The 140,976-nt window shown below is 54.6% G+C and overlaps 1 protein-coding gene and 2 long non-coding RNA genes across 6 annotated transcripts; 1 reads left to right on the forward strand and 2 right to left on the reverse strand.

Annotated features, from left to right (window-relative positions):
* The first annotated feature begins 2,903 nt into the window (after positions 1-2,903).
* Cdh22 (cadherin 22) lies at positions 2,904-115,340 on the forward strand. The gene is made up of 12 exons (XM_063248253.1): positions 2,904-3,252; positions 51,857-52,537; positions 61,008-61,302; positions 72,784-72,903; positions 80,798-80,965; positions 84,346-84,539; positions 86,969-87,222; positions 95,229-95,365; positions 104,877-104,998; positions 105,101-105,218; positions 110,867-111,118; positions 114,145-115,340. The coding sequence occupies exons 2-12, from the start codon at positions 52,262-52,264 to the stop codon at positions 114,696-114,698; spliced, it is 2,490 nt and encodes an 829-aa protein (XP_063104323.1). The 5' UTR covers positions 2,904-3,252; positions 51,857-52,261; the 3' UTR covers positions 114,699-115,340.
* LOC134475987 (uncharacterized) lies at positions 88,775-89,690 on the reverse strand. Its single transcript, XR_010047358.1, has 2 exons — positions 89,286-89,690; positions 88,775-88,891 (listed from the first exon to the last, which is right to left on the reverse strand). It is a non-coding gene; the product is annotated as an uncharacterized LOC134475987 (long non-coding RNA).
* On the reverse strand, positions 109,516-118,005 carry LOC111756179 (uncharacterized). Of its 4 annotated transcripts, XR_010047355.1 has the most exons (7): positions 117,768-118,003; positions 114,167-116,807; positions 112,497-112,614; positions 110,991-111,032; positions 110,298-110,458; positions 109,999-110,203; positions 109,516-109,808 (listed from the first exon to the last, which is right to left on the reverse strand). It is a non-coding gene; the product is annotated as an uncharacterized LOC111756179 (long non-coding RNA). The 4 variants fall into 4 exon arrangements; XR_010047356.1 differs by lacking the exon at positions 110,298-110,458 and having other exon boundaries at positions 117,768-118,005; XR_002790655.2 differs by lacking the exon at positions 110,991-111,032 and having other exon boundaries at positions 117,768-118,002.
* Positions 118,006-140,976: the final 22,971 nt, after the last annotated feature.

Here is a 140,976-nt window from a genome sequence, read left to right on the forward strand (position 1 = left end):
TGGAGCAGACCCTGCTGTTCAGGAGCTCAGCTTGGAGCAGCAGTTCTCACCTACGGCTGATTCTGTCCTTCAGGAGACATTTGGCAACGTGTGGACACATTTTCATTGTCACAGCTGGGGTGGGAGGGCATGCTACTAGGTAGATGCTAGGGATGCGGTTAAATAGTCTACAATGTGCAGGACAGCCCCGCTTTACCTGGCACAGAATGTCATTGGGGTGGCAGGGGGAAGCCTGAGTGGGAGGGAACGGTTAATGGCCCAGTGGATTGCAGGTCCGGCGTGCCAGGACCGTGCTGGACAACGCTGAGGGAGGTGGAGGAGAAATCTCACAAGCGACTCCTCCGAGAACCATTCCCTCACCGTGTCTCGTCCTCCAAGTCCTTCACCTATCCAGCCCTTGGAAGAGTAACGTGCCCCTCTGTGTACACTCACCATGCTAAAGTATAAAACCACACAGACCTCTAGCAAAGCCACCACGAAGCACTAGGCAGGTTGCTTGCACAGATGCAGTATTGCACTTCTGTTAACGCACATACGCTCACCCCAGCCTGCCTGGGTTTAGATCTCAGTTCTTCTACAAACCTAACTGTACAACCTTAGGCAACGTTCATAGTTTCTCTGTGCTCTCAGTCCCCCCCCCAACTCTGTCTACAAATTTATACATTGATTGCTATGAGGATCAAATGAAACAGTCAATGTAAAACTTTTAACTCTGCTCTTGACAGACACAGGCTTGCCAAATGCTAACTATTGTTATAATGATCTCATTTTGTCTGCATCTCAATGCTAAGGAAAGTGATTTGGCGAATGTGTCACAGTCTGCCTGGGACAGAGCTGTTCCCAGAGCCCAGCTCTGCCCCCTGCAGCACACCGCGCTGCCTCTTGCCGCACCCGATACACTGGCCCAGGAGCACCAGCTTGCCCTCTCCCAGACCCAAGTGCAGTGGGAGACCCAGGCAGGCTGCCTCTACCTGATCTCACCACTTGCCAACTGTGAGTTCTTGATATTTCAACACTTTGTGCCCCACTTCCCTTGACTGCAAATTAGACCCTTTATTTGTATCTGAATTTATAATTTTTTTTATTTTGTCCTTTTGAGACAGGGTTTCACTATGCAGTTCAGGCTGGCCTTGGGCACACTTCGTAGGCCAGGCTGGTCTTGAACTTGCAACAATCCTCCTGCTTCAGCCTTCTGAGTGCTGGGGTTACAGGAATGCATCACCACGCCCAGCTTGTATCTGATTTTTGCAAGGATTTCAAAGCAAAGTGCATACAACACGCGATATGTTCTCAGAGTGGTACCTGGCACAGTGCCAGGTTTGCTGAGGGAAGAAATGATCAGACACAGTAGTGGAAATGAGCCTGAGAAAGACAGGTGGAGCAACTGGGGATTCTCATAAAGAATTCTGGGGAGAAGAGCGATCCGACTCAAAGGATGCCTGTTTATTGAGCACCTACTGTATGCATGCAGCTATAAGACCAAGAGTGTCCCAGGCATTCCACAACCTGTGGACAGTTAAGTAGGTCTGACTCCTCCGGAAATGATAGCGCATCCCAGGGCCTGGAGGGAAAGGAGGAGAAAAAGTGGAGCTGTAGAAATTGCAAAAGTGACAGAGGTGGGGAGGGAGAGAGGGAAACGATGCATCTGGCAGGCCTGGCCGTCGGGCTCTAAAAGCATGAAAGAGGGGAGGCTAAGAATAGAGAGGAGAGGGAAGGAGAGAGATCTGGGGGTGGGGGGTACAAAGGCATGGCTGAGAGAGATCAATGAAGGGAATAAACTGGGAGAAGGACTTGGGGAAGGGAACGGGCAGGCACGATGAGAATAAATCTCAAAATAAATAAAAGAGTTTAGCAGGAGGGGCTGGAGGAGCACCCAGCGGGAGGGAGAGGTGATTCCACTCTCCAGGGAGAATGAGAGGAGAAGCGGCAGAGCGTGGGGTGGAGATGGCAATCAAGGAAGGGGGCAAGGTGGGGCGCAGGCTGGGGGGAGGGTCCCTGGGGGTCCTGCCACCTCTTTCCACGAGGCACGGCAGCTGGCTGCATATTGTGCTGTGTCTGGTCAGTGGCAACATGACAAGGACAGAGCACGTTGCTGTCCTGTGTCCTGCTGTACTTTACCCACCTATCTGGCAGCCACAGGAGAGGAAGGACCCCTAGGGGGCCCCAAACCCAAGGCAAGAGTTCTAATCCCCCACAGCAGCGTCATACCAGTGACTGAAGTGGGGTTAAGGGCTCGCCTCAATGGGAAATCCGGCCTGCAAGGTGTTTCTGGGTAGCGGGAGGGTTTTATTGGAGGGCTCTTGACGCTGGTGGCACTGGGTTTAGGATGGGGCTGTTTTGTCACCTCTGGCCTGCTTACTTTGGTGGTGGCAGAGAATGCCCCTCCTGGAGAGGAAAACCCATAGGTTCTCTTCCCAGCACACCTGACCTCCTATCCGCCTGGAGACAGCGGCCCAGGCACCTGTCTCTGTCCACCTCATTGTACAGATTGTTTCTGAAGTCACCCGGCCTGTGCAAGGGGCCTTTCTGGGCAGCCAGCCAGAGGTGGCCACTTAAGCAGCCTGCCCCCACCTTTGCCCGCATCCCCACTCTTTTGAAGCCAGACTCCTGTAGTGGTGGGGGACATGGGAAAGCCCTAACGCAATAAAGTCTTGTGAGGAATAGGTCTGGTCTCAAACTGGGGACAGAGGAGCTGAGCTGCCAGGCTGGGAGGGTGACGGTCCCCCTCCTGGGGGCGCTCCCTTCGCGCGGATCTGGGGCCAGAGGAGGGAGGGGCATTGCCAGGGTTGGGGGGTGGGGGGAGTTCCTGGGACTGGGCAGCGGGAGGCAGAGGGGCCAGTTCCTCCCGGAGGGAGGGGCCCGATCGCGGGCTGGGGGGCCGGGGCTCGGGGCTGCGGGGTGCGCGCCGGCGGCCGCCTGCGGTTTGGCGAGGCGCGGCGCTCCTGCCCGGCGGGCGCTGCATTCTCTGAGTCTCCACCAGAGGCTGCGGGAGGAAGGAAGGGATCCGTCCCTTGCACACTTCCCCCCTAGTCAGACACGCACACTCCCTCGCTCCCGCTCGCTCACTCCCTCGCTCTCCTGCTCAGACACACACGCGCGCACACGCCGCCGCGGCTCCCCCTCTCGCGCCCGCTCTCCCTCCGGCTCCTCCGGGCGGCCGCGGGGCTCCGGACTCGCCCGCCCGCGCCGGGGCTCCCGCCCCACGCAGCGTCCCGAGGCGGCAGCACCGGGAGCCCCGGGCCGCTCCCCGAGGTAAGAACGCGGGGTGCCGCGGAAGGGGCGGCCGGATCGCCCGCCGGGGGAGGCTGCCCGGCCCGGGGGAGCCCCGCTCGGGAGCGGCCGGCGGCGGCGCGGGGGGCCAGGCGGCCGCCGCAGGGGGAGCCCCGCGCCCCCTCCCCTCGGCGGGCCGGGCGGGGAGGGAGTTTCCCACGTCCAAACTTTCCCCGGCGCGGAGCCGGAGCCGAGCGGCTTCTCGGCCCGGAGCCCCGGCCCCGCCCGCCCCCACCCTCGCCCAGCTCGGGGCGCGCAGCCTCCGGGACCCCGCAGGCGGAGGGGTGGCGGCGCCGGGGCTGAGCCCGCGCGCCCAGAGGGGCTGGGGAGCTGGCGCACGCCTGCACGCGGGGGCCGGGACCCAGGCGTTCCCAGCCCCCACCCCACCCCGCGCTACCGGGGTTCGGCTCCCAGCCCCTCCCAGAGGCGGGGTCCAGGGCCGGGAAATACCGCACAGCGCGAGCGTGTGCGCGGGTGTGCGTGTGTGTGCATATGTGTCTGTGTGTGTGTGTGTGTGTGTGTGTGTGTGTGTGTGTGTGTGTGTACGCTCGAGGTCGTGCCGCGTCCGGGGGCTCCCACGGTCTGACTCCAACCGCCGCGACACGCACGGCTGCGGCCACCTCAGGGTGCAGGGAGCTGGCCACGGGGACCCCTGCAGCCCCACTGGCGCGACCCTACGCCCTCCGACCGTCGGGTGGACAGGCGTCCAGTGAGGGCCAGCGCAGCCCTTCTCCTTAGAACCCGACTGCCTAGGCACGATTCTCTCCACGGAAGAAGGTTGAGGCCCAAAGCCTCACGTCTAAAGGGAGCACCCTCGGGACTGAGCCTGGGGGCGGTGTGGGCTGTGCGGTGCACTGGGTGCCCGGCGACCCTCGGTAGGCAGTTCAGACCCAACTCGCTTGTTGCTGCTCTGGACTTGACCTCCCCACTCTTCTGGGCACTGCAGGTCCCCTTCGGGACTTAACGCATTCAGAGACCACCAGGTGGGGCTGTAGCCAGAGGAGCTGGCGGGAGTCCCCCGGGTGTCCCCGAGCCGCAGGAGCACCCTCTGGCGGTGGGCAGTGAAGCTGTCTCCTGAAGCCTCCGCAGGCTTCCCACAGACTCTCTGGGAGCCCTCGCGCCTTCTGTCGCCCTGGCCGGGGGTCGCCACAGCTTGCACCCACTAGTTCGGTTTATGTGAGGCTGATTCAAGCACTTTCCGAGCCCCTGGAGCTGGCCAGGGTGCTCAGCACCGGACAGCATTTCATCTGAGGGTTTGGGCTGCTCCAGCTGTGTGCTGGTACCAGGACCAGGGTGCTGGACCTCAACCTCTTCCTCCCCCAATGCCCAGCACCGCTTCCCCGGAACCTAAAAGCTCCTCCCCAACCATCACTGCCCTCTGTCCCTAATTCCTACCCCGTAAATGCTCATCAGGGCCCACTCTGTCCCCTTTAAATTACTGCTCTTATGCGGTTCCTTTTGGAATTTGGCCTCTGTACCATAATGACGTCTTTTGGCCATTGTCCATTCATCACTTACCATTTCCCCATGTATCTTCCATCTCGCCTGCCTCAGTTTCTCTCATGCAATCACCTGCTCCTTCACCCCTGACCGCAGCCACTTGCCCACGCTACTCCATCCCATTCCTCAGCTTTTCTCAGGGCCTGGGACACTCCTCTTCCAGTCTTCCAGGGAAGGACAGCCACTGTCCATGAAGAAGCACTACTTCCTGGGGTGCACAGCGCACCCTGGGAACCCTCCCCAGAGACTCAATGGCAGGTGCTTTGGCAAACCAACAGGTTCTGCCTCAGCTAAGGGCACCTGACCCTCCTGGGTGGCCCTGAATGCTGGTTCTGGAGATAAGAACCGTTTTCCTTGTTCCTGATGGCACCATGGGAGCCACCTGAGCTGCTGTCTTTCTGATTGGAAAGCATTGGAAACAGAGACCAAGGCCACACTGCAAGCTCTACCCAGAATGGGAAGCCAGGCTGCCTGGCTTCCTGACCTCGCCAACTCTCCTTGTACCCTTGGCTAGGGGGAGTGGGGAGCAGCTTCCTGTCTTCAGACTGCAGGCAGAACAAAACACCTGTGCAAATGCTGCAGGAGGTGTTTAAGTTAGGACTCCAGGGCTCTCAGGGGACAGCAGTTAATGACTCTGACAGAAACCTAAATAACAGACATAGAAGACAAAACATATCCCTTAAAAGTATGCATATTGCAACCAAGCAAGTTATAGCCCTTCTGCAAAGTGTGTGTGTGTGTGTGTGTTGTTTCTGGTGTGATTTGTGATCATTGTACCTAACGGCCACCTTCCTGTGCCCCTTCCCCAGGCTCTGGCTCTCTGGGCTCCTCAGGAGCAGACTGAAGTCCCCAGGGAAGAGGCCAGGTGGAAGCTGGGAAAGGGGCCCCAAGAGGACTGGCCCTTCCCAAGTTAGCAAAGTTTGGAGCAGTCAGTTTATTTACCACATGGGCAAGAGGAGTCAGCCAATTAAATTTCCTCTCCTCCCTGGTTTTTCCCTGCTTTTTCTTCCATCAGGAAGCTCCGCTTGGAAATGCAGGCTCAGGTATTCTGAAAGGGAGAGAGAATGATCCCTGTTTATATAACTTAGGCAGCAGCTGCTTGGCCTCATGGCCTGGGAGAATGGGAGCTGTGGATGGAGCGGCAGCTGTGGGAGGAGAAGGCCTCAAGGGGGACCTGGGTGAGGAGCCTGGGCTGCAGGGTCCCCTGTCCATCCCCAGTGCTGAGCCAGGGAGGGGCTGGGGACAAGGCAAAGAATCCATTGCTCATGGGCTGAGAGGAGGACCAGTCCCAGTCCTTGCCCAGGGAGAGAAGCCCATGTCCCCAGAAGGGTGGGCCTGCCTTAGAGCACCCTCAAGATGGACCGAACTCTTGGCCAGAGGTCTCCATTTCCTAGAGCCTTGGGTTTTGATTCTGATCTCTCTAGAGGAAGCTTAGATTTTTTTTTTTCTCTACCATTAGGACAAGTCAGACCTCAATTTTTCCATTAGAGCAATGGACATAATAAGACTATCTTTTCTCATGTGGAGGAAGCAAGAATTGCTATGAAAGGTAAATCCGTAGAATGCAATATTTTACCTACGTATCTGGCAAGTGAAGTAGGGGACATTTTGTCATGGAAGATGATGCAGAGTGGTTACGGGGGTTCAGGAGTGCGGTACAGGGAGGCTAGAGACATGACTGTCATGTATAGTTGGGCAGGTTGTTGACTGTTTTGAGAGTACTCAGAACAGAAGGAGAGTAAGGACTGCCATCTATTTTAAGCTCCACTCAACAAGTCAGGTGCTCTTGAAGCAGATTATGACTGCCCAGAGGAAGGGGCACCTAGTTCTAATTTGCAAAAGTCATGTACTCACCACCTGAGGGCCTCTGGAGCTGCTTGCCTCCTGGGGGACATGCTTTAATTACCACTCAGGTAGCCCAACAAGGGGTGAGGGGTGTCCACACCGCTCGCCCTTAGCCCCGTTCTCTCACGGTGGCCGTGCATCTTTCTGATTCTGCAAGGCTGGGCCTGAGTGCAGGAGGTGCAGGAAGCTGGGGGAGTCCCCCCTCCCGCAGACCCTGTCTGTCCCCGTCTGTCCCCGTCTGCAAGCCCCTCCTCCGTCTCCTTGTGATGCAGCTGGGATCTGCCTGCTTTCTCATCAGTCCCGTGCACCTTCAGTCATCCACTAGCTCCCAGTCGCTCCTCTAGAATATCAAGTAGCTGATTAAGAGCACAGATCGGGTCAGAGCAGCCCTGTGTGACTGTGGCCAAGTTACTTCACCACTCTGAGCCTCAGTTCCTTCCTCCGGGAAATGGGGGAGAAAGTCATACCGACCTCCCTGGGTTGCTGTGAGGATTACAGGTCCCCTGTGTGTGGTATTTGGCACCAAACCCAAAGCCCAAAGCCAAGCACATAGGATGTTCCATAAATACAGCAGTACTACTGTTCATGTCCCTTGGTTCGTAACTCCTCTTGGTTCTGGGGCTGACGACAGTGGTTTCTCCCTGTTTAGTTTTGCACCTGAGCTTGGCTGCCTAGGCAGTGGAGTCAGGAGGGCCAGGATCTGCCCCTGACCTCAGGGTCCTCTGGATAATGACCTTTGCCTCAAAGGAAGTGGAAAGCACCCAGTCATATGACCATGGGCAAAGAGACATGGTCTAGGCTCTCACAGATGCGTTTCTTCTGGTCTTCCAGCCCCATTTAACAATCCCTGCTGACCCTCAGACCTCACTGGCTTCTGCCTAAACAGAAGTGGCAGCTTCCTCCCCTGGGGCCTCCTGACCTCCACCCCTTCCACCATACTCTGCCGCAGCTAGAGTGATCTTTCTCTAACGCAGGTGGGATCATGTCACTTGCTTGATTAAAGCCCTTCCATGGCTCCCCATCGCCTACTGAATTAAGTCCAGGCTCTGCACAGTGACATTCAAGGTCCTTGTAATCCGTCTGCGTCCTCCTTTATCTCCTACTGTGCCTCCCACCTGACACTCCCGCAGGGGGTGACATCTGCCCTCCTACCCAAATGTCCTGTCCCTGTCCAAGATCTCCAGAAGATTTGTGACTCAAACCCAGATAGCACCCCTCTGCCTGTCTGTCTGGCCTGGCATCCATCCTTTATGTGCTTTAAAACGTGTGTTGCCTGTGTGCGTGAAGGGTCTACAGTGTGCTAAGTGTGGTGCTAAGTGACCGAGGTGCTGTGGAGAGCAAGCCAGGTGGTCGGGGCGGGAGATAATTAACAGTTCTCATGCCCAGGATGAGAGCTGATGGGGCTGGGGCTTCCAGGAAGAGAGATGTTTAGCAGAGAAGAGCAAGCTAAGCGGCAGTTGTCTAAGGTATGAGGAGGGGGTTTGGGAGTAGAGAAGCAGACTCCTGACCCAGGGATGAGGGTGCCGGGAGAGCGCTGGAGAACAGAAGCGGGGTTGGCTGCAGTGGCGGACAACGGTTAGGCAAGGGAGCGGGATGATCAGAGGAAATGAAGCCAGGTAGTTCTGCAACCCAAAGTGGAGCTTGGACCAAATACTTGAGCAGCAGGGAGCCCTCAAGGGCTTCAGCAGCGGGGGAGCAGAGTGGCCTTTGCCTTCAGAAGCCTTGCCAGGAGCTGGGTGGAGGAGGGGTTGGAGGACAGAGCGGGGGATGGAGGATGGTGCAGGACCAAGAGGGCTGGGGGACTGCAGGGTGCAGAGGACAGGAACAGACCTGTTCCTGACATGGGAGGCTCCTGGGCTGTGGAGGTGGGGAATGTGAGAGGAGACGAGAGGCCAGAGGGGGACGGGGGGCCTGCGTGCTAGTGGGACTGGTGAACAGAGCTGCCCAATGGGCAGTTGTACAAAACAGTCTGGGGCCACCCTGAGCGTGCTGGGCTGGAGGTAATCTCCAAAGGTAGGAAGGTGGAGACGCTCGCTCACCATTCAGTATAAGTCTGTGGAGGGAAAGGAACTCGAGGGGCACTTGGACCTCAGGGCTGGTACCCCTGTGTCTGCCTTGACCCTCCAGATTCTTTCCACTGGCTGCCTGGTATCACCCACAGCATAGCAGATCAGTGTTTCTCAGCTGGGGCAGCTTCACATCCCGTGGGACCCTTGGCCACGTCTGGAAACATTTTTGGTTGTCACAACTGGATAGAAGGCAGCTGCTGGCACCTAGTGGGTAGAGGCCAGGGCTGCTGGGAAACGCCCTGCACCGCACAGGGCAGCCCGCCCCCCCCCCCCCCCACTTCCACAGCCCCAGATCTGTCAGTGCAGAGGTAGCATGGAGCCAGGCCTGGCTGAAGTCGAGGAGGCAGGAATAGATTTTCCTCCCTGCCTCCCCAGGGTCAAGCCCGGCACAAGGCACAGAGCCAGCAACACCCACTCCCCGCTGAGCCAGATGCCTGCCTGCTCAGCCCCTCCCTGCCGGCTCGGCCACCTAATGCGTGCAGGGCTGATAGAGGAGGCGGGAGGGGCCCTGGGGAGACACTCTTAGGAGCCCTGAGGCCCAGGACGAGCTGCCCTGAGTGTAGCTCGCCAGTCTCTTTCTTCCTGTGTCTCGTTAAATTCTGTCATTTCTTTGTCACCCAAGTAAATAGATGTTATTTTTTAAAAATAGCCAAGTTACAGATAAACAAAACAAAAAACATGACAACCTGCTGATTAAGAGCACAGGCTGTGGAGTCGGACAGAGCTATCTCAGCCCTGGCTCCTCCACTGACTAGCTGCAGGGGCCTCTGTGTCCTGGTCTAAGAAATGGCTAGCAGGGTGCGGAGAAGAGTGGAGGCCGGGGGATCTAGACAAAGGCCTGAGAGCAGGGCTGGGCTGCCAGCAAGTATTCATTACTGAGTGACTACATATGCGTGTACATGTGCAAATTTATACGTGTGTGCATACGTGTGCATGTTTTCACGTATGAAAGCATTTTTAATTAGCCACATGCCCCCACCTCTTGGCTACCACTTTGATGCCTACTCTTGTTGACACAGATAGATTTTTAAAAAATCGGAATGGCATCTTGCTTTATTCATCTGCCTCTGTAACCTGCTTTTTCCACTCCATAATATATTGTGAATGTCTCGCCATTTCGATAAATATACATCTACATCATCATTTTTTAAGAGCTGCATGGTTTGCTATTGTGTGGCTGGTCCATAATTCATTTAGCCAGCCCCCACCGTCGGACGTTTGGGTTGTTTCCAATCCTTTGCTCTTACAAACAATTCTGTGATGAACATTCTTGTACGCATGTATTTGCGCTCTTGTCCAGTGATTTCCTCAGGGACCAGTTGGACATTTTTGGCAGAAGACATGTGGTCCTGACCGGATTCCTCAAGTAGAAGCCCTCGTGCCCAGTGAGGAGGGGGCTGGGGGGCTGGGGGAAGGCAAAGGATGCTGGGTAGTGGAGGACCTTTTGGCTCCGGAGGACCGTTTGGCTCCTGGGGCAGGTTCTGGTGTTGAGACAGTGGCCCACTCCAGATGAAGCCAGAAGGCCCTGCCCATCTTTGTTGTCACAGCAACACTTGCAAAATGGGGGGCTCAGGGTGGGGAGGTGGACGGTGTGTTGTGATAGACAGGGTGACAGACACCAGGCAGATGGGGACATGAGGTGGATGGGCTGAGGAAGGCTGATGGACGGGTAGCAGAGGCAGGTGGCTCCAGGTCAGCAGGCAGACAAAATGATGGACAGGTGACGAGCTGGGCAGATTCAAGTGGCCAGACATAGGATGGTAGCTTCATGGTGAGGCCCACGGGGGGCCAGAGGCTGGAACTGTGTATTCAGGAAGACAGAGAGATGCAGTCAGGCTCCAAGGCCAAGAAGCTCCCAGGCTTACGTCTTCTGTGATCAGGTAGCTGTGTTTAGGTGGGTGCAGTTTGGAGCCGAAAAGGCCTCAGGGGTTGATTGTCCTTGTTCATTTTGTAGATGGGGAACTGAGGCCCAGGGAGAGGTGACAGTTTGCCCAGGGGCCCACAGGGGCTCAGAGTGCTCAGTCTTTGCCCCACTTGAGTCTATTTCCATTTCCTCATTCCCAGGGACTCCGACTGGGCTTGGGAAGGGCACAGGCTGGCAGAGGGAGGGGTGCAGCTTAGCAGGAGGCGGGGACAGGTGAGCATCTTCTCTGTTCACCCCACTCCCAAGATGCTTTGAGGGTCCAGAAGGCTGCCAGGCTTCATCCCAACTCCACCCCCTCGAACCAAGAAGTCTTAAATAGGCCACCCAACTCCCTGCCTCAGTTTCCTCATCCTCACTTAACCTTGAGGTTTGTTGGAAGAGCATGCTGCTGGCAGGGCTTTAGGAGGGACTTGAAGGGAAGAGAACGGAAGGGTGGCACGGGGGGAATCCGGGATCACCCAGCACAGACGGGGTGGCTCACTGAGGTTCTGCAGAACGGGGGCCAGAGGGAAAAGCACCAAGGAGACAGAATCAGTAGGGCTTGGAGAGATGCTTGGTTGTGGGAGATGTCGCAGAGGGTGGAACAAAATGTAACAAGGTCTCCAGCCTGGGTGTCTCGGAGAGCTGGGGTCCATTCGCCAACTTAGGGGAATCCGTATTGGGAGACATGGGGAGAAACTTAGAAGCCAGCTGATGTTATTCAACCCTCCTGCTTCTCTATCTGCCAGCCAGTCATCCATCTATCTTTCCAACCTGTCACCCTCCTGCCCACCCACCTCCATTTAAACACCCGTCTGCCCACAGTCCCCTCCACCACCTCCCCCGTGCATCCATCCCATCACCCACCTATCCATTCATCTTCCCACCTGTCACCCACCTACAATGTACCCCGCCTCTCTTCTCACCTCCCCCCACTCCCGCATATTCATCCTCCTCTTTCGGACATCTACCATCTGATCTGCTCACCCGAGATACACTTCCTGCGAGCCTACTGTGTGCCAGGCTGAGGAGAAATCTTGTGGCAAGCATTTGAAGATGCCTGATTGTAAAGATAGTGATTAGAAAAGCTGATGGTAGCCAAGCATGCGGCCACCTGCCTGTAATTCCAGCCCTCGGGGAGGCAGGAGGACCTCAAATTTGAGGCCAGCGTAGGCAACTTGGTGACTTAGTGAGGCCCTGCCTCTAAATTTAAAATTTTAAAGTGGCTGGGGATGTAATTCAGTAGGAAGGTCCTGGGTTCAATCCCCAGCACCCCATTCCCTCCACACATACCAAACAGGACAGAAATATTTTACCTAGACAAGAGAAATCTGAGAGGAACTTTATGTTCTCAAGCTATGAAGTGTGTCCTGTGTGGCCTAGGAATTAGCTGTGGTCCTGACCGGATTCCTTAGCCACTGTCATCACGTTTTGCCCCTGAATTCTGTAAGTGTGCCCGACACACTCATCAACACAGGCTGTCCCTTAGAGGCCAAGGTTGTATCTGTCTTGCCCTGCATCCTTACCGAGTGATGTTGGCTAGGGGAGGCCCAGTAGGGGCCCAGCGAAGTGTCTTGATCATGTGGCTGAGGAGCAGAGGGGAGGTTGCAGCTGGAGAGGTGGAGGTTGGCTCTGTGTGTGGAGAGCGTGGTCTGAAGTACTTACTCGGTGCTGTGTTTGGGCTGTGGTGGGTACCAGAATCTTCAGGGTGACTCCGTGTAAATGGCTGCAGTGTGGATAGCAGAGGCCTTAGGGCCTGGCCTTGAAGGAAGGTGGTGGGGTGATGGAGGACCCGAGGTCTAAGCCAGGGGACCGGTAGGGGAAGGGGCCCGGCCTGTGTCGGGGAGGGGCTGGGCCATGGAGCCCTGGTTCTCAGAAGGACCCTCGGGGTGGAGGGCTTACTGTTCCTTGTGTGCCACCACCCATGAGCCAACACTTCCCAGGTCCCTGTCCCCTTCCACGGCCCACCCTGCCCCTGGAGCCTCGTCCCCTCTATGGAGTCCCTCTCTCTTCTGAGCTTCCACTCTCCTCAGCCCCCAATCTCCCCATGAACCCCAAGCCTCCCAGCTAGACCCCAGCAGGATCCCCGCTGTCTCCCAGAGACCGTCTCTGGCCTCCTGGAGTCCTGCATTCTATCACTGAGCCCCTGACCCCGATGAGCCCCAGGTCCTGCACTGAGCCCCCGTGCCCTCCTGGGTGCTGGCCCTCTTCGCTTGGCTGGTGCCCCTCCCGAGCCTGTGTTATGAAGCAGGGAATTTCTGTCCCCACTCCACTCATCCCTCGTCTTCTCGTCTGCCTATTCCTGCTGCTCCCAGAGCTCTCGGCCTCCTTGCATAGCCCTGGCACCTCCGGGAACTCTAGTGCCACCCTCCATCCTGAGGTCCAGCTCTTACTGTCCCTCGAACACCCTCAGCGAGCAGCTGGTGGCTCTGACTCCAGAGCTACCCTTGGGCCTCTGCAGCAGCTCATTTGGCTTCAGGCTGGGGAAAAAACCTGGGCTTGGGCCCATTAGACCCTCCCCGTATCCTGCCCAGGACCCAGGGAAGCTTCGGAGACAGAGGGACTTGGAGGTCCCCAGGTAGACTGGACCGAGGGTAGGGGCCAGCAGCTTGGGCTGCTGAGCTCGGCTTGGTTCGTGGGCTGGGAGAAGCTGGAGACTCTTGCTGCTTCTGGGTTAGGAAAACAATCACAAATTAGAGAAAATGCTTTGGGAAATTGCTCCACTGTGTGAGGGGAAGGCCATCTCAAGAGGGAGGGCACGAGGCTCCAAAGCCAGCAATTGCTCCCCGTGGCCTCACCCATCAGCCTCAAACCATCTGCTTGGCGTTCAAGGCCCAATCGCATCATCTGACAGGGTCGCTTGCCAAATCCTGACCTGCACCTGCCCCGGCTAAGCCATTGCTCCTAGCTGGGTTCCCACCTGCATGCTGTGCTTCCCTGGGCTGGGCCCTCCCCGGCACTCACAGCGTGAGCTGTTATTTCTTGAATCATCTCTTTGACTGGTCCCTAGAGGACAGGAACTATGTCTTGTGCTAGTGGCAGCCAAAGGTAAACAGATGTGGGCACCAGCCCTCCACTGAGTCAGACTGGCTGGGTGGCCTTGGGCAGGTTCCTTCAACTTCCTCAGCCTCTATTTCCTAATCTGTGAAATGGGAGAGTAAGAGCTCCCTTGCCAGTGGTTCTAGGGAATGGATGAAGTTGTGCTTACACCATGCCCTGCTCTTAGCAGGTTTCACATTACCCGAGGTGCCCTCTGAGTCTTCCTGGAGGTCAGAGCTCAGGGCTGTGAAGGCCACTTATCTCTGAGCATCCACTTCTCAGACTGTTCCTGCCACCTGCCCTGTGCATGTCTGTCTGCCAGGCTCTTCCTGAGAGCCACGAAACCAGAGCACATTAGCTTCAGGACAAGCGTGGGGGTGGGGTGCAGGTGGAGGGTCCCTGATATGGGAAGCTGAGGAAATAAATATTGACTCTTATGAGTCATTTGGCCACGGGGCCTATGGAAGCCTGGCAGCGTCCTTCTGGAGGCATTAGGACAGCAGCCATGAGCTGGGATTCCGAGCCACACTTCCCAGGCTTGAGTCCCTCTGCTGCCCCCCTCCATCTGCCCACCCCCCAAGGGTTACTAGGCTCCCTGGGCTTCACTGGTTGTTGATGGGAATGGTCACAGCACCTGCTTCCAGGGTCAGGGTGCAGCTTAAGATAGCAGCCCCTCTGTGAGGGCCCACTTGGAAGATGGGGAGCCTCCAAGGACACAGGTGTGGGTGGCAGGAGCTCAGGTGGGCAGGAAATGGGCTTTTAGTACTGGGTATTTGCAAAGCTGAAGTCCAGCCAGATTCTGTCAATATGGTCTCTCCCTGGGTAGGAGAGCATGGTCACTTTTTCTGGAGACTGTCAGGTGCCTCATTTGGAGATGGCCAGGCCACAGCTGTTCCCCACAGGGGTGGCTCTGCTGAGGGTGGCAGGAAAAAAGATCTGGGGCTCTAGAGGCTCTCTGAACTGCCCCTCCCTCATGCTGCTCCCCTTCTTTCTCTGGCCCAGTGGAGGTGCCTGGCATCTTGATGTCTTCCTGGCAGTTAGAGGTGAGGCGAGCCACTGTCACTTGGGTGGCAGAGGTCTCAGGGGCCTCCCTGCCAGCGGATAGTAAGCAGTGGGTAGGGGCTCATCCCGGGCACCCCTTCCTCAGCCACGGTGGATCTGGAGCTAGCCTTGCTAGTGTCCACTGCGGGCTGGGTCTGTGCTGGGCAGCAGGAGGTGCAGTGGTCCAGGCGTGTCCCTGAGGAGTGTGGCAGGGAATTCCAACTTCTTCTTCTCCTTGGGCCTCAGTTTCCTCATCTGTCCCTTTCTTTAGTGTCCTTTCTCTTGTTCCTGTCTTTCTCCGCCTCCTAAGCCTCCTCCCCTAGCAGAGGAGGGGAGGCGCCCCGTGGAGTAGAGAGAGTTTGTACAAACTGAGGTTTTGGTTGGAACTTCTGATTGGCTGGCTATGGCCATTCTTTTCCTTGGTTGCCATAGCAGCCATTTCCCGGGGTTGTCAGTGATGAAACTCATAACATTGTTTTCAAATAATCCGTGTAATTGAAATAACAATTGAGCTGTTAACTCGTCTCTCACACCCAGGCTAGGACAGATCCTCCTCCCCTGCACCCTCCTCCCTACCCCAGGGAGCTCTGGCACCTCCCCTTGTCCTATCTGAGGCTCCAGCTTCTTCTCTGTGGTTGGAGAACAGAAAAAGCAGAGCGTGTTGCCTGCCTGCATCGTCACAGACTCCTGGAACTCAGAACTCCAGGGCCGAGCAGAACTTAGAGACTAGAAACCCCTTTGTGCAATCTGAGGCCCATAGGAGGAAAGAGACATAGCCAGAAAGATGCAGATGATCCAGGGAGGACAGTTCTGGGTTTTGGTGAAAGGTGGAGGTGGTGCATTACATTGTGGGTCCACGGAGGTAAAACCATCTCTTCTATGACTGTGATCTCCATATGTCACTGCTTCCATTTTGCAGATGAATGAACTGAGACCTGAGTAGTTTGCCAAAATATACATGTTTTTATAGCCTTTCAAAGAATACTTGTTGAATGGATGAGTGGGAACACAGTACTGCTCACCCCTCATTTCCCCAAGCTGGAATTGGGACCTGGCTTCCTTAGCTGGAGGATTTCTTGGAAGAGAATTGCTGATAATTTGGGGACATGCTGCTCAGAGAAAGAGAAAGAGGATATAGGAGAAAGGAAAGAGGGAATTCTCAAATACCAGCCATCCACACCTAACTCGGGTCGGGAGTTGTGCATCCAGAAGCACAAATGAGAAGAACATAGGGCCCCGAGGACCCATCCTGGTCCTCAGGAGGGCCTGGGGTGGACGGCAAAATGGAAAAGCATCACACACGAGAATGCAGGTCTGCCCAAGCAGCTAACTCTCTTCAGTGGCTGCTTCACAGGGATGAAAGCCTCCCCCCCCCCACCACAAGGAAGTGTCTGGTTGCTGTCCAAGGTACTCTCTGAGTTCGCAGAATGTGTGGGCGGCTGGGGTGGCTGGCGCTTGCTGGGATGGGGGTGGGGATGGAGGCATTCCTCTGAGCAAGTGACTGGGGAACAACGTACTGGCCTCCTTCCCTGGTTTCTGGAAGGAGGGTTGCAATTGCAAAGGTCTTGGCAACCTTTCCCTGTTCCCATTCATTTGTTCATTCATTCTTACTCAACACTTATGAGTACCTGCTCAGTGCCGGGCACCAGGATGGTCCATGGGTGTGAGCATTGGAATGATCCAGTTTCTTTCTTCAAGGAGTCCTTCAGTTCAGTTGCACACACATGCACATGCACGTACACACACCTCAGTGGCCAGTGATCTAGAGGGTGGCATGTACCAAAGGGGCACGGAGGAGGAGTGCTCTGCTCTGCCTGCAGGAATAATAAAAGTTCTCCAGGTGGATAATGGGAGGAGCCCTTCATGGGAAACAATAAAAAAGGGCAGGGCAGTGTTCCCAGGTTGGCGAGGAGTTACTGCATCCAAAGTGTTGCTACCTGATAGCAAGTGGCAGATTATAGAGACTGGGTCCTGCAGATTGACAGTGTGACCTGGTCAAAGTGCCACCAAGAGATAGGGGTGCAGCTGGGAACAAATCACTCCATCCTATACATTGTCAGAAAATCAGAACATCAGAGCCAGCTGTCTCTTAAGATGCTCTGGCTCAAATTGTCCATTTTCCAGATGGGAAATCAAAGGACTACAGCTGGGCAGTGCTGCACCTGGGGCCCCACGGTAAGAATGGAGCAGAGTGGGCCTTTGAAGTATGCTCTGACATCAAAGCCCCAACTATTTTCACAACTCTACAGCTGGGGGCAGCTTGAGGCTGCATCAGCTCAGCTGGGGAGCAGGGGTTGGCAGAGACAGCTGCCCCAGCATGGTCTGAGCTAGTTCCTCTCACAGGACAGGTGTCCAGCGCTCACCTTGCCAGGGCACAATTCCAGGAGGAAGGCTGAGCAGCAAGGCCGGCCTTCTGGCTAGAGGACCTGACCTGAGCTCCACCACTGACTCCAAGTGACCTGCAAGCAGATACCGCCCTCTCTGGGCCACAGTTTCCATGATCATCTCTGGCCTAACAGTCTCATCTTTGACTATGCCAGGGCAGGTGTCACTGGGCTGGGAGATAATTTGGACCCCCAGTGGACATTTGACAGTGACCGGGGACAGTTTCAGTTGTCCCAACTGGGGGGAGGGGACTGCTACCAACAGGTAGGGAACAGAGGCAGGGCTGCTGCTGTACATTGTGCCTCACATGGCCCCCAGTGCAGGGGACGATCCAGCCCAGATGTGGATGGTGGCCAGGTTAAGGAACCCTACAGTCTGAGGCTGTCTGTGAAAATCAAATGCAGCCGAGAGAGTGGGCACTGGGGGCTGTGCAGAATTGCACCCCAGATGTAATATGGGAAACACGCACACCATGATGTTGGGCAGACCTGGCTATGGAGAGAGGAACTTTAGCTCTCTGAGCCTTGGCTGCTGCCTCAGGAGCCAGTCATAATAGCAGCTCTCTCAGGGGACCACTGAAAGGATGTGATAAAATCTTATACACAAATGGCAGAGGAAGGAGAGCAACCCATGGAGTTAGGGGACACCTCGCCTCTCCGCCATTGTAAGCCCCTGTAATAAGCCGGCTCCAGAGTTAGATCTGCAGGCGCTTGGGCAACTTACTTACCTCTCCATGCCTCCATTCCTCATCTGTAAAATGGGGATTACAATAGTGCCCACCATGTGGGCTTGATGAGAAGACTGAGCATGCATTAGGAGCAGCTCGCAGTGCGGTTGGAGTGGTGCAGGGTGACTTGGAATCTGTCCTCAACAAGGTCCTGGCACAGAGCACTGGGCTCCCAGATGCTGGCCTCTCCAGATGCCATCTCTCCACAGCCATCAGCATCCACCTGTCTTCCATGGATGCCACTCAGGGCCTCTGTGCTCCTGTCAAGGCTATATGTCCCTCTCTGTCACCACCTCCCACCCTGCTTGTCTGTAGCTTCATGAGCCCCCTGGGACTGGCTCTCTCCTCCTTCCTCCCCATGGCACCCTCGTCTCATCCTCTCAGAGTTCTTGGGTCTGCCAGAGCCAGAGAGAGCCCAGGAGAACTGAATCCTAGGGGAGGGATCAGGTGGAAGGGAGGGATCACCTTACTTTGTGACTCACATCCCCAAACACACACATCCTGACCTCCAGTCCACTAGGGTCAGCCCTTGGCCAGCCCTCAGAGAATGGAGCTCTCTAGCATGGGCTTTCTCCAGCCCAGCACCACTGCCATCTGGGGTCAGATCCTGCCAGGCAGCACCCCTGGCATCTGCACACTAGATCTCAGCAGCTCCCTTCCCCTAGATGCAGCCAGAAATGTGTCCAGGCATTGCCACCTGTCCTCTGGGGAGCAAATAATCCCTGGCGAAGAGTGACTGTTGTAGAATGTTGCTATAAAATGTGACCTTCTGTCCTGTAGAGTCCTGCGAAAGAAGCTTTTAAATTCTAATGAATGTCTTTAAGTTGAACCTTTTATTTCATTTTTCCTACCACAGTTTCAATCCCTTGACCAGTTCTCCAGACCATCTTATTAGAAGCCTCAGGCCCAGCTCCAAACTCTCAGCCTGAGCCAGAAACCCTGGATCTTACCTTTACATCCCAAACTCTGCTCTGCAATTCCAACCCTTAATTCAAACCTTAGACCTCAGCTCTGATCTGTTCTAGAACTACAGATTTCCTGACCTCAAGTAGAATTCCCAATGCAAATATTAACTGCAAACGTGGAGCTCCATAGGAGGCCTACATTTCTAGATGTTTCCAACACCAGCTCCTATATCCCAGTGCCTGTCCACTGGCCTCTGGAGATCCCTTGGCTCAGATTCTCAGCTTGTTCTCCTCCAAGGTGATCCCAGGTCCCTGGGGGAGAGGCAGGAAGGACTCCAGGGCACAGCTCTGTCAATCTGAAGTCCCTCTCCCCTACCACCCTGGGCCATCCATCTGGAACATCTACCGTGTAGTCATTTGCTTATTCAAACATTTGACAGGCACCCACTTTCCAAGGTCTGTGCTGGACACCAATGCAACTATGGAGAATTGGACCCAATGTTTGTGAACGGAGACAGAAAAGTCGACAAACAAGGAGACAGATTGTTCAAAACAAAGATCTCTGAATCGTTTAAGAAACATCCACTGAGCAGCTATTGGATGCCAAGCTCTGTTCTAAATGCCGGAAACACAGCAGCCAGCAGGGAAGGAAACACCCTGTACTTGTGGAGCGAGTGTGTTTCAGAGTCTAGAGGCAGTGGCTGTGTGTCAGATTTGTTATGCTCTTTTGGATGTTGGGAAGAACTGGGGCGCTGTTTTATCTTGAATTGTCAGGGAAAGCCTCACCAGCTTCAGTCATTTGAGCTGACTTCCAAAAAAAGGGAGTGAGGGGGCCAGGCAGACATCAGGGCATGGGTGTCCAGGCAAGAGGACCAGCAAATGCAAAGGCCCTGGGGCTGGATTGTGTTTAGTCTGCTCAGAGAAAAGGCAGAGGCCAGGCTGGCTGAAAAAGACAGTGGGTAGGTAAAGGTCCGAGAACCGAGGTCATCTTATGAGCCATTTTATTGGAGTAAGATGAGAAGCCAGCAAATCTGGAGAGAAGCCGTGTTCTGATCTGATTTATGTTTTAACACCCTGAGAACAGTCCATAGGGGACAAGGGCAGAAGCGGGGAGGCCGGTCAGGAGGCTGCTGCAGTAATCCGGGCGAGAGATGACGGTGGCTTGCACCAGGCTGCTAACAATGAAGGTGGTGAGATTGGTCGGATTCGGAGTCTATTTTAAGGCAGAGCTGGCAGGATTTGCTGATGGATCGGATGTAGGGTATGAGATAAAGAGTGAAGTCAAGAATGACTCCAAGGCTTTTGGCAGAAGCAGCTGGAATAATGGAGGTGCCAGCTACTGAAAGGCCAAGAGCTGGAAGAGGAGCGCTTTTAGGGTTTATTTTATTTTGTCACTGTTGGTGTGTATTGGGTGGAGCTCAGGAGGCCGGCTTTGGACGTGCTGCATACGAAGTGTGCTTTAGGCCGCCGTGTTCAGCCCGTAAGAGTCCCCATGACTGAGGTTTGGGGGACAGACCTGAGTCGGGCTCCTCGAAGTCAGGGGTGAATCTGTGGAGTCTCATGCTATAGGACCGCACACGGCCACCTCAGGAGCAGGTGCGGACAGAAATGGGGAGTGGGGCCCGGCTAAGCTCTGGGTCCCCCGACATTTGGAAGGAGAAGCAAGGAAACCAGCAAGGTAGACTGTGAAGGAGCCAGGAAGGCGTGTGTGGCACGGGGGGCTGGCACGGGCCCAGTCTGGGGTAGGCAGGGAGGGCGTGGCGTGCTGGAGGGGATTTTAGGAGTCTTCGCGTGTTTCATCCATTTCCTGTCAGACAAGATAGAGAAAGGCATTCCAGGAAGAAGGAATGACCCATGCAAAGGCTCAGAGGCCTAGAGCCACTGTCCCTGGTGTGGGCCTCAGCCTCTCTGCTTTCATCTAACTCCCTGCCACTCCCCAAGTAGAGGGTGGGACCCCTGGGGATGCTCCCCCCTCTTGTCTCCCCATCACAATCCCACCTCTTCCTGAGGATGCTGTCTTTTGTGTGTCTCCAGAGCCAGCTCCCTTCCGCCACCCTGACAGCCCTGCCTGCTCCAGGTCCCCTGGACAGCAGACTCTTCCAGTTTGGAAGCCTCCAATCGCTTCCCAAAGCTCTGAGGATGAAATTTAAAATCTGCAAAGGCCTTCGCGCTGCCTGCCCCTCCTGTCTCATCTCCCCTTCCTTTCTATGCTTCCTGTCCCCGCAGGCCTCCCTGCTGCTCTTCCTGCTCATCCAGACCTCATCTGCCAGCCCCAGGGCCTTTGCCCTTGCTGTGCCCGCCCCTCGCTCCCCATCTGATGAGCCACCGCTGCCTGGGGAGCCCGGAGTGGCCCCACTTGCTGCTCTCTTGTTCCCTGTACATTTCTTCAGCAGTCGCTACCTTACATTTTAACAAACGCACAGAGTCAGAAGTTAATGATAATAGCAGCTAACAGTTACTGAGCACTTCAAGCTCAATAATAAGAGATAGTAAGTATATTAAGTGTTTCATTTAATTCCTCACACAACCCTACCAGGTAGCTATGATTATTGTTCCTTTTCTGCAGAGGAGGAAATGGAGGTCCAGAAGGTGCAAGGGCACTTCGTAAAGAGTGGAACTGGGAAATGGGCCCAGGAAGCCCTGGTTCCAGACCCACCAGTCTTTCCTTCCTAATATTAAGCTCTGTGGGATGGGGGACCCTGTATGTCTTGCTCAGCACTTCCTCATCTGCATCTGTCTGAGGGAGGCTTAGTAAATGTTTGTTGAATGAATGAATGATGGATGGAATGAATGGGTAAGGATGTGAGCAGTGCAGGGCTGGTGGCGTGGGGCTGCAAGCCAGGCGGCTGGAACGGTAGGCAGCATGAGACACTAAGGGTTCTGAGAGGCAGACACCGAGTCCAGACTTGGCTGGGGGCCATGGGAGCCACGGGGCTCTCTGGAGCAGAGGAGGGCGGAGCTCAGATAAGTATTTAAGAAAGATGCCTGCCGCAGGCTGCTGCTGCTGCGGAGGACCAGAGGTGGGGTCCTTCCCTGCCCAGCAACCAGGCAAGACTGGCACCGGCCCCTCCCACTTGGCCCTATTAGCATTCCGAGTGTGGCTGGGCTCCACAATTAACACAAAGGTACAGTCATTCATTCTGACTGGCGGACTCGGGGGATCAGCCGATGGGGGCTGGCGGCGCGGGGCTTCTGCTGGGAAGGCATGTCACAGCACAGCGGCCACCGAAATGAAAAGCTATTAATAATGATCCTGGAACTTCACTCCCATCAGCTGTTTGTTTAAAGGTGTTCCGTACTTGGAGCCGCCTGATTTATGTGGGCAATAACGCGCCCCAGTCGGCCCGCGCTTTTTAAAGCAGCACTAATGGGGTGAGACGGAGACCCGGGGGGAGCTGGGGAATAAGGCTTGAGGGCCTGGCCTGGCCAGGCTCCCTCCACTCCCTGCCCAGTGTCATCTTTAAAGGCCCTGGAGGTGGGCAAAAGGGCAGAGCAGAAAAGGCCTGGACAGCTGGGTTCAAATCCAGCCTTGAGTGTAGTTTTTTCCCTCTCTGAGCCTCAGTTTCCCCATCTGCACTTCCAGTAAGAGAACACAGCACTGCACGGTTGGCAGGAGGATCCTGTGGGAGGCATACAGTAAGTGCCTAATAAAGTCTCAGTTTTCTCTTTTCCTGGTAGATAAACTGTCTACCACCTGCCCAGCCCTCTCGAGGAAGGAGGCTCGCTCATCCACTTAACTGTGGAGATCATGAAAGACGCTGAGAGAAACATAGTGCTGAGCTCATTTTAAAGATGTCAAAACTGAGGCTCAGAAGAGGAAGACATGGGTCAGGTCACACAGCTCAGAGTCCACTACACCATGAGTCTGGCTGGGCAGAGGTCACATTTTGTCCACTACAGAATACCGGCCATTTATTGCACAACACCCACACAGTCTGGCACTCAGCAGGAGCACAAGGTGTGTGTGTTGAATTGAAAGTATCAGAATGCTGGATCTTTGGCTCAGAGGCCTCTGCCTTTGTACCGTTTAATCCTGGGTAGATCCAGGAGACCTGGATTTTATGCCCAATTTTAGGCACTTACTTAAAGGAGAAATTGGAGCAGATTACTGTAGGGTAGGTTCATCCTGGATGCTGTTTGCATATCAGGTTGGATGATTCATTTGGGTAGGACACTATTCTGTGCCCTTTGGAATATTCAGCCGCATTCTTGGCCATCACCCAATAGATGCCAGAAAGGGATCCCCAGAGGTGACAAGCTAAGATATCACCACACAATGCAAATGTCCCAGAGATGACAAAAATCATCCTCCATTGAGAACCACTGTGCTAGGAGCATTCTGTACCCAAGGCACAAATTGGCAGGCCAGACTTGAATGTGCTACCTGGCCAGTGACTGAAAGAGAAGTGTCATTGACATGTCACAAAGTCACCTTCACCTTTGGGCCCACCAGAGGCCATTTCCTCTTTGCCAGAGCTGCTCACCGCTTGGTTCTGCTAATGATGCTGACCTGGTCCTTTGCCAGGATGGTCATGGGCCTTCCAGAGGTACAGTATCCCAGAATGCACTGCAGCTAAAAATGGAAACCACTGAGTCCTTCCTGGGTTCCAAGATGAGGGGGAAGAAATGGGAAGCTGTTGGAACAGGAGTGGCCAGGGCTGGGTACAGTGGTCACCTGGAGAGAAGGTAAGCCTAAGAAAAGAGGGCCAGGTAAGAACAGGGGGTAAGGAGAAAGGAGGAAACGACTGTGTCCTCCTAGGAAGATAGATGTCTTATTCAACAGAACCCCCCTCAGCAGACCCACAGCCTTCCCCACTGGCGGAGGCTTCTGACTCTGCAGGGACACTCAGTTCCTCCTGGCTCCAAGTTATCCCTTTTAAGCCCTCTTCCCACTGGAGCTCATTACACAGAGGCAGCCTGGAGAGAGAAATGGTGTAAGCTTTGGTATTAGACACCATGGGTTTCAAATCCTGATTGGAGCCTTCTACCCTGTGGCATTGTTCAGGTCCCGTGATCAAGGGCAACATTCAAAATATTTAACTGGACCACCAAAGGCATTGACCAGTCAGAACAGATGACACTGAAAGCAGCTAAGTGAGCTGGCCAATCACGGGCCTTGTCTCTGAATATGCCCCTCCAGCATACGCCATGCTAAGATGACAACATGCTATCCACCCACCGGGCTGTTGGATGGAGAGGAGGTAAACACCCAGTATGACAGCTTGCACACAGCAGGCATCTGAGAAATGTTCCCTATCATTTCATTCCCAGAGGGTCCAGAGGCCCTGAGGTCTGAATTCCCTGTGCTGGACCTTGATCCTGGCAAGGATTTTGTTCTGCAGAGGAATGGGAGCCGAGGAATGGGAAAGTTCTCCCGAGAGAGTTGCTCTGGGTGCAAAATGGTTCAGCATGCACTGCACACCCACTCTGCAGAGCGCATAGCTGAGGCCATGGGTCTGGACCTTGTCCTCTTCAGGGCCTTCATCCCACCCAGGGTCCCTGGAACACCTGGCTGTACCAACCCATGAGGACCTGGATCCGTCACTCCATCCCGGCCCAGTCAGTCCCCTCTCCAAAAGTGTGTTTAGGCAGCTTGTCATTACAAAATCCATTTTCTTATCTCTTGTACCATATCTATTTTTCTAATTCTTACTTAACGAGCTCCCCTGAAAATAAGAAAATCATTGGAACAATTTCCTTAAGTGTGAAACATTAGTCTGAAATCGGCATTAAGGGGACTAATTACCTTCATTCTCCTACCTTCCTGACAGCCGTGTGTTAGCTGCAAGGCCTCGTTCATCTGCTGCTCGGGGAGTCAGTCAACTCTTGGCTGCAGTGGGGTCTTCCACTCCTGCTTTCGCTCACAGGGGTGTGTGTGTGTGTGTGTGTGTGTGTGTGTGTGTGTGCATGTGTGTGTGTGTGTGTGTGTGTAAGACAGTCTTACACATGGAAGGAAGAGAACAGACAGATGACAGCCCAGTGTCTCACATACATGGTAAAGTGACTCCTTGAGACTCTGGGTGGTGGGGTCCAGTTTAAAGTCTGGTGTGAGTGGACAGCTGGGAAGGCGTGGCATGGCCAGCAGCATCTGGTGTGACAAGTCTGCAGACCAAGATTCCCCGCCCCTGAATGATGGTGGGAAGTCCCTTTCCTTCACTGGGTCTCAGTCTTCTCATCTGTGAAATGAGGGCCTTTTCTTGTGACGACAGAGTAATGGCAGTGTCTGGCTTCCTCAGAGGGCAGGCACTTGGGGGATCCCACCCCTGTGAACCCTCACAGTGGTCCTAGGGCAGCTGTTCTAACTAGAGCAGTGCGCAGAGGAAAACTTGAAGAACTTGCAGGATCGGGGAAGGGGAGGCTGGGTGCCATGTCCCAAGCCATGTGGAGAGTGCTGGGGCTGGAACCCGAGTCTCTCTGGCTTAGGAGCTCATGCCCTGTCAACTTTGCCCAGACTCCAGGCTCCACCTGCCTCCAGAATGGCACTGCTAGTGCTCTTGGAGTCTGAAGACCTGGATTCCAGCCTCAGCTCTGGTTGGTTCCAGTCGTGTGACCAGAGAGACACCCAGCATCTCTCTGAGTCTGTTTCCTCCTCAGTGAAATGGGGTGGTCACACTTCCTGCCACAGCCGGATGTGGTGAGGACCACTTGCCCACCACACTCTGTGAGCCAGGAAAGCAAAGAAAGGATGCCGGTGGCAATGGAGAGGCTCGTTTGAGGGAGGGGGACCCAAGAAGAGCACATGCGCAGTAGGACATGCATAGGACTCTGTGGAAGCCCAGGAACAAGATGCCGGGTCCCCGGAGCCCTGCTCCCCATACCTGGCCAGCTGCCCTTCCTCTGTCCCCAGCACTGAGAGGGCCTCCTGCCTGAGGTAGGCTCTGAGCAGCATGACAAATGGTGCCGCCCAGAAGCAGGCAGGCAGAGGCAGGGATCCCAGGCTCGTGGTCCAGCCCTGCGCCAGGCCTGGGGGAGGGGCGGTCTCCCCCCTTCCCCTCCCCCAGGAGAACTCACGGAGGAAGGCGGATAAGCTCCGAGAAGACGGTGGAACATCTTCCATTTTCCATTTAACCACCCGATATTGAATTATAAATAATTCATACACCTGCCAAACATTTGATTAAAAGAACCCAATTCACACTGCATTTGTCAAGGGGTAAGAATTGCATTTGGTGTTTTTATTTTAATCTGTCCTTTAACTCTTTTACGAATATTTATTTATACTTGGCTGTCAGGTTTTATTCTATTTGCCCTGATTTTATTCTGGCTGTAGCTGGCATTTTTTCCTTTCCCTTTTTATTTTGTCACTTTTGCCTGGTAGTCATGCACTTGAGAGCCCAGAGGTAATGAATAAGAAAGGGAGACTCCATGTCTGCCTGGCCAGCAGCACCTGCCCACCCCCACCCCGCCCACGGTTCATAGACCCCGTTCCCAGGGGGGCTTGTCACCCAGCCAGGCTGATCTGCTCTGAAATGCGCCCTGCAGAGTGTGGTCTCTTCGGGAGGCACCCATTTCTGTCACCTGACCTGGCCCCTGCCTTTTGTGGCTCTTCTCCTGCCTCTTTGCCAAGCACAGAGCAAATGTTCAATAATTATTGTTTTGAGTAAGTGAAATGATCTCCTTAAGATCATTGTTGTCGGTGTCTTCTGGGACAAGAAGGAGGGCATTGGTATTCATCAAGTTCAGAGAGTAGAGAAAGCTGTCGTGTGGACCTTGGACTTGGGGGGATTTCAGAGCTGCTTCAGCTCCTTGGTGTGCGTCCCTTAGCCTGAAGCATACGTAGAGGCAGCCCCCGATCGGAGCCAGACACAGGGATGAATGCCTGGCTTATCATCTAGGAAGCGTTCAGAAGCATAGCTGCTCTCGCTATGATAAACCGTAACCCTCTCTCACCCGGCCATATTCCGCCCACCCTCCGTCTTCTCCCTGAGCCTGAGGTTTCAGGCATCCGTGATGTTATCCTGCATGCCAGGTGTAGGTCGACAGATGTGACTGTGGCATACAAGAAACAGAAAAGCTGACCATTTCCCGCTGCCGGCCACCTGCCTTGGCAATAATACGCTCTGTGTTTGTCGGAGGGCTTACATGGGTCGGTTTGTGAGTTGACATAAAAACTTGTTTCAGCCAAGCGATTCAGGTGAGCTGGGAATTTACTCGCCGCCTGTGTCAATGCTCCCTGAATACAAAGGTACAGGGATGTTGTCTGCTGACAAGGGCTGTGAAGGCCACAGTGGAGCATCAGAGGAGGTGGACAAGGTTTTTCAAGTTTGCCAAACACGTTCTCATATATGCGTTTTCTCTCTGTGTCCTATAAAATGCTACTGACTGGATCTTTCAAAATGCAGTGCAGTCCCTGTACGTGACCCTGACCTCCTCCAGTCCCCACACACCTCCAACCTCAAAGGATTAGGAGGATCTGTGTCACCTGAGCTGTTTGTCTCTGCACAGGTCCTCTTGCCTCAGGGCTTGGCCCTTCCAAGCCCCACACCATACCATTCATCTTTTTGAAACCTATTTAAACGTGTCACTTCCTTGATTAAACTTTCAATGGCTCCCATTACCCTCAAGGCAGAGTTCGAGATGGCCCCAGCAAGCTGGATCCAGAAAGGAGCTGAGACTGGGGGAGCCTTTATGTTTTCCTAAGTGAGCCTGCCACTCATGCTGGGGGCTGGTGGCTTCTCCTGTGGTCATCAACAGCTTAGCCTCATACTTTTCCAAGTCAGGCACCACAGCCTGCCCAGGGTTCAGGAAGGAGTCAGACACTGCCCTGGGCCATCCAGGTCGCTGCTTAGCGTGGGGAAAAGGGTTGGAAGAGGAAAAGAGATCAGAAGAAACAAGCACTCCTGGGGCACTGGACTTGTGTGCTCTGCCCACAGAGACCTGCAGACTAGTGACTAGAGACCTGCAGAGCAAACAAGTGACTCACTCCGGATCACCTGCTGGCAAGTGACACAGCTAGAATTCAAACACAGGTCTCCCAGAGTCCAACACCTAAGGCCTCTCCTTCACACCAGGGAGCCTCCCAGGAAAGCAGAGAGCTGCTTTCCTGAGACAGAGGGCAACCTCCAGACTACCACTGCAATCTTTGGGGCCAGTACAAGTGGTGCTATGGGGCTTCCACCTGGAGGTTCCCTGACAAGGTGGTCCCAGGATGGTGCCTCCATCACCATTGACCTTGACAGCTTCAAAGATTTTTACCCCAGAGCCTGAGCTGTATAGGAAGAGGGACTCAGACTATGGGAGTCAAGAGTCCCCGTGTGAAGCCCAGCTTGGCCCCACAGCCCTGTGTGACCTGGGCAGATCACCTGACCTCTCTGTGCTCCTCCACAGAACGGAAATGATCGTCCATCCCTCCGAGCCTCGTGGAGGGGATAGAAAGGTGTGTAAGTTAAAAAACAAAACAGAACAAAATAAACAAACAAAACAATGCTCTTGCAACTAGAAAATGAATTACACATTCTCTACACACGCATAATTCGATCCTCCAAACAATTTAGTGAATTAGGTAGGGCGGACACTTTTAAAGCTATTAATTTCTTTCCAAAAACTAATTTTATAAGAAATATAGTCTTCCATTCTGTTAGGAATCAGGACACCGCGAGGAAAAGGCTCAAGCTGCCTTCCCACCACCTCCACTCTGGTCTTGTCCCCACTTCCTCGGAGCTAATCCGAGTGCTGAGCTCGGGATGTGTCACTGGATGCCATTTTTATCCTTCAGCCTACATTCCATGTACCCACAGCATATAAGTAGCATTGTTTTGTGTTTTTTAATGTAAATGGATTCATGCTGGATCACTCTGCGATTTGCATTTTTCTCTCCAACAATGTTTTTGAAAGCTATCAATGTTGATATATATATAGCTCTTCCATTTAGGCGGCTGCACTCTGGTTTGAGGGTGCCGTGTTTTATTTGCGCCCCCTTTGCCCGTAGACAAGTGAGATATGTTCCCCGCTTCCCTTCTTGATGCAGCGCTCTGGTTATGGTCTGTGTTCGCAGCTGGTCCACATGCCCGAGTGTCTCCTACAGACTCCGGGGTCATGGCTTTTATACATCTTTCATTTTGAGAGACCAGAGTGCGCCTATGAATACTATGAATAATAATTGTAGTTATCACATCCTGCACGCTGGCCGTGCTCCTGGAGTGGGGTGTGTTGTCCCACGTAGCCGCTGCCTTGAAACCTTGTGGGAGCTGAGACTTTCCCCAGGCCTGAGGCCCAGAGAGGTGCAGAATTTACTGTGCACCTCCAGAGTGAGGTGGGGCCCAATCTGGCCCAGAGTATGGTTTTCTGGAGCCCAGCGTCACCCCTGCCCCGGCCATGAGCTCTCCCTCTCCTTGTAAGGGGTTGGGACTCCACCATTCTGGACCTAGAGATCAGAATTTACAAAGTTCCGGGTGCAAAATTCAAAACATCCAGTCTTCTCTGATAACATGGAAGGCTTTCCATAGTGGCCATCTGTGGGCTGGGGAGGGGGCTCATCATGTCACCTGGAGGGACCATCTTGCTTCTCACAGATTTTCCCTAATTCAGATATGATGATCTGGGGCAGTAGGGGACACTGAACAGCGGAGTCCTGGTCTCCCAGTGCTCCAGGGGAGGCCAGGGGTAGGGAGGAGGAGAAGGGGAAGGTGACAGAGGTGGGTGGCAGGGAAACGCACACTCAGAGGTCAGAGACAGAAGCGTGCAAAGCCGGGCACGTCCCCAAGGCAAACGCCACCACCTTCTCCAGGGATCTCATGTGAGGACACAGGTGCCGTGCTGTTGGTGACCTTGTGACAGCTGTCATAGGGAAGGGGGGCACCTCAGGAGGCACGGAGGCAGGGGTAGGGAGGCTGCACCGAGGCCATTCTGCCAGCCAGGGGCTGAGCCAGGCCAGGCGGCCACCTGTGTTCCTGTCAGGGGTTTGAGCAGTTAGTGAAAGCCTGGGCTCAGGGGTCAGCCTGAGAAGCAAAGCCACACAGTGTCGCTAAAAGGCCACTGCCCAACAGGAGTGACCCGCAGAGGTGATTCCCAAGAGAGCCCCGGGAGCCCAGGAAGTGATGCCTGGCTGTGCTCTCAGCCCCTGCCCAGCTCCCACTCCCCCCTGTCACCTGCGGACTCCGACCTTCCCTTCCAGCTCCGCCCCCTCCTCCTTCCCTTCTGAGCACGCTTTCCTGGTTGTCACTTTCTCTCTCTCCCACTCACTGCTTAACCCACTCCAGTCTGGTGCCCGCCCCTCCCTATGACAGCTGTCACAAGGTCACCAACAGCACGGCGCTGTGTCCTCACATGAGATCCCTTCACCCCGGAGAAGGTGGTGGCGCTTGCCATGGGGACGTGCCCCGCTTTGCACGCTTCTGTCTCTGACCTTTGATTGCGTTTCCCTGCCACCTACCTCTGCCCATCCGTGTCTCTGTCACCTTCACCTTCTCCTCCTCCGCCGGCTCCTTGATCTGTTTGACAACACTTAACTGATTTAAACACACACAAATAATATGTAGGAAAAAACCCAAATGGCTGTTAATTTCACCCACCAGTTATCCTCCCAGAGATATTTTAAAAACGCAGATGTAGGTTGGGTACCACATACACAGGCGGGGGCCTGTAGGGACGAAGGAGATGGAGGTGGGGGATGCCACCGCCCTGCTGGGCCTGCGGCTGGGCACTGTCGGGCACTGCTCCTAAGGCCTTCTAGGGTGATGTCTGGTTCCTACACCTGAGCATCTGCTTTGATTTATTCTAGTTACCCCACAGGCGTCCTGCTGATGTCCTGTCCTGTACCTCTGCCGCCCCTAGATCTGTGCCCTGACCTGGGGTCATCTCAGCTGCCTTCAGGAAGCATCTTTGGGTGGGGGTGAGGCTCAAACCACTTCTTGTATGCTGACATTTTGTTTTGAATCCCAGTCATGCGTGTTCAGCTGCCCACTGGCCAGCTCCACTGGGGCAGAGAAACATACATTTTTGGACCCCGCATCTTCCCTAGAAAACCAAATGCTGGCTCTTCCTCTCGCCCACCCCTGGCTGAGCCCAGCCCTGTGCTCAGAAGCCTGGACTCCCCCAGGAAGGCTGCTATGGTGTCAGGCTGTGTCTGAGGGCTGGATGTACCACTCAGACTTCAAGGCACCCTGCGACTCTGTCTCCTCACCTGTCGAGGGGACATGGTAACGTGCCTTCCTAGTAGAGGGTCTGGGATTTGTACACTGGAGGGCTGCCCTGTAAGCAGTCCTCCCTGGGAGGCATGGGACCCTGGGCACTCGGGCTAGCTGTGGTTATGCTGTTATCCACGATCCCTTCGCAGCCACCTATGTCCAATCGATCACCCTCTGCTGTCAATTCTCCCTGCCGGACTGGCTTAACAGCCTCCTTCCTGAGTCAACTCTGGCCCCTCCAAACTGTTCTTTTGACAGCTGGAGTGATCCTTTAAGATAAATCTAATCACTGTCTGCCCTGTTGAAACCCTTCAGGTATCACGATCACAAGCCCCAGCCTCTTCTCCCCTGGGGCATTGCGGAGATTCAGCCGAGTGTCCCAGCTGTGTGTAGCCAGTTTCTTCCTGATTGGTTGACAGCCTGCTGAGCTGACTGTTACATACTTAGACGTGCCGTGCCCAGGCCTTCTGCAGTCTGGCACCAGCCACCTCTCCCATCACACAAAGGGGACATCGCTCTGTCCCCTTTGGCACTCATGTTCCAACTGGCACAAACATCTTACAGTTCCCCAAACAGGACAGCACACTTTCTCTCTCCTCTGGGCCTACGCAGTGCATTCGCTGGGCCTGACCCCCTCTTCCACTTCTCTCCACCTGCCTAATTCTGCTTGTCCAGTAGGTCACCCTCCAGCAAGGCTCCCCTCCTCCTCCCCAGAGCAGCCTTTTGCCGAGTTGGTCCCGCAGGTAGAAGCTTGGTGATGGGCCTTGGCGTCCGCTCCACCTGGTTTAAATCTTTTCTTGCCAGTATAGTTTCTGTCTCAGGAATACGCTGGCATCTGGGGGTGAGAGGCTGGCCCACCCGACACACTGCCAGCATTCAGCTTCTGGCGCAGACAGGGCATTAGACTGCGCTTGTTGAGTTCCTTATGAATTCATCCTCCGCTCCACAAATATTTGTTGGGCACCTTTCTGTGCCAGGAACCAGTCTGTGCCTTAAGGGCATGTCGATGAAAGAAACCAACAAGAAGTCCTATCCCAGGGAGGCGTATGTGCCAGGGAGGCGAGAGCATAATAAATAACTAAATCATACAGGAAGCACGAAGGGGCACTGTGAAAAAATGGGGAGTCCGGGAAGGGAGGTCAGTGAGCCTCGGAGGGGGCTCTGACTGTTGATGGAATGGTGGCTTACGTTTTACTGAGCAGGTGACGTTTGGACAAAGGTATTCAAATGGCAAGGCAGGGACCCTGGGGTTCAGCAGACAGCCAGGGGAGAGCAGTAGGCGGAGGGTCGGCGATTCTCAGGTTGGAGGTGTCTGCCTGTTCAGGAGACCCCGAAGCCATGGGCTGGAGCAGAGGCAGGGAGGCAGCGGCGGAGGAGAGGTGGTCAGAGAGGTCACGGGCCCATCATGTCCAGCCTTGGAGAGATGCTGGCTTTTATTCTGGGAGAAAGAGGAGCCATTTTTGTTCTGACAGCTTTATTGAGCATAATTTACATACTATAAAATTCACCCACCGTAAGCACATACAGCAATGATGTCCAGTAAATTACAGAGTTGTCCAACTCCCACCACCACCCAGTTTTAGAACAGGTTTTTTACTCCCCTCCCCCAGGATGCTCTGGGCCCATCTGCGTCCATTTCCATTTCCACGGCCGTCCCCAGCAACCGATAATCTGCTTTCTGTCTTTACGGATTTGCCTTTTCTGGACACTTCATGGAAACAGAGTCCTGCGGTACGTGCTGCTCGGCTGTGTTTTCCCATCTGGCTCCTCTCGTGGAGCCTGAAGCGTTTGAGGAGCTGCCACATTGAGCGCGTTGGCAGGCCTTTTCACCGCTTAGTAGTACTCCCCCACGTGGCCAGACTCTGTGTTTATCCAGCTGTGGATAGCTGGCTTGCCGCCACTTCAGGCTGAATCGTGCTGGTGTGGACCTTTGTTTATAAGGCTTTGGGTGGACATATGTTTCCATTTCTCTGGGGCAGTTACCTAGAAATGTATCGTGTAGTACGTATATGATTAACTTTCTAAATGACCCAACTTTTCCAAATGGGCTACCATGTGGAGAAGGGGCCAGGATGAGTGGATGGAAGCTGAGGGGCCGACTGTTTCATTAACATAATTACAAATGGACTGGGTTCCAGGACAAAATAAGGTTGGCACCGATCACCTGAGCACCTGGGCTCGGGCTGGCACCAGAGGCGTTTGTGGAGCATCCAGGCAAGAGAGGCCCGGTGCAGGCTCAGCCTTCCCTGCCCCAGAGAGGAGCTGTCTCTCCCGTCCCTCCCTGCGTGCTGCCCAATCCTCAGACACCTTCCACGCAGCCGAAGCGTGAAAATCCCTAGTTTGGAGAAGAATCAGCACCAGACACGACTGTTTGAATCTTCGGAGCCCTCTCCCCCCAGGGAAATGACAAAATTTTCTTTGCAATTAAAATTCCTTTGAAATTGGGACCAAGGAAAATGCAGAGGAGAAAGCTTTTTAAAGGAAGGAAAAACTCCTCTGTAGCAATTACCATGTGTGCATTTCAACAAAAGCTCCTTCTGCCTCCCTCCTCCCCGTGGCCGCAGGGAACTGCCCCTGCCTGGGCTCTGCTTCCGCATTCGCGTTAGAGCTGGGGCCTGGGCCTCCCTTGGCCCCTTCTCTGGCTGCTCCCTGCTTCTCTGCAGGCCCCCTCCACCCCAAGTTTTTGGATTCCTCACATATTCCAGCCTCAGTTTGGCCTTGACTTAGTGTCCACTTCCTGAGACTCCTCCTTCCCAGCTCGTGGCTCCACTCTCAAGGTACCGTTCCATCTGAGTGATCACCCCGGTGCAGTCTGCTGGCCCTGCCCGCGTCCCTTCCCATCCCATGTCCCTGTCTCCCTCCCTAGCCCACTGCCCTACCTCTCTCCGCACAGTTCCCCAGCTCTGTTAGCATCTTGACCTGTGGGTGCAATGTCCAGTGCATTCAAAGAGCAGGACTGTTGGAGGTCTAGTCTCTCACTCAGTCAGTCAACAAATGTGGAGCTGTTATGATGTGCTGTGTGCTTGCAAGTGTCCTGGCGATCAGCTATTTCCGTGTTTAGAAGCAGAATGCTGGGGTTTTTAGGCCAACCCTTCAACTAAAAGAAGCTAAGAATGCTGGATAAAATACAAAAAGCATCTTATTAAAGCATCAAAGAGCTGACAAGTAAGCTCTTTGTAAGGAATTACCGGGAATTATTAGGTCAACACTGAGGGGAAAACAGACACCCGGAGAAGTCAGAGAGTTTTAGAAACAGCTTTTGTCCTAAGGGCATGTGCTGATCCCAGAGAATTTGAATTTGTTTTCTGATGATCTCCCAGCATAAGGGGAATGGAAATCAAAGTTCACGGCTTGAACAAGGAAGAAGACCAAGCTGAGGACCCCTCACCAAAATAAAGTGCGACTCTAAAGGACTCTGCCCCCGGGTAAGGGGCAATTATGGACGCCTCCTCTATACAACTCGGGAATGCCACCGAACCTCAAGCCTCAAGTATTATTTAAAAGAATCCCACAATAGTAGCACCTACAGCCAAGTGTAAATGCTTGAAAACAAAAAGGAAATACCTTTATGCTGGCTTCACATTTTTCCTTAAAATGAAATTTCAAGTACACTGGTCAGCACACAGTCCGAGATAACCAGACACACCCAAACACAGTGCCCGCGGAGCTCGGCAGGGAAGGTGCCGTGTGGAGAAGCCAGTGACATCCCTGGCCTCCTGGGAAGCACATCACGGTCCAGCAGGGAAGACAGGTGTCAGTGCTCGCAGCAGGGGCGCTCACAGCGGGGTCACGTCTCCCTCCTCAGATTGTTCCACCTCTCAGCAGCTGTCACCCAGCGGACCCTGCTTCCGCTCTAGGTTTCCATGATGCTGCAGCCACGTGAATGTTTCCTCTCTGATGCTGGAGTGCCCAGGGCTTGCTCATGGCTCTGCTGTCTCTTCCCGGGAATCTCATTCATTTCCTCAGTATTAAATACTGTTTACATGCCGAGGCGGCTCTGAGGGACAGAGCCAGCCTGGACCTCCCCTTGAAGTTCCAGACCGTTCCCTCCATCTGACTGCCACACATCTCTTCGGGTGTGACTCAAGGACTCGTCCGACACCACCCACCCAACCGCTTGCTTCCTCCCCAGCCTATCTTCCCCCCAATTTCCTATCAGGTGTCACCACCGTCTATGTGAAGTCAGAAACTTCATCTTGAATCCCTACTTGGCGTTCAGATGGAGACAAGGACAATGCAAAGTGGTCACCATAGAGAGTAACCTGGGGAGTTCACAGAGTCAGACTTGACTGCCTGCTGGGGTGCAGGCAGGACTGCTGTCATGTGCCACTGCCAGCCTGCTGGCCGGGATCGCTCGACACAGAGGGGGGCATTTGCTAGGGTGGGGAGACCAGCAGAAGAGCATGTTTTAAGGGAAAGCTGCAAACCCTTGGCTCTGGACAGGCTGAATGTGGTTCCTCCATCTCAGGAGGTGTGGAGAGGGGTCGTCTCTCGGCCTTGGGACTTCTGAGGATGGACAGGCCAGGACTGGAGACGCTGAGTCTGGGAGCCATCATAGGACTGGCGGTCACTGAAACCAAGGCGTGGGTGATACTGAGAGAGGACTGTCAAGGTGGGAGAGATGACCGAGAGCCTACAAATAGAGGCAGAGGAATTAAAGAGGTGCTCAGGAACCTAGCTGCTTAGTTTCATGTTGCAAATGCTGCTAGAGTGGAAGGAAGTAAAGCCTGGAGAATATTCACTGGATTTAGCAACATGGCCGTCATTGGTGACCTTCGGGAGCCATCTTGACACATGCCACGGTGGAAGCCAGATGGAGCGGTTGAGATGAGAGGAAGAGGTGAGGAAAGGAGCCAGTGACCGAGCTGCTGGGTTTCCTGTGAGGGGAAAGAGTTGGGACTTACAGGGAGGTGTGCGATTGCGTTTGGGTTTTTGGTTTTGTAAGGACAGAATCCACTGGGGTGTGTAGAAGCTGCTGCCAGGGGCCCATGAGAGAAGGCCGAAGATAAAGAGGAGCCTCCATCCATTTCCTGTGGCGAATACATCGCAGACTGGAGTTAGCAAGGAAAGTGGTTTATTTGGGCTCACGGTTTGGGCCTGGGCCAGAGGGCTGCATCTGGTGGTGGCAGAGCCCCTGGGTGGCCCAGGGCATCATGTGAAGAAAGACAAGAAGCCTACAAAGAGGCCAAACTGGCTTCTGTAGCAGGTTCTGTAGCAGATTCACTTGAGTGATAACCCTCCATTAATCTATTAATGTATTACTGGCATGAATGGTTTAATCCGTTCATGAGGGCAAAGCCATAATCACCTCATGAAGGTCCCTACCTCTAAAAGTCTCATACCGGAGATCACATTTCAGGAGGAGACAAATAGCCACAGAAGGGAAGATCCACAGTGTACAAGGTTTCTCAGGTGGGAACGTCGGGGTGGCCTCTGGCACCCAGATAGAGGGTCTCCCTCCGACAAGAGGAAGGGCCTTTTCCCTGGTGCAAAGAGGTGTTTCCTCCCCCGTACCGTGGAGTGCCCCTGTGGGCTGGCCGGCCCCTCCTCACCGTGCTGGGACCTGAGTTGGTGGAATCCGGGGACTCTGCCCAGGGCGGGAAGGCTTCGCAAACCACAGCTGCTAATGCCATCTTTGACTTTCATGACTCTGATCTGCTGTCACAGTGGAAAATAATAATCAAGATTTACCTGTTAGAGCACTTGACACTTTCCAGAGGATTACTTTTGTGTTCATTGCCTACTCAGGCTTCAAAAAAATCTTTTAACACACTGGAAGGATTTCTTTTCCCTGTTTTACAGAGGAGGCCACTGAGGCTGAGAGAGGGCAAGTGACTTATTCAAGGTTTCACAGTTCGTAGCCACAAAGACGCTTTATCTGCAGCCCCATCGCTTGTGAGGAGAGGAAATACAGTCAACCCCTCCTCAAGCCTGGCATCGGGGACCGCCTGTCTGTTGCCCCAGATAGGGCCCTGCTCACAGTCTGGGAGGTGATTTGACCAAACTGGATCGGAGCCTGCAGCTCCAACCCTCGAATCCTGGGAGTGTTGGGCCCGAGAGAAATATTCCCTCCCTGGTCTTCACCCATCTGTTCTGGACACAACCAGGTCAGGGCGAGTGCTGCCTCTTCTAAGCTAAGACCCAGCCCCTCTGCAAGGGGCTCACCCTGGCCGCACCTCACCTCCCCACACCTGCCCTGGCGCCCAGCACCTCATGTTGCTCCTCCAAGCCTTCCCGGGAGCCGTTCCCACCACCTGCAGTCCCCTTCCCAGGGATTCTAGCTGGAACCCCCCACCCTCCTTTGAGGATTACTCCACACCCTGTCCCCTGCTCCAGGATGCCCACACGACTCCTAGTGACAAAAGCCAGACTGTATTAAGCCCCTGTTATGTGCTGGCGCCTAGGTTAGGCTCTGGAGTTTAGAAAGGTCCAGTGGGAAGAAGTCATGAAACTGGCAGTCCCCGAGGATGTGGACAGGAAATGGAAGTGGCCATCCCTAGTGGGCAGGGCGGGAGGAAGAGAGTACTGACCCCAGGCTGCAGGACCAAGAGTCAAAGTGGCTGGTTCTTTTGCAGAGTAGCCCTCCCCCCCCCCCCCCCCCGGCATGTCGGCTCCTCCGGGCACATCCCATCTGCCGGGCCACGTGGAGTGTGTGTGTGGCAGGGTGCTGGTCGGGTGTGTCTATGTGGCCCTGGGCAAGTCGCCTGACCTCTGTGCTTTGGGCCTATGGCAAAATTACAGTAGAAATAGTATCCGCCTTATGGGGCTGTGAGAATTAAGTGGATTACACATGTAAAAGGCCTAGCACGATGATATCGAGTCCTTGATATTCTTTATAATCTTATTGGCAAAAGATTTGGAAGCCACTATCAATTCAGCCAGTGCACAAGGGAACTTTGTATTCTCCTTGGGCCTTTCTCCAGGAAAATTTAAAAAAGAGATGGGTTTTAAGCTCTGACGTTCTGGGATAGGAATGAAGGAACAGGAAGTGACCAAAAGGGGACACGAAATGGGGTAAGAGAGACCCAGATCAGAGCTGGGCCTGGGCCAGGAGGAAACTGCCAGAAGCATAGCACTGGTGATTCACCAAGAATACACTTGTGGAAGTTAGCAGCCGGACGGAAGAGGGCCTGAGTTCCCTTCTAAGGGGTGACGGGGCTCAGTCAATTATTTGGCAACTATGTCCAACACTAGAGAGGTAGTGGACCTCCTAGAAAGGAGTGATCTCCCCATCAATGGAGGAAGGTGAGCAGCGGCTGGGATCTAAGAAATCATACAGGAACTGGGTGGGCCAAGGCCTAGAGCTCCCCAGAAGGAGCACTGGGGGAAAGGGGGTGTGCCTGGGCACCGGCCCTGGAGATGGCTGCTTCTTCGTGTTTTACCGTGATGGCCGGCCTCCCACTGCTGGGCGCCAGCTGGCCCATTTAGACAGCGCAAGTCATCACAGCGTCTGCACTGAGTCTGCTGTGGGCATTAGATGCCATGACCATGGCGGGCACATCCTTGCTGGGGTGCAAGCTAGCTCCCTGCCTCGGCCTCTGGAATCGTCTCAGGCCTCTCCTCTCGCCAGCCTAGGAGGAAGTGACCATGCAGGAGGCTGGGGCAGCTGAGGCTCCGCTGCAGGCTCTCTGAGGAGCTTGCCATGGTTACCAGCTGCCTGCAAGGAGAGGCCATAAATCCTGAGCAGGGGTGGCGGGCAGGAGGGAAACCCTTGTGTGGGGTGGGAAAGGGGACAGCTAAGTGGAATTGAATCTTGTTTAAGGAGGAGGCCCACGCCTCCCGGGCCTGTAATTTACTGTGAGGTTGACAAGATGAAAGCTGAATTTTCAGTGGCATAATCGCCGGGACCTCAGGGAGTCGCAGGAGATGAGCTGCAAGGCTGGCGCTGGTGGTGGCCGCTGGGCTTTACGGAGATCTGGGGCGCTGATCCTGCCACGATCACAGCAGGCGGCAGACCCAGGGCTCCAGCTCCGAGCGCCCAGGGGACCGGCAGGCTAAGCCCGGCTCAGGCTGCATGTTGCCTGCGGGTGTCTCCAGAGCCCAGGTCAGGCCCCGAGTTGTCTGCAGATCTGACAGAGCAGAATGCACCACCCAGGAACGACCGCCGGCGTGGACTGCGCAGCTGCAGCCACCCTTTTCGGCAACCAAGCTGTTTCCCCTGGGCTGGGCCCCTGGGAGGATGGGCCCCCTGTCCAGTGGCTGATAATTGGGGGATTCAAAAGCAGGGCTCTGGTCTCAGTGGGAGCTGAACAGCTCCTGAGTTCTCTGCAGAGCAGAGAGGCCCCTGCTACACAATGGTGCAGCCCAGCTCCCCTCACCTCTGCCCCAGAGCTCTGCATAAGCTGCCCACAAGCAAAGCTCCACCTCGGGGCCCATTTCCACAGGGCCAGATGGGGGCCTCCTCTCCAGGCTGGTTCCACCTGTGCTTTTACATGCAGTTTGGGTAGGATGATAGGAGCATCTTTTAACAGACGAGAAGACTGAAGCCCACAGAGGGAAGAAACCTGCCAAGGTCACATGATGCCAGGGGCAGAAATTGGGCTTCCAGATAGCCAGTCTACATATCCAGATCCTCCATTTTACAGATGGAAAGACTGAGGCCCAAAGTCAGGATGCAATTCAGGTGCAGGGCCAGGTAGGGTCATGGAGGCAGGGTGCTGGGTAAATGCTGCACTTCTCTAACTGAGTCCCCTGTCTTTCTTTCTTTCTTTCTTTTTTTTTTTTTTTTTTTTTTTTTTTTTTTTTTGTCTTTTTCATTTTTATCGGTCCCAGGGATTGAACTCATGACCGCCTGCTTGCAAGGCAGGTGCTTATACCGCTGAGCTAAATCCCCAGCCCAAGTCCCCTGTCTTTCAGATGCTTTCTTTTTCTCCTAACTGGAGAGCTTCCTGGGCTCCCGCTTGGAGCTCTGAGGGCCCTGTCGGCACCTCCCGGGAGCCTGCCCAGACCTCAACGGGCTCCGGAGCCAGACTTCCCTCTGCCCAGCTGTCTCCTTGGACAGGAGACTTCCCTTCTCTGTGCCTCAGTTTTTTTCATCCAAAAGGTAGCAATGATAATAAGAGAGAGTAGTGCGAGGTGCTGAGCACAGGGTCAGTAAGCGCGGGCTCTTATTTTTAGCTCCTCAAAGGTGCCCCGTCAAGTTCTACGCCTGTGAATTTCGTCCCTGTAACCGGATCAGGTGCCCTCGGGGACCCCAGATAAACCTCCCTTGACCCGGGCCTCTGAGAGCCTGGGAACTGCAGTCTGCTCCTCTGCTGTCAGAAGCCAAGAGCCAGCGGAGACTCGTCCCAGGTCCCCAGGCACGGTGGGATCAAAGCCACGCGTCCTAGTCAGCTCACCTCCCGGCCTAAGAGCCGCAGAGGGACAGATTCCGTAATGGCATCGCTCAGGTTGCAGTAAAAGTTAACTACCCTGAACATGTGCCTCATCAAGTAGCTCCACAGCGGTGACAGGACCCCGGGAGACGGGAATGGAATTCGTTTCGGGTTCAGGGGCATCCAAGTGGCCCCTGGGGGCCCTGGCCTGCAGCTGTCCTCTGCCCTGGCTGAGTGCTGGGCAGGTGGGTGCCCCACGGGGCCTTGAGTGATAGTGCCAGGGTTGGGACCCTGTCTGGCTCTGGTGCCGACCTGCACCCTGTGCTCAGCCCTGGGTCCCGGTACCAAAAACATCCTTGGTTCTCACCCCAGCCCGGAGGGCAGTGCTTGACCACTGTGCAGGGGTGAGGCCTCCGCCCCAGGCTGCCAGTGTTCGTCGGGGCAAGGACCCTGCTGTGCCAAATCCCATCCCCCTGGAGCCCTGCAATGATGAACCTTAATGGATTCAAGTCCAGGGTCCTCCTCTGCTGGAGTCACTTATTTATCTCAAGGTCTGGGGAAGGGCAAGGAGCCCCAGAAGGGGGGCACCTGGGACCCTGGTAGGATGAAACAGCCGGGACCAAGTGTGCATGTGATGTGTGTGCATAGTGGAGAGAACAGTGGGGGCAGACAGCTAAGGAGGTGGGAAAGGGAAAGCAGAGGAAAATGAGGACGAGAAGGAAGAAACTACCCAGAAGGAAGAACAAGGTGAAATAAGAAAATAGTGAATGGCGGGAATGGATTAATAAATCATAATACAGTGCTGCAGAGGAATACTATACAGCAGGTAAAAGCAACCCATGCAAAGACAAAGAAGTCTCTCAAACAGTGTGGAAAAAAAGGAAGCAAGATGTGAGCATGTGTACGCCAGTTTGTATCAAGCTCAAAAGCAAAACAACAACAGAAAGCTAAGATGTTTATTAAGAAGGCACAGTGAGGTAGAACCCGGCAAAGGGTAAGGACCTGGCTCTGCTAGAGCCAGGACACAGGGAACCAGTGTTGGATCAAGAAGGGGCACAGGGTGGGCTTCTGGGAAGGGGGGATTTCAGTATTTTGACCAAAGGGTGAATCCACTGGTTTATTCTGCAGTTAGTAGTTATACTGTGCATTTATGATTTGTGCAATTTTCAGTATCAAAGCTAAATCTCCCAATTTTAGCTGATGATGAAGGTCCAGAAAGACAAGGAGGAGGAGGGACAGAGGTGAGGAGGACGCCGTCCACTGAGGGGGACGCTGCTTGACTGGCACCGGGCTAGAGCCCTGCCCCACCATCCGGCCACGTTTGTAAAATGGAATAAATATTGACACGGCCAGGATGGTATTCAATTTGTCCTGATCACTGGGCTGCGGTGAGTTCTGACAGGGCGCGGTGTAGAACACAGCCCGGGATGTAATTTCTACTGTCAACATGATGTACAGCTCCGCTGTGCCTGCGGCACTGGCAGCCGGCGGGGTGGGGGCGGGGCGGGGACAGGTGCAGCGGGCACCTGGGTGGAGGGGGCCACGCAGCCGCCCCGGGCAGATGGGCCAGTCAGCTGACAGCTGTGCACACGCACCTGTGCAATGTGTGTCCACACGCGTGTGCGCCTAACTTGCACGGGAGGTCAGACCTGGAAGAGGGAGGGACTTGGGCCTGGTGCTGGTCACTCCAAGTGCTGGTCCGAGGGCAGGGTTTGTGCTCAGTGCTAAATTCAGCTTCTGAACACCTCCTCACCCGGCTCTATTCCTCTGCACTGGCCACGACCTGTTTGAAATCCAGATCTCCCCTCACTAGCTGTGTGACCTGGGGCAAGTCCCTCAACCTCTCTGAGTCACTGTCTCTTCTTTTAAAGAGACATTTTAAAGAGAGCTGTTGTGAGGACTCGGTCAGATGGCTGCTGTAAAGTATCCTGCATGGAACGGTTGCCTCCTATTATTAGCTAATTGGATGGCACCGCGCCTAGCACCCAGCGGAAGCTCGGAGAATGTTAACTATCGAGTCCTCGCTGACTCATAATCGGCTGGGAGGATGCACGCTGCCTCCCCTGTCCCTCTCTGTCCCACCACTCTGCCAAGGTTGTTCCCCAGAGGATCAGAGCCCGGGACGAGTCCCTGGGTGCCCCGTCGCCACAGCGTCCTCTTTGGGGTGAGATGAGATGGCCAGGGGATGATGATGACTTACTTTGCAGGGCCCCTGCGAGGAACGACCACCGAAATGCACGTCAAGTGCTAGAATGGTGCCTGGCTCTTAGTAGGTGATCGATAAATGTCAGCTCAAACAAAAATAAAACCCGGGAAGTCATTCTTGACGCCTCTCCCGCCCTCCTCCCCTCCGCTCCATCCATCACCACGTCTGCTCCATTTTGCTTCCTAAATATTTCAAAGCTGTCAGATCGTCTCCATCCCACGATGGCCTCCCTGGTCCGAGCCCCACAGCTGTCTTCCCCAGACGCTGCCACCACCTCCTCCTGGTCCTGCTTGCAGCCTCCTGCAGCTTCTGCTTTGTGTTTTAAGTGGCGACCTCTTTCTAGACGTGCGTCTGGTCACCTCCGTTCTGCCGGGACCGTCCCTCTGCCTGTCACCCTCAGCCGGATCTGCTCCGCTGCATCCCCTCCTGAGCAGTGTCTCCAGCATCCCCCGGCCCTGCTGTGTTCAGCTCCACAGTTCAGCTCCCCAACGATGGCTCCGTGCATCCAACCCATGACCCACTGTGTCCCACTTGTATTCGGCCCAAACCTCTTTCCAGGGAACTGGTCCCTGAGGGCTCCAGCGACCCCTAAGGAGCCGGTCAGTCCCATGAACTTTGTCTTTGTAAACACGAGCAACCTGATAACATTTGTTTGTGAGCTTATTGGATTGATGTCTGTACCTTCCCTCCCCAAACACACACAAACACACACACACATACTGGGGACAGCCGTGGGGCAGGAACCTTGCATGATTCCCTCTGTGTTGCAACCTTAGCCTCTAGTACAGTACCAGCATATAGTAGGTGCTTAATAAATATTTGATGAATCAATCAATGGAACCAGCAGAAGGAAAGGATTCCACAGAAGGACCCTTGGGGGAAATGGTACAGTGGCCATGGGGCAGCCCTGCCCGTGCCTCCATCTGTTGGTCCGTGTAGCCACACATCCACCGCTCTCACACACAGAGAGCCTCTGAGCAGCACCCTAAGGGGGCAGGCAAGGAGCAGAAAGATGTGGAGCTCCCACCTGGTTATAAGGCAGAAGGGCTTCCCTGGCAGAGGGTATGGCAGAAGCAAAGGCCCAGAGGCACAAAAGTCGTAAGCAGCAGGTGGCTCCATCTGCCTGGGGAGACAGGTTCACCACGGAACGAGGCAGTGACGATAGTGGACAACAGACAGGTCAGGTCCCAGAGGGCTCCTAGTGGCCATGTGTGCCAAAGATCTGGGCTTTGGAGTCAACAGATCAGAGTTCAATGATGTGACCTCAGGCAAGTCAGTGACCTGTTTGTGCATGTCTCTATCTGAAAAATGTGGATGAGTACCAGTACCTTCCTCAGACAGTGGCGTGTGATGCCCCGAGTATGAAAGCTCTTTTGTTGCTCTGCATAGTGAGGAACAAAAGCCAGCCTGAGTCCAGTGACAGGGAGCAGGGGGTTTGGACCGCAGAGCCACCCGACTGGGCTGACTTCACGGCCACACACCTGGCAGCATTGACCGGGCCAGATGGGGGCCCCAGTCCAGGCTCACAGAGGCAGTGACTGTGACCATGAGGCGCATGGCACTCTGCCTCTGACCATCCCCTCGCCCTGACCTCCCACCTCTCCTCCCAGGGGGCTCTCGGCTGCAGAGCCCAGAAGCCCTGGCAGATCCTGCTACACACACAACAGGAGCACCTGGAGAGGGAGCGCACGCCTTGCAAGGCACGGGGCGACCATCCGGGCCGGGCGGCCCAGGGGCTCGGCTCTGCAGCACAGCTCCCGGCAGCCACTTCCCACTGCAGCTCCTACCCAGCACGGAGCCCCGAGCAGCGAGAGCCCACTGGGCATGGGGAGCTGCGCGCAGAACGCTGCCCCTGCACCCGCCACTGTCAATGCAAACACGCTAACGGGTGCACGCATGCGCAGGTGTTAACCAGCCAGCTGCTTCTGTGTGGCTCCCCAGTGTCCTCCACCTGGGGGCAGGGCCCCGAAAGATGAGCAGAGATAAGATGCGCTGCCCAGCACACCTCCGTGCCGGATGCTCTTGCCTGCACCCAGATCTGTTCTGGCCCCAAAGGAGAGCTCCCCAAGCAGAGAGCCATGACGCCGCCCCAGGGTGCAGGTGGCAGCCAGCACAGAGCCAGCGCTCCAGGCTCAGGATCCAGCGGGCACTGTGCCCTTGGGACTCAGATGGGGCAGACAGGAGCCAGACTGCCAGGCACAGCTCCCACTGGCAGCGCTGGGAGCCGGGCGAGCATGAAGAGAGGAGGAGATGAATGAAAAAACAAATGAATGGGCGGCCTCCTCCGGCGTGGCCCTCTCCCCGGCACCGGCCTGGTGCAGGAGCAGGAAGCACGGGGCACGTTTAGGGGCCTGGTCAGCAGCTGTGGACCGCAGGAGTGAATGAATTAATGAACGAGTACAGAGAACCTCTACACCCTTTTCACGGTCAGGAGAGTTTGTGTACAGCAGGGATTGGTTAGCTACTATTTGTCAAGTGACCAGAAATAATCATAGCTCAGGTCAGTGTCCTCACATCAGCGAACATTTATGGCCAGGCACCAAGGGCCCCCTTCCCTTTCATTGCTTATCCCATGAGATAAGTTCAACTACCCCCATTTTCCAGATGAGTAAACTGAGACAGAGAAATGCACCAAAGGTCACACATACAGTAAAGCAATGGAACTGGAACCCAAACCCTAGTCCGAATTCAGTCCCCTAAATGTTCAGCTCTGCCCCAAAGACAGGGTTAGGAGGTGATGAGGACTCTGGGGAGGAGGCTGTGCCGAGGGTGTCCTCTGCCTCACCCTGCTGGGAGGTCACTGTGCCCCTCTTCTTGGTCTTGGCAGATTGCAAGGCTAGGAACCCACTGTGGACAGGTAGGACAGGAAGCCCTTCCTCTGTCCTCGGGGACACAGTCAGATGACAAAGAAGTGGCAGGAGCCACTGGGTTGGCGTCCAGCCTTGGTGTGATGGTGCCAGGGTGCTGAGCAATGGAGACGGGGCGTGCTGGCCGCCCACCCTGGACTCCAGGAGGACACAGAACACACGGGGGAGGTGCCGCCCGGAGCACAGAGCCACAGCAGGACAGCGGCACTGGTGCTCCTGGCTGAGGTGCCCGCTCAGCCCCCAAAGGCTCGGCAGCAAGTGTCTGGAGACCCCTCCCCTGCCCAACTCTGTGCTTGGTCCTGGAAGAATGATTAGGACATGGCCTTCTTCACGAAATGTGCCAGCACAGCTGCTACCTAGCCATCAGCAGAGGCAGACTCAGCAGAGTGTGAGAGCAGTCCGAGGAAAATGAGTATCCGAAGGAAGCAGAGGCTGAAATGGGATTCAGGACCAGAGCGGCGCAAGTCAGTGGTTCAGCAGTGTCATTAAGGATGCAGATTGTTTTGTCTTCCCCTAGTAGATTTCCTTGGCCTCTTGAAATACTTCCCTTCATCATCCCCAAATGGTTGCTGCTGCTCCAGCCATTACCTACTCATACATGCAGAAAACAAAGTATTTCTCTTTCAGGCATCTCTGTGTTAAGAATGCAAGTATTTTATATTGTATTGGTCAGAATGGGGTCACATGAGACTTTCTAATCAGTTTCTGGTGGGGAGAGGGAAATGGTCCCTATTGCTTTAGACTAAGTCACTCTTCAGAGGAGACAGCACATGGCCAAACTGAGGGGCGATACTGAAGCGAAATTGAAACTAAAAAAAGAACGCGCAGGGAATTGGCTGTCTGCAGCCACCATCGCTCTCGTCCCACCCCATAAACCCGGCCCGATGCTTCTGTCCACCGTCCCTGCTGCTGGCTGAGGGCTGCTCTGCGGGGGCTTTTTCCTGCGGTCATTTCCTGCCTCTTCTTCCTACAAAATCCTCCCCATCTTTCCAAAATCAGCTTCAGGCCCCTCCTCCAGGCAGCCCTGCGTGGTTTGCCATCTAGTTGTAGCTTTGTGTGCTGTCCATTTTGCATGCTTTATTTTGTTGATTTTTGGTTTTGTTTTGGTATTTTTGGTGTTTGTTTGTTTGTTTTTGAATAGTGGTCTCTTCTACTCTTCGCTGGGTGAGTGTACTTAATTCACAGGGGCTCCAGTAGGCGGCCAGTAAACGTCATTGGACAGATGAAAGAGTGCGTGGAATACGTGAGGGGCTGCCTGTCTCTAGATGGTGAGCTCCTTGAGGAGAGATTGTCATTGTGTCTCCAGCATTTCAAGCATACCCGATAGCTTGTCTGGCTTATTAGGGGAAGTTCCACAGGGTTGGTGGGATGAATGAGTGAATGAATTTCCTCCTTAGACACCGATGCCTTGAGAGAGGGGCTCAGTGTGGCTGCGGCCAGGGCTGACGGTCCCTGCTCCCCATAGAGCTCTACTGCCCTGGCAGCAGCACATCATCAGGGTTGGTGCAGAGCCCCTCGCCAGCCTGCTGGGGGCTGCCACCCCGTCACCTGTCCTGCCACAGGGAGGGAGCCTCCGGGGCTGCCTGTGCTCTAACCCTGCCTCACAGGGTCACCGAGGCCCTGCTGTGGGCGTCCCTGTGGCTGGGGTCTGTCCTGTCTCAGGTTGCTAGATCTGTCCCCACTGGCCCTGCCTACTCTGTGTGAGCAGAGTGACGGCCTTGATGGAACCCAGAAGCCTGGCAGGTGTTTGAGGGTCTGCAGAAGCCGTGGGCTGTAGGGCGTCTCACCCCGAGGCACCTGGAGGACCTGGAGGAGGTGGGCACACCTTGCAGCCAGGGGCTGTCCTTCCTGTATCAGGGGAAAACTCACGGCTCCCGGCAGGAGCTCCGGCTGGGCAGAGCCTCCCTCATCCTGTTTGGACCCGAGCCACTGTGGTCCCTGGAAGACGGGCTCTGTCCCAGTGTAGGCCCTGGTGGGTGAGTGGCTGGGGCCCCACGAGGAAAGCTGGGTGTGGCTGCGCTGGTGGCATTCTTGGACCTGACTCATGTCCTGAGCCTTGTCTTGAGCCGTCCCCCACTGGGGGGCAGGGAGCAGGCAAGCAGAGCTCTGCAGATCCCGAGAGGGGCCGTTGCCACCCACACACACCGCGCCTCCTCTCCCCAGCTCTCCAGCCTGCTCCAGTCAAGCCTGTGCACTGCTACTGCCTCTGTCAAGGTCACTAATGACCTCTGTGTCATTAACTCCAATGGCCAGTTGAGAGTGGCGCATCAGGAGGATGACCAAGGAATTTATCATGCAAACCGGAGGCGCAGGGGGAGGGGACATAATCGTAGTAACCCAAAGCGGGAGAGCAGGCTTGGGGCAGTGGGTCCTCCAGCCACCAGGAGGCGCCCTGCTGGAAGCCACTTCCTTGGGCTTCTCTGCTCTTCCCTTTTTTTCCTTACCCCCTCCCAGGTCAGTGCCTGATCTCTTCCTTGGCTGTGCTTGCTGCTTGGAGACCTCTGAAATGTAAATCAGCTCCCATCTGTCTTCTTCTCATACTCTCCTCAGAGTCTTCTCTCATTTCGGGGCAAAAACTCAAAAGACCCTAAAGACTGGACCCTACCTCCATATCTCTCTGAACTTCATTTCCTGCTGCCCACTTCAGCAATGCTGGAACCCTTCACCCCAAATATGCTTTGACCTCAGGGCCTTTGCACTTGCTATTCCATTACCCTTGAATGCTCTTGTCTTACTTTTTTTTGGTATATCTTCCCCTCCCTCCCTCATTTCAGGCCTCTGTTTATGTTATCTTAATACCAAAAGCACCCTGTATAAATAATCATTTATAATCACAGATAAATACATAGATTACAAAATTCCACCACCCCCTAAGTTACCTTAGTTTTTGTCTCTATAACATCATCTTAGTTGGTTTTCTTGTGCTGTAACCGAATACCTGAGACTGAGTAGTTTATAAAGAAAAGTTTATTTTGGTCTGCGGTCCTAGAAGCTAGAGGAAGCCCAAAGACACAGCAACAGCCTCTGGTGAAGGCATCACAGCATAGCAGAAGGGGCAGGGAAACCAAGTGGGTGCAAAAGGGACGTAGCAAAGCAGACGGGTCTCTCGTGCTGCTGAGGTGGCCCCTGGAGAACCGCATTCATTCCTTTTGTGACCCACTTGCCTCCCGGGTCCCAACTCCCAACACCTCTACAGTGACCGTCAACTTGCAGCATGAGTTTCAGAAGGCCCAGGGCGTGTGCCAGCCACTGCGGACATGTGTTTGCTCACTATCTGTGTCCCCTAACTTGCAAGGGTGAGATGCCCACCTGTTTGTTTTCCCTGAGCCCAGAACAACACAGAGTAGGGACTCACAGAGTGAATGGATGTGCAGAAAAGCACTCGCTGGCCGACACACGTGACTGCAGACACTGCTCGCTGCACCTGGAAGCCGCAGGAGGGGAGGGAGGCTGCGGGGCGGATAGGGCAGGGCCAGCCCTGACTGAACCAGGCTCCCATTGGGAGCCAACCGCTCTGTGCGGTAGGAGGAGACCTGCAGCCCCGGAAGGCCACGGACATGTCCAGCATCTCACAGAGTCCCTGGAGGGCTGGACACAGCCCCGGGCCTCCCCGGGCCTCCCTCGCTGTACAGACTGAATCCAGGACGGGCCCGCCAGGAACAGAGACTGTAACAGGAGAGGAGGGAGGGGAGAGGAGAGGCTGGGCATCTGCGGCATTTGGCAGCCTGTGCGGAGTGGCCAGGAGCTGGCAGGCGGCCAGGCCAGCCGCCGGAGGGAGGACCTGGCAGCTGAGGTATAAAGGCCCAGGTGGGAGGAGAGGTGAAGCCGCATGGCTGGGCCACCCTCAGGCAGGGAGCAGCTTATGCCCTGCACCGAGGGCAGCCTTGTCCTCCCTGGCAAAGTGACCCTCGCTGGGGGTCCAGGGTTCAAGGTCTTAGGCGTTGTACGCAATTATGGGCAATACTCTCAGAATGGAGTCGCCTCTCTGAAGGGTGAATTTAACTTCAGCCTCTGCCTCAGGCGGCCTCCACGAAGTGTGCGTCTCCAGACATCCCAAACTCTTATCCAGGCTGCCCTGTGCCTTAACATCCTTTACGCCTCCATGTGCTTCACCTCTGGACCTTTGCACATGCTGTTCCTGTGGAACTGTTACATGCCCGGATCCTCTTCATCCTTCCAGACTCAGTCAGATGCCAACTCGCTGCCGCCCCTCTCCATGGTCACATACTCCATCTCTTTCTCCTGTCACTCCCTTCCCCTCTTTCCCGCCTCATTTCTTACTGCTCAGCACCCCTCGAAGCCATATTGTAGATTCACCCTTTATCATCCGTCTCTCCCACCAGGACAATTCCACCAGGCCCGACTCTTCTTTGTTCATTGCTACATCCCCAGCGCCCAGCACGAGGGCTGGCATCTGGGAACTGCTGGTAAATATTTGTGGAGAGCAAGTGAACAACCAGAAAAACGCACCTGCCTCCTAAATTTCATCTTGCTGTCTTTCACAGAGAAATGATGTTGAAATATGGGGAGTGGATGAATGAATGAAGCGCATTGCTGTCTCCTTGCTTGGTTTCATCATCTGATGAGTGAATGAGAGATTGAATCCCACTCGGCCCCCTTCCCCTGTGAAAGGCTTTATAAACAAAGAAACACAGGAGGGAGAGAGGCGGCAGAGTAACATCAGGCGCCAGGGGACCGGGGGCCCTTGGCCCGTCTCCTCAGAGGCGCGCCACCTCCCTGTAAATCCCCCCTCCAGCCCTCCTCTCTGCATCCCTGCGGGCTGCACCAGCCCTGGAACAGGCTGGTAGAGCCAGGGGAGCTGTTCTCGGGTGCACGCATGCAGGGAAGTCGTAAGCTCCAGGAAATGAAGGCTTGGAGCGGCCTCCTCTGCAGTAACTCCAGCCTCATTAGGACCAGCCCAGCCCATCATGTGGGGACGCAGAGCCCACAGAGGCAGCGGCATGCTGGAGGACTGCAGCATCGAAGAGCGGGGCCTTCAGGGAGAAGGAACACCCAGACCACAGGATGGGGCACTCACCGTAGGGTTACCAGGCCTCCTGAACCCAGCAGGACAGAGTGGGGCCCAGAAGGGCGGAGGCGACAGTTTGCTCAGGGCCTACCACCTCCATCCTTCCCTGTGGAGTGGATGCTTTCCACGTGGCTGTTAGCCAGAAATGCAGTTTCACAACCCCTTTCTATCACCTTCACCTTCAAACAGACACCGCCTACCCCAAGACCCCATCCATAAAGAACTGTATAAAAACAGAGGAGTCAGCTATCTGCAAAATGGGTATAAAGTACCAACCTTCAGAATTTCAGTTTTGAGAACTGCCCGCCATGGAGCTGGGTCAGAAGGGACAGTCTGCATGGCTCCCCCTTAGAGATCCAGGCCACTTCCTGTGTCCTTAGATGACCTGGCCAGGACAGATCAGTCCTCCCCACGCTCTGCCCAGCCACACATCCATGCTCCCACCTTAGGTCCCTAACCCAGCCAGCAACTCCCATCCACCTCTCCTCCTATCTCAGAACGCCCACCCCTCTCTCCCTCCTCCAGGGAGCCCCGGATTCTCTCCAGACCCATGTACTGCTCCCTCTCAGAGCTCCAGCAGCTCAGGTGCTACTCACACTCCCTAAGAGCAGATCACACACCGCCTGGGGTCTTCTGCCCCACTGAACACGGGCTCATTTACCTTCCCTCCCAGCATCCAGGCCAAAGCTGGTGCCTGGAACAGAGTTGTTCAACTGAGCCAAGCCAGTTGGGCACTGGGCAAGGGGAGGAAGAGAGGGGGCTGAGCCCCTCACCTGCACTCTTCCTCTTCTCCCCAGGACTGCGTGACGGCGAGGCCAGCGGCATGGCTGTCCCCTGTAAACACCCACATTTAAGCCATTATTCATCATTAGGGCTTGAGTAGGCGTGAGCCCTCCGATCCTTTCTTGCTAAAAGCAGCAGCTGCTGAGGCTGGGGGAGGGGAGATGGACGGATCCCTGGACACAGCACTGGTCCCCGACAAGAGGTGTCCATGGGAAACATGGAGATACTGAAGGCAAGCTCAGAGGAGTTGTGACTCTGCCACTGTCACACAGCCTCCTCCAAGCAAGGCCCTCTGGGACCCCGGTGCTGCTGCCCAGAAAGGCAGTGTAGAGAGGAGGTGGCGGGCAGGCCCCATCTGTGCTGCTGCTGAGGGCAGGAGGTGGAGTGGCAGAGGGGAGATGTTCTCTGCAGAGGACCTGGGTCTCAGGGGCTCTTCAAGACCCTTTCTAGAAGCTGCCAGGGTGGGGGATTTCTGAGCCAGAAGTGCCAGCCAGGATGAAAAGGCAGCTCCTGAGGTCGCTGGTCCGGTGGGCTTGGTGGCTGATGAGGGACCCCTGAGCAGTGACTGGGAAGAGCGGGCTGGGAGATTGGAGGCCAGAACACAGCAACACAGCTTGGGGAAGCAGAGGGGCAGGGGTGGGCCCCGGGAAAGAAATGACAGCAAGGCTCCGAGGCTGGGGTGTGCAGGAGAAGGCTCCGAGAAAGCAGGGCTCCCTGCGGCGTCTGTTCCATCCTGCACAGGACCAGGCACACAGTAGGTGCCTAATTAGTGCCTACAGGACAAAAGGCGGACTCAGCTTGCCCTCTCCCTGCAGAACTCCCTAGATGTTGTCTTCTTCCTCCCGCAGGCCCTGATGGATCCTGAGGACCCCTAGCCCTCAAGACTGAAGGAGCCGCCAGTCCCCAGCCTGCCTCGAGTTTGCGCAGAGACCATGGCGCACGGACCCCTGGGGAGCTGCGGCGGCGCTGCCTGGTGATCCGCTAGGGGGGGCGCGGCGAGGGGGGCGCGGGCCGGGACCCCGCGGCTGTCCATGCCCCGCTGCGGCCGCGCCCCCTCCCCCTCCAGCCCGGCGCCCGGGCGGCTGGGCAGCGTGCAGAGCCGCGGGCCCGTCCAGGGGCCCCACCGGGGGCGTCGTCCTGGCGGCCGCGCACGGGCCACCATGTGACGCGGCGCCGCCCCGACGTGCGACCGATCCGCGGCGCCCTGGTGCCTCCGGTCCGTGCCCCCCGGCGCGGCGCAGCTCCGGCCAAGCATGAGGCCGCGGCCCGACGGAAGGGCGCTCCGGGCGGGAGCCGCGCTGTCGCCTGCGTTGCTGCTGCTGCTGCTGCTGCTGCTGCTGCTGCCGCCCCCGCCGCCGCTGCCCGGGCGCATGTGGGTCTCGGGGACGCCCGCGCCCTTGTCGTCGGCGGCACCCGGGGCTCGGCCGGACAGCGCGCCTGGCGCGGGCCGCGTGAAGCGCGGCTGGGTGTGGAACCAGTTCTTCGTGGTGGAGGAGTACACGGGCACCGAGCCCCTGTACGTGGGCAAGGTAAAGAGGGGCCCAGCGCCGCCCAGCTCGGGCTGAGGGGCGCACTGACACATGTGCAAGACTTGGCTCGCTTCCCCGTCCCTGTGCCGCCTCCCAGCTGTGCCCTGGCCGAGGTCGGGCAGCTGTTTCCACCCCCACACCCTGCTGCCCCACATCCTGCCAGACCTCCTCCTTCTCCATCCCACAGAAGGGGGAGCTAGCGGGTAGCTACATGCACGGAGGGCCTAGCTGCAGACCTGATCTCAGCACACACATTTCCGGCCACTCTGCCTAAAATGCAGCTCGGGTGCAGCTGGGGCCACGCCCACACTCCATGCGGTGAGCAGGAAGACGCTGCGGCTGCAGCCTGCCCTGCCCCGTACTGTCTGTGAGTTTCCGCCGCGTGCCCACCTGAGTGCCCATTCCTTCCGTCCACTGCCCCTGTGCCTCCGTTTACCTCCCCTTTGCCACTCCCTCCACCAGTAAGTTACCTGACTTACGCTGTGAGTCTCAGCTCAGAGACCACTTCCCCGAGAAGCCCTCCCTGACCACTCACACTAGGACAGCCAGATCCCCCGGAAGCACGACCCCGAGGTCCTGGTAGCCTCCCTTGTGACACCTGAATTACACCTGTGTTTGCTCGATTGTGCAGTTGACATGCGTCTTTCCTCTCAGACCGGTGTTTGCTGTGCTTGTCATTAAATCCCAGCACCCAGCCAAACATGGCTCACTCTCTGTTCACTGAAAGGATGACAGCCACCTTCTCAGGCTTGCCAAGGAGATGCTGGCTCATCCGGCTAAAGATCTGTGCCCTGGGATAAAAGGAACTGGAAAGGACTTTTATTCATCCATTCAGTTCCTGTCCCTGGTGTGATATTGGGAACGCAAATGTAAGTAAGATCTGGCCGCTGCCATCTGGGGCTCCACAGAATAACAGACATCCTGATGTATAAAAAACTCACAAACTACGCCTGGCACTAAGTAGACACTCACTAAATGCTACCCATTGGCTGGCTTGATAGAGGAAAAAACACCCCAACGGGGTTTTGATGTAAGAGTAGAAGTTCATCAAGTGATATGGAAGATTATGCAGACTTCAGAGGCCTGAAGAAGCTTGGCTTATTCAGATGTTGGTCAGCACTTGTGATGTGTTGTAGTGGAGGGTGATTGGAGGATAAAAGCACAGTGGTGCCCAGGGAGCATTCTCTGGCTTTTGCGAAGGCCTATCAGCTTTCCAGGAGGTTTTGATTGGTAATGGGAAGCTTTTTGGGGCTTCTGATGGGCAGAAATGTCTGAGCATTGAGCAGCTCTGAGGCCAGGATCAGGATCTTTGACAAGGACAGGCAGGAAGTGAAACCTCTGGGTCTGCACGTAGGAAACTCGGCTTTGCTCTGACGCGGAGGCAGTAATCCCTGGGCCTCGACTTCTTTCTCTCAGTTACATGAGGTTGAAGTCGGTCCTCTCTACTGAGCCAGGTAACAGCGCCGGCCAGGCACACGGCCTCTCTGGAAGTCATGCAGCAGCCCAGAGGCAGAGCCAGGACCGGGACTCCCCCAGGCCGGGGAGGGGCCATGTGGGACAGGAGGGGCCTTTGCTGGCCCGAGCTGGACAGGTAACTGAGGATGAAGTAGCCGACGCTGAAGGCTTGGAGGCAGACACAGCCAAGTCCAAGGCCTTGTTCTGCCAACCTGGTCCCCAGGTGACCTTGAGCAAGTCACCTCCCTAGACTTGATCTCCATCTGCGAAGCTGGAACGCTGAGAGCCCCGCTTCCTAAGGTGGTTGAGGATTAAAAAGAAGCCTGAGCACACAAAGTGTTTGGCCTGTGGCTTGTTTGTTCGTGGTTAGTTTTTGTTATTTCCGGGTGAGGCTCTTAATCCAGAAACGGCAGGATAGGAATCATTGTTCCATTTCGTAGCAAGCAAACCGAGGTCAGAGAGGCCAAAGTCATGGAGTGGCCAATGGCTTAGCAGCTCGCGAGGCTGTGTGAGCTGGAGTTTCCAAGTCCCCAGGTGGGAAAGGCAAGCCCTGGCCCGACTGTGCAGGCCAGACAGAGGCCTCCATGCTGGCGCAGAGGCCAGGGGTCCAGGAAGGCCCCGGAGAGAGCAGGAAGGACTCTGCAGTCTGCTGAGCATCACACTAACGCTCAGCCCTGTAGTTAGTGGCAGCAGCTAGGGTTCTGCAACCCCGGATGGGGCCCCAAGTCCCAAAGAGAAGAGAGAAAGCCACTGATCACCACCTGCACCTTTATCCACTGAGACTTTATTGTCTCAAAGGCACGTGCCGAGCCGTGCCCTTGAAGTACAGTCCATGGACAGTGGGGCACCCCAGGAAGTCCTTCATGAGGAGAAGGAACAGGCCAAAGTGGAGAACAGCATGCCGAAGCTGCCCAGCAACAGGGTGACAGAGTCAACCAAAAAATCAGGCCACCTAACAGCTCTGTCCTGCTCAGCGTGGGGGCACAGGCCTGGGATCCCAGCACTTTGGAAGGCTGAGGCAAGAAGATTACAAATTGGAGCTCAGCCTAGGCCATAGAATGACTTAGTGAGAACTTGTCTCCAAAGCAAGTAAGTAAGTGAGAGGGATTGGAGATGTAGCTTAGTGCAAAGGCCCTGGATTCGGAACCAAGGACACGGAGACCGAGAGACAGAGAGAAGGAGCAGGAGAAGGAGAAGAGCCTGGGCTCCAATCCATCTCTTTCTCTCTCTCCGTCCTTCTGATCTCCCTGTCCTCGGCCCCAGTGATTAGCCTCCCTGTGCCTCAGTTTCCTTTTCTGTTGAATGAGGCTGTACCAGGACTTCCTCAGAGGCTGTGGCAGCGAGGAATCCAGGAGCTGGTGTCAGTCAAGGACCTAGACCTGCGCCAGGGTCCTGACTCGGGCTTGGCGAGTGCTGGATTTTGTTGCTGTACCTCTTGTTCCCATTTGCACCCCGGATGCACCCACATGGATTCTGCAAACCCCTGCCCTGAATCCCCAAAGTCTTCTTAGCAATGGACATCCGAGTTTCTGGCCACTGATTAGGGAGAGGCTGTCACTAGGCTTCTCCCCATTCTGGGACTGTGAGCTTGAGCTCTTAAGAAGCACCTGTCCCCTTTGCAGCTGAGCCAGGCTGTGTGTGCAGCTGGTGTGCACACACACACCGTGCACACACACGCACATGCACGCTCACACCATTCTGCCTGGCGCCTCAAAGCGAAAGGACTCCTCCACGGTTGCAGTGAATTCACTGCTTCCTGGTCCCCCTCCCCCAGGGAGCCGCTCTGAGCATCCATCCATCCTTGTCGAATTCCAAAGGTAGCTTAGCAACAGCGCTGGCATCGTGAACCCCCGGCGCCCAACAGTAACCTATTTTACAACTGCCTCCTCCGTCACTCACCCGCCGCCAGGCTCCGTCAGCGCCCACAGGAGCCCCAGCCCTGCGGTGGTCACCGAGGCCCCCTATCCACACCGCCCGGCTCCCCGCTCCTCTACCACCCTCAAAGCAGCCTCCCCACATTTCCATAAAATCTGGGTACCACGTTGTCTAATCCTTTTTCCCAACCGTAATTTCCCCCGAGGCCGCTGTCAGCTGGATGTGGATTTTGTAGGATTTTGAATTTTTTTAAAAAAGATAGAATTATGGGGTCAGCACTTATGACCAACTCCTGTGGGCGGTGAGATCTATTTTAGATATACGGCAGGATTAAAGTGGGGAGGAGAGCAGATTTAATTAAGTTGCTAATATTTAAAGAAAATTGATGAACTCTTGGTTTACGAGGCGCACTGGCGTGAGCGGACCCCTCGTGTTCCGGGGGAGGCTTTTTATTTGATTTGCTTTCTGTTTAAACCCTGGACTAGTTTTATTTGCGTAGCTGCACTGTCCGTTTAATTGTCTTTAATAAGGAAAACGTACCTCTGCTCGCATTTAATTTTGATTTAATTAGGAGGAAGTAATTAATGGCCTCGTAAATCCCATTTTTCAGCCCCCTGGGATGAGAAACCATCGCTCGCGTGTTTTCCATGTTGTTTATGACCAAGGGCTGGGGCTCGGGGGATTTCTCCTCTGGGGCCGCCTCGCCTGGTGTAGTAGGAAGAATCCTGGATGAAGTATCAGAACAGCCTTGAGGCCACCCTTTGTTAGCAGTGTGGTATTAGGTAGGATTGAGACCGTCTCTGGGTCTCAGTTTGCCGGTCTGTGTCACTGGGAGAGAACACTCTTTGATTCACAGGATTGTTATGAGGCATCCGTGGAGGGTGAAGGGTCTAGAACTGTGCCCAGGACATTCTAGCGCCCAGGCCCTGTGCTCCACGGTGCAGCTTGTGTGTACCTTGGAATGAACAGAGTGGCTGTGTCCTCATAAATCCCGGAAGACAGCTGTACACGCCATCATTCATGCATTTAATGTGTTTGGTGCTGAGCCCTGAGCTGGGTGCTGGAGATATGGAAATAAACAGCCGTTCGCTCCAGGCTCAAGGAGCTCACAACCTCATGCTCTCCTGTGTGCACACACGCGCAGCTCACCCGCTGCCCACTGCCAGGGCGCCCAGTGTGTGCCAGGAATGCAAAGCTCAGGCAGATGAGTGGAGCTCAGCCTCTGCCCTGAGACCCAAGGCAGCTGGCAGCGCAGGTATGCACCACTGAGGTGTCGCATGGGAGTGTGGAGCAGAGAGGAGGGTGTGCAGGATAGCACAGGGAAGGATGAGGTCTCTCACCAAAGGGAGGCATCTGAGAAGGCTGCCTGGAGGAGGGAGCAAGCTGAGTCTCAGGGACAAGAGAGTGTTGGCTGAAGGCCCCTGGGGCTCCGGTGTGTCAGGAATTGGGTCCATGGTCCTGTGTCAGAGATGGGGAGGGTGAACTAGGTGGTCCTGCAGTGCCTTCTGAGATGGGAGGGGAAATGGTGGTGCAGATCTACACTGGGCACCTATTATGTGTGCCAGACACTTCCACGTATTACCTATGGCTCTCAGAATCTGTGGGGAAGCAATATCAGCCCTGTTTACAGATGAGAAAATAGAGGCTCAGAAAAGGGTGGTCACTTGCCCAAGGCCATGCAACAGCTCCGTGGCAAAGCTGGAGCCAGCACTCAGCTGCTTCTGACCTCAAAGCCAAATACCGTCCTGTGTGTGACTGAAGGCCCCTTTCCAAGTGATGAAACGGAGGCTCCAAGAGAAGAGGCCACCAATCAGTGTGACCTGTTGGGTTCAGGAAAAGGCTGGGATGGGGCCTGTCCTCTCCTAGCCCTGCAGCCCAGGGCCTCCCTGGCTGCTGGAAATGCAGTAAGCAGACCAAAAGAGGTCGCTGTGCTTTGAAGTCAAACAGACCCTGCCCATCTCAGTCTCTCCGTCTGGTAAATGGGGATTCGTGTGCACACACTCCACGGTCAAGTTACATTTCTGCACACAACCTCAAACACATCTGGCACATAGTAGGTGTTCGATGAATGAGAGGTCCAGGCCGGCACCCCACAGCCTTTGCTCACAGCTGAGAGTCTCAGGGCAGAGCCAGAGATGTTCCCTCTCCATGCCAGAGTCACAGCCAAGAGCAAATCCACAGCTGTGAGCTCTTAGCTCCTGCCCAGGCCCTGTCTGGCTCTGAAGTCCCCAGAGAGCAGCTGACGGGCTCCAGTGCTTGCTCCGTGTCATGCTTCACAGAAGAACATCGGTGACATCACCGCCGGCTTCCACTTCCCCCTCCCCGCTCCTCGCTGATAAGTGGTCCCTGTCCGAGGTCTGAGCTAAAATGTCAAGGGCTGAAGGGACGTCATGGCGACTCAGGAGACAGAGAAGGGAGCAGCCACTGACACAGTGCCTGGGTCACTGTGCACGTGCTTCATTTACCCCGTACCACAACTCCGCCAGGTAGGGCTCCAGATGCTCTCACGTGGGAAGAGGGCTCAGAAGGCTAAAATTCCAAGCCCATGGCCGTAGCATGAGGAAGCGGTGGAGTCTGTCTGGAACTTGGCTTCACACAGAGCAAACGACTTCCCCTGCCTGTGCCTCCGTGGACTCATCTTAGAAATGGGAAAATAGCAATGTTTCTTAAGACAGTGACAGAGACCATTGTTTCTGTTAAACTTCCTCCTAAATGACATCTCTTCCTGCTCAGAAATATTTGCCGATTAAATAAGCAGATCACAGGTCTGATTGCAAAGGGGGAGCAGGCACCCCAAGAGGGAACAAATCCACCCCACTTCCCCCGGGAAGAAGAGCGTAAACAGCCAACAGGAGAGACAGGTCTCCTCATCCCTGCACTGCCAATGATTCAGGGCTGATGTCCTGAGATAATTTTATTGGGGGCATTAAACTGAGTTATGAGGTTTTTACAATCCAGCCACTTATGAGAAATCTATTAACAGTAACTGGACAGGAAGAAGGCTTCTCAGTGGAGCCCAGGACGGGCATTAATTGGGACAATCTATAACAGGACAGGGACCCGGAAAGGTTCCACCAGATGCCTCCATTTACTCCCCGCAATTTCTGCTGAGAATCAGCAGACTCGCCAAAAAGAGAGAGATGCCCATTAATCGGCTAATGAAATATGAAAATGTTTATGGGCCATTCAATCTTCCAAATGGCACTTCTATAATCCACCTTTCAGACACAAAGTTCTACCCGCAGAATTTACACCCTGCTCCTCCTTCGTGGCAGAGTTGGGCTCTCCTCCCTCCTCCTGATGGATTCACTGGCACCTGTCCCCTGCTGAGGGAGCTGGGGTTCACGGCATCCTGGCCCAAGAAAAGCTTTGGGGATTCTCTTCCTCATACCCCATTTCCACAGAAGCCTAAGGAGAGCAGGGACCTCCCCGAAGTCTCTGGCTTCATCCAGATGGATTTTCCTGTGCTCAGCGCTGCCTTGGAGGTTCGGGCATTGGAGGGTAAAGTCTTAGGTGTTTCTGTTTGCAGGAAAACAGACTTACTGGTTCCTCCCCAAGAGACCTCAGTGGTGCACAAACAGTCTGGGGTCTGGAGCCTAGCAGTACTGCAATGAGAGAAATTCCAGTTATATATAGTGAACATTTAGTACTAATATAGTAATAACTATAGCTACTGTTTATTGGACACTTATTATGTCTCAGGCAGAGCTGATTTCCAGCTAGTACAAACAGGTATAGTTGTACCGGTTATTAAAATACTGCAAAACCTCCGTGCTGACAGTAAATAGTCCCTCTCCACTCCCTGCCCAATTCTTAGTCCCTTGAACTTTGTGGTCCAGCAACCGTGGTACCCCTGCTGGCCCAGTAGGGTCCTGCTGTAGTGCGGCTCCATGGGCATCACCCACCGTGCTGGCTGTTAACTATTCTCAACTCAGAGAACCTCTCAGCTCCCCCAGAAGTGCACACTGCTCTGATGGCCCTGTTACGGATGAAGCAGTGGCCTAGAGAGGTGCCGGGACTCGTGCATGAACTCACAGGGGGCTGATGCTGAAGCCCAGGCTCAGCCAGGCTGGGGGGCTCCTCCTTTCCTGTGAGTCCTGCAGAGGCTTGGGGTGACAGGGTAGAACCTGAGCAAATCACTCTACTTCTCTGATCCTCAACAAGAAAATGGAAGAAGAGAAAATCTGAACAACAGAGTAGCAAAACCTACTCTAGTGGGGTTTGTTTTTAGAGGTCAGACCTGGATAAGCGTCCTTATAGTGCAATTTGGTGTGTGGGAGGGGCCTGCCCATCCCATGCCTGCTCTCCGGGCTCTTTCACCCTCTATCCCTGCTGGGCACTGAGCAATGAGCCCCCACCCTCTATATACTGAGATGCTCAAGGTGCCCCTCTAATCTCCTGGCCTCCGAGCCTGCAGGAGATGGACCTGAGCGAGGGCAGGGACCAGCAGCTCGGCAGCTCACTAGAAAAGCAAACTCACAGGCCCCACCCAGAACTCCTGGGTCTGAAGCCGCCTTTTAACAAGACGCCCATGTGATCTGCATGCACGCTAAAGCTTTCAAGCTGTGGGTACAGTGACCCTACAAGATGGAACATGAGAATGATGGCTCATACTAAGCGATCTTGGAGGGGAACAGAGAGGAGTCCAGAAAGTTTTTCTAGAAGAGGTGGCTGAGCCTGCAGTGAGTGAACTTTCAGTGGGAAGAGAAATAAGGACCAGGCTCAAAGTAAGAGCCAGAAGGTTCTGCCTGCTACAAGGCAGAGGGGTAAGGAAGGGCCTGTGGTCTTCTTTATAAGGTAATGGTGAGCAATGGGGGGACGGTAAACAGGGAGGACTCATGCAGATGTTTCTCTGATAGCTCCGGAGGCCAAGAGGAGGGTGGATTACAGGACAGGAAGGGGGGATTACAGGAAGGCTGGAGCAGAGTGAGCCACAGAGCATGGGTGAGACACCCCGGGCTGAGCAGCAAGGCTCAGAGTGGTGTGAGCGTGTCCTCTGGCTCCTTGTCTTTAGTGCAGGCGCCAGTGTGCTTCGAAGGACAGATGTGCTTAGCAGCAGACCCCCAGTGGGACTCAAGTGGCATGGCAGAGGGGAGTGTCCTACCCGGCCTCCACCTTGCCTTCCTCCCTCCCTTCCCAGATCCACTCGGACTCAGATGAGGGTGATGGAACCATCAAGTACACCATCTCAGGCGAGGGCGCCGGGACCATCTTCCTGATAGACGAGCTGACGGGTGACATCCACGCCATGGAACGTCTGGATCGTGAGCAGAAAACCTTCTACACGTTGCGGGCCCAGGCTCGGGACCGTGCCACCAACCGCCTGCTGGAGCCCGAGTCGGAATTCATCATCAAGGTGCAGGACATCAACGACAGTGAGCCGCGTTTCCTGCATGGTCCCTACATTGGCAGCGTGGCTGAGCTCTCTCCCACAGGTGGGCTGCAGGCACTGTGGGATCGGGGTGGGGGTGAGGCCAGGGTGGCTCGTCCCACTAGAGAGAGACACCAGGTCCCCAGTGCAGCCTGCTCAGCAGAGCAGGAGAGGCAGGAACTGCTGCCCCAGGATGCTAGGTACACATGTGAGCCCAGCTGAGCCCCACGGCAGGCGTCCTGGACACAGGTCCAGATGCACAACAGGACAAGGCCATACACCTGACTTCAGCGCCATCCATGCACAGCCCCCCAGGGACATGGTCCTGCCTGTGAATGTCACACTTAGACATGGCCACGTACACAATCAAATGCAAAGTACAAAACTGGACATACATGAGCCCCGACCACAGACAAGCTTAGCTGTGCACGGTGCACACCTGAACCTTAGACACAGCCCACAGGCAGGCAGCGTCCTGTCCTGGTCATACACACAGACACTCTACTGTTGCACCTTTGGGACAGTTCAACTCCAGAGGGGTCCCAGCTCCAGGTACGACCAGACCAGGGCCCGGCCACACACCAGACAAGTCCCTCACACAGGAAGGCTCTGTGCAGTCTCAGCCACATCCAGGGACCCAAGAAAAGGCTCAAACAGACATTCCCACGCCGGACCTCACTCGGCCTGGGTGCAGCCACTGAGCAGCCTCTGCAGGTGCTGCTCATGGCCCACCAGGAAGATCCCAGTCACAGGCAGTTGCCCACGTGACCGCGGGCAGCCAGGGGCACTGCAACTGCACACATACAGTCGTGCATGTGTGGAGCAGGAAGCCACCCCTTCGAAACCCACATCTGCAGGAAGACATCAGACACAGCTGTAATCAAGAACACATTTGCACAGAACAGGACAGGGACTAGACGCCAGGAATGTAGCCTTTCCCGCCCACCGTGGGAGCCCCAGACAGGTGTCTGACCGTCAAAGCCTCACTTAGTCCTGGGCTCCTGAGGCTGTGGTAGAAATTAGAGCCACAGAGTGAGAGGCACACGCCGGGAGCTGCCACCCTCCGCCCCCTGGGTTGGACTGAGTTTTCTGTGTGCCAGCTTGCCCGGGAGCAGTGTCCAGGCCTCGGCTGCCACAGCTTTGTGCTGCCTCTCTGAGCTCCTGCTCGGCAGCTGCACGTGAGAGCAGAGATACTTGGGCTCTTGGGAGAGGGTACAGTGAGACACCAGAGGAGAGGAGAGAGGCCAGAGAGGAAGAGGGAGGAGGCACTGGGGACAGTGTAAATATGGGCCATGTGCAACCAGAGGGTACACGTGTTGCCTGATGTTTGTAGCATTCTGCCCTGTGTGCAGATGTGTGCTTGCATGGCCTGTGGTGCGCCAGTGACATGCTGTGTCTATTGAAATGAGTTCATTCATTCATTTAACAGTTATTTGTTGAGTATCTACTATGTGCTGGGTACTAGGGACACATAAGTCTCCCTGCTGTCAATGAAGGGCACACTTTCCATAAGGAAGACAGACAATAAACAAGCAAACAGATTATCGGTCCCATAAGAAAAGCATTTTAAGCAAGGAGAAGAGCACATGCAAAGGCCCTGGGGTTTAATTCCTCCCAAGGAGAAGTGGTAAGGTGACTGCATGATATTTGTAGACCACAGCTGTGTCTTTGCCTTTGGTGCTGAGCAAACTGGGAAGTCAGTGGACGGTCTTGCTCAGAAGAATGGCATGATGTGACTTAGTTTTAAGAGGGTCTCATAGCTGTTCCATGAAGACTAGAGAGGCAGAGGTGGGGGAATAGGGCAGGACAAGCACAGGAGCTGGTGGCTCTTGGAGGAGGATGTGATAAAGACCAACGCAAGAAACAGTGGTGACTTGGAAGAGGGGGTACCTCGGGGGTGGGGTGTTAAGTTGAGGCTGACTTGTGGATATATTTCAAAAGTAGGACTGAAAGCATCTGCTAATGAATTAGATGTGGGGTGTAAGAGAAAGAAAACCCGAGGATGCCCGCTGGGATTTTGACCTGAGCAATGAAATAGATGGAATTTCCATTGACTGAGATAGAAGGAGCACATTGGGGAGCTGAAGGGAGGCAGGAGTTTGGTTTCAGACATGCTAAGTTAGAAGTGCTTGTTAGGCAACCGAGTAGCGATCTTTAAAAAGACAATTGAATAAACAGCTGCCATGGAGGGGACGGGCCGAGAGATGCATTTGAAATTGTCAGTGGCAAATACCACTGGAATTTCAGAGCCTGGCAAGAATTTAGAAATTAATTTGTGAATTGGAAAACTGAGATTTGGAGAGATGGTGACAAGCCCAGGGTCACCTAGCAAGCCAGAGGCAGCTCTGACTTCCTGGCCCCCACTCCCCAACTAGAAGTCTGGCTGAGCTTTTATGCATGGAACATTCTAGAAAGTCGGCCAGAATGATGCTACAGAAGGAAGCAGAGGCTGTATCTGGAGGACTTGAGGGAAGCAGGGAGCTTTCACAGCTCTAGAGGCACAGGACTGATGTTAGCATCCACTGGGCCACTAGACTGTTGGAGTGGCTTCAGTAATACAGGAAAATTGGGTCCAAGAGAAGGACAGTAGCTCATCCAAGGTCACTGAGAGTGCAGGGGGCAGAGCCAGCCCCCAGCCCATGAGCACCACGGAAGCCCCAGCCCTCCTCCTCTGCCTCTCCCAGTAGCTGTCTCATTGCACTCAGGAAAAAAGGAGGCAGGGTGACTCCATTTGGCCAAATCAGGGAACCAGAGAGGGGGAGAGAAGAGGCAGAAATTAAATTAGTTTATTTCATTTGAGCAACTTTTTGAAGGAGAAACAAATCCGACGCCGCAGTGTTTGCGAGACTCCAGGCAGCTTTGAAAATCAGTCACAATTACTGAGCCTCCTGATCCCTGGCAGAGGAGGGCGGGGCCAACAAGTGGCAGTGGGGACTGGGCAGCTTCGGAGATCAGAGGGAGCAAGGACGCGGTTTGGGACATGAAAGACAGCAGTGCTCACAAATTAAACCACTCAGAGCTTAAAAGGGAAGGGAAGTGTGCCAGGGGCCCTGATGAGCCACGCTTCCGAGTGGGGGCTGCCCAGCAACGCTGGGCTTAATGCAGCGAAGCGGGTCCTGAGCTGCCAGTTGGGAGGCCTGGTGCGCACATGACCTTGGGCAAGTCCCTGTGATCCTCTGGGTCCCAAGTTCCCTTCTAAGCACCGAGAAGGCTCCTCCACGCCACAGATATTTACCGAATGCCCACTGCGAGCTCTGTATCATCCCAGGCACTGGGGATTTTTCCCGGACCTCCACATCAGAGCAGGGAAAAGACAGGAGAGAAACAAGCAAATATACAACACCCAGCAGCACAAATGCTACGCAGAGAAGAGAACCTGCAGCGATTTGGGGGAAGCATTATTTTAGGTAGAGGGCTCAGAGAAGGTCTTCATTAGAAGAGGACATTCGATCAAAGGCAGAGAACCACAGTGCTGCGGGAAACAGTGGTTTCTAAATTCTATTGTGTACCGAAATTACCAAGAGAGCTTGTTAAAGCACAGATTGCCACCCCACTCCCCAACAGGGTTTCTGTGTTCCTTTGTGGTGCTACAGATCACAGTGAGAGCTTTGTCGCATGCTAGGTAAGTGCTTTTCCGCTGAACTACACCACCGCCAGGCTCCTACCTCCCCCTTGAGTATTTCTGATTTAGTAGGTCTGGGTTGTTAGAAGGGTTAACAAATTCCCAGATGATGTTGAAGGTTCGGGGACTATACTTGGAGAACCACTGAGCTAACAAAATGCTCACGTACTGGGAATAGTGGGTCAAAGGTTCTGTTGTGTTTGCACAAAATCAAGGAGGTTAGTGTGGCCGAAGAGGGATGAGTGTGTGGGGGGATTTGTCCAGATCCTTAGAAGGGAGATCAGAAGTTGAGTTGCACAGGACTTGGTAGCCATCAGAAAGTTTTCAGCTATACGCTGAGGGAGATGGGAAGCCCAAGAGTGGCGTAATCGAACTGATATTTTGAAAGAATGGCTTGGCTGCCATGTTGAAAATAGACTGCAATCCCGAAAGTCGAGAGGCAATTCTGACTGGCATTGTGTAGGTGGTAGGAAGGATGGGGTTCTGGGGGCATGATGAAGGCGGAGCCCACAGGGCCTGGAAGGAACTGGATTTGGAGAATGAGAGGCAGAGGACACTGGACCCAGTGCAGGGGCTGCTATGGCTGAGGCAGAGAATGCTGAAGGAAATCAAGTTTGCAAAATAGAGTCCATTCCTGGGTGTTTTGAGATGGACACATTTACTGGAAACTCCAGTGGAGATGCCTGGGGGACACACAGGCCAGGGGTGTGCACATCAGCAGAGAGGGAGCTAGAGACGTGACCCTGGAGGTCAGTGACAGGGAGGATTTAAAGCTGGAGGCTGAATGAAATCAACGGGGAGTGAGTCTTGGTAGAGAGAAAAGGGGGGCAGGGAACCTTTTAGTGTAGGGGACCTGGACCCCTTTCCTAGGCCATCAGGAGCCGATCGGTACCAGCAAAGGGATTTCTTAGGGTTCCCGTGCCCAGTTCAATCCCACCTGCTTAAGGATGCCAGCTGTGTACACGACAGTATACTTGGCGCTGGACAGGATGCAGAGAGGAGAAATTCAATTCAGTACACATGTATTAGTCACTACTTTGTTCTGGGCACTGCAAGAGATGCAAAGATAAATAATTGAATTAAATCCACAAATGTTTATTAGCACCCGTTATATACAAGGCCTTCAGTGTACTTGGCTTGATAGCACTTACAGCGATGAGTCATCTCCCTTGGCAAACATTTAATAGGACCCACATCTTTTATAGGCCCACAGAGCATAGAAACATTTATTAGTGCCTGCTGTATACACGGTGTTTCACCAGCTTTGTGGGAATGCGCAGCTGAGCAAGACACCACCCCGACCCCAAAGTGGCTGTAGATGCCCAGCGCCAACTTTGATCAATTGGTAGTGGCTGTGGAGTCAAAGGTCTCTCAGCTAAAAAGAATGCCACGGTGGATTAGTGATGTCTGCCATGAGCAAGGATGGAGAAGTGGTGGCCCGGGTGCCATAGCACGGGCACTCAGCAGACTGTGGGGGAATGGGCAGAGCCCTGGCACAGCCGCGTGCTTGTGTATTCCGCCTCCTCTGTGATCAGCATCTGTAATGGCTGCAAAAAGCCTGCTTTGTAGTACAGCCGCACTGCTTGGGATATTCACTAAATAATAGCTATCAGCCAACACTGCTTTCACAGAGCTATTTCCCTTTATCCTTGCAATCCCGGAGAATAAGCAGGGCAGGTATTACTGTCCTCATTTTGCCGATGAGGAAATAAATGCAATGACAGATGAGTGACTTATCTGAGGTTCCATAGCAAGAGCCGTAGCCAGATCCTGGAACCGGAACCCAGGTTCCGCCGGACTCGCCACCCATCGCTTTCTTTGAGGAAACAGGCAAGGCTATCTCTTGCCCAGGACTTGACAGTTTGAAAACTGCTTTCACATCCTTAATTTCATGTCGTCCCACCCCCAACCCCACCCCCAGGGCCTCTCAAGTGAAGTGAGAACATCCCCATTGTACAGCTAAGTAAAGTGAGGCTCAAAAGAGGAAAGGATATAGAAGTGGGAGAACATGTTATCTGACCCCTAAACCCAGGGCTTGGGGGACAGTGGCAGAGAGGAAAGCAGGACAGCAGGAGGCACTGTGTTCCCCCAAGGGCCTCATTTGAGGAGGGCAGCAGCAGTCTGGGAGCTGCCGATGGTCCCCGCTGCAGCCACAGAGAGTGTGGCTCAGCAGCCCTCAGGCCCAAGCCAGGAATCAATCGTTGGTCTCTGCAGAGACAACTTCTAAAGATGTTTTTAATTAAAGTCCAGGAAGATCTATATGTGCAATATCTCCTTGCCTAGCAACGGCACTAGCTCTCATCATCCAGGTCGGGGGGGGACGGGCCAGGAGGTTTCTGGTGGGGAGGAGCCGCAGAGAGGAGCGGAGGCCCTGGCATTTGGGACTTGGCCCCCTAACCCAGGTAATCTGGCCAAAGGGGAGCTTGTCCACATCTCTCTTTGTTGTTCCTACTAAGAAATCATTCAACAAGCACGAGCAGCATCCCCATGCAGGGCCCTGTGTGCTCACAGTGTTGAGGCGCAGAGACAGCAAAGCCATCATCCTGCCCTCCAGGGCCTGGTGCAAAGTGGGCTCGCTGCAGAGGTGGAGAGCGAGAGTGGAACCCAGGCACAGGCAAAAATGTTTACTTTCTGCAAGAGGCAGAAGAATGCAGGTGCAGATATTACAATGTTGCTATCTCAAACAAGTCACTGGATGTTCTAGCAGAGTTAGAGCTGGTGAATGTAGAAAGGACAGAAGAGCCTGTGGGCCTCAATTTGGGATGGCAGGAGAGTCCTCTGTCTCTGGGGAACGTGTTAGAAGTACACGCTCACGCACACACGCATACACACGTGCACTATACACCACACACACCCAGGGTTGCCTGGATGGGCAAGACCATGTGTGGGATCCGTAAGGGGAGCAACTGAGCGGGGATGTTCAGACCAGAACTCTCAGACCAGACCCCACTTTTCTGCTCCTTGCCCCCCTCTTCCTGCTTCCTGACCCTTAGGGCGTCTCTGTCCCTGTGTCTGTGACTCTAGTTTACTTCCTTACCTCCGTGTTTCTATCTCTTCCTGTCACACTGTTTCTGTGCCTCTGGTTTTTCTGTCTCTCATTTCTCCATCTCTGACCCACTTTTTTGTAGCACTTTCCCTGTTGCTTGTCCTGGGCTTGGTCCTCTCCTCTGTCCCACAGGTGCTCCCCCTACACACACACACACACACACACGCACACACACACACGCACACACACACACACAGACTTCCCTGCGTCTCCTGTGTGCCGTTGGTCTGTGTTAGGCTGCCCTGGTTCGGTGACTGGAAGCAAGGTCAAAACCAGGCTCAGCAAGCCACGATGATAAGTGATCATCGAAGAGGGAATTGGGGAAGGGACAGGGAGGGAGGAGGCCTTGTTTCCTGTGTAATCTGAGCACTCCCAGGGACGCGACAAGTGGTTTTTAATTTTTAATAGAAAGCATTCTGTGCAGTGCTGGCAACAGCAGGGGGTGGGACTCATTTTTTATAAATGTTTGAGAAACTAAATGTGAGCCGAGGGTATCTCCAGGCCCAGCAGGGTGGCAAAGGAGGCAGGGAAGAAGCAGAAGAATAATTACAAACATCTTCATAATAATGACACTTGGTCACCGCATTTGAGGACTCTGTTCTTTTCCAAAATGCTTCATCACTTCCGTCTCGTTAAGGGGTCCCCGCACCCAGAACGCAGCAGGGGTAAATTATTATCTCCGTTTCATAGGAGAACTGAGATCAGGTCAGCTTGGGTAGTTTCCCTGCCGTTGCCCATAGAGCACGGCCAGGGATGGACTGAGAATATAGGTCTGCACCCCCTGAGCCCCCCTGCAGGCACTGGGGACAGCTGGAGCCCAAATGCACCTCCCAGACAGCAAGAATTAAGGCCAGGACATAGGTTCCAGTCCTGCACCTGGACAAACCATGCAGAGCCACTCAGATACTCCAGAGATGAGGAATGGACAACCACCCCTCCTTCTAATGCTGGCACTCAGGGTTCCTATGCACGCCAAGGACATGAAGCAGGGAAAAGAATGGACTTCTGTCAAGTGTCCACTAAACCCCCGCTCCAGCAGCAGCCTCTTAAATATATCACCTCTAATCCTCATCTCAGAGCTGCGGAGTGGGTCTCTGACAGTACCGGTGAAGAAGCAGGCCAGATGGATGAATGATGGCAGAGTTCTGAACCCAGGGCTCTGACGCCAAGGCCCGCTCATTCTCCTTGGATATGTGAGGGGCCTCTCTCTTCAGGAGTGTCCAACTTCCCACTCTGACTGTGACACGAGGCCCCCTTGCTGCCTCCCTCTGGTGTCAGTCTCTGTACAGGCTCTGGGGTCCAGGAGCGTGTCAGCTGCCTAAGCAGATGGTGGTTTTATTTTGCCCCTACTACTTACTAATGATGTGACCTTGGAAAGTCATTTAGTCCCTTCATGACTCCGTGTGCTCACCAGTTCAATGACAGGTTAAGTCTGGGGCATCTGTTATTAAAGCAGGGGACACATTAAGATCACTCTGAAGCTTGCAAAACTGCCCTTGGCTGGATTGCACCCCAAGAGTTCTATTTAATTGGTCTGAAATGGGGCTCAGCGTCAGTTTTATTTTAAAGCTCCCAGTAGATTCTAATGTGCTGCCAGGTTGAGAACCACTGGTTTTTGTGTCCTCCAAGGACCAGCTATTCCATATTTAACATTCCACTTGAATCCCTGGGCCCTGAAAGCCTGTTTACTCAGGAATCAGTGAGGCAGCCCTTTTCTTCCCCTCCAGAGGGGCTGGGGCGCTTAGCAGAGGGGTGGGGCAGCACCATGGACAGAGAACCACCCATTCTAACCATTTCTAGCCCTGTTCTGGAATGCGGGCTTGACCCAGCAGCTGGCAAGGGGAAATCTGAATCCGACTCCTGCCCTCTGTCCTCTCTCCCTTCCTTCTCCTTTCCCTAAGGCTTCACTCTCTCATCCTCCCATCAACTCCCTCCTCCTACCTATAAGGCAGGACACATGTGTTTGCACATCAGATCCTCCTGGATTTGAATCTTGTTGCACCCAGGCCCTTGCTAGGTGAACTTGGCCGAGCACTGCCTTTGGTGCTGGACCTCAAAATCTACTTAAATTTTCATAATGAGGCCAAGAATTTGGTATTACTGTTTCTATCTCATAAATGAGAAATGGACTCGGCCTCCACTTCCTCATCTGTAAAGTGGAAATCTTAGCAGAGCTCCCTGCAAGGTTCTATTGTGCAAACTCCATGAGATAATGCATGTAAGGGGCATACATCATTGTAGCTAGCACGGAGTAATTATTCAATAAACATAATCTCTCATTATCATCATTATTAAATAATATATAACCATGAGTTTCAGCTCGTGAGAGGCACATTGATTTTCAGAAATTTTGCAGACCAGTTTTTACCACATTGGTGGCTTGAAACTGAGCCACAAGGGAAGTCAGCAAACCTAGAAAGTGGGGTGCTCCTCACTCTGTCTATGCACAGAGTTGGTTTGAGGTCTGAAGGACAGATGGACATGACAGTACATGGTAAAAGGTGAGCATTTGAACCTCATGAATTGCCCCAGGGGTGGGGGTGCCCTGAAGGTGCTCTACAGCGGCCACAAGCCTGGCACCCTTTAGTCTGCCGATGCTGGGGTGCTGTTGACGGGAGGAGAAGGAGGGAGGAGTGTGTGGATGGCCCAAGGAGGCCGTTCCTCTGAGGCTTGGGGGAGAAGTGGTGAATCACTGACCCTTCACGGTCCCCACGTGTCGGCATTAACTGTAATGGCTGCAATAAAGAATCCCAGATTGAGGAAATGATTCCATCATCCCCATGGGAGTCTCTGGGATGCAGCCAGGGAGAAATGAGAGAGAGAGGGGAGAGAGAGGAGAGAGGGAGGGAGGGAGGGAGAGAGAAGCTCAGCTACCATGTCCCTGGGGAGTCACCCAGCCTGGCATTGCGGCTGGCCCATGGGGTGGAGGGAACAGGCAGGCAGGTGACAGGGATGCTTCTCATAAAAGTTATAACTGTTACCATTTATGGAGCACCCATCATGAGCCCCAGGCTGTATGTATCTTCGCCCATTTCAGTGCACCTGAGGGAGGCACCGCACGCCATTGCAGGTAACCTGCTGCTCCCCCCCAACCAAGAAGCGGGGCGCCTGCTTCTATTGGAGTCCCCACAGGAGCCTGGTGCTGTCCTTGGTTCTGATCACAGAAACCTATTTGAATTCTCCCATTAACTTGGGAGCTTGGTACCAATTGTCATCTGCATTTCACAAATGAGGAGATTGAGGCACAAAAGTGTTCACGCCATGCCCAAGGCCATCAGTGATGGTGCTGCCTGATTCTTCACCTGTACTGCTACAGAGGCCCAACCTGGACCTCTGAGATGCTGTGGTGATTGTAGGCTCTGGGTTTAAGAGCCGACCAGGCTGGTGAGGCTGGGTGTGCTGTGGCTGCTCAACAGATGCCCATTCTTTTCCCTTTTTCTATGTGCAGAACGCAGCCAGGGCCATGTCCCTGGAGACCCCCGGACACCAGCATCAGGAGCCCACTCCCTCCTCTTCCTCGGCTCCCCTATGCAAGTTGGACATGGTTGATACAGAGCTGAAGCATCCAAGGAGAGGCGCATTGCAGGGGCAGCTTGGGAGACTCCAGCTGGGAGGGGGACCCAGAGAGGAAAATGAGAAATGCAAAGGAGTGAAAAATAAATACACGTGTCTGTCTGGAGTGATGGAGGGCCCCAGGCTGGAGGCAGGAGAGGCAGGCAGCGCGCTGGGCTAGCAGAACTGCCGCCACAGCACTTTCAGGCTCACTCATTAGCCCAGCAGCGAACTGGCCTTGTCTCCCAGCATGCCGCTCTACTGGCCCAGAGTGCCCAGCCTAGCCCCAGAAGGCGCCACTCAGCCCCCAGCAGGGCACCCAGCCTGGTCTCCTGCCTTTGGGTCATATCCTGAGCCTCTAAGGCTCCCTCTGGATCTTCCGTCTCACGCCTGTCTTTCTGCAAAGGTCCAGACGGACCAGGCAGCTTTACAGGTCCCTCCATCTAACCCCTCCTCCGCCGGGTCCAGCCTCACGTCCCAAGCCCTGCTTTCGTCAAATTGAACATGATGTCAAATTAGAGCCATCTCTAGGACAGGCCGAGAGAAGCTCCCAGTTTAATGAGCCAGCGTCGAAAATCAATAACTTAATTGCCGCTGTTTGATGGACTTTTATCCAATTTATACTCTCCCTAGCAGCCTACGTGCAGAGCATGAGGAGCAGGGTGTGTGTGGCTGGAGGGGGCTCTCTGGGCACCTGGGGGAGGGGCAAGGAGGGCACCCGGGCCCACAGCACACTGCCTTCCCCAGGGAGAGCAGGGCCCTGCCGCTCTCCTGGCCAGGGGCCAAGAGACATAGCCTCTGGGCCCCGTGAGCTTGGCCGTCCTCTGGACTGTCCTCTACTGCCCTGGTGGGGGCAGGAGAGAGTCTGAGGGATCTAGAGGGTTGGCAGATAGGTGCTTGGTTTCCAGTCTGGGCTCTAACTCTGTGATGACCTTAACCAACTGTGACTGTTGCCACCACCTTCGAAAGACTGCCCTGAGCCGCTCTATGCTTTTTAACCTGGGGACCAAGGACTGAGCTCACCCATTTTGCTGAAGGGAAAATGGAGATTCCCATAGGCTGCCTTTCCTTGCCGCGGTCCGACAGCTGAGAACCACATAACAGAGAGCTGAACCAGAGCTGAGTCCGTGGTCACCCTCATTCCACCAGCAAGGCCCCCTGTCAGGAAGCCAGCTGGGACTCAGAGTGGGATCGGGTGTGTTAGGGGCTGGCTTTGTTGATCTCCAGAGGGGCTCATCTCCTAGCTCTCTGGGACGGAGAAAGGAGGCACCGATGAACACAGCAGCTCCAAATGACCGCTGTCTCGCTTGGTCCCCCGGGTCCAGGCACATCTGTGATGCAGGTGATGGCCTCGGATGCAGATGACCCCACTTACGGCAGCAGCGCCCGGCTGGTGTACAGCGTGCTGGACGGCGAGCGCCACTTCACGGTGGACCCTAAGACCGGTGAGAGGCGGGGCCGGGCTGAAGGGGCGGGGCCAAAACTGGGCCACTTGAGGGGCGGGGCGTTGAGGGGCTCTTGTGGCTTGGGACAGATCTGACCAACAAACATCCAGGCTTGCATCCTTGCTCTGTAAGGGACTCCAGAGTCTCGGGCAGCCAGGCAAGAAAAGGGAAGGACAGAGGACCAGAAAAATATGGGATGGGGGACCCTGTAAGACTAACAGAGAAGCAGCAGGGTCAGCTCTTTGGGCACCCAGATATCTGAATCAGCTGCCCATTTGTCCTTGGGGGTGTAGGCTGCGACAGAACGGTGGGCTGGAAATCTCTGTTCACATGGCTGTTGCTAAGGAGCTGATAGACTCTTAGAGGCCATTGGAAGGGAGGCTTCTTGTTTGTGGGCCCCCTCACACACTCCCTCACACAGCACACCCCCAAGATGGGCTGCAGCACCCCTCCCCTCCCCGCTTATTCCCACTAGGCTGAAAAAGGCAGCATGAGGAGACTGAGGCTCAGAGAGGTGAAGTGACTTGCTCAGGGTCACACAGCTGGGAGAGCTCCAGGTTCCAGCAGGGTGTGCTCAGCACGCTCTCCTTCCCTGGGTTAGGAAGGAGATGAGGCCTCAGACAGCACAAATAAAAATCCCATCGCAGGACTGTGGGCGCGGGGGCAGTCATATGCTCAGGCAATTCGGATTTCAGGGTTTTTGGAGGCAGTAGCAGCAATCGCCAAAGGATAGGAAGGTGTTGGGCAGATGGAGATTTCAGAGAAGGGCATTCCAAGCAGAGGGCATGGTGCGGGCAAGGGCTGGGGGTAGCCAAACTGCCTGAGGCGCGAGGGGAATTGTGAGCAAGTCCATCTGAGGAATCAGGCCTGGGGAGAGGCCAAGTGGCCATTGGTTAGGGGCCTGGCTGGCTGGGTAAGCAGCTGCAGCGCTGAGATTTTATCCTAAGGACAATGATAGGGGCGGGAGGGGCCGATGGCTTGGGGTTGGGGCTTTTGTTTACGTGTTTGCTCTGTTTTGTTCCTGGGGAGGGGAAGATTGTAGCTATAAGCACAGGTGTCATTGTGTTCTCTTACACATAATATCTTCATTATTTTTTTCCTGCTTCCAAAGTAATACCTGTTAGAAAAAACTCAAATATTAAAGAAATGTTAAAAAAGAAAGTGCTTTCCACTCCCTGTCCTTGGTAACTGCAGCTCCAAAGGTAGCCACCTGCTACATAGATCCTGCGAGATCTTAGACGCGTTCACTCGGAAAATGTTAAGTCATTTTTTTTCAAAATAGATTATACATTTCAAGGTTCAAAATTCAGAAAGTTCAAATGAGTATTTAGTGGCAGTTCCTTCCTCATCCAGTGCCCAAGCCATCCAGCCTGTGTCCCCAAGGCAACCAATGTAATTTTCTGGTGAATCTTTGCAGAGCCATTCTATGCATGTACAAGAAAATGAGGCACACGCATTTATTTTATTTTTTACATGAATGGTAGCTATAAACACACTCTATCCACCGCCTGCCTCTTTGGCTTATTAGTGCACCTCGAAGATAATTCCACATCAGTTCACAAAGAGCTTACTCATTTTTTTATTTAATGCCTGTTATGGATCCACTAAAATTTATTTCGCCTGTCCCCTGTTGATGGACATTTACACTGCTTCCAATCCTGTGCCACATCGAACCATGTTGCATTTAATCACCTCATACATACATGAGGTAGCCCTTATGCAAGTGTATTTGCTGGGTAATTTTCAGGAAGAGAAAAGGCTGGTCAAATAGAATGTGCATTTGGAATAGGATGAATAATGCCAAAATATACCAGATTACACTCCCATGAGCCACGTGTGAGAGTTCCTGTCCCCCCTCCTCCTCACCAACACTGTGGGCTCATTGATGACTTTTAAGCAGGGAAGTGACATGCTCAGGTTTTCATTTTAACAAGATCCCTCGGGCGGTTACTGTAGAGTTTGGCTCAGAGGCAGGAATTGGAGGCAGGGAGGCCCCAGAGCCCAGGGTGGTCAGCATAGAGCCCCAAAGGACAAAAGCTAAAAGTTTGCATTCTTCCTCAGTATCCACTTGGATTCTTTAATTTTCCTATCTAGTTAGGAAGCCAGATATGATGTGTTGAGCATGAGGATGTTTGGAGGTGCTGAGGAGAACGGGGGTACGGCGAGTCTCTGAAAAGGACAGACATTGGGGAGAATCAGTCCCCAAAATTAAGAGCCCTTGATTAAGAGACCTAAACCTGCGTATTCATCCAAGTGAGGGGGCAGCTCCTTCAGACGTGGGAGGAACAATGTGAATTACAACAACTGTCTAGGAGCAGAGGAATTAGCAAATGTGTCCTGGAATCTAGTGCAGGGCTAACAATCCAGCTTTAACCGTACAGTCTTTACTATGAAAAAAGCAGGGAAAGAAACAACGAGAACCTCCAACAGCCCATCTGAAGTATGGGCATGCATTTGTGAAAATCGTTGGTGCCCTCGAAGCTTTGGTTTCCTGTGTGAACAAGAAAGATACAAAACCTCCCTCCTAGGACGGCAGTGACCATTAAATGGGAGAATCCATTCGTCCGTTCAGGCGCCCACATGCCTGGCTCTGTTCTAGGCTCTAGGAATGCCTAGAAGTGGACACATTCAACACTGTCCTGATGGGGATTCTTCAGATAAGGAAGACAGAAAATGAACATACACGTGTAACGTCAAGTAACAATGAGTATAAAGAAGAAACATGAAACAGGGTGGGGGATCGAATTAGATTAAAGAATCAGGCAGGCTTCTGGGGAGGCAGCTTTGGAGTAGACCCCCAAATGGAGTAAAGCCACAGGGCTCTCTGGGGAAGAGGACCGTAGGCCAGAGGAACAGGGACCACGGGAAGGACTCAGCCCAGCAGCTGCTGTAGGGGATGGTGGTGGCGGTGAAGCCTCCATCCAGCTACCGGGATGGGACAGGGACTCTAGGGCAGGAAGGTTTTCAGGAGAACAAGAAGAAAAAGAAGACAGAAATAAGAGGGGGCCAGGACGGAGTCCTGTGAGGCTGGAGGGGTGAACAGATGAAAGCTCAGGCTCCGTGGGAGTTGGGAGGACACCCAGTTTCTAAGGAGCACTGTAGAGGTGCCAGGCAGTTCAGGGTGGGGAGGAGGCTGGCCAGTGGGTGGTCCTGGACCCCAAAGGCAAGGGGTTCAAACGGAGTCTTTGTGCTAGAGTCCTCCACGGCTCAGTTTAAAGGCTCCTTGAACCAGACTTTGCCTCCAGCCCCACCGCCAGTGCTGCTCTGGTACCACTTCCCAGCCCCAGCTCCATTTCCCCAGCCAGGAATATTCCGCTGCTGCGCGTCTATATTTAGCAGCTGCTGCGAGGTACAGTCTGTTCTCGCTGTGCATCTAGCAGGGAGCAGAACCTGAATGAGGCCTGAGAGGAAGGTGTGAGCCAGAGGGGAGGCGGGGCGCCCCAGGCCCAAGTGCCAGAGGAGAAATTAACTTGTGTGTTTTAAAGGCCAGGCCTGCCAGCAAGCCCCCTACGGGGGCGACAGGGACGGCATTTATGGGCTAATGAGGCGTCACACGGCCTCCAGGGGCCCTTATGCAGCATTCAGAGGAGCCTACAGGGGCGACAAGGAGAACAGCTGGAACTGGGGGTGATGGGTGAAGATTGGCCTACAGGGAATCATGGCCAGGTTATAATTACCAGCCCCCGCCTACCACCCAGCAGGGATAGACTCTCAGCAGCTTCCAGATCTCTGCTGAAAATTCTTAGCCAGGCCAGAGCCATCCATTGTACTGAAGGGAAAATAGGCACCTTTTGCTTTTCATTGAGCACCTACTCAATGCCAGGACCTAAATCAAGCTGATGAACTGGACATGGTTTCTGCCCTCACAGAGACACAGGAGCCAGAAAGCAATAGGCAGATACACCCAGGTGCAAGGGGGCAATGGGTGGATGGTAGGAGGCCATATGGTACTTGAGTGTTTTGTGCCAGGCCTGGTAGATACAGTGATGAACAATACCAGCATGGATCTCTGCCCTTGAGGAACTTACACATGAGGTACCCAACCCAGGGCTTTGGGGAAGGGGTCAGTCAGGTATCTACAAATTGTGAGACCTGCTGCTGGAAGCTTTGTCTCATCTAAATCTCTAGACAGCCATACCCTGAGAACATTCCCATTTTACAGGGTGGAAAAAGAGGCACAGAGAGCTTGCCTGAGGTCCGATGGCGTGTAAATGGCGGGAAGAATACAAGAACCCGTATCTGTCTGACTCCAGAGTTCTTGCTTTTCCCTTGTTCTCTGTGGGAAGTTGGTTCTAGGATTCCTGCAGAGACAAAAATCCGTGCAAGCTCCATTTCCTTATATAAAATGGCATAGGATTCCTTGTGTCCTACACACATCCTCTTGCATGCTTTAAATCAACTCTAGATTATTTACAAGAGCTAATATAAAGTAAATACTACGAAATAATTTATGTGCCCTATTGTTTGGGGGAATAATGACAAGAATAAAAGAATCCATACATCCTCATAACAATTTTTTCCTGAATATTTTTGATCTGCAGTTGGTTGGATGCAGATCAACCTACAGATACAAATTGTTTGGGGGATAATGACAAGAATAAAAGAATCCATACATCCTCATAACAATTTTTTCCTGAATATTTTTGATCTGCAGTTGGTTGGATGCAGATCAACCTACAGATACAAAACTTGCAGACGCAAGGACCAGCTATAATGTAATTTGGCCACTGCCATCAAGAGGTAGAGTCTATTTTCCCAGCTTTGAAACAGGCCTGACCTATGATTTGTGTTGGCCAATAGAATGTGGCAGAAATGATATTATGCAAATTGCAAGGTTAGGTCTTAAGGGGCCTTGCAGCTCTGACTTTTGCCTTGGTCCTGAGGCTGCCGTGTAGTAAAGCCAGCTGACCAGAAATGAGAGAACCAGTGTGACCCAGCCCACTGCCGGAATCAACTACCAGGGGTATGGGAGAGGTCAGCTTGGCCCTTCCCAACCCTGCTGATTAACCCAGTTAAGGCCAGACAAAACCAGCAGAGGAGCAAGCCCCACCGCTGGGTTCCTCTGTCAGTTATCCACAGATTAAAACGCCCTAAACTTCCTGGCTTAAAACAACGGTCTGTTCTTTGTCACAATTCCGTGGGCTGGCTGGGCAGCACGTTCGTGAAGGCCATTCATTGGCTGTCAGGTTGCTGGTGGCTGGCTTGCTGGGGACAGCTGCGTGCCTGGGCCTCTCCGGGTGTGTGTGTGTGTGTGTGTGTGTGTGTGTGTGTGTGTGTGCGCTGTGTGTGTGTGTGTGTGGCTTTCATCTGGGCTTCCTCACCACACAGCGATCTCAGGATTGCAGAGAACGGGTCTCAGCACAGAAGAACATATAAAGCCTGTTTTTATGCTTGTCACTGATGTCCCACAGGCCAGAGCAAGTCACATGGCCAAAGTCAGATTCAGTGTGTGAACATGGCGAGACGTGGCTTTGCCGTAGCAGCCCAGGACCCAGAGCCGGTGCGGCCTCTGCATTCCTCAGAGATGCCGGGAGGGCACTTCGAGACTTTATGACCGGGCTCGAGTTCCTCTAGAGCTAGAAGGGGCGGGGACAGCAGGGGGCCTGGCCACCTCGGTGAAACCCCAAGCCGGGTGGCCAGGGCCCTGCAGGCTCTGCCTGGCCTCCTTGCGTCCCTCCCACCACCTTTCTGACCACTTCCGGTCACTCTCCCCGCTGTCTGCACTCGTTCGGCTGCTCTTTGTCCACTCGTCTTTCTGTCTCCAGATCTCTGTGTCTGTTTGTCTTTCTCTTGCTGTCGTGTCCTGCATTTCTCCCTGGCTGTGTCCCTCTTCCTGCCCCGCTCTCTGGGTCTCCTTCCCTCTCCTCGCTCACGTCTCCTTTCCTCCCTCCCATCCTCTCCTCTCCCCTCTCCCGCTGGGTCTGTGTGTCTGTGTGTCTGTCTGTCCTGTCCCTCTCTCACTATGTCTCTCCGTCTCTTTCTCCAGGCTTCTTTTCTTCTAGGTCTTTCTCTGTTGCTCCCTTTCTTTCTGTCCCATGCACCTCCCTCCCCATGACCCCAGAGGATGTGACAGGCTCCCCTCCCAGGGCAACCCTTGTGGTCCAGAGCTGCAGAGGCTCAGCTAGGAGACCAGCAGAAGCCCAGAGGGTGCTTTTCCCACCCAGCGGCTGGAGACAGCACTAGGGAACAGCCAGGGGGCTGACTACAGGATTGAGAAGACAGCTTGGCCAGTCAGCAGAGGGGGCAGCAAAGAGGACACCCAGGAGCCACATCCCTCTGTCAGAGGCCTGGCCTCCCCTCTCACATCAAGAGCTATGAGGGAGCCAGGTGGGGAGCTTCTCATGGGGCACTGGGAGGTGGTTCCTAGGCACAGGCTGACACTGGAGAGCCTATCTGAATGCTGGTTAAGTGGTCTCTACCTTGGCCTCTCTGTGCCTCTGTGTCCTCACCTGTGAAATGGGTCCAGTTACAGACCTTCCTTATAATGGTTGTGGAGAGAATTAAGTGAGACAGTTCACCTAAGGTGCGTGGAATAAAGTCGGGCACAAAGTACATGCATAGAAATGTTCATTATTGTTGTGATTATCATGTATGGTTTTTCTAGCTGATTGTCAAGCAGTTTCACTCCAGGGTTCACTTGGTGATGCCTAGAGGCATTTTTGGAACCCAGGGCAAGTGATGTACTGTCAAATAGCATAGAGGCCAACGGTGTGTGGAAGAGCTACACACACACACACACTCACGCACTCCTGCCTCTCCTCCTGTTTCATCGTCTTTATTGGAATCCAGGGACTATTTGGGGACAGAGCTTGGGTTTTATGGGGCACATCATGGGGCTACTGGTGCATGACTCCACCTGGCGCCTAAGCCCAGGGCGCCACCTGTCACCACCTGGCGCTCGCAGGCTGGAGTGGGTGTTGGGAGAGGTTCTGGACACCTTGTGTACTCCCCGTCCCCACCTGACTCTGTTCCACTGGCAGAGAGACAAGAAGCCTGGCCTTCCCTGGCAGAATTAATCTTGCAGTCACCCTGTTCTGCTCCCTCCCCACTCCCATTAGCAGCCCAGAGAATTGTCTGTTCCTTTCTGTTCCATGATTAGCTGCTGCCCGGACAGAGGCTCCAGGGCCAGGTGGGGGCCAGGCTGTGTCCCAGGATGGGGAACTTGAGGGGACAGGAAGGTGTGAGTGTGCGCCCGCCTTTGTGTGTGTTCTCATGGATGCGGTTGGCGGGTGTGTGGCCTATAGCACGGGCAGGCCAGCGCGACACCATGGAGAGCTGACCCAAGCGTGGATGCAAGCGTCCACCTCAGGAGACACTGCTGGGATGCCACTCCATACCCAACTCTGCACTGTTACTGACGGGGACACGTGGCTCAGAAGCCAGGCTCAGGCAGATAGTCTCAGTGGGGAAACTGAGGCCCCAAAGGGGGGGGCCACACAGTGGGCTGTTCTTTTCACGGGCCTCTTCTTAGTAAATGGCCCTTCCATTTCTGTGTCTGGGTCCGTGACGGTTGCATGAGAGCCTATGAGCTGGCGTTTGCCAGTGGCCCTGCTGTGTGTGTGAATTCCCTGAGTGTGTGGGGGAGGGGCTTGGCAGTGTGTGTGATGTTACATTAGTGTGCACCAATAGGGGTATGAATGTGCGTGCGTGTGCACTTAAGAGTGTGTGTGAGTGTGAGTAAGTGCATGTGTGGGTTACCTCGTGTGAGTGACCTCACACTGCATCATCCACATCCTCCCCAACTTGAACCAGCCTGCAGCTCAACAGGGGTGCAGGGGTCCCCTCAGAGGCTGGGAGCAGGGGCAGGGGGCAGATTTCCTCCCTCAGCTCCCACCTCAACCCCCCTCAACCTCCCCGTCCTGCCCCACCCTCCTTCAACCCCCCTCGCCCACAGGCGTCATCCGGACCGCTGTGCCCGACCTGGACCGAGAGAGCCAGGAGCGCTACGAGGTGGTGATCCAGGCCACAGACATGGCAGGGCAGCTGGGTGGCCTCTCGGGCTCCACCACCGTCACCATTGTGGTCACTGACGTCAACGACAACCCACCTCGCTTCCCGCAGAGTAAGTGAGGCCCTCCAAGAGCAAGGCCATATCTGTGTGTCTGTCTGTTGGCCCAGCCAAGCACCCACAGGCAGAGCCTCCTGAAGCTTCCCACCTAAGCAGGGACTCCCACTGTCTCTCCAGCCGCCCACCCAGGGTGTCCACTCGCCCCAGCCCTCCTCCAACCAGGCCTGCAGAAGGAGGTACTCCCCACCCCATCCCCTGCCAGCTGAGGAACACCTTGCTTCCTGTAGATGGTGAGCCCACACTTTGGCCCAGCCCCAACCCAAGCTTGCAAAGAGAAATGTGCTCCAGGGTGGGGTTCATAGGGATAGGGACCGAGGTAGCAGCCACCACAGCCAGGCAGATGTGGCTGTGCTGGAGACTGACGCTGATGACAGGCTTGTCCCTCTTCCTCTGAGCCTGGAGGGCGCGAGTCTGTGCTCATGGATCAGGGTGTCTCCACCCTCTGCCTCTCCTGGCACAGTGGCGCATCGGGGACTTCTGTGGCCCTGGCCCCTACTTCCCCATCAGCCCAGCCAGCCCCTTCCTCGCTCCCTGGCTCAGGCCACAGCTGTGCCGCCGCCAGGGAAGCCGCCTCTGAGGCTGGCAGAGACTAAACACCTCTGGGAGCTGGGCTGATTCCTATCTGGCAGTCATTACTTGAGGTCTGCTGCTCTCACATTAGGCCCCGCCACAGGGGACTGACCCCCACGAGATAAGGGAATGCAATCCCTTAGCTGAGTGCACAGCGTCGTGCAGGCCCAGAGCCAAAGCCCAGACAGAGCAGAGCCTGCGGCCAGCCCCACACCACCAGCACCAAGAAGCCCCGCTCAGGAGCTGGTCCACGGCCCACACTCCCAGCAGGTCCCTCCCGCTGATGGGGAAGCTTGGAAGCACCGTGCTGGGGTGACTCACCCAGCTCTGCCCAAGCTCGAAGAGCTCTGAGCTAGAACAGGGCTGCAGAGCACAGAGGAGGAGGCCAGGCCCAGACAGGCTTCTTCACTCATGCCTTTCTGGTTTCTTTATTCACACAAGCAGAAGGCAGAAGCTAGAAATGTCCGGTTGACCAATTATACAGTAAACACGCTGGTAATTACCAACCAGGACCCCAGAGGCTCACCGCGCCCTTTCCAGATCATGACATCTCCCCCTCCCAGTGTTAACCACGGCTCACTTTTTCTATCATTGCTTTTTTTTTGAGTCTGCTCCTCTGTGTGTGCTGCCAAACATGAAAATCTAATATCATCCAATTTTGAGCCTCATTTAAGTGGAATCATATAATACCAGTTGTTTTCTGACTTTGTCTCTCAAAATTATGTGTGTGAACTCACACCAGTGCTAGTACAACTATTCATTTTCTTTAAAAAAAAGTTTTACCTCTGTGAGTACATGTTTGCAGTATATAATGATTACATCCACTGTAGGGAATTGGTATATGTACATAACACATTTTTGTTGCCTTCCTTCCATCCCCCTTTATTTTTCCAGCCTCAGATTCATGGCTCTATTCATTTTCCTTGGTGCGTAGTATTCCATCATTTATCTGTTCTGCTGTGAATGGGCCTGAGGGTCTTTTCCAGTTTGAAGCTATATGAAGGATCCTGTTTTGACATCATTGCACATGTCTGCTAGTGCCCATCTGCACACATTTCTCTGGTGTATGCATAGAGCAGTAAAATGGTCGGGCCATGGGATAGTAGGCTTTACAAAAGCCAAACTGGTTCCCCCAGGGGAAACGACGCATGTGTCACTTGTGTTCCACCCTCACCAACACTTGGGATTGTCAAAGCTCTAATTTGTGCGGGACAGTCCTGAGGAGATGGCATTCTCCCAGAGGAGAAGGCAGAGAGGGGCGGAGGACAGCGGTGACCTGGAAGTGACAGGGTCTCACAAGACCTTCAGCGGGCTGCAGCCTGACTTGGAGCAAAGGAAGTCAGCAGGGACTGGGCAGTGACGGGGTCCTGAGGGACAGTCCAGGGGCTCACACAGCTCCATCCCCAGGCCAGTGGAAGGGACTAACGCAGGCAGTGGCATGTTCGCCTTGGGTTTTAGAAAGGGCCTCCTGGCTGCCATGTGAGAAGGAACCAGAGGTGATCGCCGAGGTCACCAGACCTGTGCAGGGCTCAGGGGACACACTGTCCCACCGGGCCGCTTCATGCACAAGGCGTCCTCATCTTGGCCTTGGGTCCGCTCAGAGCGGGGTGCTGTCTGCTTCCAGCAGATCTCAGTGCTGGTTTCCCCGCTGCCTTCTCCCTCCAGCTGTCACGGCCACCTTGTCATCCGTCATACAGGCCGGTGCGCACTAGCCCGGGGCCTTAGCATCTGTGTGTCCCTCTGCCTCGAGTGTGGGCTCCCAGATGCACTCTAAGTGCTCACCAGTGCTTTTGTTTGCACACAATTCAGTTCGCAAACAAAAACGTTCAGCAAAATTTTGTTTCCATTCGCAAACTCTGCATCAGATGACAGACACCACCACGGCCATCTTCCCCACACAAACACAAGGGCAGCCATCTTCCTCAGAATTATAAAACAAATTAAGTTCGTAAACCGAGGTCCCACTGTATCTGCTGGGTCATTCCCTCAAATGTGTGCACAAATGTCACCTTCTCGGTGAGGCTGCTTTGTGATTGTGTGTGTGAGAGATGCTGGGATCAAACCCAGGGCCTTCTGCCAACCAAACAAGCTTCAAACAAGCTTGTTCCCTGCTTCTTGAGTCCCCGTCACCATTAGACAAGCTTTTTCCCTTAAGCAACTGTTTAGTTCCTTTACCTTTCCATTAAAAGGAAAACACCTGAGGGGGGAATTTGGGGCTGCTTTATTTGTTGCTGGAACCCCAAAGCCAGAAAGACATGATGGCTAGGAGGTCAGAAGTACAGACACGAAGGGACGAATGCCATTAGCAGGAAAGTCAGTGTGCAGGCTGATCACTGTCACACAAACTACTCTCTGATTGAGCAGCTGGGTGCCATGCCCAGCACTTCCCGTGCCTCTCTGATGCCTTGTCTTAGGAAGCTACCATTGTTCCCACACTACAGATCAGGGATCCCCATCTCAGGGTCCACAGCTAGGACCAAGTCCAGAGCCTTAGCCTTTACCATCTTATGCCTCTCTGGAACCCTCACCGGGCCAATAGGGAAACTGAGGCCCAGAGAACTGTGGGCATTTTCCCAAATCAATCAGCCAAGAACCCAAGGGTCGGCATGCATGCCCTTTGCCCTGCTCCAAATGTCGGGACAGGACAGCCTGTCCTAACCCCTGCCTAGCCCAGCTGGGAGCCCCTGCAGATAATGTCCCCTCATCCTGTGTGGGCGAACATCTGGACCCCTCCTGCCTTCCCTAGGACTGGTGGGGGGCCAGGGTCAGGTGTCCCTTCCCGGCTCATGGCCGCGTTCCCACAGAGATGTACCAGTTCAGCATCCAGGAGTCGGCACCCATCGGTACAGCTGTGGGACGGGTGAAGGCCGAGGACTCAGATGTGGGTGAGAACACGGACATGACTTACCAGCTCAAGGACGAGAGTGGCGGCAGCGGCAGTGTATTCAAGGTCACCACAGACAGCGACACTCAGGAAGCCATCATCGTCGTGCAGAAGGTGCGGCTGCTTCCCGATGGGAGGGATGGATGGCGGTGGCCCGGGCAGCAGGGTCAGGGAGGCACCAAGAGATCCAAGGCTCTTACCTCCCTCCCCACAGGGATGAGCCATCTCCAGAGACCCAGGGCCGATCCAAGAAGGCACTGATGATACCATTCCCCTTGTCCAAGTGAGAAAAATGAGCACAGAAAGGTTGCTGTGACTTATTCCAGGTTGCACAGCTACTGTCAAAGCCACGGTTCAGTTCAGATTTGAAAGCAGGCTGTTCAGTGCTGTGAGGCGCTGTGTCAGCTCCATGCCAGGCCCTCCAAACATAATTTCCTTCAAACCTCACTTTTGCCTCTAAAAGAGAAGCCTTTATCCTCATGGTTACAGGTGGGAAAGCAGAGGGAGAGGGCCGTGCCCAAGATCTCACCTGTGAGGGGTAGAGTTTGGGTTTGTACCCAGGCGTGGTGAGTCTAAAGCACTTTACTGGCTAACAGCCCTCCTTACTCACCGGCTGACCCAGGAACCAGGAAGCTAAATCTGCAGATTCACCCGTTACTAAGAGTAGGGCATGGGAGTTCAAATAAGAAAGCAGGAGGTCACCTTCCGGGATTTGGCCAGGGGCTCGGGACTCTGGGCTGTGCAGGACTTTAAGACTCTCCACAAAAATGCACTTTCCTGCGGGAGGCTAAAAGCTCTTCTTTGGCCCATAGATTGTCACGGGCCCTTGTACACTCCCAGGTACAGAAGATCCACTGCCCGCTACTGTCCAGCTTCCAGTCCAGCTGTTCAGCCAGGATCTGCCTCCTTAAATCTGCTCTGACCAACCCAGGCTGTGCCTTTAGGACCTGAAGAGATGTCTGCCCTCAGTGGCCCTGTTTCCTGGAGGATGCTAACATGATGGCCAATTCTTTTTTTTTTTTCTTTTTTTGTACTGGGATCGAACTCAGGATTCCACACTTGCAAGGCAGGCGCTTATGCCACTGAGCTAAATCCCCAGCCCCAATCATGGCCAATTCTAAAGTGCTTACCACAGGCCAGGTGCTTTTCTGATGTTCCCCACATGTTCAGTCTCTATGCCAGCCTCACTGGTCCTCTCATTGTCCACCTCACAGATGAGAAGTGCAGGCCCTGAAAGGTTCAGTAACTTCTCCAGGGCCACACATGCCCAATAGGGTATGCCCCAGTAGTCCACTCTTCTAAGCATTGCATGCTTTTCAACCTTTTGCCCTCTGTACATGCTTAGTGTAAGATAAGCCCATTTCACAGATTTGGAATTAGAGGTCCAGAGAGCGCTGGCATTATAGAGCAGCAGAGTCAGGCCCCAAACCTGGCTTTGGGATTCCCACACCCAGAGAGCTGCTCTATCCTGGCTCCCCGCACCTGTCCCAGTAGCAGAGGTGTCTGTGGGCATCAAGGATGGTGCAGGGAACAGAGCCCCACCCGATTGATTTCCTGGTTCCAGAGTTTACTGGCCAGGCCCCCACCTGCCTTCCTGCACCCTCATTTCCCAGGCAATAGGATGGAGGAAGAGGGTGGCCTTTTGTACCGCTAGGAAAGGCAAGGTGGGCTTCTGAGAAGCATGGGGGGACCCTGTGCACAGAGGCACCATCTGTGGGTCTCTGGCCCACATAACTCCCCCATCATGCAAGCAGGCTGCCCACAGCGCCACTGCTGCAGTTCTGTGCTCTGAGCACTGTCTTTAGCTGGCCAGAGCCGATGCACAGCCAGGGAGCTCGTTCATCAGAGGTCACCCATCAGCACCTCCTGATGAGGAGCACAGCTCTGCGTGCATTCATCCCGGGCTCCAGGGAAGCAAGAGGCAGCCCAGCTCATCAGATGCGAGTCCCACGAGTCGCCACCTCCTGGGTGTCAGGGCAGACTTTCACTTATCCGCAAGGTCCCAGAGGCTAACCAGGATGCCAGCCACAGCTGGTCTGCAGCTGAGTGTGGATTAGAACCCAAGTCTGTGTTACTGAAGGTCCCATCCCTTCCTCCCCCAGTGTGAGAACCCAGGTTTGGGAGCCACACTGCCTGAGTTTGAATCACTGTGTTTGCTAGTGACTCTAGAGCAACTTATGCATTTACTCATGCATAAAATGAGATAATAATCCAAGCATCATAGGTGAAACCGAATTAATAAATTAAAGCCCTAACACATAGTAAGCACTTTGTGTTTGTTCAAAACAAATGATGAATGTCCCAACACATTACGCAGGAAAGCAGGAAGTCTGGGCGCTCAGACTTAGCTGGAGCCTCAGTTTCTCCACCTGTAGCTGGAAAGTGTTGGTCTGAGACTGCCAGCCAGTTCCAGGAGCAGCCTCAGTATGCTGAGCCCTCTGCCGAGCCCCTCTGTGACCTTAGGCCAGTCCTGTGTCTCAGTCCTCCTGACCATGCTTGTCCACCAAGCCCCGCAGCTGACCGGCCCTCTGCTCCCTCCCCAGAGCCTGGACTTTGAATCCCAGCCCGTGCACACCGTGGTCCTGGAGGCCCTCAACAAGTTCGTGGACCCCCGCTTCGCAGACCTGGGCACGTTCCGCGACCAGGCCATCGTGCGCGTGTCCGTGACGGACGTGGACGAGCCCCCCGAGTTCCAGCCGCCCTCCGGCCTCCTGGAGGTGCAGGAGGACGCGCAGGTGGGCTCCCTGGTCGGCGTGGTGACGGCGCGGGACCCCGACGCCGCCAACCGGCCCGTCCGGTGAGACCCCCGCCCGGGGCCGACGCCTGCTGCCTGCGACCCTGCCATGGCCCGAGACCCACTGCGGGCAGAGGGGGGAGGCGGCCGGGAGGGAGGAGAGGACCAGGGAGCCAGGAGCCGGAGGGAGACACTGAATCAGGGCCGGAGGGTCGCAAGGGCCGCTGGCCCGCCCCCCTGAGCGCCTCCAGCTAGCGTGTCCAGGCACAGCCTTCAGAACCCACCTCTGGACTTTCCAACAAACGGGAAAGCAAAAGCCCCCACTTTTCTAGCCATGCCCGTCTCCAGGATGACCCCTCCCTCCTCGGTCCCGCCCCTCCACCCCGAGCCTCCCCTGGCCCTCACCAGAGCCTGTCCACACCCAGGCTGCTGCTCTCTGTGCCTCCCAGGCCTCCAGGCCGCTGGGGTCAGGGCAGAGGCCCTCTGTTGCCTCCCTGCTTCTGTCCTGCTGCTCTGTCATCTGGAATCCGCAGAGGTGTTGTCTGTTTCTCTCTTGTCCTGGGACTGAACTCAGGGCCTTTGCACTGAGCTACTTCCCTGCCCGGCCCCACCTCTTTTTAAAAATTCTTTATTTTTTATTTTAAGGCAAGGGTAAGTTACCCAGATATGGTTTGAACTTTCAGTCCTCCTGCCTCAGCCTCCCTGAGTGCTGGGATTATAGGCATGCACCACCAGGCCTGGCTAAAGCTAGCCTGGTCCTGTTCTGTCTGATGTAAACCCTCCCGGGGCACCTTGATCTTGCATGGCCTGGCCTCCAGTTGACCTCTACACCCCCCACCTCCTCCCCATTCAAAGCTCCAACCCCTCCCTCTAATCCTAGCTCCCAAATCCACTACACCCACCTCCCCTCAGGGCCTGGGTGCCTGCTGGTCCTAAGAATGGTCTCATCTGCCATCCCCGAGCTTGGTCCTCTCACTGTCTTGGCTCAAAAGTCTCACTCTCGGCTCTCAAGGAGGCCTCCTTGGCCTTCCTAAGGTGCGCACCCCAACCCCGAGGGCCAGCCCTGACCCTCCTCCAGGCTGTACTTCTCCATGAGGGCAGGGACGCACCCTGATCTGTCCTCACTGTGTCCCCGGGGCCTGGCCTGTGCCCACACTCGTGGGAGCAGTGGTGAGGGATAAAAAGCATGAGGAGGATGGAGAGGCCGAGAGGCCAACCATGAGAGGAAGCAGGGAGGAGGATGGGGCGAGGCTGAGGCTGCACGGCAAAGCCACCCTAAGGGGGCCTGGGAGAGAGAACCAGAGAGGGGACGAGCTAGACACAGATGGACGGAGAGGGGCAGGGAGGGAGGCCAGTGGTGACCCCGGGAGGGCCTGGGGCCTTGGAGCTGGGCGTCCAAGTTTGGAAGAAAATCCAATACAAGAGAAGGCAGGAAGGTTGGGGGCCTCAGGAGGGGCCCTCAAGAGTGGCGAGCAGGTTGCCAGTGTTACATGGGTGAGGAAGAGGCCCCGGGGCTCCCTGAGCCTTCCCGGTCCCTATATTTACTCAGCGAGAAAGTCCTGAGCTGATTCTGTGGCTCGCTCTGTGTTGGCATTGAGGAGAGAGAAGGCAAAAGTGAATTTAAGGATTTCTGTGTTGCACAGTGCCAGGCAGGAGCATGCCGTCGTGGTCCGTCTGAACGGTCTTCTTGGAAGTGTCGAGTCCCCAGCTTGTGCAGCCTTCCAGGTCGGCCCTAGATGATAAGGCACAAAGATGTCACTTAGTTAACCGCTCTCGGACTGGGAAGTGGACTCAGGGGTCTGGGAAGGCTTCCTGGAGGGGGAGGGACTGAGCTGGCAGGCACCTGGCTGTAGCCAGCTGTAAAGGTAAGAATGGCCTTCCGGGAGGAGGACAAGCTTGCACAGTGGCATGGGGCCGAGAAGCAGTCAGTGTGCCTAGAAATGGGCAGACGGTGATGGAGGGAGGTGAGCCAGAAAGGTGGAATCTAGGGGGGCCGCTGGCAGCTGAGTAGCTCACAGACCTTCCAAAGCCGGCAGCGCTGCTCTGCTTCTGCCCTGCTGAGCCCAAACTGCCCCGCCACTTACTCTGCCTCGGTGTTGCCTCATCCCCTGGTCGGAAATACCCACCTTGGCCTCAGTCCTCTCCAGGGCGGGTGCTGTCACCTCCATGTGTCTGGAAATGGAGGCCCAGAGGAGGGGCAGCTTTGGCAGGCTGTCGGGGGTGTGGGAGCAGTGGTCAGCGCCCCTGTCCATGGCTGCATCGCTTCTCAGTCCTCTCCCCTCCCTGGCTGGCTTTCCAACTGCCTCCCTCCTTTTATCCGCACCAAAAAGGCCAGCTTTGAAACGGGCTTCTGCCTGCTTTCATCTCCTTCGCGGGCCCCTTCCCTGGGGCTCCACAGATGCTGAGCTTCAGGAGCTTGAGACAAGTCCAATTTAACACCACAAACATTTACACAACTCCCCGTCCTCTGTGTGGCCCTGAGCCAGGCCCAGGGATGCCAGGATAATTCCGCCAAGGACAGAACTGGGCTGAGAATCCCAGACTGGGAACAGATGCGAGGACCCAAAGGGGTCCCCGTGAGCCGTGTGTGCTGCAGAGCCTGGCGTGCCCCAGCTCCAGCTTCTAAGGGGCACTTGGTGGTCCATGGAGTGGGGAGGCAGATAATAAGACAGGAGCTCAGCCCATCTGGAGCTCGCCTTCTCTGGGAGGAGACAGTCAGCAAATGGTTAGACATTGACAAGAGCGAGGAAGAAAACAGAGGAAAGGGGGCACAGGGCACCTTGGAGTGAATGATCAAGGACAGAAGAAATGAGCTGAGATCGGAGCAGAGCCAGCCAGGCAGCGGTGTGGAGGAGGGCATTCCAGCTAGAAGAAGCAGAAAGTGCAACAGCCCTGTGGCCGGCAGGAAGAAAGCTGGTTTGTTCCTGGACATGAAGTAAAGTAAGATCCTGGAAGATGTCACCTGCCACAGTTCACAGGGCACAGTGGGTACCTGGAAAGGACAGAAATGGACTGTGCAGTGACTTTCCAGGGCCTTTACCCCGGGAGAGTTCGAGGTGCCTCCTATTGCTGCATTTACCACTCAGGAAGTATATTGAGAGTCAGAGAGGGGACGTGGCTTGCCTGAGGCCATCTGATCCAAGGGGCCGATCTGGGATCTCACTCACAGCTTCCTGAATCCAGCTCCCTGCTATTTCCCTCTCCTTGTTTGTTGGTGGCTCATGAATCAGTCAGCGTTTCATTGCTGGGACAAAATATCTGACATCAACAGTTTAAGAGAAGAGGTTTGTTTGGTTCATGGTTTCAGAGGCTTCAGTCCGGGATCTGCTGGCTCCGTTACTTTGGGGTCAACGCAAGGCAGGAACATCACGGTGCAAGAGTGGGCGGAGGGGGAGCTGCTCACCTGGTGGCAGCCAGAAGCAGAGAGAAGAGGAGGTTAGGTACCAGCAGTACCCTTTAAAGTTGTCCTCAAGGGCCTCTTTCTTCCAACGGGGCCGCCCCTCCTGATAGCCTATCAGATGAATCCTTTGACGAAGTCGGATCCTTCATGACCCGGTCCCCTCTCTTGGCCCTGCCTCTGTATCTGGGACCAAGCCTTTAGCACAGGAGCCTTCAGGAGAAACTTCAGACCCAAACCATAACAATGCAGCTCCGTATTTGTGCTTTGCCTGCTTTGTGCGAGGGCCACAGACGTGGGCCAGGGGGAGGCGGGGCCTTTTCTGAGCAAATCCTGTGACAGTCCTCATCTGGGCTGGGACAGGCAGTTGGGGAGCTCCAAGGAGAAGCAAGAGCTGTGCAGGACCCTGAATGCCAGGCAAGGAAGTGGAACTTCATCCCACAGACAGGAGAAAGCGTAGGTGCTCCGGAAGGAAGGAGGAGAGGTCTCAGATGACTGAAGCAGGTGACCCTGCCGACGGACCGGCCCTTACGAGCCCAGCCCTGTTCCTAGCAGCCCTGGTCCCACCCTGAGCCACCTTTAAAGATCAAAAGCAGCAACTCCATGCTGGACCAGAGGGTGTGATCATTTCCACCTGACCTTTCACAGTGGGGTATAGCAGAAAGTGCATGGACTTTGGCTTCCCAGAAAACCTGGGCTCAGTTCCCAACTCAGGTACAGAATTTTGAGCAAACCATATTGTGCCTCTTTGAGTGTCAGTTTCCCCATCTGTAAAATGGGCCTTGTATAGTTCCTGCCTCCTTTGAATGTGTTAAAGGTTTATCATGTACCATGTTCTGCGCTCTGAAGTGCCAGGGTTGGAGGGAGGAGCCTGTGCTTAGCACATAGTAGGCCTTCAGGAAGCACACGCTACTGTTTTCCTGGGTGTCTGGACATCCATTTTTCTCCATTCTGCAAGAAGGACCAACTGCATACACCTCTCCCAGCATTGTGTGTGGCCTTCTGAGTATGTACCTTAAAGGGACTAAAGGACAGAGTCATAGGAAGGGTGCCGTGAGCAGAAAGAGGGGGTGAGCGCAGGCAGCCCGCTTTGCATGGGAAGAGATTTCCACCCCACTCGGCCCGGGCAAGCTGCCCGCTTGGTTCGGGTTCTCTGCCTCACACAGGAAGCTGCTTTTGTGTTTGTTGTGGCCATGTGTTACGCACGCAGTAATTTATTCAGGAAAAAGCCACACCCCACACAAGCCAGGCAGTGGTGCCCAACCGGTTTCCCCTGGCCTTGACATCCGCAGTGCTCCATGCTGTCCCCAGTGCACGGGATGCAGCGGGTGGACCTGGGCAGGCCCTTGGCAGTCTTGGGCTTGGGACTCTAGATAACATAGGCTGGGAACTTGGCTCTGCTACTGTCTAGTCTTTTGTGACCCAGCGTAAACTACCTGGCTTCCCTGAGCCTCGGTTTCCTTGCCTGTAAAGTGGGAAGGGTGAGAGGGATGATCTGAGGAGTTCGTGGAGGTACAACCCTTTCACAGGGCTCCCCTGGGAAAAACGGGGGCTGGGCTGGCCCCGTGGCCAGTGCTTGGTTTGCTGCTTCACAGTAGGCCTGGGAGGGGGGTACTACTGTCAGTGAAGAACAGAGGGATTAGGTGACGTGCCCAAGGTCACACAGCTGCGTTCCAACTCTAGGCAGATGGCATCAGAGCAAACCTTCCAGCCCCCAGTCTCCCTTGCCCATGGGCAGGTACACATGCATGCTTACACACGAGCACACACACACACACACACACACACACACACACACACACACACACAGAGTATTCTTACACTGTTCCCACCCACCCACACCTGCTCTGTCTCCCTGGCTAAAGAGATGAGAAGCCAGAGTGCATGCTCCAAGAAGGACCTCCCAGGCCACCGCTGCCTCCTGTCCTGAGGCCGCTGGCGAAGCTCCAACACCCCTACACTGTGCACTCCCCCCCAATCCTCCCTCTCACTCCCCCTCGCAGGCCACACACTGGGTTGGGGGGACTCCTACTCCCTCTCTGCCAGACATTTCTGAATCATAATTAGAACCACAATAGTTCCCATTGGCGGAGTAATTTTCCTGGAACTCAGCAAGGCACCTCGTATGCGTGTCATCCTTCCAACAACACCGGGGTAGGATTAACATCTGTTTTGCAGAAAATTAAGGCTCCAAGACAGAAATGACTTGTCAGGGGGCCGCAGGGACCTGGCTTCAGACCCAGGGTGGAGCAGCTGCCTCTTGAGCCTTTGCTCCTCCAACTGCAACACGCTGTGCTGTACGCAACAGACACACACACAAATCCCACTCGCATATTCACATCATACGAGGTCCAACAACACCAGCCAGGCCCACAGCCCACGGAGTACCTGCAACCTGAGCTTGCCCCACTCGTGACTGCCAGGTCCTTGCTGCACACCAAGCCCTTCCCATCATCCCTCCTCCCACTCACTCTTTGGCTTCTTGAGCTGGAACAAAATCACACCCAGGCTTAGCCAGCCAGCCACACTGACCTGCAGCCCACGTCTTTAACTGGTTCGACTGTCCCTGCCCACCCCAGTGGCCTCAGGAACAGCTGCCTTCAGTCAGGTTCCAGCCCCTCTCTGTTCTAGGAGAGGAGAGAGAAGCTGGGGGAAGGAGAGGGGAGGCCTGAGCGGGGAGGGGAGCACAGCACCCAGAAGGCCTGAGCCACTGGTTCTGCCTCCTTTGGACCCAGACATCTGCAAGGGCCAGGCTAGGAGCAAAAGAGAGCTGAGGCTCAGTGCACTGCGGCTTTGGATGGTTCAACAAGCTAGCAAGATACAGAGCCCGCAAACTGGGCCCAAATTCCAATTTTTCAGGAGTTGCTGGGCAACCCCAGGTAAGGTCATCGCTAGCCATGAGACACCTTTGTGTGAATAAGGCCCCGTGGGAAAAGATCCTCCCTGCACCAGGACACACGGCTGGGCTGGCTGAACTCACCTCCTGTGCCCCTTCAGTCTGGTACCTTTGTGTGCTCAGCAGCCCTGAGCTTGGCAAGATTCCTCTCTGAGCCTCTGTGTCTTCATCGGCCCCACAGGGCCCTTGCCTGTCTGCTATGCTCCCATACACTGAGGCCTACCAAGGAGAAGCCTTGATTGTTTGGGCATGAAGGGATGAGTGAGGGCCAGCCCGGGAACCTGTGTCCTGCCAACTGTAAAGTGCATGCTACGGGGAGGAATGATTAAGTGAGTCCTGGACTGGGCAGGTGCAGGAGGCTCATGTGTGGCCTCTAGCAGTCTGAGGACAGGAGGGATCATTAACTGAAGATTCAGAGATTTGGTTTGCTATGCCACTAAGCCCCTGTGCACAACCCTTTACAGTTTGCCCCCTGCCTCCCTCCCCTACAACAGTGAATATGAAAAGAATAGAGGCTGTCGCCAATCCAGGGTGGAGGCCTGAGCTGGCAAGGGACTTGTCCAAGGTCACACAGGTACAGTAAGAGGCCGAGTGAGGATTCAGCCCCACCTGACTGCTTTCAGATCTGTGCAGCTGTCATTATTCCCATTGAAGAGATGGAGAAACTGAGGCCCAGAGAGTTTTGGGCACTCAGCCAAGGACCCTCTGAAGGTCATTTCAAGGTTTGGGGCTTTTAGCAGGTAGTGTCTCTGGTCTCCATCTGCCCTGGCCTCAGTTTCTCTCTCTGGGGTTTGGAGGAAGAGCTCCTCTCCTCCTGCCTGGGGGAGGGACTGTGGCCAGGCTGATCCCTCCCCACTGGGCTGCTTTGTCCTGGCAGCACAAAGAGCCTTTGCCTGGCATTCGAGGGCCTTTGTGTGCCCGAAGCCCGCTGCGCCCCCGCCCGCGTTATCAGCACGGGGAAGCAGCGGCCTGCGCTGGCGGGGCCTCTCTGGGCCGCTGCCGCCCGAGACATGTGTTGGACACGGGCCTTTCAGGCCTGCAGCCGCTGCACAAAAACCTGGGTAGAAGGCGGAACAAAGGGCTTTTTCACGCGGCAACTGAAAAGCCGCAGATTAGCTTGTACGTGCTGTGTACTTCACAGGCGGGAGGAGCTGCCAGCAAAGACCAGACCCCTCTCCATGGAACCCCGGGCCCTATTCCTGGTCAGGGTCTTGGATAAGCCTCCTCTAGTCCACAGCTGCCCACTCCCTCCTGCTCAAAACTCCCTGTTGTCTCCCAGGGACCGGTTCTGTGCCTGCGAGCTTTGGTGCGCTCTGTACGTCCCAGGCCTAACCGTTTCTGCACCGCTGGCCATCTCCCCAGTGAGTCTCACATGCCTCTGTCCCCTTTCCCCTAGAATACCACCCCCAGGTCCCTTCCAGGAGTCAAGTCCAAGTCCAGGGTTACGGCTTAGTGAAAGGTTAAAATGAAACATCTGCCACCGTGTTCCAGGCACGTGGCCTGCTTCCAGCCTGCACACCCTGGAGTGCAAGTTATTATTGGCTCTGTTGCCCAGATGAGGGAAACGGAGGCTCGGAAACGCTGAGAGCCGCCCGTGGACACACAGCAGGCACTGGTGTCACCGAGGTGCAAGCCCAGATGGCTTCGCACTCCTCCCTGCTGGGAGGGTTTTCCCTGCCTTTCGCGAGGCTGGGGCAGGTGGTCCCTCTCTTGGAATGACACAGGCTCCCTCTGATGCTAGAACACCTTCAATCAGCCCTGCACTGCACCCCTCAGGTATGCCATTGACCGCGACTCGGATTTGGACCAGATCTTCGACATCGATGCGGACACAGGTGCCATCGTGACTGGCAAGGGGCTGGACCGCGAGACGGCCGGCTGGCACAACATCACTGTGCTGGCCATGGAAGCAGGTGAGCTGGGCAGTGCCCTTAGGCGAATATGGGGAGGGGAGCAAAAGCCGAGGGGCGGGGCAAGGGGTGGAGCCAATGCCTGAGGTGAACTGTCAATCAAGGCCCTGAGAGGCGGGGCAAAGATTCCACTTGCGTGGAACAGCTGACTTTCAGGGAAAAAAATCCAGCAGGAGTCCCATGCCAAGCCAAGGAGTGAGGGCTGATTTTGAGATGAGCTTTCTTCCCTTGTGTATTGGGCACCTACTACATGTCAAGCCCTGTTCCAGGGCCTAGGAAAACAGCCTTGAGGAAGATAGGAAAGGAGCTGGTCATCGCCAGACAGAAAGGACACGCGTGATGTGTCAGATGGTGTAAAGTGCAGAGAACTGGGGGGAAGAGAAAGCAGAGAAAGGGGTGGGAAGGAAGAAGGTGCTGTTTCTCTGAGATGGCATTTTAACAAAGACTTCAGTAAAACAAGTGTTTTACTGAGAAGGGCATTCTGGGCAGAGAGAAGAGCCGTGCAAAGGCCCTGAGGTGGTGGCTGCCCACATGTTAGAGGAACAGTAAGAAGGCCAGCCTTGCTGGTGAAAGGTGGACTCTCTGTGCAGACTGTGAACTGTACATGAGGTGGGGGTCACAGAAAGGGTTTGAGCAGAAGAACAATGTTTCTACGGGCACGTCTGACATTCACACTGAAGGTGGACTGGGAACCAGAGTGGGACTCAGCTAGAAGTGAAATGGTGCAGTGCTGGGGAGGTGGGCTGTTGGCCCCGCCAAGGGCAGTGGCAGTGGAGATGCGGCCCACTTTGGAGGTTGAGCCAGCAGGACCTACCGAGGGGGTGACGTGAAGGTAGAGAGGGGTCAAGGCTGACTCCAAGGTGCTTGGCCTGAGTTTCAAGTGAGTCTCGGGCAGTTTAGTACAGCTGGGGAGAAGTTTCTAGAAGAGTCTTGTTCATGTGCGCATCACAGGGGGTTTGGCATCGAGGAGCTGAGAGGAGTGTGAGCTGGGGGTGGAGGGTAGGACATGGGGTCCAGGTGGAGACACAGACCTCACTGGGCACCAAGGGAGGACAAGGGGAGTGCCCGCCACCAGTCCTCTGCCTCTCCCTTCCCTACACACACGTGCGCGCGCGCGCGCGCGCACACACACACACACACACGCACAGGTTTCCCCAAATCGCAGGAGCCACCAGAGCTGCCAAGAAGCAGTCTCAACCCCAGGAACACTGCCAGTCTCTGAGCCACAGGCTGGGCCAGTGCTCCGAGCAGCGCCTCCCGCCCAGAGCCCTCTCCCGCTTCCTGCCTCCTCCTCTCCCTCCCTCCCTCCCACTTCCCGGGCCACGCGGCCCTTTCCGGGCATGCAAGGAAGTCCCCGGGCTGAAGTTCTCTTCCTCTCTTTCAACTGCAGTTTAAAAGAAAACACAAAGCCAGCTCCACTCTGGGCGCCTGCTGCTCCCAGCCTTTGAATCCACTCCTCCTCCACTTGAAAGAGGCAGAACAAAGGTGGCTGGAGAGGAAGTGGGGCTGGACTTGGGAAGAGAGCTCCCCCTCCGTCCCTCCCTCCCAGGCCTGCACCTGGGGAGCAGCGGAGGCTGAGGGCTGCAGGCAGAGCCAGGGCGTCACAGCCCGCCCCTTCCTCCCACAGATGCACCCCACCTGGCTGTCACTGCCAACGTCCCACCACGAGACCCTTCCCAGGGCAGGCATTACGCCTCCACTCAGAGGATCTCAGAAAGCAGCCAGGGTAGCATACAAGCTGTATGCGGCCTCTCACGGGAGGAGGGTTGGGTACACACCTCCACAATTCAATACATATTCTGGGCTTGATGCTTCTGGCATAGATTTTTATTGAATTGTGATCAGTAGCATGATCAGTACCCACTTTATTGATGGGAAAACTGAGCCTAGGAGAGGTAGGAGTCTTGCCTAAGGACATGCAGGGGTACCTCTGGGCTGGGTTTGAGACCTCCTCTCTGAGTTGCAACCCACCAACTCTGCCTACTCTTTATCAGGGACAGTGACTGATGGGAAAGAAATGGGTCCATTTCACAGATGGGAGGATTAAACACAAAGTCACACGGAGAGAACTGTGCCTGGTGGTTAGTGGTTGAATTAATGGTTATCAATGGCCTTGACTCTGCCTATGGCTTAAGCAGTGACTTGGGACCAGGCCCATTATAGTGATGAGCCCAAGGTGCTGATTTTAACTATCCCCAAAGTGTGGAGGAGGAAACTGAGGCTGGGAGACAGGGAGTCATTTGTCTGGAGTCCCCCTGACTCCAGAGCCCACTCCCCCCACCGCTGACCCTCCAATCATAGTTCCTCAGTGCAATCACAAGTCAGGAGCCATGGAAATAACCTTCCTGCCACCTCTGTGAAGACAAAATTATCTGTCCCCATTTTACAGATGAGGAAACAGAGGCTCAGGGAGGGTCCACAATGACACCTGAGCCCCAGAGCGGTCTTTGCAGGCTTGGAGCTCCACCCCTGACCTCTTCCTCCTCTAGGAGGCAGACCAGGCCCCAGTGCAGTGCTGAGGGTCAGCCCACCTTCCCTGGTGTCCTCCTTAGAGTCGTCCATCTGGCTTCTTCTGAAACAAAGGGGGTCATGGCTGCCCCACCAGTCCCCAGATATAACAAACACAGGTGACAAGAACCAGAGGGGAAATATTTATACACAGCAGCACAGAGCTCCGTGAGCCTCTGAGAATGCTGCCCTCAGCCAGGAGCCGCCGCCTGTCACACCGGATTACCTCAAAGTCTCCCAACCCACTTAGTATGCCGGCTCCCCTCTCCCCGAACTTCTGAGTCATCCATTCTGCCTGTGCAGACGCACCTTCCACTGACATTATCTTTAACGTTTTGTAATCATGAAATATTAATGACCAATATTGAATTTAAAGTACAATTTGTGTCTGAATCCTTCAGTGGAAAGGGCAGCTACAAAGAGACAAGCTTCAAAGAGACAGGGATGGGGGGTCTGGGGCACACATCCTGGGGCCAGAGGTCCCGGGGGCTGCAGCCAGCCACCTCCTGAGGATCACAGGCCTGCCGCTGGTTTGGAGGTGATGTCTAGCTGTCCAGGATGGCAGGGGTTAACCAGACTAGTTAGGAACTTCCCGTCTGGTCAGCCAGGGCCAAGTCACGTCTCCATCTCCGGCAACCAGCATCTTCCTGCATGCACATCACCGAGTGCACTTGGCGATTTACAGATGCATTTGCATGAGTGTTGAGTGATCTCTTCTCGACGGCGGCCCGCACCTCCCACGGAGACAGGGTCCCGTCTGCATGGGCAGCGTCTGCACAGCCCGGGCACACATCAGGCGGTGCACATATTCACCAAGTGGGCAGAAGCGGAACGGGAGTGGGCACCCACCCACCTAGGAAGTGCGGCTGGATGGCAGCTCCCCGCTTGTGGGGTTTGGGCGGTCGCTCCTCCTCTCTTGTGGCCTCTGATTCCTCATCTGTGAAATGGTGGCGGTAATGCCTGCCTTACTGGGCACTGCAGATTACTGACAATAGCAGCTTCTGTTTATTTGAAGCGTGCACCATGCCAGGCATTGTGCTGTGTGTTTTATCAGGAATAAATGCCCTGAGGTTAGGAACTGCAAGCACAGGTATAAGGGGATGCCCCATGATAGGCTCCAGCCCTGCCACATCTGCTTGCACATCTGGGGAGACCGAGGCCGGGGAAGGGGGCAGCTTGCCTCAATCCTCAGACGAGGCAAGGAAGTCCTCGGAGGACCACAGGGAGCTCTGTGGGGGCTGCAGGGAGGAGCAGGGTGGGGAGTGGGGGGTCGGTGCAGTTTGATCAGCGTAGTGCTTGGTTTCCTCCAGGGTCTCTTCCTCCATGTCCTCTCTCAGCTACTGGTCCTTATTAGCCACTTGGGGCTGTCCCTAAGATCTAGTGACAACAGACTTAGCCACTGTCATAGGGCTCATGGAAAGGCAGACCATAGTAAGTAATAACTCAGTGCAAGCTGGGGGGCCAGTGGGGGCATGCTGTGGTGAGGGGGAACCCCAGGGAGGCTGCCATGGCCCGCTGAGGAGAGGCAGATGGCAGCTCCTCACGGGAGGAACTGCTTTTTGAGAGGTAGTGAGCTCTCTGTCAGCAGAGGCATGTAAATCAGGTGTGGGCTCCTCTTGAGCTGAGTGACACCTTAGTCACCTTAATTCCAAGGACTAAGTTTTTGTGATACCCGTGAAGTCTCAGTGGGACGCCCAGACATCAGGAGCTCACTAATCCTCCAGAAAGGAACCTTTTTCCCACCCTTCTTCGGTAAATCTTGGAGGTGCTAGGGTGTCAGAGCCTCTACCTCAGCCAAAAGTCTTCCCCCAGCCCTTGGAGGAATAAACAAGCCCAAAGGCTCCAATTTTCGTATGGAAGTCAAACCAGATGTTCCATGTCTGAGAGACAGAGAAGGGTGCCCCAGCCTCCTGCTCCCACCAGATAAGTGTGGGACAGGGCAGGGATGCCAGCAGGCCATCCCTGGGTGCTGGACACCCCTTCCCTGCAGCACCCCCTGTACACCCGACCCCTCCTCCCTCCTGCCTCCCATCTTGGTGGCGGGTAATTGGGATGATCAATCTTCCTGCCCAGCTGGCCAGCTCCAATCAGAGCCGGGTGTTCAGAAGTAATTTAATTCCTCGGGGAGGAGGGAGGGCTGGGGCCTGGGGGAGAGGGGCCGTCAGCCCTGCCCAGCCCTGCAGGTGGGTGGGGGGACCCTCCCAGCTGCTCGCTGAGCTCTTTCGAGGGGCTCTCTTGTCTTCCCCCCACTTCTCACTCCCGCCCACGCCCACCCCCACACCCTCGCTCCTCTCTCTCTCAAGGTCTCTCTTTCTCTGTGACAGCTGAGATCCACAGCATCCACCTCCATTTTTGTTTTAATGAGCAGAAGATGCTGGTCCAGAGAGAGGCAGGGCGAGGGTCCCGTTCTGCATCCCTCCCTGATGGTGGGATCCTGAGGGGTGCGGCCCCAGGGCATCAGGAAGGGCTTTCTCTCCCTGACCCTCCCCAGCATCCCCCTCAGAACAGGACACAGGGCTGCCACAGGACAGTGACATGTCTTCATCGGCCACCTACTGTGTGCAGGGCGTACAACAGCAACAACATAGAAATCACTGAAGGAGGAGGAGATGCCGATCAGGATGAGTACGCCGCGGAGGGGTGGGGTGAGCACCACCTCGAGGGGTAAAGCAGAGGCCCGTGGCGGGGCCAACTCAGGTAGAGAAGACAGCTAGGCACCTGGCAGCAGGAAGGGCAAAGGTCGGGCAGAGCCAGGGGGAAGGCGAGATGAGGCTGCAGCAGGCTGAGCCAGGGGCCTGGCGGGTGTGTAGGCTGCAGCCATCCTCTGAGTGCTCAGCGCTGCCCTGCACAGTCAAGGAAAGCTTCCTGGAGGAGGCGGGACGTTTCTTCAGGGATCTGCAGGCAGGAGGGACAGTAAAGAAGGGTTCCGGGTCCAGGCTTTGCCAGCTGTTCCCTGCGAGACTTGGATAAGTTGTCCCACTTCTCTGAGCCATTTCCTCATGGGTGGCACAGCCCCTACCTCCTGCAGTACCCAACAGGACGCGATGGACAGCACCGAGTCTGGTCCATGGCAAGCGCTCAGTATGCATCTGCTGCTGTCCTTCTGGAAGGGGCGCATTGCTCTGGCTGCCAGTCCAGGCCCCAGTCCCTCTTCCCTTCATTGGCTCCCAGCTGCCACCACACCCACCCCACCCCCACTCCTGTTCAGTTTGGTCCAGACGCCAGGCAAGTGGGTCTACCAGCGACTGAAGTCTTCCTCAGATGAGACCCACAGCCTTCCCAGCCCCTACCCCAGGACCTTTGCACATGTTAATTCTACTCCCTAAAACTCTCCTACCTGGTCATTTCCCACTCAGATCTCAGCAGGAATGTCACTTACTCCAGGGCAAACGTCCCTGTCACTGTCTAGAGTAACCTCTCTGCGCTACTGACCTGGAGACCAGGTTGTTCTTGCCCAGTGCTGTGGAGGCTTCCGATCCATAGTTGTCAGCAAAAACCACAAGTCCCCATTCCAAACTGTCCAGTCCAATCCCCATCCGCTCCACTTAAGGAACTGGAGGGCCAAGGATGGGAGACTTCCTGGCTGCCCAGCGCTTCTCCTGCCCAAGCTCAGCTCCTTCCAGAGGCAGCCGCTGAGCTGCCCCGTCTGCTCAGCCCCTGGGCCCCGGGGGCCCCACCTGCCACCTCCCCAGATTGATGGGGCGCCAGCTCAGGAGGAAGCACCGGGCCGGAGCACATTTAATTTTAATTTAGGAATCGGATAAGGCTACAGGCCTGCTCGGCTCCGGGCTGTCAATCAGCCTTCCTCAAGGCTGCATCAATTAGTTTAAAAATATTGAATGTAATTTTGCCTGACACAACATATTGCAGCTACTGCAAAATATAATTTATTTTAGAAGAAGAAATAATTAAACTAATTTGCATGTCAGTCAGCTGAACTGCCACGCCGAGGTTGGGGAGGGCCACGGGGGACCGAGCTCCGAAGGGGCACCTGCCGCTAGCCACTGGGTAAGGTCTGCGTGGACCTGGGTCTGAGCAGCAGCTGCCACTGGGTGGACAAAGACCCAGGCAGCAGAAAGCCCCTGTCATTGGACCTGGACCACATCTCAATATCGGGAGACTTAGGACCTGAGCCCAGCCCGCTGCTGACCCACTTTGTCTAGAGAGAAATTCCCAGTCCATGCTCAGCCTCGGTTGTCTCATCTACAAAATGGGTGTAATGATCCCTCCTTCAGGGGTTGTTTTAAGGCTCGCATGAGGTTACAGATAAGAAAAGGCAAGTTATAATTTGGAAAATTCGGCACAAAAGGTGAGGCAACTGGCAGATTTTTGTTTTATGACAGAAACAAGTAAGGCGACAGTCATGGAAGTTAGGGGTTATTATAAATGACATAAACGGTGGTCAGGAGGCTTTGGAGGAATCTTCAGAGTGAGACCCCAGGCTGGATTCCTCCGCCAGCCACCCTAGGGCAGCGGTTTGCTGTCCTTGCCCTACACTTAGAGCACTCTCAGAAACTATTAAAAATTTTAAATAAAACAATGGCCAAGCCTTGGGAACAGGTAGTTTTAAAGGCTTCCCAAGCGATTCTAACCAGGCCGGAAAACTACTTCCCGACGTCAGGGGCACCGGGGCTGCCCTTAAGCTCTGAGGGCTCTAGGCCAGCGCCAGTTCCCAGGACGAGCCCCACAGGTGGCAGCTGTGACAGCTTAGAAGCACAGCTCTTTAGAAGCCCACCCAGCTGCCTGCTTCTGAGCCCCTGGCTCATGCCAGAGGGGTCAGGGCTTTTCCCCAGAGGTGACCTGTAGCATTTTCCAGGGGGAGGTCCCAGGAGCAGGTTCAGCACTGCCAGGGACCGCCCACTGGGCAGTCTGTCCTGCGCAGAGTCCACCCTCAGTGCCCTTCACATCTCCCCCTCAGCCCAGCTGCGCCCCCTACTGCAGGGAAGGTGCTCTGCCCTCGGGCCCTGGCCCGGCCCACCCTCCCTTGTCTTTCTGGGAGATGGAGGGGGCGCCTGTGGGCCTCCCCTCCCCACTCCTGAAAGCTCTCCTGCCTGTGTGTTGAGGTTCTCTGGCAATGCGCTTAAGAATAACAGCCCCCCCAGCATTCCTAGTCAGCACTGGCCTCTCCCGCCCTAGAGGAGACCTAGAGCAGCGGATCTGGAGAAGCAGAGAAGATAAGGTCCCCCAACTAAGGGGAACTCTGGAGAGGTCGGCCGAGCTAATGAAGCAGTCCTGCCCCCCCACCTCCCCGGCCCCCCAACAGGCCACCCCACCTGCCCTCCTGGCTCCAATTCCCCTTTCATCAACACGCGAGCAGCTGGCGGCAGCATGCAGCAGGTCCCTGGCTTTAGAGAAGGAGGCAGCCGGCCAGCCCACTCCTCGCAGGGCCCACAGGAGGCCTGGCTGCCTGGAAAGTTCCCGGTTGTCCCCAGATAGCCCCCTTCCACTGCCCAGCTGGAGACCCTGTCACCCCATCCCTGCTTAGAGGTGATGGAGCGTCCACTCCCAGGAGATGCTCCCGAGGTCAGTGGTAATTGGGGAAGGCGAGCGATGGACGCGTGGTAAGGACAGCCCAGGGTGACGTACAGACACTCAGGCCAAGGGCGGGAAGGCCAGGGAGGGCCACCATGCGGGGTGCTGCTCACAGAGGCCAGGCTGGGGGCGGTGTGGCCTCGAGAATCATTCCTAGGATGTCTGTTTGTATAACACTTGTCATGTGTTGTATACATGGTGATAACTCTTAGTCAACCTATTACCCCTAGACCTGATTTGCAGGTGAGAAACCAAGGCACAAGGAAGTCACATGATCTGGCACAGCTCACACAGCTACTAAGTGGCACAGCCAGGATTAGAGCCATTAGGCTCAGGTCCTTGCCCTTAATCACCAGATCCTGTTCATTTTCCAGGCGTGGAAACTGGTATCGGAGAGGGCAGGATCCTACCTGCAGCCAGATGGTGGGCAGGGTCACAGCTGCCCCTGGAGCCAGCCTCCTGCAGCCCCTCATCCTTCCAGGTTTCATCCCTTCACTCAGTAAATGTGTGAGAGCTTCCTCTGCGCCACATCCCACAGTGAGGGGACCCAGGGAGAAACGAGACAGGGGCCCTGAGCTCAAGGGCCTCCCAGGTGGACGAGTGGGGGCTTTGTGGCTTTGCTGGCCGCAGTCCACCTTCTTGGCTTTCTTGGCCCTTTCCAGATGAGATCTGCAGAGGGAGAGGGGTTTCGGGGTCAGGCACCAGGTGACCTCTTCTGTCGGCTTCCAGTGTTCTGGTTTCTCCTCTGAAACAGCTCTACAATTTGCATTGAGCCACAGGACTTCTGCCTCGTTACATGATGTAACAGATGTGGGTGCCCTGGGCACGTTCCGTGCACAGGGTGGTGGGACAGCCAGGGCCGGGTAATGCGATAGTGGTCACTATGTGGGGTCAAGCCAGCAGGAAGGGGGTGGCAGTGATTGTGTGGTTATGGTGGGGGATGGCATTGGCCACGATGGCAGTTACGGTGTTGATGGTGCCAACAGAGGGAACCGTGGTGCCAAGGTGGTGATTGCAGGTGGTCTTAACACTTGTGATGGTAGAGAGCTGATGCGGGTAGGGCCAGCAGATATTCTGAGGGTGCTAATCCTAACGGCACGGGTAGTGGTGCTGATGATCTCTCGGGGGTGATGGGTGGGAGAGACAGGCATGGTGCCGATGCTGGCGGTGGTACCGGTGACAAGTTGGCACTGGCATTTATAGTTGCAGAGGCCGTGATAATGATGCTGGTGGTGCCAGTGCTAATGATGCTCATGGTGGTAATGTTGGTGGTGATGGTGATGGCAGTGGTGAAGGTGATTGTGATGCTGATGATGACTCCCCTATGTCCAGAGGTGCACAGTCCTGGTCCCTGATCCTTGTATCATCATGGTCAACAACAACAAAAAAAAAAATCTCAGTGTGACCCCCACTGCCTATCAGCAGATGGGTTTACCGACCTCTCTCTCACCCTACTTCTGTGCTCTTATCACAGACAATCACGCTCAGCTCTCCCGGGCATCCCTAAGGATCCGAATCCTCGATGTGAATGACAATCCCCCAGAACTAGCCACACCCTACGAGGCAGCTGTGTGTGAGGATGCCAAGCCAGGCCAGGTACCCCAGAGGGGCCGGGGCCGGGGTTGCTGCCAGGATTGGCGAGGGGCAGCCTCTGACGGGCCTGTGCCTCACCAGCAGCCCTGCCCTCCTCCCCTGCAGCTCATCCAGACCATCAGCGTGGTGGACCGAGATGAGCCCCAGGGCGGGCACCGCTTCGATTTCCGCCTGGTGCCCGAGGCGCCCAGCAATCCTCATTTCTCTCTGCTCGACATCCAAGGTGAGTTACCTGTGAGCCGCCAAGTCCCAGGATGCTTGGAGGGAGGGGCCTGGCCTGCCTGCCTCTTCCCTCACTACAGATGGAGGGAGGAGACACCCAGGGGACAAGGGTTAGGTCCAAGATGGCAGGAAGGCTGGGCCCAGCCCCCTTCAGGTGCAGTTTGCAGCATGGAGAGGGGCATCCCCAAAGTAGGGGATGGTTATTAGAAAGATTTAGAGAGGGCTACCAGTGGGGTGGTTGGGTGGTTAGCTCTGTGGACAGCTCTGTATGCAGTGCTGGCCAGTGTCTCTCCCCTCTGAGGACTCAGTTTCACCATCTGTAAACTGGCACTGATAACAGCTACCTGTGAGGGCCGGGTGGCCCCGGAAGTTGGAGGACTATCAGACATACATTGTTATGCTTTCCCTGTGTCGGTCCCTGCATGCAGTAATTATTTATCGAGCACAATATTGATCAGTATTGAGACACAGTGACGCAGTACCTGTGATCAGGCTCTGCTCTGGGTCCTGGAAATCCAATGGCAAGCAGGACAAAATCGCCTGCCGCGGGGAGTTTATTTGCTAATGAGATGAGACAGAAATCAAGCAAATTCATAATGCGTTGGAGGTGTTAGGTGGCTAGTGGAGGGAGGAATAATGAAATCTCCACAAAGTCTGGGCTTTACTTTGTTCATTACTGAGTGCCTAGATCAACACCTGGCCCGTCATAGATGTTCCTTGAAATGTGTTACCTTCAACCAAAACATAAAATGAGGTGAGAATAGAAGCTACTTTAAATAAGGAGGCCAAGAAGGCCTCTCTGAGGGGATCTATAGGGAGAAGAAATATAAAGGAAACAGCAGAGTGAGCCCAGCAGATAAGTGGACTAAGCACTGTCCAAGCAGAAGAAACAGCAAGTGCAAAGGCCCTGAGGTAGAAGGTGGGATGGACCATTCAAAGAACAGAAGGAGGCCTGCATGGCTAGAGGGGGTAGGAGACAGGACTGGAAGGAGATATGAGCAGAAAGGCCCCGAGGAACAGATTATATTGCTCCCTTCTGGCCCAGGGACAGGTCAGGGTCATCCCCAGGACCTTTACACTCCAACTCTCCACCCTCCCCCATCGAAAGGCAAAACCCTTAGAAGACTCCTTAGCCAGGAGTCATTAAAAATGTTTAAGGACCAGTGCAGGATCTTAGGTAGGATCAGAAAAGATGCTCACCACAGCCTGGGCCAGACCCCGGAGTCCCTGTGATGGCTGGTGTTAACCCCTAAGCATTAGTTAGGAAGCTGCTTGAGCGAGGCTGAGTGAGGCTCCAGGAGGAACCTGGGAGAGAGCTCAGAGCCACGATGACTTAAATCTTTTTGGAAGTATTTTACTATTCTACCAGCTGGTACGGCTCGGCCTACACACTCTAGAAGTAGCCTGGGCTGCCCTAGGAGAACGAGGGGCCTGGATTGAATTCTGTAGGCTCAAAGTCTTTCCAACCCAAGGAGCCTGAGGTCCTGGTCCAGCCATTTCTTTTTGGCCCGGGGCTCCTGGACCACCCTCTGGCGTGACCATCTCCGGGAACAGGGTGGCAGCAGCCTGCCGAGGACAGAGCGGACACGGAGAGCGGGCACCTACCGTCCAGCCCCTCCAGCCCTTCCCGTAGTGTGCCAAGCCCCATCCTCCTCACTGTATAAATATCCTCGGTGACAAATGGCCACCCCAACCCATCTGCTTCTTTGTACAAATTTGTAGCCAGTTTGGAAACGTGATTTATAAATATTGCTTTTCAGCCAGGAATTGACACTGATGGACGTCAGGCCAGATGGATGGATGCAGAGGTGGGCGTGGACCCACCTAGAAGGACAGGGTGGGGTTGAGGTGGGGTGGCCCAGCGGTTTCCCCGGTGGAAGCCAGCTACTGCCAGGAGAGCAGCCTGAGGGGCTCGAGGATGGTACTGGGGGTCCCTTCCATGGAGTGGAGGGGCAGCAGGGACCGGAGCTCTCACAGCGTATGGCCGTATGGCAGAAGAGGGCAACCTGAGAGACAGGCATCGCTGCTCTTGCTTGGCAGTGTGAGGCTGAGCTGTGGCCAGCCACGCGATCCTCAAATCTGTCGACTCCCCCCACCTCTACCACTGTTAGCTCACACAACACACAGGAGCTGCCTGGCTCTTCCTCCACACCCACTCTTGTGTTTCAGACGGTGAGCTCCCTTGCATGGGAGATGGGCTCCACCAGGACAGGAACCGGGTCTCTCTTACCCACTGTGCTGTCCCCAGGGCCTAAACAGTCATGAAATATAGAGGGTGCTCAACTCCTATTTGCTGATGAATCAATGGGTGGCCTGTCACTAACTTACTTCCTCTCTTAAAAGCCACCAGTCAGTGACCTCCCACTGCTTTTAAAAATATAATCGGGCATGGTGGCACATGCCCTTGACCCTAGAGCCGGGAAGCTGAGGCAGGAAGATTGCTATGAGTTGAGGACAGCTTGGGCTACAGAATGAGTTGAAGGACTGCGTGGACTACCTAGAGAAATCCTGTCTCAAAAAGGAAAAAGGGAACGAGAAAGGAAAGGGCAGAACGGAATCTAACAAAAACTCCTTGCCAGAGCAGGCCTCCAAAACTTGCCGTGACGTGCTCCTGCCTCCGCCGTCCGCCCACAGGACTCCTTTCCGTTCCTTGGGTCTATTTCTTTCCACTTCAAAGTCTTTGCATGGGGTGTTCCCTTCCCCTGGACTCACTGTTCCGAGGCTCAGAAATAATACTTCTTCCAAAAGCCCTCCCCGACGCGCAGGCCAGATCGAGTCCTCGGCCACGCGCTTTCCATACTTTTCCTTTACAGCCCTTGTCGTAGTTTGTGATTGTAAAACCAAAGTGTGGCTTTATTCAATTAGCGTTTGTGTCTCGCACTAGAACTGGAGCTGTGATCCAGTTGATTTAGCTCGCAGTTATGTCCCTCTAGTGACTAGCTCGGTGCCTGGCATGCAGTAGTTAACGAAGATTTATTTGAAGGAAGGAGGAAGGACAGAAAAGGGGAAAAAAAGAAAGAAGGAAATAGGATAAGTAGGTTGTGGGTGAAGCGTGGATGAAGAGGTAGATAATGGATGGAAGGATGGATGGATGGATGGATGGATGGGAAGATGGAAGGATGGATGGATACATGGATGGATGCGGAAAGATGGATGGATGGATGGATGGATGGACGGAAGGATGGATGGATAGATGGATGGATGGATGGATGGATGGATGGACGGAAGGATGGATGGATGGATGGATGGATGGAAGGATGGATGGATGGATGGATGGGTGGATAGATGGATGGATGGAAGGATGGGTGGATAAATGGATGGATGAAAAGATGGGTGGATAGATGGAAGGATGCACGGAAGGATGGATGGATGGGTGGATGGATGGATGGAAGGATGGATGGATGGAAGGATGGATGACAGATGGAGAGATGGATGGGTGATTTCACTAGATTCATCCAAAGCAAGTCAGTCTCTCTGAGCCTCAATTTCCATATATGTAAGAGATGCTATGCCGTAGCTCTAGGTTGGTGTGAGGATCAAATATTGCTCTGTATTTAAGTTACCTACAGAGTTCTTAATGTACCAAAAGCATCGATCAGTGCAGACGAGTCTCACGCCCTCCCTTCTTCTCTCCACTTGCCCTGCATCTCCTTTACTCCCCAGTGAAAGGCAGGTATTTTCACAACCGGGGTTGACTCCCCCTTTGACAGGAAGGCTAGAGTCCGGAGCAGAGCTCCACCAGAGCGTGCAGAGCTGACCCTCAGCCCACCCGTTAGCCGGAGTCACGGTTCATTCACGCGTCTTTCCTCCAGTCTGGCCTGGCTCCAGGCCCTGGCTGTCGGGGTAGCGGAGGGATGGGCACACGCTAGCTTAACGCAACGTGACAAGTGCTGTGACAGAACTGTGCACGGCACCTGTGTCGGCAGAGAAGGGAGGGGGAGCCATAAATCCTTCCTTCCCGGGAAAGCGGAGAAAGGAGGCCACAGAAAGGAGGTGACATTTAGCTGGAGCATGACAGATGAGGAATTTGCCCAGGCAAGCGGGTGGAGAGGGTGTTCCAGAGAGCGGGAAGCTTATGAGGAACGGCACAGGGTGAGGCACAGAGAAAATGGGGCCGGATCGGAAAGAAAATTAGCAAGTGTTTATGAAGAATTTCTATGTGTTGGGAGTTATTCTAAGGTTCCAGGTGCAGTACACCGTTAAACCCTCACACCTGCACAATACACCTTTGCTCAGACGAGGAAACAGGCCCACAGGAGCTGAGTTTCACAAGCTAATAAATAATACACTCCGTATAATTACTTTAACATCTGTATGGAAATGTTCGAATCGGTACAGAAGCGGACAGGGTAATAAGTCTCATGGCCCTGTTGCCTCATGGGAAAATCCTTCCTGGCTGTGCCCAAGGTCACAAGTCAGTCCCCACAGGGGCTCTTTCTCTGCGTTGTCCATGATGAGGAAGTCCACATCTGGAGTGCTGAATCGGCTGGGGACTGTTGAGGCAGGAGCTTCCCCATGCTGGAGAAGGAATGGGCTCATCCTAGGACGCTGGTTTCTTCTCAGCTACTCACCCCCGGGCCTCAGTTTCCCTCTGTATACGGGACAGATAGTCTGAATGATCTGGGATTGCAAACCTCAGGAGGGGGGTCCTGGCTTCCAAAATCTAAGATCAGAGTCCAGTCTGAAGACTTTGAGGGCAGGGAGAAGGGTCAAAAGGCCCCCCAAAAGAAGACAGAGCCCCCTTTTGGGAGCTGACGGTAAAGGCTCTGCACCCTGGGTACCTCCGCACTCCACAGAACTGAGAGGAGCCGTCAGTGACCAGGGGTCAGGTGGCCCAGCTGGTACAGGGCAGGTGTCTGGAGGCAGGCGAGGCACAGGAAGGGGGTCTCATGCTCCAACACTGCTTCCTCCCTGTCTGGCTTCCCCATCAGCAAGCAAGAGCCCGGCAGTGAACACCATTTGTTGTAGCTCACCAGCCCCTCCGGCCTGTGTAGAAAGCAAGCATGTGGGTAACGGTGCTTTAGGGTCCCTGCATCAGGCTCCGGCAGCCCCCCTTCCCCCACAGCCCTCCAGCCTGCACCTGTGACTGGGAGACTCCCGAGATAACTCCAGGACTCTTGACTGGCATGAAGGACACAAAGGTCCCTCAGCCAAAGACAGGTGCCAGCCAGATTCCACAGTCCTCTCTGATGACTTCTCAGGGCCCAACAAAATATGACCCAAGACCATAGGACTTCTGGGCTGCCGTGGAATTTAAAACACAAACAAGCTGTTGTGATGCATGGCCCCCTCCAAAATTTTTTTTACATAGCCAGGGCCAGGACCTTGGCCCTGCTGAGGACAGAATTTTGGAATAGCTGGAATAGTACCTTGGCACAGCAGGGAACAAAAACCTTACAAGAACTAAAAACAGCATCTTGAGATGGCTGTGAACAGAGTCCTGGGGCAGCTGAGGACAGAAGGATGGGCTATGTGGCTAAGGACAGGCTCTCAGGCGCAAGGGAAAGACCCAGGAACAGACCCAACGGTCAGTGGGAGGCTGAAATCCAGGGCACAGAGTCGAGTTTTGAGGTGGAATCAGGAGGTGGCTGGGAGGGGGAAGGCTGGCCCTGGCCCCATGTCACACGCCACTCCCTTCCTCTGGAGCAGACAACACAGCCGCAGTGCACATACAGCACGTGGGCTTCAACCGGCAGGAGCAGGACGTGTTCTTCCTGCCCATCCTCGTGGTGGACAGCGGGCCGCCCACGCTCAGCAGCACAGGCACACTCACCATCCGCATCTGCGGCTGTGACAGCTCCGGGGCCATCCAGTCCTGCAACACCACAGCCTTCGTCATGGCTGCCTCCCTCAGCCCCGGCGCCCTCATCGCCCTCCTGGTCTGTGTCCTCATCCTGGTCGGTGAGTCCACCAAGAGCCACCCACCCTTCCTGATTGTCTTCCATCCTGGGGCCCTGAGTTACCTTCCCAACTGACCCCTCTGGAGCCTCAGTTTCCCCTTTATACAAGGAGGACTGGTGTGAACCACATGCAGATCTAAACGCAGCTCCTAGGGGAAGTCTCCTAAGCACAGAGCAGACTTTCATGTGACCCAGAAGGTGACCTCTCACCCGGAACTGAATTCAGACTGCTGACCCTCTTCACTGTCCGAATGTCTCCCTGCTGTTTAAAACCCAAGCACGTTTTAATCCTCTTGCATCTATGATCTTTTCACTCTCCATGAAGGGAATGTGTGGCTAAGTACATTGTCCCATTTTTCAGATGAAGAAACCGAGGCTCAGAGAGGTTAAGTGGCTTGTGTAAAGGTACACAGAGAATCATCTGACTTCCAGTTAGGTCCTCTCACCCTGACTGCTCCTCTAAGCTGTTATGAATTTAAGCTGGGAACAAATCTTTGGGCACCTGTGGCAACATCTTAAGACATGGCAGTGGGGGCAAGAGCTACCCTGGTACCAGCCCCAACAGCAGCCATCTGAACTCCAAAAGGCCCCCAAGGAAGAGATCAAATCTCAGGAGCTAGGTAGGGTTCAAGTGGGATCCTAACACAGCAGCAGCTGCCCAAATACAGACAGGAACGGATGCCCAGTCCTGCCACTGGGCTTATGGTGCAGCCAGAGCAGTGCAGGCAGCAGATGCCAGTTTTGCTCAGGTCCTGGGAGATGGCACCTGCCTCCACCCCATGCTGCCCATCACTGTTGCCCGGTTCCAGGGTCCCTGCAGAGGCCCAGGGCAGTTCCGCCTTGCTGGGAAAAGCTCAGCCCCCTCTCCCTCGCCCTGGCCTATGGCTCAGAAAACCTTTTTCCAGAGAGTGCACTTTACAGCGGTTTCATTTTCCGAGGCAGTGCAAACAAATTTCTGCCTAATTGCCCACAAACGAAGAAAGTGCACATCAGTGCTCTAAAGGTGACAGGCAGAATTGCTGATCAGGCCTGGCACATCTGTCGCCCGCCGCCCGCGATCCCCACCATCTGCTCTCGCGGGCATCCCCCTCCACCGCTCCCAGCTTCCAGCTCTGAGAGCTGCCCATCCATCTTCTCCACTTCCCTCTTGACACTTCCCTCCCTGGGGCCCTCCCGATAGGCCTGTCCCCTCCCCTGTCATAGGCTACCCTGCTAAGTGGTGGGCCAGCACCCTGCCCCGTGGCCCTTACAGCTGGCTCTGGCCAGTGGCCTGGCTGGAGCTGTCTGAAACTGTAGGAGGCGGCTAATTCATAGCCCAGTACCCAACCTATGTGTGTCCACCCACCTGTCCATCCAGCCACCCACCGTAGTTTACTTACATACTGGTCAGTGAGTCCTGCCTGTGTGCTGGACTATTCTAGGCACTGGGGTTCATCAGTGGACAAATGACCTTTGAAAGTCCTGAGTAACTGAAAAGTTGGGGTTCTCATCACTGAGCTGGGGGAGACAGAGTAGAAAGGGGAAAAGATGGTTATTTGTTATTTAGACACATTACATTTCAAATTCTCTTGGCCATCCAAAAGCACACGTTGAGTAGGGAACTGTCCGTACAATCCAGATTTTAGGGGAGCAGTTCAGGGCCCTGAGATAGGGAAGCGGTGGCTTCTAAGTGGCACTGAAAGCCGTGAGATGGCGGAGGGCATCTAGAGGAGGGATGTGGATAAAAGGTCAGGCCTGAGTCCTGGGTCATCTGCCATTAAGGAGAGGCCCACATAGAAGACATAGAACGAGCATCAGTGAGGTGGCAGGAGGAGAAAAGGCAGCTGTAGAATCCTGGAAGCCAAAGAAAAAAGCCAAGCCAGATGGGGTGGCACACACCTGTGACCCCAACACTATGGGCGGCTGAGGCAGGAGGACTGCAGGTTTGAATGCAACCTGGGCAGCTTAGCAAGATTCTGTCTCAAAAATATTTTAAAAGAAGACAGGCAGTGTAGCTCAATGTGAAGACTTTGGATTCAATCCCCAGTACTGGGGGTGAGGGAGCCAGGGGAGGGAACGGACCATTCATTCATTCATTCATCCCCCCCCCTACTGCCCCAGCCTCCAGAGTCTCCATCCAACTCTTCATTCACAAACTCATTCATTCTCAAGCATGAGGTGAGTGTTTCCTGCACACCAAGCACCAAGTTAGAGGTACCCTTCCCAGGTCCTGAGGGGTAATTTATGGAGTGTATTGCAGGGTGAGGGGGAGACAGACAGGACACCACAGCAGCATCCGGTCTGTGGTAGAGCTGTGGTTCTCACCTCCCTCTGTCCCTGCATCAACCAAAGACTTTGTGACACACAGGCTGCTCCCCCCTGGCCCCAGCACTCTAGGGTGAACCTGAGGACAAGTTCCCAGGGGCTGCGGGGAACCCTGAGAAGCAGTGTGACAGGAGAAAGCCCTTCAGGGGATCTTGGGGGCGAAGGCCCTGAGCCTGACCCGGAGCTCAGAAGGGGCTTGACCTGAGACCACAGGCCTTCCTGAGCAGATCGAAGGGCCCAGAGCCGACGAGCGCTCAGGGCGAGGACATCTGTGCGGCTCTCAGCGTTCCTCCGGAGGGGCAGTGCAGGAAGCTTGCATCTCTGCACAGAGCTGAGGCTGGAGATCTCCGAGGCTGAGTCCTGTCCTCGGCGCTCAGGAAAACCCCTGACTCCGCTGCCTGCCACCTCCCCACCCCCCTCCCCCACACCCCCCACCCCACCCCCACCCCCCGCGGTTATCTGGTCCCTCTCTAGAAGGGTAGCTGGCCACCTATCCAGACAGCTTGGGTTTGGCTGCAGGGAGTTTATTTGAGCAAAAGGACTGCTGTGTGGAGCTGGGCCCGCTCCCTGAGGGGTGGGGTGGGGTGTAGTGGGGTGGGGTGCAGTGGGGTGGGGTGCAGTGGGGTGGGGTGCAGTGGGTGGGGTCCCACTAATGCCCAGGCCAGGCTCGGCCCTCACTTGTCCCGCCTCTCCCTCTCCACCCCGTGTCTCCCTCCCGAGCAGTGCTGGTGCTGCTGATCCTCACCCTCCGGCGCCACCACAAGAGCCACCTGAGCTCGGATGAGGACGAGGACATGCGGGACAACGTCATCAAGTACAACGACGAGGGCGGCGGCGAGCAGGACACGGAGGCGTACGACATGTCGGCGCTGCGCAGCCTCTACGACTTCGGGGAGCTCAAGGGCGGCGACGCGGGCGGCGGCGGGGGCGCGGGCGGGGGCGCCAGCAGCCCCCCGCAGGCCCGCCTGGCCTCGGAGCGCCACTCGCTCCCTCAGGGGCCGCCGAGCCCCGAGCCGGACTTCTCGGTGTTCAGGGACTTCATCAGCCGCAAGGTGGCGCTGGCGGACGGGGACCTCTCGGTGCCGCCCTACGACGCCTTCCAGACCTACGCCTTCGAGGGCGCGGACTCGCCGGCCGCCTCGCTCAGCTCGCTGCACAGCGGCTCGACGGGCTCCGAGCAGGACTTCGCCTATCTCAGCAGCTGGGGCCCGCGCTTCCGGCCCCTGGCTGCGCTCTACGCCGGCCACCGCGTGGACGACGAGGCCCAGGCCTCCTAGCCTCCCACGGGACCATGCATCTCCCCACTCTGGCCCCTTCCTCGACCTCCCCACCCTCCCCGGGCGGCGGGACCCGAGGGGCGCTTGTTAGGGTGCAGCTTCCGGGCTCAGAGGAGCAGAATTATGACCATGTCATTGAAAGGAAGGCAGAAGTGCGCTGAGTGACTCTGCGGTTAGCGAGGGCGTGGAAGTGGTGACCTGGCTTGGAGGGCAGTGCTGGAGGGAGGACGCGCTGAGAGGCCCCCACCCAGGTTTCCTGCATCTAAGTTAAGAGGAAAGGAGGGCTGACCATTTACTGAGCACCCACTGTGTGCTGGGACGCTGTACGGAGACCGTCTTAGTCGTCATAGAAACCATGAGGTGGGGTCCTGCAGGTGCCAGATGGGGAAGAAACCCCAGAGAAGTGGTTGTGACCTGTCCGGGGACACATGGCTGCTGAATGCTGGGGCCTCTGGCACTGACCTGGCCTTGGACAAGTCGTCTCACTTCTCTGGGCCTCAGTTTCCTCATCTGTCAAATGAGGTTAATAACAGAACCTACCTCGAAGAATTATGAGGCTAAGAAGGGTTCGTGTGTGTTGAGTGGTTAGGGCAGTGCCTGGCACATAGTAGGTGTCCAATAAATGTTCGCCTTTGTTGCTGCTGTTATCTCTGTCATTATTAGAAGCCCCCCCGCCCGTCTGAAATGCTCCCCTGGCCCCGCTGCCCTCTCCTGAGCATCTCAGGGGTGGGGGTGACCCCAACTGTCAGCTTCTCATCCTGTCCTGAATGGGGACAAGAGTACTCTCAGTGGCCATGGGGCCCTCTGGAGTATGAAGTCACCTCAAAATAAGCCAACAGAGGTGTCAAGAGAGGACAAGCTGGGTGGTTCCAGACTTAGGGCGTGGGAGGAAGCGCTGGTCAAAGACAGAGGGCTTGGAAGCCACTGGACTCAGAGGGACATTTATTTGTCTCATGTGGCATCTATGATTCTCCTTATCAATTTAAGAAGCCCTGGACAGAATCATCACCAAGAGTGTCCAACTGTCAAACCATGAGTATAAAACATAGATGACTTCTCCCGCTCAGTCCCGCCCTGAGTGATGGACTGGTTCCATGTGTATCGCTGTGAGTTCCAGCTCTTACAAGCTGGGCATCTTTGATCAGGGTCCTCAGCAGCCAAAGCCTCAGTTTCCTCATCTGTAAGGTGGAGATGATGGCAGTTTCTCCCATAAGTGGTTACTGAGGCTCGGCTGAGATGATATTATAAGCTCTCATCTCAGTCCCTTCCTGATACATGGAAAAGGCTTAATAAATGCTCATGAGCCTTATTTTTGACACAGGGAGCTTTCATTCAGCTCTCCATGTTCACCAAGTTCCACTGTGATACATCCAGAGATGGCAAGCGTGTCCTCTGTGCCTTACCTGTATTATTTCATTTAAGCGAGGTACTGGAAGCCTCACAGGTGAGGAACAGGCTCAGTGAGCAGCAAGCTGCCAGAGGTTACACAGATGACAAGTAGTTCAGGACTGAGCTGGTCAGGAACAGAGATGCGTTTATTGCAAGATGTAGCAGAACTGACAGAATTGGAACCTGGAAACATGGAAGAAAGACTGGATAATTCCTGGAGGAGGAGGTTCTCGGTGGAGGTGTCTCTAGCTAGGTCTTGAAGATTTGAGTGTGAGATGACCATACAAGCAAGGAATGCATCTGCAAAGAGCAGCGTGGAGGTGGCCAGGGTTGGCAAGCCTATGTGGCAGCTTTAGGAGGGGTAAGTGGTTCCAGGGAGGGGGGAGGGTGAGCCACAGAGGACCGGTTGGAGGCAGATTGTACAAAGAGCTTGAAAACCGGGCTAAGGGGTGCTTTGATCAACTTGAACGTGTCTGCTAAAGTCCCTAAGGGTGGTTAATGGCGGTGCAGGCCCTAGTGGGGACCATTTAGAAACCTCAATTTGTCCCATGTGGGACCCTTCGATCATGGTTCCCACGACTTGTACCATAAAGAATCCTGGTGACTTGGGGACCAAGAGTTGACGGAATCAGCTCTTCCATTGTGGTCACCGTGTCTCACAGACAAAACCCAGCAACAGCTCTGAGGCCGGTCAGTGCCACCTCCACTGCACAGGCGGACCTGAGAGAGGGATAAGGGCACTGTTCCAGGTCACCCAGCCGATATGGGGCACAGCAGGGCAACACAGGACCCTAACTCCAAGTCTCTGCTCCTCCCATATGCTCCTCCCAGAGATTCTAACTCTACCAAGGCCATTACAGGCAGGTTACACACTCAGGGGACATGGAGTCATAAGTCCCTTCAAAATCTGCCCAAAGCCCAAATATGGGGAATGCCTTACCAAGGTTACACAAAATTAAAGAGCTTGCAAGAAAAAAAACCTTTAGTCTCCCAGGTTCACCTTCTGAGTCCAGGACTTTACAAGGTACCTGTCCGCTCCATACCTCCATTTTCTTATCCGTAAAGAGCAGAGGCTGTAAACACTGCTCTGTCTGTGCAGTGAAGATAAATTGCAGTGACAGCCACTGACACTGTACTTCCTGGGTGCCCTGAGCCCCACACACGAATTAATTCAGTTCCCAACAACACAAGGGCTAGGCTCCCACTTCTCAGCAGTGCTAGGGGTTGAACTCAGGGCCTCTGCACTGAGTTACATCACTGGCCTTTTAAAATTTTGAGACAGGGTTTCACGATGTTGCCTCAGCCTCCCAGAATTTTGGGGTGACAGATCTGAATCACCACATCCGGCTGTCCAGCAGCTAATAAGCAGACATGCTAAGATTTCAAGCTGGGTCCTCTGCCCCCCACCCCAGAGCCCACTGTGCCAGCAGCACACACAGTGCCTGGCAGCCAGACAGCCCTGAAGACATCCTGGTGCATTTGAAGTCCATGCTTTGGGGGAGCTGGTTCCCCTGTCTGCACTGCTCCCCACAGCCTAGTTCTGGGGGGACCTAGAACGACCATCACTGCACCCCCAGCCCCATTTGCCTGCTGTCTCTCTCCTCGGGCACCACGCCAGCCTGGAGGGGGATCCAGGGACTACAGCCTTGTCACCGTGTCCCAGGAGGTATCTTCTCACACCAAGCACTCCATGAGCTTTCTTAAGATCTGGAGGCACATGGAAGGCTCTTGTTCTGGTGCGCACAGCCTTTGGCCATCTGTCTCATGGGTTCCCACCAGGTTCCCCAAGAACGCCAAAGCCTCCTGCTGAGTTAGGCAGAGAATACAGCCCAGTCTCAGCCCCGGGCTCCACATAGGCACAAAGGCTCCCCAGGGAGCTCCGAGAATGAAGGGCCTTCTTCTGCCCTCTGTGGAAGGCTCTGAGAAAATGAAAACAAAGTCCCCTTTTTATTGTCATCATCACTATCACCGTCATTATCACAGGATAAAAGACGATTCAGGGTCTTCGGCAAGAACTGATGCATAACTGACCAAGAATTTTAAAACCAGGGACATGAGACACTGTGACGATGCTGGTGATGATGATGATGATGATAATGATGACAGCAGCACGAACTGCATGCCAGGCGCGGTACTCAGCACTGCAGGTAATTAATATTAATAGAGATAAAACTCATGGAGAATGGACTCTGTGTTCAGTGTTTAGCACTTTACATAATGTGCTTTGTTTAATTTTAAGCAGATGTTTTTATAGCCCTGATTTTATGAGGAGGAGACGAGGGACTCAGGGCTCAGGGATGAGGAGGACCTCGCTCAAGGGCACAAAGCCTGAACCCCCAAACCCCAGCCCTTGGCACAGGGCCTAGACGGCTTAGATTCTCAGGGGAATTTGGGCGTAGGTGAGAGAGAAGCCTTGGGAAGAAGGGTAGCCACTCAAGATGGACGGCAGAGCTGGGGAGTACCCTAGAGTGGGTCAGAGCTGGCTGGCTGCAGTCCAAGCCTGGGCTGCGCCTCTGCTGTGAGCCAGTGTGTGTGTATGTGTGTCCACAAGTGGCTGCGGACAGCTTCTGGAGGCAGGAAGCCAGTGCTGAGCACCACGGGTCAAGAACCAACCTCCCACCTCCTGCTGATTCAGAGAGCCTGCGGCTGTCACAGGGGGCGGCTAAGCGCCCGCAGCTGTCAGCCCGCCGTCAGCGCCGCCCACCCCAGGTCATGAATCAGCAGCTCCACTCACCTCCTGCCAGCATGTGTGCCCAGGCCTGCTCTGTCACTGGCCACTGAGCCTCTGGAAAATGTAAGCCTGTCAACCCTCACTCTGCAAGGAGAGGGCTGGTACTTCCGTGCATGCATGGGTGAAACAGCGTACTGTGCCAGAACATGGTGACACCTGTGTGCACAACTCAGACCCATGCGTGTGCACAGCCATGTATATGGGGTATCCCTGCAGGCCCTCAAATGTGGTCATATGTGACACAAGGGAAAGGTCTTGCGTGTGCACTCATGTTTGTAAACAGCATACACAGGCCTTCCATAAGTATCGTGTCTACATACAAGTACATGTGGGCCCACTGGCCCTTTTTAGTGAGTGAACATATTTTCCTACTCAACCATAACTCGTACACGTGTGCCTTCCCCAGAAGCTCCCATTCAAGAGCACAGTACATGTGTGGGTGTACACATGTGTGGTACACGTTTCCCAATACACTTGTACACATGAACAGAGAGCTCCATGCACACTCCCTCATAATGCACGCACACATTTGCGTGCATGTACCCCAAAGGATGCACAGCCTCAGGAAGTCAGTTGTAAACTCTAAATTGAAGTGCTTAACGCCCAGAGTTGTATTTTCACCCGTGAGCCCATAGGGCTGTGTGTATGAGCATAAATATATAATCAGCTGTCAGCACCTAAATAGATAAGCTTTTCCCAACCAGTTCTCAGATATACACCCTCATGTACACACATGCCAGAAGGTAGACACAGCTGGTCCTGGTGGCTCAACCTGTAGTCCCAGCACTCGGGAGGCTGAGGCAGGAAGATCGTTGTGAGTCTGGGACCATCCTGGGTTACAAAGTGAGCTCAAGACCAACCTGAACTGCATAGTGAGACCCTGTCTCAAAAAGGCAAAAAAAAAAAAATAGACTCATGCTCATCTGCCTCCTAGATGTAGGCGTCTCCACCTCCAGCACCTAGCCCCCGCTGTGCATGTGGCCCTGTCAGGCAGGCCCACCAAGCTTCTGCCACAGCCACGCCACACGTGCCTGGCTCCACAGAAAAGCACACACACAGACACGTGCCGCCAGAGCCCGTCTCCCCCACGCGGATGGAGTCGGCTTCCTGGCACGTGGAGGCACATATGCCCCTCTGGGGTGCAGCCTGCCCCAGCCCCAGATCATCAGGTGTGCTGGGGACAGCAGGAATGGTTCCCACACACAGAAATCGCCACTCACGCAGAATTGCATCTGCTGCAAACTTCTCATCTGCTGTGCAAATGATGATTAAATGTTATTGTGCAAGGGAAAATGGCAAGGAAGGATTCATTAGCTTTATTGTCGGGGAGGACTCCATGGGCTCCGGCTCCGGGCTCCGGCTCCCGACTCCGACGCGGGCTTAACCCCTTGCGTGCTGGGAATGCCGTGCTCCGAGGTCCATTTGCAGAGAATCAAGGCCCCAGACACAGAGATCCCAGTCCTGGGCCTGCACGAGCCACCCTGGACGCAGAGAGCACTGTGGCACTATGGAAGGAGTCACGACGCCCCGGAATCTACTCCAGCCTTGACCCGTATTTGCTGGTGGCCTTGGACTTGCATCAGATAGTGTCTCGCCCCTGCAGTGTCCTTAGAAATCTAGAGATACAGATGCCAGGGTCCCTGTAGAGGCTCGGGTCTTTCTGACGGAAAGGGCGATTCCAGGCCAAGGAAGCAGCAGAAGCGAACAGTGACTGCTTATTTGAAAAGCGAAGATCTGCACAGACCAATCATAGGACATGTTGTCGCGGGCCAGGTCCCCCTAAGAGCTGGGCTTCTCCTGAGAATGACAAGGACCCATAACAGATGCAGAGTCTGGACTGACCACTGAATACAGGGCTCTCAGGCGGAGCCGACTTCTAGTACACAAATACTTTTTCCAGTGTTAGAATCCTAAATACTCCACAAGGTGTTCTTATGCTAAAGCATTTACGCTACCAGAAATCCACACTTACCTAGGACGCCTGTGCCCTCATTTGCTAAACCTGGAAATCCTTCATACAAATCTACATGTTACAAAGATCATCCTGCTACAATGACCAGAGTGGATGAGAGGGGAAAAAAATAGAGGGATGAAGGTGAGCAAGGATAAGAGAAGGCATCAGAGTCTAGCCTTCCTCCTTAGTCAGAAATCCCAGTCTTAGACTGGGCACATGGCCATCCTATTATAGTGATCACATTCTCTAGTTTATATCATAGCTAAATATGTTTCTGTGGCTTGTGGCAGCTTCTAGGTCACTCTTTTAAAATATTGCTGACCCATGCCTTTTGTCTCTTTTTTCTTGCCCCTGTCTCCTGTCTGCTAGCTGAACACAGCTGAGATGGTTAGAGCTCAAGCAGCCACCTTGAACCATGAGGATAAAAGTCTGAACTTGGATGTCAGTGAACTAGAGTGAGACTTGATTTCTTTCGACATCACAGAACTATCACACTAGCCCCAAACTTCCCAGCTCCAAACTTGAATTATGAGAGAGAAATAAACTTCAGCTTGTTGAAGTGATTGTCATTTCAGTCTCTGGTCCCAAACAGCCAAGCTTAATGCTGGTAGATGCAGGACACTGACACAGGGATTGGGGCGGGGGGCGGGGGGAGAGGTTTAATCAAGGCTTAAACTGGGTCAGCACTAGTGCATTTGAGAAATACACAGAAGAAAGTCAGGCCGGAGTTGACAATTGACTGGATGCGGGGATGGTGGGTCGAGGAGGTCAAAGTCTTTGGGCTTGAGTGACAAGGGCAGAGAAGCTGGTAATGAGCCGGGGAGTTCAGGAGAAGCCTTGGATGTGGGGTCAGGTGATGTTATTTTGATTTTGAACAAAATGAGTCTGAGGGGCCTGCAGGGTCCAGGTGCAAGGTCTCAAAATTCAGCGCCAGCGCTCAGGAAGAGGAGGGGCGGGGGGGGGGGGGACTGCACGACCTCTTGGAGCGCAGGAGAGTCACGTGGAAAGATCGAGGGAGGCCTGGGCAGAGTGCGGAGGGTGACAGATGAGAGGCTGAAGGTGGACCTTGAGGAGTCCCAGAGTCCAGTGGAGGGAAGGGAGACTTTTGGACCTTGGTGGCCCAACTGTGTCATGGAGGCAGTGAGAGGGCAGCTCTGCTGCTCCCCACAGCTCCTTCCTGCCCTGATGGCTGAGAATTTTAGATGTGGCTTGAGACAACTCACTTCTCACTGGGATTCAGTTCTTCTTTGGAAACGGGGCTTTAAACGGTGTTTAGAGAGGCCGGGCATGGTGGTGCACGCCTGTAATCCCAGCACTCAGGAGGCCGAGGCAGGAGGATTGCTGTGAGTTCAAGGCCAGCCTGAACTGCACAGTGAAACTCTGTCTCTAGGGGTCAGGTGGTCGTTCAGAGGAGGAAGCGCATGTACCAATGCCTGGCCTGGCCGGAGCGAGTGCGGAAGGAACAGCAGCTCTCCGGATGCAGAGGAGTGCGGTGCAGGGAAATGAGGAGCGGGGATGAAGGACACCTGCTGCATGCAGGGCATAGAGCCACGCAGGGACAGGAGACGCACGCAAGAGGACCGTGCACTCACCCTGGAACGAACGGTGCTAAGCCAGCCTTGGTGGGTTTGAAGGAGAGAGACGGGGGTGGGGTCCTCCGAGAGAGCTCGGAGCTGAAAGGAGACAGATCAGCAGTGCCCAGAGGAAAGAGGAGCAGCCACCGGCCACGGCACGTGTCTGTGACGTGGGCTTTCAGGGAGCAGATAGGGGAAGCGGGTAACAGTTCACATCCTGGGATTTGCTCAGGCTGCCATAACACAAGGCCGTAAACTGGGTGGCCAAATGACAGGGAATTGTCATCTCCCAGTATCAGGGGCCTGAGGGTTGCGGGGCAGGATCCATTCCAGGCTTTTCTCCGTGGCTTGTAGATGGCCACTCTACCCATGTCTCTTCCTCTCTGCTTCCCTCTACGCACGCCTGTGTCGCTGCCAGAAACCCCCCCTTTCTATAAGGACAGAGTCACATTGGATTAGTGACCCAGCCAACTATTATGACCTCATCTCAATTAATTACATCTGCATCAGCCCTAGTTCCACAGGAAGTCACATTTTACAATGGGAAGGTTTTAGGACTTCAACATGAGAAACTTGGGGGAACATGACTTAACTGTAACATCCCCACCCGAGGCTCAGCACCAGCTGCCACAACAGCCCCCGGGGAGCTCCCTTACCACACTCTGCCCTCCAGTGGAAGCCCACACGCTTGCCCAGGTGGTCAGAGGAGGCCTGGGACTCCCCCTAGCTGGGATGAGGTGGCCACGGGGAGATTTTTTCTCCTCTCGCCCTTCTCATAGCCACTGATGTGCTTAGATGCTCACATTTAAGACCAGGCAGGAGCTGCTCAGAGGAAATCACAGGGACCTAGCCAACCAATGAAGCCCCACCCAAAAACGCACACCCAAAGACTCCCGTGCTGACCTCACACACAACCCAGAGACACGCAGCAACACAGAGCACAGCTCACACTTGGCCCTCAGACACACAGACATGTGCTAGCACACTCAGGCAAGCAGAGTGGCAGCCCTGGGACTCCACACAGGGGACACAGCTGTGTTCACACAGTATGTCATGGATGAGTGCATTCTTACAGACCCCCACACAAGGACACACAACACACGGTCGCAGGTGCTCACACCCACACAGGCGCAGGTGCATTCACATCCGCTGGGCTTTAATCCCACTGCGGCTGGCAGACCCTGGCATGCACGCCCCATCCCTCCAGACTCCCCGCTCCCTGTTCACTCTCTGGTAATTGGAAGCAATTTAATTCCCATCCTGCCCAGCCAATCACAGGCCCCACTGAGCAGGCAGCTGGCAAAATGTCCCCACGCCAGAGAGGTGATAGAGCCTCCCACCCCCCGGCCCCCTTCTACCTCTGCAGTTGAGATGCAATTTACACACCTAGGAATACATACACACACAAATCACATATTTACAAAGCCACACACAACTGCATACAGACACATACAAAAAAACTCCTCACGTGGGGCCCAGGAAAGCCAGTGTAGGTGACAAATGTAAAGGCTTCAGAAATAGGTGGTGTACATATCTACACAGATGCCCACAATCTCACAATCAGTGCAGATGTGAGTACACTCCCACAGCTCCTACTAAGGTGTGCAAACCCACAGCTATACGCTGGTGCCTAGAGATGGAGAACACACGCACACAGCCACGCACAGGGCCAGGACTGTGCTTAGTGAGTCCCGTGCACTCTGCCACACAGCAGTGGCAGCGAGGGGGCAGGGAAGGGTGCGGGCACAGAGAGCCAGGGTCTGAATGCGCAGGGTGCCCCAGGGCCCACTGAGTGTCCCCACAGAGGTCTGTGATCTCTGCCTGCTGAGCCCAAGACAGCCCAATTCCCTGCCCGGCCAAGCTGAATTCCTGGCAGAGGGGGGCCCATCCCCATCTGTCAACCTGCTGTTTGTCACTCCATCACGGCCGGTGCGCTGACATTCAGAGCCGGCACCGAGATGATCGCATTTAGCTGTAATGTGCCACAGATTGCACTGACATTTGGAAAATACTCCACCTCGGGACCCATTCGACTTCACACATCTTTCCTGGAAAGGGGGGAAAGCAGCAGAGAGGGCACGGAGAGCGCCCGCAAGGCTCTGCAGTGTTCCTGGACCCTGGAGCTGAGAACGCCAGCCTCACCTCCGGGGACCCGGGCCTCCACTGCTCCGCTGTGTCCACCTGGTAACAGGTTGCAGAGGTGAGGTCCGGACACGACAGCAACTCTTCCCAGAGGCTCTGCTGAGGCTGCTGCCCAGGCTGGGCCTGGTGAGGTCAGCTTCCTTTCCATGAAGCATCTACTGAGCACCAGGCCTTGATTTAAGCGGTTCACACACATGCCCTTATGTGGCCATTGTAACAGCCTTGTGAGGGGGGAACTACCCTCAGCCTATCTGAATGATGAAGGCCTGAGGTTTGGGGAGGTAAAGTCACCCGTCCAGGAAGGGAGGAGCTGAGCACGGTGCTACAGTCGGACTGATAACTTTGCACTCTAGGATGGGTCAAGGAATCGGGTGGTTGCTAAGCTCTCCCTGGGTCTCACCACCTTTCTCTCCTCCTCCCCTTCCTCTCTCTGGCTTCTCCTCCCCTCCCTACTCTTCTCCTCTCCATCACTAAGCAGAACCATCGCTCCCAGAATGACAGCTTCCCGGGCACTCGGAAGGATGGATCAGAAGAGTGGATCTGTCAAACTCACACAGAAGCTCAGACCAAGAAGAAATCGCTGCCTTTCCAGCAATGGAACAGCCGCATTCGCCTGTGCTGCAGCTGCTGAGAGCCAGGCTTGGGTGGGGGAGCCTTGTTTGTGGTACCCAGCCCTCCTGGAGGTTGTGCCCAGCCTGAGATCCAGGCAACGAGGCTCTTCAGTTAAACCAACAGCAGCCCAGAGATGTGGCTGCCTGTCCTCCGAGAGAGACCTGCAGAGAACCCCGCCGACCCAGACCACCAGGCAGTGATGGCAAAAACATGGACAGGCCGGCAGGGAGCGTGGGGAAGGCTATTTTGAAGACAGGATAAAAGTGTCATGGCCTGAGCTAGTCCAAAAGAAGATGGAAGAGGTGGGAAGTCGTCTGGATCTCTTAAGAGCTGATTAATCTTCTTAAATAACTCAGAGTCCAACTCCCCAAAAGGCAAAAGAAAGTTAGGTTAATCTACTTGAAATGATTCCTGAGCTTCTCAGGGTGGCAATCAATACCTGTACATGCTCGCTGTCTTCATAAGTAATTCTCAGTAATTACAGGAAAGGAGGAGGGTTTTTTGATGCAAAATAACATTCTAGCTTCAGAGAGAAACCCCCAGGGAAGGGATCAACTGGTCTCTGATGGAAAGCCGGCCTCGTCGGAGGGGGAGGCCATGGGACCACCACACTCACATCACACTGCAAGCCTGGAGACCAGCCCCAGTCCATCTGCCTGCAAGCCCTAAATTGAGTGGTGAGGCTGCAAAGGAGGAGGAGGAGCTAAGGCTTTCGGGTGAAACAGAGGAGGGTCCTTGTCTCATAGGTGCCCGTCATCAGAGCGCCATCAGAGCCAGAACTAGTGACTGAAGCCTCTGAAACTGTGAGCCAGAATCAAGTTTTCTCCTTTAAAGCGTTTATGTCAGAAATTGTGTCCTTAAAGAGGTAAAGATGCCCCCAAGCACAGGAACAGTGTCTCCCTTGACAGTGTCTCCACTAGCCATAATGGCTGCACATGGAGGAGCTCGGGACGCATCTGGTGAATAGAAGAGTGAATATTCTTGGGAAAGACAGAAATCTTTTTCTGCCTGGCCTACCACTTAGTCTTAGGGCCTTCCCCAGGGCCTGGCAGAGAAGAACTCCCATGGGTGCCCCTTAGGTGGGTGCATGCTTAACCTGCAAACATACCCAGAAGGTGGGAGCACCTTGGAGCACCCATGATGCATCTGCAATGCTAAGGAGCCAACTCCCAAGACCACAGAGGCAGGACAAAGGCGTCCCGTGAGAGAAGAGGGCCTGCTTGCTGCCCAGCCCTGGTGCCCTGACCCACCCCAGAACTGGTTTCAGTTCCCTCCCTGGTAAAGGGCAGAACGGAGGTAAGCAGAGGCAGGAAGCCTCTCACTTCCTGCCCTGCTCTCCCCCACCCTCCCATTCTCCAACCAGAATACACTTGATCTTAGCCAAAAGGCCGAGAAGCGATTCAACCAGAATACAATTTTCTAGAATGTTCGCAGGTCCCAGAGGGAAAGCTCATTACCTGTGATCCGCACATAAAAAATCAGCAGTTGCCTGGCAGCCAGGTAGCTAGTTGCCATCAGCTTGGCCTGGCAGTGGGAGGTACCCCACTGAGCTCCTGGCTACAGGCATCAGCCTAGCCCTGCAGCTTTGTGCTCAGCTCGGCATGACTATGGCAGGGATCCAGGGACTGTGGCTGCTCACCCAGGGACCCCAGAGGGTCACACTGGGCCTGGGGAATGCTCATGGAATGTCCCACACTCCCCTAATGCCACCCAATCCAAATCCTCAGGACAACCTTGAGAGACAGGTCCAACCACAAAGATCCACTTTATAGGTGAACTAACCGCAGCTCAGAGAAGTAAAAAAAGTTGCTTCAAGTCACACAGCAAGGGTGTGACAAAGTCATCCTCAAGTCCAAATTGATCTGACCCCCAGGCCTGGTTCCATGGCCTTTCAATCCAGGTCACCTCATGCACCAAGGTCAGCGCTGCCCCCTAGCAATTTGGGATGGGCGATACCTCACTCCAGGCAGAGGTGATCATCTCAGTAACCACTAAGTGCTGACCTCTGCCAGTTGCCTGGCTGCCTCCAAAACGTCCCAGCCCTGGGAGATTTATACATCAGTTTAGAAGCCAGAGACCAGGGCTCCAGTTGGGAAAGCTGCCAGCCCACAGCATACCTTCATGTGAATTAGAAGTCACTTTGGCCCAGGTGAGTGCTTGGTGGCCTTGCACATGGCCACCTTGAAGCCCCATGCTGGCACCCTCACTGCAAGACTGTGTCCCTCCCCCAAACCCAGAGCCCAAACTTCCCCCAAACTTTGGCTCTGGAAATAGGATGGAATCGATCAGTATTTTCTCTTTCGCTTCAGCCAGTCAAATGCCATATTTACGACTTCTGCCATAGCCAAGCAGCACTTGGGCTGTTACTTACTTAATGTTTTCTTCCTCTAACAGCTCCTTTTTTATACCTAATTTTATTTTGAAAGCAAAACTTACATCAGTACATTAAGTAGGAAAAAAATAACACAGGGCATCGCTGGTGATGTAAAACTGATCAGCAAGAATAAAGCAATGATTGGATGCCAGCCTGAGGTTTCTGCCTATGGACACCTCCGTAGGTCCTGGGCTCCCTATTCTCCAGGAGGATTCCTGAGTGTTTGGGAAGTGTGGTATACACACATGACCTCCAAGCCAACTTCCTCCTCCCGGTAATCAGAAGACCGGAAGAGGGTTGGGTAGGAGCAACTTTTCTTGGCAGGGACTGAACTGTCAGGGCATGCAAAGCAGCCCTTTGGAGGGCATAGATGTGATGCCAATTCTCAGGATTTCCCAGAACTGGCATGCCTGGCCATGGTGGTCTTGTGGGGTTGCTTTTCTTTTTTTTTTAACTTTTACTGCTGTGTGTCCTTGGGCGAGTGCCTTCCTTTCTCTGTGCCTCAGCTGGACACAAGATTCTCTATAGATGCCTCTGAGTTCTGATATTCTAGAATTATGAGATCTAAAGGAAGATGACTGTCACCTAGGATAGGATTCACAGGGTGCAGGGCCAGTCATAAATGTCTTCAGCTTTGAGAGCCACGCGGACCTCCTAACGGCTCCTCTGCATTCTGGTGTGGAAGTACCCATAAGCGACACATAAATGAGGGGGCGTGGCTGCATGCCAATAAAACTTTATTGGTAAAACAGCAAGGGAGGTGCTACACCAACCGCTGGTCTGGCTTTTCCCGGGCTCAGGAGAAATTCTCAGGACTCCAGCTTTGTGATGGGTGGCACTGGTGCCCTGTGAGGCCCTTGCCTCTCTCCAGGGAGCTGATCTCCCCCACCGCCTCCCAGGTCAGCTCCCAGGCAGCTGCCTGATTTCTCTCCCCTGTGCTTTCCAAACTTAGTCATCAGAAAAAACCTAAATTATTCCTTGAGGCGAAATCATAAGCTCCCTCAGCATCGGCAGTGTCCCGTCATTTTTATCTGGTGGGGCTGAGACACGCAAGTTTCAGAGACCCACAGATCAGGGTCGGAAATCTCACCCCTGCCCTGGACAAACTCTCCATCCTCGGAAGCCTACTTCAGCTACTAGAAGGCAAGAACCCGATGCATGCCCACCTTGCTGGGGCTGATGCGAGAATTGAAGAGTCGATCTCTCCGAGCACCCAGCAGCCTCTGGTCCACACTAAGCCCGCAGCGCCCTGTCCCTTACTACTAGGAGCAGGAACACTGATGACCCTCAGGTCTCCTCCGGCCTCCACCTGCCTCCTGCAGGGTCTCTCCCTCCCTGGCACATCCGCTGCATGGATCACTACCATTGATCGCCTGGAAGGCAGCTTTTGGGGTTTTGCGATTTTTTTTAAGCTTTGATTTAAATCCCACTTTATTCTTAGCCCCTGAATAGAGGAAGTGGCGGTTAGAGAGGGAGCGGGTCCTGCCTGACACTTGTTTCCGGCTCTCCTCCCCCCTTCTTCCCAGCCCACTTTGCCTGCACGGCTTGTCTGCTTCGCCAGAGAGGAGGGCGCTGGGTCCTCTGCTGTGTGTGGGGACGGAGGAGGAGGCAGTGTGCTGTCTCGGAGCTGTGTCCTCTCTTCCCCTGCTGACTCCTGCCCCCCAGCCTGAGTCAGGGCCTTTCTGGCCTCCTGTTCTAAACCTCAGCCTTGGACTCAGGAAGCCACTCACGGGCCCCCAGGTCCAAAGCTCCCTAGTTGTGGGTCTTGGACACACTTGAAACCCTCAGGGACTCTTCCTTCTTCCACAAAATGGGTACAGAGGTGGCATCTCTGAGGGCACCAGGACACAGAGTGCTCTGCATGCGGAAGAGAGTCGGAGGTCACTGTCCAGCTGCCTCCTTCCGGGGCGCTGGGCCCAGGTGGAGGCTGGCACAGAGCCCCTCCCAGCTGGGTGTTTCGGGCTCAGGCTCTGGAAACGTTGCAGCCGCCATTCTGCTACGACCCAGCTGGGACCCACTGACAGCATCTTCATTTCAGCCCAAGCTCTTTTCCAGACGGGCTGCTGATTAGGGCTAATGGGCAGCCTTCCTGCTGGCTCCCGCTGCCGCCTCCCCCCTCCATTAAGCGGGCCACTGGGCAGGCTGCTGGGCACAGGCCGCGGGCCCCCACCGGCGGGGCGGACTTCTGGGTGCAGCAATGCCCTCCAAAGCCCCCAGCAGGGTGACCCCTCTTGTTGCTTTCTCACCTGACTGACGGGGCAGGGAGCCACATCTGTCCGGGGTGTGGGCCCACTTCACTTCGTGTCAAGCCTGTGGGAAGCACTGAGGACCTACAGATAAACCGAACCAAAAAATCAAACATTTCCGGCTTCAAATCTTAACCTAATCTGCTTCTGGCTGTGTGACTTGGGCAAGTTGTTTAACCTCTCTGAACCCAGGGCTCTGCATTTATAAAACAGCCCAACCTCACAGGCTTGTGGCACAGATGAAGTGAGGTGTGGTGGGCTGAACATAATGGCCAGAAACACAGCCACAAACCCAGGGAAAGTTGGGAATTCATAGAGAGCCTTGAAGGCCACCTCCCGAAGATGCACATCTGGACAGATAGCGTTACTGCATCACGTCTCCTAGGTGCCCACAAGGTGAGAATAGCTACATCCATGCAGTGCTTCCTGTGTGCCAGGCACTCCCCAAAGTGCTTGACAAATGCTACCTCATTCAGCCCTTGTGATGGCCCCAAGGTCAGTAGAGGGATTGCCCCCATCTTATAGACATGAAAACTGAGGCACACAATAGTCATGTGACTTGCCCACGCCCATACAGCATTTAGATCTCTACCGCTGAGTAATAAACCATTTCCAACCTTAGCAGCTTTAAACCATGAATGTTTGTTATCTCCCAGTCTCTGTAGGTCAGCCGCCCCAGGGTATCACGTGTGGTTGGCTGGAGACCTCAGCCCCCTGCTTGGTGACCCTCCCAGGGGGCAGCTCAGAGTGATAGCTGATGCTCCTCATAGCCAGGAAGCAAGAAGCGTGCCCAAGATGGAGCCACAGCCTGTTTAATAACTGGATCCTTTGAATCTTGGGGGATTCTGTTTATTAGGAGCAGGTCCCCAGGCTGCCCTCACTCTGGCAGGAACTGGATCAGGCGGGAAGCCTTTCGGAGGAGGTGACATCCCAGCAGCGGACCAAGCAGAGGAGGGCACTGGAGAGAGCCTGGCATCCAGACCAGGTGTGCAGGTGCCGTGTGTGTGTGTGTGTGTGTGTGTGTGTGTGTGTGTGTGTGTGTGTGATGAAAAGGACCAGGATGGGCGGAGAAGGGGCTGGAGAGATGGGGAGAGGCCGGGTGGTTAGAGCACCAGGGAGGGCCTCGGTGTTACCCCAAAGAGCTGCAGCAGGATTTGCGTTTTTAAAAGATCAGCGCGAATGGGGTGGAGAATTGAGGAGGGTGCCCGGCAGGAAGAAGAGGGTAAGGGACGGGCATCTGCCAACCGTGCATTCTAGGCCCTGAGGCACAGCAGTAAGAACCGCAAGGCTCTTCTCCCTCGGCGGTTACATTCTAGCTGGAGGGAAAAAGAAACTGGAAAAACTAATAAAGAAAAAGTATCTGAATAACAGGTAACTATGAAAAACTAGCAAAGCAAGGTAAGGTCAGAGCAAAAGGGGTACTTTCAACTGGGTGGCACTGGATTTAAACTAGAGCAAAAAGAAAGAGCTAACCATGGGAACACAGCATTCTCAACAACAGCTGGTGCAAAGGTCCTGAGGTCCAGAGAGGCCAGCACCCCTGGGGCATACCAGGCAATTGGGAGAAGGACAGGAAATAAGGCTGGGGGATTACAGATGCCAGTACAAGGGGATGACGCCTGCCACTGAGCCCAGGAGGGAGGGAGGGGGTTATTAAGAATACACAGTCCTCTGGCCTCGGAAAAGCACATCAAGGTAATAAGGTGGGGACCAGGAGACCAAGAGGAGAGGCTGGCGCAGTCCTGGCCTCCTCCCGGGGCCCAGCCACCGCCTGACAGTCATCCCAGAAGCAGCCCAGCCAAAGGCAGCCAGTTCGGAACATTTGCATATTTGTTTAATAAAAAATTATGGATGTACATAGACGGGCAGTTAATTAGCCGGTCTGCTTACCCTCTGCCCCTGCTGTCCTCACCACATTAGCACCGGGCCCAGCCGCACGGGCCTCACCTTCCGCTGACTCAGCAGAACCCCTGCCCCTTCTGAGGGGGGCCCAGGGCCCAATAAATCCAGGCTTATTAAGTGTGTTGTGAGGCCAGTCAGGCCTTCTCGAGCAGCAATCTCGGCCCGTTCTGCCTGAGGTATTTATGCCAGTACCTAGAGCCCGTTTAGCTATTTATTCTCGCAAAGAAATTAAATTAGATAGCTTGATAGCTTTCATTGTAATTATGAAAGAAACGTACGCGCAGTGTTTATGAGAAGGGAGATCATGAGGCGCCCGGATTTCCACTCACGGGGCCTCCCCTTTCTGATCCTCCCCAGCGCCTCCAAGAGGTGGGGAAGTGATCCTCCCAGGGTGAACCAGGACAGTGGGGATTCGAACTTGGACCCCAAAGGCAGCAGCTCATACCTCTGTTTCATTTCTGGGCTGGGAGCAGAGTGAGCATTCTGCAAAGAGGCTAGATGATCAAAAAGAATAATGATGCAGGCAGGATGAAAGGAAGCCAGCTCCACGACGCAAGGCTTTCTGCCTCTCTGAGCCTCAGTTTCCCCATCTGTCGCCTACCTTCCTCACCACATTGTTCTGAGAATAACAGGAGAGGAAGTCAGCACTGCCCACAAGCTGCCGTTTATTGAGCCCTTACTATGGGCCGGAACTCTGCCCATTACCATACTGAATCCTCGTAACAGCTAGAGGAAGTCCTGGTCAGTGCTCTAACCTTCTCCCCATCTGAAGGATGAGAAAAGTGGGGGTGGCTGGTCCGTTAATTACCCCAGCAATGTTGCCTAAACCTGGCTCAGCCCGTCCCTCCGGCCAGCAGCTACAACCGCCCTGGGTTTTAGTGGGTGTGTGCAAGGCTCTTTCCTTTGGCTCTGAGAGACCTACTGCCTTCACGAGGCCTTACCTGTAGCTAGAGAAACTGAGGCACAGAAGGGAAGAGTATCAGTCAGCATCCCACTGTGCCAAGCCTGGACTGGCAGGAACCCAGGTGCCTCCTGGTGCCGCAGAGCTCCCCGCCGCCAGGCAGGGTAATTAACAGCAGCTGATTAATGCAGATTGCTGCCCCCTGCCAGGCAAAGGCAGGAGCCCCACCTTGGGGCTGGGCCTGGGGTTGGTGAGGGGGATGATGGGGTGCTGCTGGCCCCTCTCACCCTCCCTATTCCTTATCTGCCAACCTTCAACCAAGATGTCTGCCAGGGGTACATCCCCCGGCCTTTGCCTCAAGGGACACTGGGAATCCAGGGCCAGAGAAAATTTTAATCCAAAAGCAGGAAACTGAGGTTAACTAAGGAGGGCCAGATGACCTGAATTCTAATTCTGACTCTGCCACTAAAACCAGCTCTGTGGCTTTGAGCAAGTTACTTAGCTTCTATGAGCCTCAGTTTCTTCATCCATCAAATGGGAAGACAGTCACAGTCTCTCCTTTCATTGCTATAAGGACAAAATAAGATGGCCAGTGGTGCCTGATGGGAAATAAGTACACAAGATGCATCATGGTCCTAGACATTGTTATTGTTCAAATTCCCGGAAGTGGGGAAAGCCTCTAACTGGCTTTTGTTTTCCAGTATAAGGATTAAGCTCAGGGCCTTCACACTGAGCTACATCCTCAGGCCTCTTATTTTGAGGCAGGGTTTCTCTAAGTCTCTAAATTCCCCAAACGGGCCTCAGCCTCTCGGAATTCTGGGATTACAGGCATGCACCATCATACTGGGATGCTAACTGGCTTTTTAAGTAAAAACCAGGTTCCTGGTGGTTATGAGAAGTGACTCTGCCCTCAGAGCCCAGGGATTCTGGGGAGGCCCCTGCCCACCCTATGGGAGCCCCAGATCTTGGGCGTGGGGGTATTTTGTCCCAGGGAAGTCATTCAGGTGACCCATTTCCTGAAGGTAAAAGACACAGTCCCAAGGGGCCTGCCCTGGTGGTCAGGGCGTCCAACCTGGGCCCCTCCAACCGCAAAGCTTCGTCGAGGCCGGGGCCAGGCAACGCCCTGTTCCTATGTGAAAAGTCACCTGGGCCCTGGCCACCCTGCGGGCCCAGCCCCACAGCCGCAGGAGCTGGGCTGAGCAGAGAACGGAGGATTTAATGCAGGCACCTAATCAGGGAATCCTAGAGAGGACGCCAGAGAAGATCCAATTAAAACGCCAGCCTCACTGAGTTCCCCATTTTAATTTTCCACAAATTAGCTGGGGGTGGGGGTGGAAATGAAGATGTTAGTTGGGCTTTTTTTTTTAAGAGCCAAGAGGGAAAATCCTTTGAGGATTATATGACTCGTTTCAGTTTTAAAAAATAAAATCACTCTCAGCTAGGGGATTTGGGGAACTTTTCAGACTCCACTCTCCTTGGATGGGGTCTGCTTATTAGGGTGCAGACCTGGGAACCCCTTCCTAAGATAAGGCCGCATTTGCTGAATCGCCACACTTTACACCTTACGAGCCCGCGGGTCAGTACCACTACACCCACTTCCATGTGCCTGAGGCTCAGGGAGGTCAGGTGATACAGCCCAGGTCACACAGCCCGGCACCCCTGGGGCCTGAGGCCCAGGTCCTGTGCTCCTGCACCACAGCCAGGCTCCTGCCCCACCCAGGGCTGGCCCACACCCCTGGGGAACCTGCGGGATGAGGGGGAGGAGACTGCAGGCTCCAGCCTGCTCTCTGAACCCTGCAGGACCGGCAGAGGTGGTTTGCACTCCAGGGGCTTCTTGGCCTTCACCCAAAGCAGGTAGTGCTCCTCCGGACTTTTCCAGGATGGCAGTGATCACACGCGCGTGCACATGTACACACACACGCACACGGCGGGAGCAGGATCTTCGTTTGCCCTTCAGCACCAGGCTGGGACCTGGCCCATTCATCACTGTCTCCTGGCAAAGGCCAGCTCTGTTCCCCCACCCCAGTGACTGGCCCTGGCAGCCGGTGCCCTGGACTGCACTGCAGTGTCCTCCTCTCCTGTGTTCCCACCCCCATCCTCCTGTCTACTGGAAATATTTTGTTTTGCCAGGATGAAAACGGTATCAACTTGAGCTTGGTGACAACGCCCACTTCAGCCTCCTTCCCCCCAGGCAGTGGCTCCTCCAGCCCTCAAATCCGCAGGGCTTCCCCAAGTCACGGGGACAGTTTTCTCACTGGAGAAAAGCTCCCACCCTTCAGACAAGTTTCTTAACCTCTCTGTGCTTCCATTTCCTCAGCTGCAGAATGGGTATAATAAGACCAGAGCTTGAAAGGTCGTAGTGAGGATTTGATGAGGGCACAGACACACCAGGCCGTGGCACAGAGGGTGCTCGGAACGTTTCCCTCTTCTCCCCATCCCAAAGGAAGGAGGCAAGATCGGGCTGGGAGGATTCGATGACACTTCCGCTAGTGGAGTATGTAGTCCATCAAAAGGGTCCTCTGGGAGCGGAGCGACCAAACAAAATACGGTCATGTGCTGCACTGGTCACTAATGACAGGACACTCCACGGCAGTCCGGTGAGATCACACAGCCTAGAAGCCAGGGCGGGGGAGAGGGAAGGGTGACATGCTTGTCATCCCAACACTCGGGAAGGCTGAAGCAGGAAGACGGCAAGTTGGAGCCCAGCATGGGCAACTTCAGGACTTAGTGAGACCCTATTTTAAAGTAAAAAATTAGAAAGGGCTGGGGACACAGCAAAGGCTCCAGTTCAACCCTCAGTCCCACTGCCCCCCTAAAAGGCACAGCCTATCGGGGTCGTAGTTGTCCTAGTTGGTGAAAACACATCAAAATCACCTAACGACATGCTCCCCGGAACCTGTGACCATGACACGGGCGTGTCTCAGCTGCCTCCCTGCCCTGCAGAAAGGGCGCAGAGTCCCAGGGCTGCTGGCCAAAGCCAAGGCAGACCTCAGAGGCCAGCGGCGAGGAAGCAGCTTCCCTGCCCTTGGCAGCTGAGGGCTGGGACTGTAACAGCTGGACCCCAGGCTCAGTGTGGCCTGTCAGGGGCTGCCTGAGTCCTCGGTGGCCCTCAGGCCTGCTGCAGTGACACTGGGTGCCCACTCTAGTTTGGGGCGATGTCTGAGTTGAGGCTGTGCTGGACCTACAAGGAAGCCCAACGGGGTGACCTGTCCTAGGGGCACAATGCTGAGTTGGGGCTGACCCTGGTTGTCATTTGGGATTCCAGAGATCCACATTTGTTCCTGTTAAAACTGAGATGAACCCCAGTTTTTTTTTGGTACTTGAGGATCAAACTCACTTGTAGAGCAGGTGCATACAGCACTGAGCTAAATCTCCAGCTCTGTGATGAACCCCAGTTCTGTCTGAGTCTAAGCCAGGGCGCTCTAGCGCATGGCTCCCAGCCAATCTGCAGCGAGAAACCCAGTTAGACCTTGAGGAAGCTCCTGACAATTTTGCAGAGGACGCTGGGTCAGAAAGGAGCTTGAGGTGAGCTCTGAATTTGGGGTTATCTAACAGTAAACTTCAAAATCTCAGAGTGTGTGCAAATCCAAGTATGAGGAGAGTATCGTCTGAACTTAGATATAAACCCTGTGTTCAGACACGGGGTCCTGATGTGAGGCTCTGCCTTCCCCCAGGGCTGTGTTTGAGGAGTGTGTCATCTCCGGGCTGTGGAAATGCATCTCAGGCAGCAGCCAAGGCTGCACGGTCACCCACCCTCTGCTCTCTGTCCCCCTTCAATGCACACAGACCTCAAAGCCCCACCCCCACTACCACTAACGCTCCAAGAGTTACTCCGCTTAGCACCCCGGCTTTCCTTCCCTGGGGTGCAGAGGATCAAGGGGAGAGGGGACAGAGAGCCTGTCCTCCTCCAAGGGAGCAAATCCTCCCACATCATCCCGCAGAGCCCAGGAGAGGCAGGGCCAGCTCTCAAGGAGCTCAGAAGCCTGCTGCCTTATCTAAGTCTCTGGAACAAGCGTTTTGCATTTATTCCCCCAAATGTGTTGCCGAATTGCGTTCCAGCCCATGGCTCCCAGCCATCTGCAGAGAGAAATCCAGTTAGACCTTGTATAATAAGTTCCTGACAATCTTGCCGAGGATGCTGGGTCATAAAAGTCTCCTGGTTTTATCGCCGGTAACAGACACGGACTGAAATTAAGTTGTCTTATCAAATTTAGATAATATATATCCCTCGAGAGTCGAAGACTCTGCATGGGGCTTTCGTGGTATGAGCCCAGGCCGGGGACAGGAAGTGGAGAAGTGTTCCTGGGCATAGGGGGTGGGTACCGGGGCCATCATAGAGGGCCTGGCGCAGCTGACGGACACGAGGGCCAGGTTACTGCATCCCAGGGTTCAGGGGCAGGTGGGCCTGAACTTGAGACCTGGCTGGACATTTTCATGCTGGGTAAACTTGGGCAACTTCCTTCACTTCTGAGGGCCTCGGTTTCCTCACCTGTGAAGTGGGAAAGAGTCATAGTGCCTGTCTCCTCTGTGACTGGGAGGTTTAAATGAGATGCTACATGCCACAGGCTTAGCCCTGTGCTTGGCGTGTAGTGATTCGTATGTGTTGTCTATAGTTTGGGGATGGGGAAAAGACAAAGGGTGCTGATGTTATCTGACTCATTCTCTTCCTATTTTACAGATGGGGAAATTGAGGCCTAGAGAGAGGAAGTAAAAGGACGATGGTCCTACTTTCAGGACCAGTCACCACAGCTTCCCTTACCTCACCCTCCCTGCTAGGGACTGGAGTGGGCTCCCCCTGCCTGTCTGTACTCCTGTCAATTCAATGCTTTGCCCCAGGGAACTAAGCCAGATGATAGGAAGTCTGGCTATCCCTTTGCTAGAGTTATGGAGCCTAGTACCTGCCCAGCTGGTCCTGGGAAACTGGTCCCAGGAGGGGCTGTCATACCGGACACTAGGGTCCGCCTCATGGAACTGAACCCCTTTATTTTCACAGCCAGGATCCTCTCTGTGACTACCTCACACTGTGTCTTGCTCACCTCCAGTGATGGAGAGCTCACTACCTTCCCAGCCTGGATTTCAGACAACCTCGAATCTTCTGACAAGTCTCCCTCATTCTAGAACCACATTCTGTTACCACAAGTTTCCTTCAGCAAACATGGCTGTGCATGACTGCTGTCTGCACACTGATGGTTTCTCCGTGTATGTTCTAAAAGGAGAAGGTCCGGTTTGACTCAGCATCCCCAGGACACTGGATAGTACACAGTATGTCCTGCAAACACATGCACAAAGCAGCTTACCTTTGTGGAGCACTTACTATGTGTCAGGCATGAGTTCCGAAGCACCCGCTCACCTGAGTATTATAAGAGCCTCGAGAGGCTTTCACCAACATAATGTCCACATGCAGAGACGGGGCGCACAACCCAGAGAGGTAAGGTAACTTGCCCAAGGTTACACAGACAGGACGTAGTAGAGCCAGGATTAGCACGGGGATGCTATAAATCCCATGTTATGGCTCTTATCTCTCAGGGATTGCTGAAGATTATGTGGAATGAAGGATGGGTGGCAGAAAAGCAAAGGCTGACTCAGGCACATCTGTCCGTGTGGTAATTGTTTGGATTTGAAATCCTCCCCAGATCTGGGTACTACAGGCTTGGGAGCCGGCCATGAACTTCGGCAGCAGTGATTGGATCACGGGAGCTCTGACTTCATCAATGAATTGATCCATTGATGAGATCATAGCTCGATGGCATTTTGGGGAGGCGATGGACATGGTGATGGAGCCCACTGCAAGGGAGTGAGTTATAAGGGTGTGGCCTTGGGGACCCTATCTGGGGCCCTGCTGCTTTCTCCCGGGTTCTTTCTCTTTCTGCCCCCTGGCTGTCATGGGGTGAGCAGCCTTTCTCCCCCACATCCTCTGCCAGGATGCTTCTGCTTCCCCCCAGGCCTAAAGCCATGGGACCAGCAGGCCCCACACTGAAACCCCTGACACCATGTCTCAAAATAAATCTTTCCTCTTCTAAGTTGTCTGTCTCAGGGATTTTTGTCCCAGCATCAAAAAGAGATGATACACATCTCTTCCAGCTAGACTGGGCTCCCACAGAGGCAGGAAAAGTGGATTATCCATCTCTATCCCTTCCCACCTAATAGTGCTTAGCAAGAACTAGGAGCCCAGTAAACGTTTGTGAAATGGATGCGTCCTCATCACAGGGGTATTTTTCTTTCCCGCTATCCCGAGAGCCTTTGAGGGTCAGGTGCTGCACTGCAGAGGTGAATTAGAAACTGTCTCCCTCTGAGAGGCGCAATCATGCAGATTTTGCTTGGCAAGCTAATCGCCCATCGTGCAGAAGAAAAGCCCCCTTTTCTGGCACCTGCAATTCTAGGTTGGCTCCCAAGTATGAGTTCTTGTGTAGTACACAACCCGAAACTCTCTATGGAAAGCCTACTCTGGCTTCCTGGGGCCCCACAATGATCCTGAGCCAATCATAGGCCTTGTGAGGGTTTGTTGAGTGACTCTTTGCAAATATCTGCTTCTCTCCTACCCTCTCTCACCCACAGTCAGTCTGAGCCCCAGGAGACTGGTGGAAGAGCCACCAGCTGGGTGTGATGCAGCCCTGGTACTGATGGGGAAATTTTCAGACATCAGAGGGACAGACGGGGTCAGGCATAATTGGTAAATATTTGTCTATCTAATCAGAGGGACTTTTAATTAGCAATTTCATCTTTGCAACTGGTTTATTTTTTCATTCTGCGGGAAGTCAATTAAACATAACAGATGGAAGAGGACATGGGGGTTTCCTTGTCTCCCACCATCTGTCCCATCCCACCACCCCCAGCTGCACCAGCACCTCACTGGTGGAGCCGCCTGCCACTTGCCAGAGGAAGGCGGAGCTAGTGGACAGATGACCAAGGGCAGAGTCCCTGATCTCCAAGAGGCCCTGTGTGGTGCTCCTGGATTCCCCACCAACAACACATGTCCATGCCGGTCCTGTCCACAGGATCACACAGCCTTGGCCAGCTGGACATCTCTTCCCTCTCAAGAACCAGCAGTGTGGAGCCCACTATTCTGGATTTAGCTTCTGCTGCGGCCTGCCCAGGGCTCCTGTCCAAAAGACTCCTATTTAGTTCAGCAAACATCTATTGAGTGTCTGCTCCCTGCCAGGAAATGTGTTTGACACTGGGGCATAAATTGGGTAGTCCTTGCCCTTCAGGATTTTGTAACAGCTTGGAAGACACATTCATTCATTCATTCATTCATTCATTCACTTATTCCTTAAATATTTATAAAGCAGCGAGTATGTTCCAAGACCTGTGCCAGGCCCTTGGGGACATGATGATGAATCCACCAGGTCCCTGACTTTAAATAACTCAGTTAAGCAGAAGAGACAGGCGGGTAAATTCGTGCATTCAATAAGTATTTATCGAGTGCCACATGAGCCAGGCACTGTTGTGACTGTTGGGAACACAGCAGTGAACAGCACAGAATCTGTGTCTTTTCTGGTAGGGGATAATAAACAGATGGATGACTAATGGCAGGGATGATCGGTGATTCAAAGGAAAAATCACCACAATGTGTAGCATGGAAGATAATTGAGCTCCAGACACACCCAGGTTCCTTGGCATCTGGGACCCTGCTCTCCACCTCCGAGGCCATGTTCCAACCAGCCCACCTTCCGATGATCCTGCAACCCACCATGCCCTCTCTGGAGCTGTCCCCTGGACCATCCCAGAGCCGAGGGCACCCTTCCTCCATTCTCTGCCTGGCTAACTCCTGGGTCACAGTGTCCCTTCGTGGGCCAGCCTCCCTCATCTCACAGGCTGTGGCAGGGTCTCCAGGGCTTTGCCACAGCCCAAGACTCTTCTTGAAGCCCTGTTGTGTGGAGCGTTCCACTGTCTGAACCATGCTCTCCGGGCTGGTCAGGGGCTATGAGCACATCTGCCTGCTTCTCTGCACTGAGAGGTGTTATCAAGGACAAGGCCTGGTGGGTGCTCCTCCCTGGCAAGCCCATCCATGCTGACTGATTTAAATTAAGCCAGGATGGGGGCTGAGGATTTAGCTCAGCGGTATAAGCACCTGCCTTGAAGCAGGCAGTCGTGAGTTCGATCCCCGGTACGATGGCCATCATGAGAAGGGTAAGACCTGCAGCTGGAGTCCAGACTAAGCCTTGATCATAAAGCAAAGTGTCTAAACTTTATCCTTAAAAGCCCATAAGCCAGCTTCAGTCACTTACAGTCCTCTCCCACCTTTACCAAGATTCACGTGTCCCTGTGCTATTGATAATTTAAAGGGAAAAACGTCAGCCGTTTTCCAGTTTTAAAACAAGGCTTTATCGAGAAATAACTCAAATCGCATAAAACTCATCCTTTAGAAACTTGGGTCAGTGACTGCTCACTGCACTGACAGTTTCAACCCCCCAAAGGAAATCTGTGCCCACAGCCCCGCAGTCTCCCCCACT

This window comes from Cavia porcellus, unplaced genomic scaffold (assembly GCF_034190915.1).
Source record: "Cavia porcellus strain 051 isolate PalLab524CR breed Dunkin Hartley unplaced genomic scaffold, mCavPor4.1 scaffold_5, whole genome shotgun sequence".
NCBI classification, from domain to species: domain Eukaryota; kingdom Metazoa; phylum Chordata; class Mammalia; order Rodentia; family Caviidae; genus Cavia; species Cavia porcellus.

Coding starts and splice junctions, on each gene's coding strand:
- Cdh22 (XM_063248253.1), top strand. CDS start 52,262: ATGAGGCCGCGGCCCGACGGAAGGGCGCTCCGGGCGGGAGCCGCGCTG. Junction 61,303..72,783: donor GGCTGAGCTCTCTCCCACAG/GTGGGCTGCAGG, acceptor CCCCGGGTCCAG/GCACATCTGTGATGCAGGTG. Junction 111,119..114,144: donor CTGTGTCCTCATCCTGGTCG/GTGAGTCCACCA, acceptor CCTCCCGAGCAG/TGCTGGTGCTGCTGATCCTC.